General features: G+C 46.3%; 3 long non-coding RNA genes across 4 annotated transcripts, besides 1 other annotated feature; 2 read left to right on the top strand and 1 right to left on the bottom strand.

Annotated features, from left to right (window-relative positions):
* The first annotated feature begins 37,369 nt into the window (after nucleotides 1-37,369).
* Gm10637 (predicted gene 10637) lies at nucleotides 37,370-67,473 on the top strand. The gene is made up of 7 exons (NR_040697.1): nucleotides 37,370-37,563; nucleotides 39,008-39,154; nucleotides 39,241-39,359; nucleotides 56,382-56,495; nucleotides 56,768-56,841; nucleotides 61,392-61,478; nucleotides 67,370-67,473. It is a non-coding gene; the product is annotated as a predicted gene 10637 (long non-coding RNA).
* On the bottom strand, nucleotides 38,811-135,500 carry Gm27246 (predicted gene 27246). Its single transcript, NR_168261.1, has 12 exons — nucleotides 135,240-135,500; nucleotides 134,716-134,816; nucleotides 125,747-125,820; nucleotides 122,524-122,682; nucleotides 101,824-102,007; nucleotides 69,343-69,468; nucleotides 68,561-68,667; nucleotides 67,528-67,701; nucleotides 48,407-48,469; nucleotides 41,520-41,715; nucleotides 40,868-40,966; nucleotides 38,811-39,276 (listed from the first exon to the last, which is right to left on the bottom strand). It is a non-coding gene; the product is annotated as a predicted gene 27246 (long non-coding RNA).
* Nucleotides 82,924-86,013: an enhancer, noted in NCBI's record as "VISTA enhancer mm1336". NCBI's record gives its function as "enhancer in: forebrain[3/4]" and the evidence as "EXISTENCE:transgenic organism evidence [ECO:0001131][PMID:17130149]".
* Nucleotides 90,885-94,073, top strand: Gm34025. Of its 2 annotated transcripts, none has more exons than XR_387865.2 (4): nucleotides 90,885-91,030; nucleotides 91,233-91,344; nucleotides 93,573-93,740; nucleotides 93,960-94,073. It is a non-coding gene; the product is annotated as a predicted gene, 34025 (long non-coding RNA). The 2 variants fall into 2 exon arrangements; XR_387864.2 differs by having other exon boundaries at nucleotides 91,233-91,508.
* Nucleotides 135,501-144,179: the final 8,679 nt, after the last annotated feature.

Here is a 144,179-nt window from a genome sequence, read left to right as displayed (position 1 = left end):
TATAGGTGGAACAACATTATGAGCTAACCAGTACCCCGGAGCTCTTGACTCTAGCTGCATATATATCAAAAGATGGCCTAGTCGGCCATCACTGGAAAGAGAGGCCCATTGGACTTGCAAACTTTATATGCCCCAGTACAGGGGAATACCAGGGCCAAAAAGGGGGAGTGGGTGGGCAGGGGAGTGGGGGTGGGTGAATATGGGGGACTTTTGGTATAGCATTGGAAATGTAAATGAGTTAAATACCTAATAAAAAATGGAAAAAAAAAAAAAGAAAAAAAAAAAAAGAAAGTGCCTCTCTCCAGCTTTGGCCTGCTCTGGCTGTGTGTGTGTGTAGGGCACCCAGTGGCTGATCATCCAAGAAGAACACACCCACTGGTAGCTCTCTGATAGCCACTGCTGCACAGCCCAGGTCACCCCTAGAAAGTTCTAGAGTCTAGTGCAGGAGGATCACGTGCCTCTTGGCCTGGCAGCCAGGTGTCCTAAGAATAAATCTGACATGGCACCGCGCTTGCAGCAGGTGCTGATCTGAGAGCTTCTGATTGGACGACATCAGGACTTCCCTCCTTACTGTACACAAGGAGAGGAAGCACGGAGAAGCTAAGTGTCACAGAGCAAATACGCTGTGGAACTTGCCTTCAAACACAGGCCATACAGAGCTGGAAGCTTGATCGTAGCCAGTCTTGTGTGAGCACTCCATCCCGATCCAACTGAAGCTTACCTCACAGCACGCCTGGCAACCAGCAAGTTTCAGGGCTAGTTTTGTGCGTTTTCAAAAACGCTAGCAACCTGAATGTCTATATAAAATGTGCTAATGCTTTAAAGTGGCCAATGAAACCATTATAAGATATATCTGTGGATGGGGATTGGTATCTGTGCCACCTTTGCAAGACCTCTGGCTTCATTCAACTAATCCCTTAAAATAAAGTTCCACGACTTTAACCTTTTCACACTAGCAGAAAGCTTCCTTCAGAGCCAGGCATGGGAACCCAAAGAGCAGGTGGGATTCAGTCCCAGGATCCCGACTGACAGCCTGAATGTCACTCTGCAGATAGAGCAGGCGGCTTCCCCAGTTGGGACCTCACAGCTGCCTTAAAGAAGTGTTTGAGGGAGATTGCTCTGTGGCGGGGGGATACCTGCCCTGCCATAACTCAGTGCAGCAATTGTAGCAAGCAGCGCGCAAGAAATGTCAGCTCTCATTAGCCTGCATATAAATCTGCCGCGGCGAGAAGCGGGATTGAGGGACGACGGGAAAATGCCAGGAAGCGGAAACATATGTTGTTCACACAAAAGCATCTCCACCATGGGCGTCCTTCTCTGGTGCGGAGGCACCTGGAACCGGGAGGCATTGTAGTGCCTTATGTGGCTGCCTCCTCCTCCCCCTCTCCTCCCCCTCTTCTGGAGCAGGAAGCTGAGACTTCATCATCCCTGGTAGGAGGTTCTGCTAAGTGTTCGCTGACACAGCTGAACAGTCTCAGAATGTCATAAAGAGTAAATGACTTGATAATGCAAAACAGTAATTAGGATGTGGTGCATGTGGACGCTATTTACATATTTTAGCGCCCTGATATTAACGAGTCTTCCTGATAGTACACAAATGAGCCCGCCTTTATGCAGTTTACCCCCAATGGCCCAGATAGGCAGGCCTCCAAAGAAGCAAGCACCACCCCCTCTTCTCTCCTCATTTGGTATCTGCATTCCTGGAAGGCCCCTGGGGGAGGGTTGATAAGTGGTTAGTGCAGTTCCTTCCTTAGCATGTGAGGTGAGGCTGTCACTGGAGGGAACTGGGATGAGGAGAGTTCTGCACTGGGTAAAACTTTCTACTGCCTAGGGTGATAGACCGTTGATAAATGTGTATCAAGGAAGCTTCTAAGATGCTAGGCAGATGGATAGAGATAGATAGACGATCGGCATCTGTGTCATTTAGCAGTTCCCATGGAGGAAATACTCCTTCTGTAACCTAGCTTTCCATGTCACTTCACTGAACAAGGTTGGGAAGAGGTAATTGCCATTGGCCCTCAAGGACCATTCTGTCCCATGAACCTTTCATTAGGGTGCAGTGCACTATATAGTTGGCCTCAGTCACTGCCTTAACTCCCATCTGCACAAAAAGAGAGAAGCCAGGGCTAACAAACACACCATAACTATTCTCTGTGTCAGACATTTTTCAAGTTGTCGGGACCTAGACCTTTCATTGTGCAAAAGCGCCTGGTTGAAGAGCAAGAAATCAATGAATCTGTTGCCCCCAGCATGCAAAGGGGGAGATCACAGCTCAGAGTGGGGTATAATTTGCACCAGAATGCACAGCAGCAGTCTGGCACAGTCTGGGACCTGGAACTCAATTCTTATTTCTAATAAAATGCTTTCTGCACCATGACACTTTCCTGGGCATTTCCTTTTGATTTCTGCCCAACAGAGAGATCGTTGTACTTGACAATCACTTCCTGCCCTTTGTGCGTGCGTGCGTGTGTGTGTGTGTGTGTGTGTGTGTGTGTGTGTGTGTGTGTGTGTGATGGAAGGCAGGCCAGCAGGCTCCCAAAGCCCTGTGTGGTATGGTGATGGTGGTTGCCAGGTAACAGGAAGACATCATGGCAGGGAGTCTGTCTTGGCAGATATGGACAAATGGGCACAGCGGGGGATGGAAGAAAGAATGGTCCTGCCTGGTATGAGGGTCCTGAGTCAGAAATGGGAGTCCAACCCGAGGCAGACAGGGGTCACATTGCAGATCGAAGAAATCTTGAAGGATTGCCAGTCCGTGCCCTTGTATACTTGGTGGGAAAACTAGGATCAGAAACTGACACGCCTAAGGACCATCATCCCTTCAGCTAGCCACTGAGCCAGGGCTGCTGGAAGTGAAGGCAGAGGACCTGGGATTCCCACTGAACCCCACTGACATGATGGCAACCTCCTAAGGTGGAAGTAGCCCAAGGGCCAAGTGCAGAGGGTGCACAGCAACCCCCATAGCTGTGTCTGCAGAGAGCTCAGGGGGGCTGGCCCTACTTACCAGGGCCCCTCCTTCCCCATCAAGCAGCTTGGGGAAGGGCCACAGAGGGACAGAGCAGCCTATGAGAAGGAATGAGGCTGACGTCATAGGGTCACTCAGTTGAACAGATGGCAGGCAGATATTGGTTTTAACTCACACATGGTTGAGTAAATAATGTTTAAGTTTTTCTTGCCAGCCTGGGGAGCCGAGCAGATCGCGCAGGGTAGAGGTACCTCCACCTCCTGCCCGCTTCATCTGCTCTTCCCGGGGTTTTCATTTCCTACCCTGTTTGTGCTTTAGAGCACGGCTGGCTGGTCAGGAAGCCGGTGCCCTTGGAGGCAGGAGTGTGTGCAGAAAGCAGAGGGAGGGGGCAAGCAGGGAGCGGGCCGGCACTGTAGTGTAATATTGCAGTGTGTGCCTGGGTGGCATCTGCCAGGCAAAATCACTGTCAAGGCCCCTTGCCTAGGGCACTGGTGGAATTTTAATCCTTCATAACAAAAAGCCTCATAACGCAACACACCCCTTGGACTTCCCCATCAATAAGATTGCTTATGGGTCGGTCCACTGGTCAAAGGCCTGGATCTGATGAAGCTTCCAGGGTGAGCTTGGTCCTGATTCAGCGTCCCACTGGCACTCAATACTCACTTACCTAAAGGCCCTGGAGCCTCAGTTTCCCCACGGATATAATAATGAAGTTGGCATTGGCCCGACTTTCTTCACAGGGAAGAAATGTTTCACTGAGTGATGCCTGCATGAATGGGGTCTGGGGGCGAGGAGGAAGAATGGTGAAAATGTGCATGGCGGGCTAAGATGAAGAGGAGGCTCCGGTGCAGCAAAGACAGAGCCACTCAGAGGCCTTTTTCCATCCCTGGTTGTCTAGCCCTCCTGATACAGAAAGAAACAGGGTTCGGAAGCCACCTCAAAGGGCTCTGATCTGAGGGAACAGAGAAGAGAGCACAATGACGGGAGTGCCTGAGGGAGGGCAAGAGTGGGCTCTGATGTGGGGCTGGGTTTTTTTTGTCCAGATAAGAAGCTAGATTGGTGTCCACTGGGTCTCAGCTTCCTCGTCTGTCAAGTGGACATTATAGCAGCTACTTCTCTGGGTTGCAGTGACAGGAAATTACATACAGGACCTGGTTGCTTGGCACACCACAAAGACTCAACATGGAATATTGTCATAGTTAACCAGTCCCATGCCAGAGATGGCCCAAGATGCTGGCAGAATATAAAATGACCCATCCCAGACTCAGGGCAAGGGCAGGGAAAGTTCTGGGCTGAACCTCAAAGATTAAATTAAGGAACAACTTAGAGAAAACAAATGAATGTGGTTAGCACATATGGAACACAGATGGACTAAGAAGTGCCAAGCAGGTGGGGTGCCATGCTTATACCTGCTCTCATACCTGTCCTCCTCAAAGCCCCAGGCTATCAATATCAAAGGTCTTGTATGCTCTGCCAACAACTACCACGGCCCCTGTACCAGAAGAACAGCTGTAGTTCCTAGCTCGGGAACAAATACACATGGCTGCACTCCCATAAAGCCTGCCTTTGAGCACTGAAACCCGAACAGAATGCAGTTTTCCTATGTCACAAAGTAAGACTTTCCTCTCTCTTTTTTTTTCCATGTAGAAGCCATTCTGATCTCTTGACTCATACAGAATTAGAGAGCAGGCAATGCCTGACCATTGCAGAGTAGCAATGGGGGTATAGGAGCTCCAAGTGATAGACAGTCTCTGAGTACCAGGACATAACCCTGAACTCACAGATTCAACACAACAACAGGCGTGCCCTGTGAGGAGGTAAGATCAGACTTGAAATTGGCACCTAGAGATGAAATTGAGTGTTCCAAAGTCTACACAAACCAAGGATTCATGCAAAGGTGGTCCGAAGCTTAGGCCTGGTGAGAACAGAAAGACAGCCCATGTGTCTGTGGCTGATGCTTGGTAGAGGGAAAGAACTGTCTGGAAAAGAGAAGGTACATCCAGAAACATGCATAGCAAAAGCTTGGCTTCACATGGAACCTACAAGTGATTAATTCACTATCTGCAGAACTGGCCTTGGTTTGATTGAAGGGAAATATTTGAAAAGGGATTCGCTATGTAAATACCTTTTGTGATTCCTTTTAACATGTGGGGACAAAAGGAGGGACTGCATCAATGCCTGTTGAAATGCCAACTCCCAGGCATTATTATCTCCCAAGTGTAATGAGTCTCTGTCTTGTCAAAGGACAGAGCAGGAGCGTCTCTGGCATGGAATTCCGTGCACAGTGCATGCTTTCTCCCATGCTCGTGAGGTGGTGTTTCCTGGTAACTAGGCAACCACACTCCTCCCCCCCCCCCACCACCACCACCACAGGACTGATTCTCCTAGCATCTGCCTTTGGGGGATGTCACCAAACAGAGCCTTGGAGGAGATTTAATTAAAACATAAATGTCTGAGTGGGGAGTCTCACAGTTGACACTGTCAGGACAGGGGTGGCACAGACTCTGGTGTCTTCACTGTGGGTCACTAACCAGCTGCTTTAGTGGGGATGAGAATCCAATGAGACAAATTTGTATAGGGCTAGGTGTGGTGTGGAAACTGAGGCAGGTGGATCTAGAGTTCAATATCAACCTGAGCTGTATAGCAAGGCCTTTACACACACACACACACACACACACACACACACACTCACACTCACACTTTGAAAAAAAAATAAAAGCTGTCAAAAGTTTTTTCCCCTTATATTGATAAGCACATGAGCAGAATTTGTCCACATAGAACCCCTGATTCTGAGATGAGAAGTTTGGGACCTTCCTTTTCTCGACACAGCCCTCATGCCCTGCACAATTCCTGCATTCACCATATATACCGGACCACATGTACAGCACATGCATGCAGACATTCATAGTCACACAACACATGAAACACATGTGCACAAAGTAGATCATACTCACCACATACACTACTCAGAAGCCCACCAGCCCAGTCACTGCCAATATTACCCACACAAACACGCTGCACACGTCCACGCAGGGTGCACAGGTGGGTAAGTGCTGCGGACTGACACTTGGACTTTCAAAGTTCAGAGTGTCCACAGCAGACCCAGCTTCCTTCACCGGAGAGAGTCATCCGTCACCCTGTGCTGTTTCGTGGCTGTTCTGCAGCAGGTGCCAGCTGCCTAATTTCAATCAATTAACTTCTACTTAAACGCATTAAGTTTCTTAATGCTGCTGCACCAGGCCATTTGTACGGTAAATAGTAAATGTGAAGGAGACATATCACTCAAATTTGCCTTCCCGAGGACGAACAAAGCCCCCGTTAGGGTAGCATTGTCTCAGAAGCTTCGAGCCAGGCAAGAGAGGAGAAGACTTATCTCAGGGACTGGGTTGGGGGGTTCAATATGACTTTCTGTGTGGCAGTATGGATTTGACCAGGCAAGGGATGCTAAGATGAGTTCTGAAAGGAAGCCCCAAGGAGACAAAGGAGTGGGGCGGGGGTGGGGGTGGGGAGGCTAAAGAGGCAATTGGCAGACTGTGCATGGGAGAGTGGGAGAGGAACACTGTTAGAAGTCTTGGGATAAGGGCTACATGGAGAACCTTTGGGGGCTCACTCTGCTCTCCAGCTCCAGGCAGTCTCCAGACAGGACCTAGTCCCAAATTGGGGCAGTGGACCATCTTCATACTTCACCTCATTGCCTCCCCTGGTCTGCACCCTATCCTGCCCACCGGCTCTGCCTTGCTCACAGGCTGGCCACACTGTACTTGGAGATGCCCTGTGATTATGTTCACCTTCTCCTGCCTCAGGGATGTTTGCACCTGCTGTTTAGTGCACCAGCTGGTTCCCTGCCTGGCCTGAGACCTGCTTGCCCCTCTAGGGAGTACAGCCAAGCTCCCTGTGCCATCGTCTTCTATTCTCATGCCTTTGTCTACAACTAAGTGCTCAAGTCCCACCTGTCTGTTCACTGAGAATCCCCAGTGTCTGGAACAGTGCCTACACATAGTGGGTATTTGTTGGCATGCAAGTCTTCAACCAGGTGTCTGAGTCTAACGTAATACCCCGTCTCCCACTTCCTGTCCCCATTGCCTGTCTTCACACTTTGCATGACGTTTGGTTCTGATGGCATGATTCTTGCCTCTGTCCTCAATCCTGAGCTGCCTGTACTGCTCTGAGCCTGCATCCCTGTACCGTTACCCATAAATCACCCTCCAGTGTACACCTCAGCTTTGAGTCTCTCCTAGGAAGCCTTCCCTGACCTCCTCACCCTCTAGGAATGGTGTTTCTTTTTTCTCTCCAAAGCCCCAGTAACTTGGACACTTTGCTCAGAGCCACCCAGGCCAACTGGTCTCTGGAATCCCCAAGGACTCTCTCCACAGCCCTGATCCCACAGCCTTCCCGAGTTGGGAAGCTAGAGTGGGTTCTGCACAAGGTCTAGGAAGGCTGTTGATGGTTCTCATGGTTGGTCAGGGTTGGGCCTGGGCCCTTTCCAAAGTAGTAACTGGAAAGCCATCTCTGAGGTTTAAAACACATTCAAACAAATTGCCATGGCCTGGGAAATGCAGAATACAGAGTTCTGGGGAACCAGGAGGGGGATTCCTGAGTGCAAGAAGCAAAGGCTGGCTTGATGTCTGGAGCTGGGTGGATGTATCTGGGGTTGTAGGTTCTTAGTCCTTACTAACATGGCCTTCCTTGAGCAAGCAGGCTCCCTCCCAGAGCTTCATTTCCTGCCCCAGAATGGAGTAATTGGCTTCCATCTCACTGTCCAGGATTTTGGGGAAGAGTCAGTCCCATGGTGGACAGTGCCTGGGTTGGCCGCGCATGCAGGGAGTGATCGGTAGGTGGGGATCTATCTTCTGTGGCTAAAGCAATGCTTGTTCAAAGAGGTAGGCAGGGCCCACCCTTTCTCTTCTTGAGATACCCAACTCAGCAGCAACAAGGAGGCTGCCCCGGTCCCCTCCCCTCTTCCCACTCATTCCTCCAAACCTGACTCAGGTTGTGTGTGTGTTGGGGGAGTGGTGTCTACCCAAGCAGCTGCAAAAGTGCGTGCCCGACCATCATTCCCTCCCAGGCTTCCACCCCTGCCCACCCCACCAATCATGCCACATGGTCGTCCTCCCTGCCTGAGGATCCTAGCTGTGCTGCAGCCTCACAGCACATGCAGGGCTCACACATGCTCACCTGGTAGCCTGGCACACGGGCCTGTATGCTGCCATGGCCAAGTGCCCATACCCGGACACAGTAAGGCCAGTGTGTAACCCAGCAGATGGCAGAAGGTGGGGGCCAGGAGGGGGCCAGAGCTCCTGCTGGTGCTGGAGGTGAGGGCTGGGTGGAGGGAAGGCAGCTTGGCAGGCAAGCAAGAGATGCTGTAATGGTTTTGTCTGTGGAGTCCTGCACTGTGCATCCTGGATGGGCTTTCCCTCGGCACTGGTCATGATAGCGAGGCTGTCAATAGTTGAACTGAAGCGTGCAGGTGGAGATAGCTCTAAGATTGAGAATGCAGAGACGCCATATTCTGCTTCCAGGCCTAAAATCCATTTCCACCCCAAATGGACTCAACCAAATTCCACGTGCATTCTGCTTTCCCTGGAACCAGTGGTATCCCATTGGGAAGCTGAATACAAACCAGAGCTCTAGGAGCTGGTCCCAGCCCTGGCATGGAACTAGTTTGCTTCATTCTATCAAAGCCTTGGCTGACGCAGTGGTATGAGAGGGACAGTTACAGAGATAGCATTGTGGTGGTTGTTCAGATAATTCACAGATGTGCCTGGCCTTAATAAGCTGAAGGATGCTCAGAAAATAAACGTCAAGGTCAGCCACGTGCCTTTAAGGAAAGAATGAGACAACACAAAGGTCTGGGTGTCCCTCGAGGACAGGGAAGAGTAAGCTACATGAGCAGAGCTTGGGGCGTTCAATGATGGAAGGAGAGAACTCTCAGAGGCCAGTTAGCAATGGGACCTTAGGCTCCAGAGCTGATCTTCCGATCCCCAGCCACGGGGCTGTCAGAAAGTCTGGGACCACTGTCTTTACTGGGAGAATGGGGTGAAGAGAGTTCTGAACCTCAGAGCAGAGAATGGTGAGAAAGAAGCAGCCCAGCTTCCAGGAACCCCGTGATGCTTCAAGGCTGCCATCATCCCAAAGGACTGTGGAAATCAAAACCTATCCTCAGGAAACTGTCCTAGTATGAGACAAAACAAGGGCTCACGGTGAAGATGAGCACTGTGCTACCCTAGGTTGGGCCTCAGAACTCTCTACTGCATTGCGAAGGGTGGATTTGCTGTCTTTTCCCCTTTACGGGTGAAAAGAAAAAAATGGAGCCTAAGTTTTATTAAATACTCAAGACCATCTAGTTTGAAGTTGAGACACCTACTCTGAGATCCTCGACATACTCCCTATCCCCCATCACCAAGGCTGCTCTTGTGCCTGCCTTACCCAGCCCCTAACGCTGGTAGTAGAGGACTGGCACCGAGCAGCCTGCTAGACATCTCCTCACCAAGGGAGGCCAGGGCTCTCTCCTACCCAGGATCTGCCTCTTCTCTGATGTGGTTCGTAGTTTGTGCTCCTCCAGCCCCTCTGGTTTCCTCTCTGCCATTCAAACTCCAAACTCATTTCTAGCCAGTTCCTCCCAGCACAAGGCTTTTGTTCTTGATGTATATTCTTGTCATTGTGACCAACTTGCCTGAAAACAACCCACAGGGCAGAATTCTTTGTTATGGCTCATGGTTTCAAAGATGTTAGTCCATCATCACTTGGCCCCGCCCAGTCAGACAGAGCCCCATGGCAGTGGGAACCTATGGTGGGTATCATTAATTCATTTCTTGACAGAAAGCAGAGAGCAGAGAGGAAGAGATGGTAGAGTTTGTGAAAGGTTCTCTTTCATCCTTTTTTTTTTATTTTTCATGGACTACTCACTCATAGGGTGGCAGTGCCCACATTCAGAATGGATCTGCATCCTGTTAATTCTCTATGGAAATGTCCTCATGGCTACACCTAGAGGTGTGTCCACCCCATCCAGCTCCCAGGTGATCCTAAATCTAGTCACACTGGTAATCAAAACCAACTATCTCTCTGTCCCTTCAACCTAGTAGACATTCTGCTGTGTGTCGTGTGTTGTGGTCAACTCATCTGTCAGCTCTTTGATCGTCCCTTCCCTGGCCATCCCCACCTGGACTCCCTCACCTAGGCTTCCTTCTTCCTTAGAACTGAAAGACCCTTGCTGGTCTAGTCCCTTGGTCTTCTGGCTGCCTATGCAAGAAACGAGGCCAGCCCATGGCCCCATGGCCCTGCAGGCTGATTTTGCTAGCACCTGATGCAATGCCTGGCCTGAGTGCTTCTTGAGACATTCATGAAACGGAGACAGCAGGGGTGGAGCACCCCACCTATGGCCTAGCTAAAGCTCCCCAGAGGTTGAAGGGAACCTTCCAGAAGCCAGTTGCCAGCCCTGCTTCGTCCTGCTTTCTCTGACAGCAGAAGAGCGCATGCTGGGTCAGTGTGACCTGCTGGGGCAGCAAACTCTCTTCCAATTTCAGCTGTCATTGAATCCTCATTTGTCCTCTGCAGGTGTCCCCCCAAACTCAAGGAAGTCCCCCATGGCCAGGGCTACTGCCTCAGCCTGGAGCTCCTACTCAGTGGCCCACAGAAGCACCAGCAGGAAGGGTCCCCACTGATGTTTCCAGGGACCACCTCATAGCCCCAGGCTCCAAATTATGCATCAGAGATGTCGGAGTCTTGGAGAGAAGGCTTCCTTAAGCTCTCAAGTGTCCAACCTTCACAGCAAGACAAGCTTGGTGAGGGCAGCATCCGCCTCTCCTGTTCTTACTGTATCTCATGTCCCATAGTCATGGCTGCCTCAGCCTCTGGCCCAGGGAAGCACATTTTACTCTGTTTTGGATGTTCTCTGCTTCCCATGATTCTTTGCTTCAGAATAGCCCTGCCACAAAGGTCTACTGCGTGGCTGTGTGGTGCTGGACAAGTGAACGAACCTCCATTTTCCTTCCTGTTAAGTCAAAATAATCCTGCCTCCTCCCAGGCCTGCGGTGACTTAGCGTGACAATACACGTGTGATTACAGGCAGTGCCTAACACAGAAAAGGAACCTAACACATTTCTGCGGTTGCCGTTGCTACTTTCAATTAAGGAGTGGATACTTAATAAAATAAATTAATCCCCAAATCTCAGTGGCTAAGACAGCAAAGGTATTACATTCCTTGCTGGCGTCATTTCCACAGGGACTGGGAGATCAAAGCTCCTTTCATAACCACAGAATCTCATTTACTCATTGGCTGAAAGAAGAAGAAAGGAGAAGCCAGGTCTGAACGCCTACCACACCCACACTCATTCCATTTGCTAGAGCTCTGTCACATGGTCTTGCCCAAATACAGAGAGTTCTGGGAAATGTAGTCCAGCTACTTGGTGGGGTGGGGTAGATAATTTGTTTCAGTTTAACCCCCACCTCTCCCCACCCCACCCATGCCCCTATGCCCTCCCCAGCTATCAAGATTGCCATGGCATCTAGGAAGGGAAAGACAGATAGGAAGGATCCAGGGTCCTGATGTCCTCTTCACAGGTCCCGTGGCCTCACTGTGTCCCACTAGCCTATACCTCCCTATAGTGCCCCAGGCTTGGGGCTAAGGGCTTTTGAGGAACATTCTAGATCCAACTCAGGGAATTGTTTGGGCCGAGTAGGGATTGTGGTGAACCTAGGACACAGAAACTGGCTGAAAAGGCAGCAGCTACTCCCATCCCAGCTAATCCAGGAACCAACATGACCCAAGCTGATTGGGTTTTTACAAAGCAACAGAGTGGAATTTCTATGTGCAGATTCTCATAGTTCCTTGTATGTAAATTTAGCACTGCTTGAGACACAGTAAGCTAAAACCAACCAACCAGCCAAACAAACAAACAAAAACCCTACAAAAAGACAGAATTGGAGAAAGCCCACAAGGCGGGCAAAGCAGAAGAAATATTATAAAGCAATAGCAACTCCGAACTTTTAGCTCCCGAGGGAGTTGGAAAAGACAGCATAGCCATTTCACTGGCTCCAGTCTCTAAGCCAGTTCCTAACCTTCCTAATGCTGAGACCCTTGAAAAATACTTCCTCATATTATGTTGACACACCCCAACCATAAAATTATTTGCATTGTTCCTTCATAACTATAAATTTGCTACTGTTATGGATGGTGATGTAAATATTTTTGGAGACAGAAGTTTGCCAAAGGGGTCATGACCCACACGTTGAGAACACCTGCAGTCTAAACCAACCACCTGGAAATGACAGATGGGAACATTCAGATGAGAACGACAAATATTTCTTTTAGTTCCTTCAAAAGTTCCTTTCCCCTCCAATGTATATGGACTGTATTTGTCCTAGATTATGTGTGTTTGGGGTTTTTTTTGGAGGTAGGTAGCAGGGTGTGAGGGCTGACTCCCGTGGCTGTAGTTACGGAGGCTGAGTAGTGCCAGCACCAGTGTCTCACACTAACCTGAAAGCCAGCAGGTTCAAGAGCCAAGGAGAGCTGGTGTTGATGTTGAACGATGAGGTCAGAAAAGACACACATCCCAGTGGAAAGTAGGTAGGCAGAAGGCTTCCTCTCACTAAACTTTCTTGTTCATTAGTTGTCAGCTGACTGCTTGAAGCCATCCAGATTATTGAAGCCACCCGAATTATTGAGGGCCCTCTGCTTTGCGCACACCTACTGGCTTTAGCACAGTTAGTCACAAAGTTCCCTCACAGACACACCCAGAATAGTTTGACTAGATGTCTAAATGTCTGGAGATGATGAGTGGAGTCAAGTCAGAAACTGTCTCAAAGACTTTGCCTTCTAGTCCTCTGAAGATAGACAGAGCGTTTCAGCTCACCATTCTGAACTCCACTCACCACCAATGTACTCTGTGACCCCGGGTCAATCCCCTGTGTCCACACCCAGGAAGTGACAGTCTGTTCCCACTTAGCAGCCTCTGCTTTGGAACCAGAGGGACCACATTTACCAGACACATTGCTATGACTTTATTGGGTAATTTGTACAAAACCTCCAAGAATAATTTATTCACCCAGCGGTGTGAGACGAAGGAGAGAAAATCAATAGCACAGTGTCTCAGTCATTTTTAATTTTCTAAACCATGAAGAGATCGTATTCCATTTCAGAGTACTTGCAGGCAACTCAGTCTACGCCTGTGTCTTTATGGCCGACTTTCAAGAGTGCCTGAAGAGATTCATTTGGGGCTCAGAAAACCCTCAGCTCCATAGAAACTGTCCGAGGGGGTCTCATGAGAAGCCTACATCTCCAGGTTTTTTCTGACAGCTGGAAGGGAGTGGCTTCAGAAGGAAATCAACCTTCTGCCTCACATCAGTCCTAAATCATGCCGAAAAGAACTCAGTTGCCACCTCTCCAGCAACACAAGGCTGCTCTGACTCCTTCTCCTGCATCAAGGTAACGCCCAGGCCAACACCTTGCTCAGCTTGCTTTGCTGGTTGGCTGTAAAGACTGTACAGAGGTTTGCTGCAGACTATGGTGTGTCACCCAGCCTGGAGAAGAAATCCGGATGCTTTGTTTTCTGCCTCCAGTGGTCTGGGTGGGAGGCAAATGGAAAGGCTTTTCATGAAAGAGGCAAGGTTCAGCCCTCACACTCATAAGTAGGTTGAAGTAGGAGCCTTTCTAGGCCTCAGTGGTCTCACCCACATAATGGGCCAGGAAGTTTTCTCAACGTCCTTAGTGGAGGTCAAGGGTCTTGAAAAGGACCATCTATGCTACTAGATATTTGGAGTTGTGAGCAACAGAAATCAACTCTGGCTGCCTTGACAAAAATCAACCCAACGGAAGCTTGCAGCCCACAAGCCTCTGGCAACAAGACTGGGCCGGGCAGAGCCAGGCTGGACCTGGCAGAGCCAGGCTCTTGTGTAGATATTATATTAGTGGAGTCTCTGCTCCAGCTTCTGCATTTTGCTCCATGATGTGGGTCTGTGATTTTTCTGAACGTTGGCCTCTTGAGCTTTGGTGAGAGAGGTTACTAGTGGGTCCCCCCCCTGCCCCTTCTTCCATATGCTTAATTTCTAAGGGTATCTGTCATTGGGTTTAAGTTCACCCTAAAATCCATGATGCTATGATTTTACGACCCTTGGCATGATAGTCTTTTTGGAGGAAGACACAATTTGGCTCATTACAGATAGCAATATCATTATGTTTTACGTATGAGTTGCTTAGTCACTCCACCTTCAAAATTAGTAGTAAACCCTTCCAGCCTTTTCCAGCCTCTCCAGACTTCTCCAGAAATCTCAGCAACTTAATGCATGTCAGAGGAAACATGGCCAACCCAGTTCTCCGTGGAGAAAACGCCAGGGGAGAGTCAGACACTGCTGACAAGGATCATCCATCCATACCCTGAGAGCAGCCATGCTGGTCCACTGATGAGCGGCTACTGCACTCTCTCTAGTCTCCATCCCTGCCAGTGCCATCTTGGTCTTAAGTTGGGGGACAGAAACATCACACTTTCAGTACCAAACCTGGCCCAGGGTGGCCTGGGACAGGGCATCCGAGGATGCTGCTCAGTTTCATGCCCCAACCCTTCTTACTTTCAGGGATCTAGGTGATTTCAGGGGTGTGTGTCACACTTAATGACTTGTGTCTTACCACCTCTCAGAACCAACGCTCCCAACACCTGCCTCCCAGGGGTTGTCCTCTGTGGGATAGGCAAGATTTCCTCTTTACCCACAAAGCACCGAGAGCCTGGTTTTCTAACCTGCCATGATGGTGAACCTTCATTGATAATCCAGTTGGATTGAGATACACTTAAGAGCTAAATCATACCTCCAGGTGTGTCTGTGATTGTGCGTCAAAGACATTTAGAACATGAAGTCTTGGGCCTAATCAGTGGATTAGTCCTTTGATAGGTTCATATCCACTATGGTGAAGTAGTAAAAGTGGGAGGTGGTCTAAATGGAGGAGGTAGGTCACTCGTGGCAGATCTATAGGCTATATCTTTTCCTGGCCTTTTCCTGTTTTCTTTTCTCTGTTTCTGGGCAAACACGATGTGAGCTGTTCTGACCTGTCACGGCTTCCCTGACAAAATGTCCCCAGTGAGCCTTCTGAGACCATGAGCCAAAACAAGTCTTTCTTTCTTTCAAGGATTGGCATCAGGGACCATGTCATGGCAACTTCATACAGCCACCTTCCCCAGACCCTGAGCCACAATTACCCCTTCTGAGGGAGGCTGTACTGAGAGTCTAAGGTATTCATACTGAATCTTTGGGAGATGAGGGAGAACACCTTGAACAGCACCAGAGAGGCTTATAGCTCCAAATATAGAGAGGAAATCCCTCAAGTTCCATCTCTGGTGGGTGATTACACATTATTATCTGAACAATCAGATTGCAGAATAGCACCAAATTTCAAGCCGACTGATGTAGATCTCAGAATGATGCCCATTAGGTGAGTTACAGCAGTTGTCCCTAGGTGGCAAGATTCAGGACGATTTTTCTTCCCATCAGTTTCTTATCTGCATTGTCTCAGCGTTCTCCAGTAAGCATGTATCACTGTGGTAATGAGATTTTTAAGGTTATATAAAAAAAAAAAACAATACTAGCACCTTGCAGTTACACAGTGCCTTGCCAGGTCTCACATCTCTAATCTAATTTCCTATCTGTGAGGTCAGAAGGGCAGATATTTTTATCTCTGCTTTATAGATGGGGACTCGAAGGAGCAGAAGATGTGAGATATGATATACCCAAGGTCTGAGAGCAACCCTGAGGCCAGAATGCAGCCAGGGTTGCCAGATCTCAGCTCCACAGGCCTTGCTTCAGGTCTGAAACAAGCCACATTGTCACCTTAGTCTGGAAACATGGTGAAACGTCTACCCTTTGGTCCATCTGCCTTCTTAGGAAAGGTAGACAGGAATGACATCCTCTTCCAAGTCCACACAGTGAGGATTTTGAAACTATGCCCCTATCTCCTGGTTCAACATGCTCACAGCAGTGGGCTTTCTCCTAAAGAGCCACTTCAGAGACACCTGCATTTGCTATTTTGCTCCTGAATTGTCCTGAGGCAATATCTCATAAATATTACAGGAAACAAGTCCAGCCGCACTAATTAACTCCCAGAGATTTAGCGTCTCCTCCCTCTCCCCAACCCTGAAGCCATTTAAAGTTCTGAGCCATCTCATGGCAGATGTGGGAAGAGAACACAAGAAAAGTTCAAGGTGGGGATGTAAGCGAACAGCCGTAAGGGGCGGTGCCAGGTTGACTGCAGTCTTAGAATTTATAAACAAGGGAGAACCAGCCCAGATGCACTGGAACAGCAAGGGCAAGGTCCTTCTGAGGAGGACAGAGACACCATCTCCGGTGACCAGGCAGTGTCATAGCAGGGTCTCAAGGCCAACTAGAGCACAGAACCATTTTGGCTTGCTTCCTTTCCCCTCTGTGCCTTGTTCCCAGTGTATCTTGCATTTGTTGGCTGTATTCCTTCCTCCTGCCGAGCAGCAGGGCTCATGGTCCTTAGACTCTCCGTTCCCGACACCACTGAAAGAATCAGCCTCTCTCCTTAGAGCCAACATTCCAAGAGTATTCCAAGTGAAAGAATCTGGTGCTCAACCCTAGACCTGTCAGGGAAACCAGCACAGCCGAGTCCCAGAGCTGGGAGGAAGGCTGAACGAGCCCAGAGAAACATCATTGCTTGGCTTTGGACTGGATGCCTTGTGTCTGAAGGCCACATTGGTTCTGATCTCTGCTGAGCTCATTTTCTGCAGGATCCTTAGCCTTCCCAGCCACTCCTATGCAATGGCCATCAACACCCCAGGTATCAAAAGAAGAGGTTCAGACTCAGACAGAGCAAGCAAACTGCTCAAGTCATGTAGCCAGTGACTGACGGAGCCACAACTTAAATTCAATTCTGATTAGCTTCAAAGTACATTTGCTTTGTACACCACGTTGTGTCTTAATTTAAGAGGCATTTAAAGTAGTCTAAGTGCATGCAAAATTCTGCCAAGACTGTCTGGAATCTACTTGGGATGACCAAGCAGCAACAGAGCTACGCACTAGGTACTGGGGCCACAGCACTCCTTGAGTGCTGACTGTATGCTGAACTCCATGATAATCATTTCCACATTGATCCTCCGGGCTTGTCCTATATGATCCCATGGCTGTTAGGGATGCCTATTTACATTTAAATGAACTGAAATGAAATCTAAAACCGGCCACCTTTCAAGTGCTCATAATCCCATGTGGTGGCTATTGCCATGTTGGAAAGCCCAGATTGGAGATAGTTCAACAACTGCATCAAGTCCCATTGGTCGGCACTGACTGAAGCTCCAGACGTATACACTGGTTTTGCTTCTGCTCTCCATTCCATGCTCTGCAATACCTACCTAAGCCCGAGGGGGATCTCAATAGTTATGAACAAATGAATGAATGAATTAGCATCATCACAGATAAGTTAGATGGAATTAGGTATTTAATTAGAACTTCTTGCAAATGCACAAGTGCAAGAAGCAGTATACGTGCGATGCCTGGTTTCCCTGAAGCTAGCACGTGTTTAGGTTTCGTTGGAGTAGGGGAATGGACAGAGCCACAGAATAACTGCCCTGTCCTGGGCACCTCTTCTTTTCACTCAAATGTCTACTTCTGAACACTCAGCAACCTTAGAAAGCGAGATCATTAGCCTCATTTTATGGATACAAAAACGGAGTTTAAAAAGGTTAAGCAAGCCGCTTATAATCTTGGAGCAAGTACATTTTAGAAGCTCCTCTGCCCACGCCATCTCTCAGCCAGGCTGCCTTGCCGTTTCCTCCCTGTGCCCCAGGAAACACTGTATGTCTGGCATAGTTTTCAGATTTAGGTCCAAACTGACTCTCTTCCCTCAAGCAAGCAGATGTTTTGGTCCCTTTCCATTCACCCAAGCCCAACCCAGGAAATAATCAATTCGCCAGCCACACCTGGCCCCAAGGTGAGTCCCCACCCCTCACAGGTCTGCCGCGCCTTGCAGAGGAAAATGATGACTCTTCTGTGCCCCCTTGTGGCCAGGTGAGGCATGTGCTGAAAGAAACCGGGCAGCCCTTCTGTGACTGCAAGCTTCCTGGTGGTCTTGCTGAGCAGTTCTAGCCCTTGAGCTCGGCTGCTCAGAGCAGTGATGAGACTGTTGGGTGTGGCCAGGTTTGCAGGGCCTTTGCTGCTCATTACCTAAGTGTGCGCTTTCACCCAAATTACCTTTCCATCAAGGGCTCTCATCTTGAAGTTGCTAGAGTGCTGCTTTGCAGAATAGCTCTTTTCTTGCTTGTTTATTTATTGCCTATATTTGATTAAGGCACATTATATTATTAGGAGCTCCCCTCCCCCCCCCCCAGGGGTCACTTTCCGCAGGCTCAATTTAATTAACCAGTGCTGACTTGAAGATGGGAGGTAGAAACAAAAGGTCTTCCTTATCCAATCTGAGCCCAAATAAAATCATATTAACACTTCACCTTTTGTTCCCATGTAAGAAAAGCCTTTGGTGCACTGTATCAAAAGCTATTGAAATCATTATGAAGGAAAGAGAGAAAAGGCGGAGACAGCAGTGGCGGTGAATTGGGACCCACCCTCCTTGACTTAATAGGAAAGAAAGAGGAGGAGAAAGGAGAGGAGACAAAGGAAGAAAAAAATGGAAGAATGGAAGGGAAGAGAAGGAAGGTACAGCACACAGTACTAGACTTCAGAGTCAGTCAGGGAAGGAGCCCACGCTGGAAGTCTCCTGCAGACATCATTGTGTTTGCCTATCCACCTCCCACCACCCCTGGAGAGACGCCTGGTACAGGGCAGCGACTCAGTGTTTGTCAAATATTAATAACAACCCAAGCAAGCAGATTCATGGGAGTCTTAGTGCGCTCTGGATGCTGCGGCAAGTCACTGCTCCTGTGTGACCCTGAGCAGCTTCCTCTGCAGGCAGAAGGACAAGGTGCCTTCCCTGCCTCCCTGGAGGGAGCTTTGAGGACAAGAATGAAGAGGCTGGAACAAGGTGGTGACACACCCATCCATGAGGACTCCTCCCGCATGCACCTCCAGAGTCCAAGCCACAAGATGGACATCCACTTGTGCCCTAGACCAACACAGATGAAAAATCAAATAAATGAAAGCAAGCAAGGAGACTAGCATCACTCAAGCAGAGGAAGGGAAGGAGAGAGGAACAGAGAAACCCCAGATTCAAGTAGCGATGCTATCTCTATTCTCAGAAGGGAAAATGTGGCTGGGCTGGGTATTTCAACATCTCAACTGTCTGTCAAATTGCCACAGGTCTCTCCATTTTTCTGCCCAGGATCCTCACGGCTGGGAATAAATAGCACACAACGCAGGAGAAGCCCCCTGCAGAGGGTAAAGGTCACCAGGTGTGAGCGCTGCAAGAAAAGAGTTTATTAAAGCCCTGGCGGGTGAACCTCCCCCACAGACTGGGGCTTGTCAATGGAGTTCCCATCTCAGTGCTCTGCCCAGGTGGCCGACAGCAGGTGCAGGCCCTCCTCCCCCAGCTCTACTAGAGACAGCGGAGGCTAATTACAGATGTGTCTTCTGCCTGCAAGAGGGACATGAAGTACCTTCCTAAGGTCGCCTGTGACAGGCTCTACAGGATGGGAAAGCTCACTCCCCCTAGCTAGGAGATACCACGGAAGCCTCAACAGCCCTCCAGCCTGATCTGCTCTCCCACCTCAGAGCGACAGAGCAAAGCCCAGGTGATTCCAGGTGTCTGATTGCTAAGGTCACCAGCTTCCACATAAATTATTTGGTTCGAATCCAGTAATCAGACAATCTGTGCTTGCTTAAAACAAATGCTTCGTCTGCCATTGTTGTGCTGGGCCAATGGCAAAGAGCCTGGTATTTCTCTCCCTTAACAAGCACAGGAGTGTGGGGGTGGGGAGGCTGAAGGCAGGAACTGGGTGGGGCTCCTCCCCATGGCCTCCACTGCTCTTTGCCCTTCCTCTGGAGCCCCTACTCGTGATGCCAGCCTCTCTCCTGCTGTCATCAGCATTTTGACAAACGGAGTTAACCGAGACATTCTGCATTTATTTTATGAAAACATGATTTTACTTTTCTTAGCCTATACTGACTTGACAATGTCATGGGTTTCATTATGGCATTTCTGTCCACATACAGGATGTGCCTCTGTCTTACTCGTTGACTCTCCCTCATCCCCCTTGTAGTTTTGTTCTGAGAACACTTCTGACTCTGGCCCATTCTGCTTACCATGAGCGACACTCTTCAGTGCATGGGGGGAAATAAACAACCAACAAAAACAACAAAAATAGAAAACCATGTTCAAGATCTTTAAGAGTAAAGGAACTGCAGATCAGATCTACAGTGGAATTCTGTCACCCCAACCAGAATGGCTCTCCTCAAGAAAGCAAGTGTCCAGGAGGACAAGAGGAAAGAAGGACCTGACACAGTAACTCGGGGAACAGAACCTGGTGTAGCCAGTACGACGTCAGCATGGAGAGTCCTTATAGATTGACAGGTGGAACCACTACATGACCTGGCTCTAGCACCCTCTGGGGATATACTCAGTCATCAGAGACTCGAACACATCATATCACACCCTTTGTGACCCTGTCTCAACAGCCAGGATACACAATCAGCCTAGAGGCGAGGAGTTGTTTGTGTGTCTGTATGTTTTGGAGGGTCAGTTGCCTCTGAATACAAACATGGTGGTTCCAATAGAGAAGTTTCCATCCACCCCCTAGGCCAGAGACTTCTGGGAGAAGTTGCTTGTCAGAGAATTTCATCTCCATTGCAGAGGAACTGAGTAAGCCCATCAGAGGGTATGTGGCATTCCTAGGCAACTCCTTTGTATATTCTGTAAATATTTAAATTTTTTAAATTAAAATATAATTAATATAACTTTTCCTTTCTCTTTTCTCCCTCAATTCCTTCCATGCAATCCCCCATGCTTACCACATTCTTTCTCAAATTCATGTCTTACAGAGAAAGAGAGGGAGGAAGAGGGAGGGAGAAAGAGAGAGAGAGAGAGAGAGAGCACCTGGGTTTCTAAATATATAAACATAAACTACTCAGTCCAAATAATTTTATTTGTGTGTATGTTTTCGGGGCTGACCATTGGATTTTAGATAACTAGTTGGTGTGCTTTTCTCTAGGAAAGACTATTTCTCCCCCTTTCCGCATTTCTTAGTTGCCTGTAGCTCTTTGTCTGGGGTTAAGTGCTTTTTTATACCTGTACCGTGTGTCCTGATTGGCTAATGAAATGAGCACAGGGATGCTACGTGTCACTTATGTGATGTTACGTGTCACTTACGGTAGGAAGCACTAAAGCTCTCAGCCTCTCCATTTCTCAGTCCTTCCCAGATCCTCGCCAGGCCCTAGAACAGGAAAACAAGGGTCAGAAAGGCTCGGACTCAAGCTTTCACCCTGAGTCTACTCAGATGACTTTGCTGCTATCATTGGACTATACTGCCTCCGTTTCTGCTGTGTGGAAGGGGGCTCTGGAGGTTCCCCTGTATAGCAAATCAGCACCTTCTACATTAACTGCAACTAAGCCCAAGAGAGGGACGCTGGCATGCTGGGGGAATCTTTTCCAGTCCCACCTCTCATATGCCACCTCCCTACATTGGCCCAGGCACAGGCCCGATGGCACACGTCACTAACAGGCCAGATGCTCAGCCACCTCTGCACATGTAGTGTTTCCCTGCATGAAAAGCCCTGGCTCTCCCTTTTTACCTGTATGTTACTTCCTCAGGGTTGTCTCCCCTGATTTCCCAGACAGGCATCCCAGTATCTGCTCTCATGCACCCTATGATATCCTGGTGTCTGCCAGGCACACGTTCCCCTAGATGGTTCCTTGTTTCTTCTGGGCTGTAAGCACCTCTAGGGGAGGGTTCTTCCTCTCCTGGTTTTGAACCGAACAAACCACACTAAATATTAGAAACAGTATGAATACATTGCCAAGAGCTGTACAAAAGAAAGGGATTTTTGTCTGCCTACATTAAATGGCAATTCTACCATCTCCAGCTTAGGTGGATTTTGCAGATCCTCTCACCGCTGGGGCTTGATTGCGTTTTAAATAAAAAGCCCTGGTCCCAAGACACCATGGTAGCCCACATCAGAGCATTTCCCCCCATAATGAACTTCCCCGAACATTATTGCGGCTTTAAATTGTGTTAATCAAATGGGAAGTGGTAAGCGGTTTCCCTCCCGAGTAATCCTCCCTGAGCCGAACACTCTCGGTGGGGAAATAAGAAGGCTGACAGAGCAGAATACAGGACGGATCAAAGAACAGCAACAGTTTTGATTTGTGTTAATTTTGCATGTACAAGAACGAGCCTTCCACCTTCCTCTTTTATTAGAAAGAGTCAGAAGTAGGACAATGGTGCTGTGTTTGAGGAGAGACGATCAAAAGTGGAGTGTTTTGTGCAGACTTCTACAGAGGCAGAGGGAAAAGAGAGGCTCAGACAGGATGCTGTGGTACCCGCAACTAGAGGGAAAAAGCCCTTGGCCAAACTTCTCTTGGATCGATCCCTGTTTTTCAGGCTGTGGGGTGGGCCACAGCATCACTTCCTTCACATGATGCAGCCACTGGATCGGGGCTCAAACTACCCATCTTTCTCTCCTGTGCAGTCACTAGTTTCTGCACGCATGGGCAGGGCTGTGACTGTGGAAGAAGGCTTCAGTGTCAGGGAGAACTCGGACACAAGAGGAGCTAGCCAGTGTGTCAGATGTCCACTGTCCCCATAGTCCCACTGCACAGAGTACAGAGTACTGATGGACATGGCAGAGTCCTGGATGGACCAAGGAATAGCAATAGTTTTGGTCTATGTTAATTTCCCATGGGAAAGAAAAATTTGTTAAGACTAAGTACTTCCTGGGAGTTCTCGTCACAGTCAAGGACTCTTCCAGTTTCTTGGCCCTTGAGGAATTTCCACAAACATGGCATGTTGTTCCTGTCACCACTGTGACCGAGCAGATGTTTAAAGGAGCAAGGGTTTACTTTGGCTGACCATTTCAGAGATGCGGTCCATCTTGGTGGGGAAAGTGTGGAGGAGTTTATGTAACAGAATGTGTGCAGAAGGAGTCAGGCATTGGGAAGCCATAGAACAGAGGCCTTGGGACAGAACCAGAAGCAGCTCTGACCTCCTAGGCTAATCCCAGTGACCCAAAACCATGCACCCAGCTGGGGACTGAGCAATTAAACATAGCTCCATAGGTGACATCTCATTCACTTGGATAGTAGGTATCTTTTAGTAACCCCAATGTCCATTGGTTTGCTTGGTTTTGAGTCCATGTAGACTCTCCAGAGAAACTCCAAGGCAGGTTGAAGAGGCTCGTTCTATCACCGTTCCAGAAGATCCTGAAACTCAGCTGGGACCGCTCATTATCTGCGGGGCTCTAGACAAGACATGTGCTGGGCACTGGAGAGGAAGAAGAGACAAGAGAGAAACGAAACAAGGCAGCCAAGCACAGCAATGTGGAGCTTACCCCAACTCCAGCAGAACCTCCTACCACACATGGGACACTTAGATGGGAACTGCGCATCCATGGCAAGAGGACTGGAAGGTCACGTCACAGCCTTGCTGCTGAACCCTGCTCTCTTATCCACACTGAGGTGATGAAACAGAGGGGAAATGTGCATCCCTGAAGAGAGTGTAAGGAGTAAGAATGCAACCCACAAAATGAGCAAGGAGAGGTAATCACGTGTTGGGCACATACTTGTAAGCCCAGCACTCAAGCCAAACCAGGAGAATCCAGCATTCTAGGCCAGCCTGGGCTACATCTACATCGTAAAATCCTGGGATCACACACACACACACACACACACACACACACGCAAGTAAATGGCTTCTCTCCTATTTCTTTTTAAATATATCTGAATATTTTCAATTTGCCAAGCGTTATGCCCCACACACATACACACACACACATGCATGTACACACTGCACAAACACACAAATACATACACATGCACACCAAAATCAACAGCCTCTACCCAAAACAACAATAAGACAAATGACAAGACAATGTCTTTCCCCTCCTTTTGGCCCCATTTCAGTGGAGACTGATACACAATAAAGGGCTTCACAGCACATCATGGACCCCTTGACACATGCCACAGTCCTAGGTTGTGGGTTAACAGCTGCATGCTATTCCAGTTTGGGTTCACATAATTTAGTCTCATTGTTCAGTAGCTACGTTTTGTTTTCTTTTTTTTTTTTTTTAATGTCAGAGAAAGATGACAAATAATTACTTTCTTATGTGAACTTTCAAAAATTCACATAAGCAAAATGTAGAAATACGGAATGAAAGGGTACAACCTAGGATCTGAGATTCAAATTTTAAGTCTCTTGAAATAAACTAGAAATCTACAACAAGAATATCTGGGGTGGAAGAGTTGTCCTCAAATGCTGGTAAATTCACAGCACACTTGTAAATCATCAGTGAGGCCAAAGGAGAGCTCACGGGAAATCAGAGACTAGTTGAACAAAGAATTAAATAAATATAAATCACAGCCTGTCAAATATATATTATGTAGTTAAAAATCATCAGACAGAGATTATAAAAACAAATATCTACATTAAAAAACAGTAGCCTTATACAGAAACATAACATTTTCTTTAAACAAAAGTACTAAAGAAGAGATAAATAAACCCAAAGCAAACAGAAAAGAGACTGGAAATCAATTATATTAAAAACCAGAAAAATGGAGAAATCAATGGGAACAGATCTTAGTCCTTTGAAGAGACCAATAAAATTGATAAGTCTTTGGATAGACTCTCACAGAAATAGAAAATATACAAATTAACATTATTTGGAAAGTAGTTTTTTTTAACAGACCGTGACAATAGCAGTTAAAGAGGGAAGATCAAACAGCATCCTAGACACATATCTAGAAGCTTAAATAAAATCATTCATTTCTTGAAATCTAAAAATTCACAGATGACCAACTAGATAGCCTAAATAGTTCTCAGTCCCAAGGACCTGAAATTACAGCCAAGACTTCTACAAAAGGAAACTATAGGTTCATATGGACCCTCAGCAAATTCTACCACACGTTTAAAGACTGCGCTCTATCTAGTTTATGACAGAAAACACTCTTCATTTATTTTATAAGGCCAACATTTCATTGACACCAAATCCAGAAAAGAAATTATTACAAAGATCAGCATCTTTCATGAATATAGACACAAAAATCCTTACCAAAAATACTAGCAAGTGGAATCCAAGAAAATATACAAAGGGTAGTACTCTCTCTCTCTCTCTCTCTCTCTCTCTATATATATATATATATATATATATATATATATATATGTGTGTGTGTGTGTGTGTGTGTGTGTGTGTGTGTGTATCAGATTGCTTGTTCCAGGGATGTAAGCTTGGTTCAGCATTTGAGAATGAGTCATTGTGACCTTCATTAACAGAGCAGAGAAGAAACCACTTGGTCCTATCAATTGACATTTTAAAAAAGCATTTTTAAAAAATTTAGTATCAATGTATAATTTAAATAAAAAAGAAAAAGCCTCAGTAAGCTAGTAATATAGGGAACTTCCTTAAAGTGATTTGAAAACAGTCTCAAAAATCCTACCAATAATGTCTTGTTTAACACCAGATGAGAGATTATTTTCTTCTATGTCAACTTTCTTTTCAAATTAAGCCATTTAATTCATTCTTAGTATAATCTGGAAAGAGGCCAAATGTTGCCTACACTGTTGGTCCCTCACCACACATAATAGCTGGATTTTCCCTTTTACTACTAATTTTCTTCTTTAATTGCAACTATATTTTAATTGTAAAACCCAAGTTTCCCATCTTGAAATTAATCAGGTCAAAGGATGCTGTTTTCCCTACATCTTGTTCTTTGGTCCACCAAAGCTCCTCCTGCCTGAGCCCACTGCTTCTTAGCAGTTGACTGATTGTGGTTACAAACACCAGCCTTCCCAAGAAGACACGGAGAGTCTATGATTTCCCAGGAATGCAAGTTCTTAGTTTTGTGTGCTTGCTTGTGCAACCATGCAACCCAGAGCTGGTGACTTAGGCATTAGGCACCTAGCAGTTCTTGCTTGGTCTCCCTCTCTTTCTGCTTCACCTACCTCCCAGTAAATTACCATTTGCTTGCCATAACCTACTGTGTTTTGTGGCTTGTAAACAAGTGTCTTAACAGATGTGCTGGCCAGATGAGAAAGTCTACTTCTTAGAATGGAAGTTCCTGGAAGGCAGGCTCATGTCTGATTGCTCACCACTGTACTCTATGATTGTCAGCTGGGTGTAGTAGCACAGGCTTTAATCCCCCCCACTACGGTACCTCTGGCAGGAGGACATTGGGTTTGAACTACATGGCAGGACCCATCTATATAGCAAAAACAAAACAAAACCAAAAAAAAAAATATGGCTGTCATTATGAGGATGCATCTTTGATTGGTTGGTTGGTTGGTTGGTTGGTTGGTTGGTTGGTTGGCTGTTGAATTCCCAGAGCCTGGAAAAGCATCTACCACTTTTCTGGCGCTCACTCATATTGTTAAGCAAATGCACAAATTTTTGTTATGTGCAGCGGCCTGGCTTTGTACAGGAGTCTGGAAATACAGCTATAAACCAGCCAAACAAGCTTAACTCCCTAGGGGAATTTGAGACGCACAAATAATTAGCCTTAAGCTTGCTTCTAACAATCACTTGGAAGAACAGAGAACATTCGTCTGAAAATCCAGGGGCAAAGCAGGCCACTCTCTTCAGCATTGATCTGCCCTTTCTCACTGCCATCTGCTCCCTTCAGGATCTGCCTCCAGAAACAAAACAAACCGAAAAAAAAAAAAAAAGAGAGAGAGAGAGAAGAAGAAGAATCCAAATAAAATTAAAGATGTTGCCAGATGTTCGTAGGCCCACTGTGACATTAATCAGTGCTGGGAAGCTGGGGACATCAGGAAGAGACAGGTAGAGACACACACATGTCTGGACATAGTCTTGAAGGGAAGAACTCCAACCCCCAAGAGGATGTTACGGAACTGGGAAGCATTCCTGCTGGAGATGCTTAGGCAGCACCCCCTCTCTGTCCCACTGCACATCCTGTGTTCCCGAAGCCACCCACTCTTTGGCCCTCTATCCCACATTTGTCCTGTGACTAGCTACCTGTTGGTCCCATCCATGAGGCCTGGAGAATACTTCCAAGTTCCCAAGTCTAGAATGTACCTCCTGCCTTCCTACTCCCTCTCACCAGTATTGTGCCTCTCTGTATGCCCAATACAATTAGGGCATCCAATGTTCCCAGTCCTGGTGGGTGTCACAGTTCACACTATAGTTCAAGCTAGGAACTGAAGATATTCCATGTTCTCCTTTTTATCTGATCCCCAACTCCTTTATATAGTGTATCATCTACCTCAGCCTCCTAAGGCCTCTGCCTCATGCCTTGTCCCTTCACCCCAGAGCCTGAGGACACCTCCTTGATCCCATTTATCCCCCATGGATCTCTCCCAATGGCTCTGTTCTGCCCAGCCACTCCTCATGCCATCTGAGATGTGTGTGTGTGTGTGTGTGTGTGTGTGTGTGTGTGTGTGAGTGTCTACAACTCTGGTCCCATCACTTCTTTGTGCTAAAACTAGATGGTTAGATGGCTCTTTCCCTTCCCTTCAGGGTATTGGGTGCCACCCCACACTGAGGCTACATGCTCCTTCCAGTCCCTCCCACTCATGGCTGATGAGCCCTCCTCCTTCTTTTCTTCCCCAACCACCCATAACTCCTCTCCTTTTTAGTCCTTTAGAGTGCAAATGACATTATCTGAAGGCAGAGTCACAAGCCATCTGCCCTGGGCTGTGACTCTTGGCAGAAAGCCATGACTGTTTTGTGTGTGTACCTCACTCTCATGCCTCCCAGAGCAAACTCTCCAGGCCATGTAGGCAGTTGCACAGCATTCCTCATATGGTTCTACTCCCAGCTCCATCCTAAGGCTGCTACTAGTAGGACCATTCCAGGCCCACAAGTCTTTGCACCTGACACGAGCACCATGCTTGAGAAAGCCCACTTCATGGAGGAATCCTTCCATAAGAGCACAGCTCTTCCCAGTTTGCTCCATGTGACCAGTTCCCCTGTCGTCTGATTTACAGCCCATCCTCACTGCTTAGGATAATGCACATGTCATTAAAGAAACTGTAAAAACAACAGGAAGGGAAGAAGAACAGGAAGGAGGGAGAGAAAGCAAAGAGAGGCAGACAGGCAGGCTGGCCTCTGAGCATTGGGGCTGCTGTGTCTGTCTGACTCTTTGTACTTCATTTGGCTGATGTACTTGTCTGGCCTGTGTTATGTAAGGACTCAGAGAAGGGAGACAAATTGCTCCTGCTTGAAATGATCAGAGCTGGTTCCTGGCCACAGACAGGACCATGCAGATAGCAGTTCAGCATCCTTGCTAGCCATCCTCACAGTGTTGGGCGCCATGTATAATAATAGTCAGGCCATATATCTGACCAGGTCTAGAAATAACTGAGGCACATATCTGGCTGCTGGCATGTGTAAGATTAAAGTTCAGCTATGAAGGGTATAAAGTTGAGGAGGGTTGGGAATGTTAAAATTCAGCCATCAAAAATATAAAGGGCGTTGGGAAGGGTGGACTATACTGCAGTCCAGTAACTAAAGGGTTAATATGTGAGGCACAGCAGGCACAGAGCTCTAAAGGGTTAATGTGTGAGGCACAGCAGGCCCAGAGTCATAAACTGGCTGACATTCCTTCTGATTCCATAACGTCCTCATCACAGAGGACTAAAGCCTTAGAATACTTCCAGAAGATGGCAATTTGGATATCAGACTGAGCTAAGCAAGAGTGGTCTGACTCCAAACTCAGGGCTTTCCAACCTGAGACAAGGTGTCACTTTCATCAACATGTTGTTCCTTAGGGTTGTCATTGTTTTTTATTGATGCTGGGACAAAATGCCCAATGGCAGCCATCTAAGGAAGGGTTTATTTTGGCTGTTGATTACAGAAGTTTTGTAGAGAAGGTGTGGCAAAGAGATCCACAGCTGTGGGAATGGCCCAGTCAGTAGCAGTGGGAGCTTACAGCACAGCTTACTCACAACTTGGCAGATCAGGAAGCTTGGACTAGAACCAGAAGCCTCAAATGTCACCAGATGTCACCTCAAAACCTGTCCCCCAGAGACTCACTTACACTAGCTTGGCCAGTTAAATGTTTCACCATTTAATGTCTAAGAAAAAGAACCCATGGGAAATATTTCACATCCAAACCATCATATCTGCTCTGGTCCCTAGGCAGAGTCTTGTGCTCCAACCCCCTCTCACCATCAGGCTCCTTTCCTATTGTCCCAATTGAGAAGATATGGCCACCTCTTCATGAAAAATGCACATAGTCTGATTTTAAGAGTTTTTGTAGTTTTAACAAGTCTGACACTGTTCAATAGCCCAAAGTCTTTTCTCAGATTAGAGTCAGACTCATACAACAAAACAAAACAAAACAAAACAAAACAAGACAAAACAAAACAAAACATAACAAGGCCTAACTCCTTCCACATATATTGAAGACTTTCATTTCAGAAGAATTCGGGAAGATAGCTAGGAGTGGGATGGTAGCAAGGAACAGAACTGTAGCAAAGAATGACTGGGAGAAGCAAGACTGAAAGCAAGCCCTGTGAACATCAGACCCTGCAGCTCCATGCCAACCCTGCAAGGCTTGTGACATCACATGATCTCCAAACAGGCCCAAGGAGCCCTGTGGCACACATGTCCCCTTCTCTCTTGGGTCTTCTCCACTCTGCTTGCAGCATTATTTAGCAGACATCCTGGAGTGCTTGTGTCTTTAATATCCATCAAACTCAAGTAACACCCTCAGCACTTCACACCTTGACCTCTTGGGGCCTCTCTTTAGGGAATCCGATCCAGTACACATTGCCTTCCCTCATTAGCTTTTGTTCTTGACCCTTGATATAAGCCTCAATGACCTCATTACCCTTGTGCTCTGCATCCCTAAAAATCAATTCCACAGGGAAGATGCCAAATTCTTCTGCTAGTTCAAGATGCATCCAGCCCCGTTTCACTATAGCTGTGGTGGCTTTTCTGTGCCTGCCCAGACGACCCTGGGAAAACATTTCCTCAGAGGCCACCTTCAAACAGGGTGCTCTTGCAGTGGCATTTGTCCAGACCCTGCTCCCCTGCTTTATTTCCATGCATGCTCTATCCTTTTAAATGAGAATTTTCCCAATGAATTTGCACTGGAAATTCTGGAGCCTTTGATGTGCTGAGTCTTGCCCTCACAACTGTTCTGTTGTCTCAGTTTAAGGCTTGTTCACACTGGCATTGATCCCTTGACAATCACAGCCACCTATTTTGGCTCTGTACCTTCCTTGTTGGCAACTTTAACTGTGCTCAAACTCCTTTTCTTGTCAAACTGTACCTTTTTTCCATGTCTTCCTACTCTGCCTTCTGCTCTGAATTATCCCTATAAATCTATTTAAATGCAGTGAACAATAACCCTGCCATAGCCTGAAGTCTATACTATCTAGAAATTCCTTTCACCAAGCAGTTTAGTTCATTCCTTTTGAGTTCAGCCTTGCTCAGATTTTCAGGATGTAGCCTGGTCCTTTGCTGGAATATCACAAGAAGAGTCTCCAAGATGTTTTTCCATAGGGTTCTTCTTCTGTGAAATCTCATGGGCCAAATTGTCACTATCCATATTTCCATTGGCACACTGGATTTCTGAACTCGCCATGGCCTCCTAGGCATTCTTCAACATAAATCAGTTCCAAGCTCATGAATCATGTGGTTAAGTTTCTCACAACCGTGTGAGCCCACTTCTCCATATCAGCTTTCTGTATTGGTTATTTTCTCATTGTCTTGACAAGTTGCCTGGACAAAGCAACCCTGAAAGTTAACCTCACTCAGCTCATGGTGTTTAATTCATCAGGACGGGGAAGGCATGGGAACAGAAACAGCTTGATCTGCTTCAATAGGAGCTTCCAGCATAGCTGTCTACATCCGGGCAGACCAGAAAGCATAAAGAGATAGGGCTAGAACCAGAAGATGGTACAAGCTTCAAGGCCCATTCATAGCAACCCACCTCCACTAAGTAGGCACAATTCTAAAGGTTCTGTGTCTCTCAAAACAGTGTTGCCAGTTGGAGACTGTAGTGAGTAGTTTTATGCTCAACCCACCTTTAACTTTGGGAAGTAACTGTGCTACCAGCCCCTACCCAGCTTTCTTTGAATCCTTGGATTCACACACACAATTTGTTCCATTTCAACTCACCTTAGGACACAATTGCTGGGTACTACTATCTTCTGCCTGGAAAACTGTACCCTTAATAATAATTGTATCTCTGCTCCTCCCAGCTGCCCTAAACTTCAGCAGCTAATCCCACCTAGTCCCTGACAGACATCTATGACCACCCACCTGTAGCAGTGGCCACGGGCCCCAGCTCCTCCTGAGACCTCACATGGCTGCTGCATTCTTCTGGTTCCAAAGCATGGCAAAACTCCTCCTCTCCTTCCTTGTGTCTCCTTTTCCTCCTGGGACCAGAAGTCTCACGTGTATCTCCCACCCAACAATTGGCCCATGGCTTTCTTTACTGACAGATCAAGGACCATTTGGGGAACAGGACCTAAGCATCAGCACTGCCCCCCTACAGGAGACTACGTGTTCAAATCTACAAGCCCATGGGGACATTCCACATCAAAATCATAACACTTAGTGCAACCCTTTGGTCACATCCTAAAATATTCACATTCACCTTCAGTTTGTTTCCAATTTTGAGTGAAGTTTTCTGGCAGTTTTTACAGTTTGGTCATTGTTGTGATAAGTCACTTCATCTTTGTGTCATGGCTTCTCAGATGGAAATATGGTGAATGATGTAAAAAAATAAAAATAAATAAATAAAAAGCTGAACTCCATAGTTTTAATTTAATTTTTGCATGACCACAGTACCCTGAGTTACAGTATATTACCTAATAGTTTTGCCAAATGTCTTGCCACTGGAGGAGGTCAGGCACAAGAGACACACCATCTCTCTCAGTTATTCCTTGCAATGTCTGTGAACCTATAGTCACCGCAATAATCATTTTGATTAAAAATAACAACAACCTAAGCCCAATACTTTCCTCGCATGCTGAGCACCTGGTGGAAGTTTGAATGGTTCTTTACATCTTTAGAGGGCAAGGAAGATAGGGAAAGTCAAAGGAACTATTGATAACTGCCACAGTATTCCTGAACTAAAGGTCCTAACAACCAGACAAAGGAGCCAGAGCTGAGGTCTTACATGTGAAGAGCCATTGCTCTGTGGTCTCTCTGGGAATCCCCTTTGGGCCTGCAAAGGACATCAGTTCATTTTGTCTGTCCCAACTGCATTCTAACCTACAATAACAGTGTACTTCAACTGAAGAACTCCCCAATCCCGCCTCACCTGTTCAGCAACAGCTACCAACCACACTGCCCTCCCTGGTGGGCTAAACAACAGGCAGAGGCACAGACCCCACTAAGCACTATCCCCCCCTCCCACATATAACTGCCATGGCCTCAAGATTGGCTGCACAAGAGGAGATCAGCCAATCAGTGCCATGCCTGGATTTCCTTTTCCTTCACTCTGACTAGAGAAATGTTCTTCCTTCCCATGTTGCTGAGTTATACGATGCTGAGCCTAGAGCTAGATAAGTCAATACTGGCTCTTACACATCTACAAGGAGAGACTCTATCAGTGAATGGCAAGAGAGTTTGAGGTTAATATGCAGAGACCGAGAGATGAGACAGTAGGGAAAAGGATTAAAATAGAGAGAAAGCAACTCCATTGGAATCTCTGAAGGTCTCTCTTTGGTCTCCAGTTACAGGATCCAGGACATCTTTGCATCTAAGCCAGGTCAGGTTGAATTTCTGTCACTTGTGCATGTCCATGACTTAGCCCTTTAGGAAGTAGGCCTGTGACCTTACACTGTCATCCTGAACTTGTAACCCTGACTGATTAGGCCCAGTAAAAGCATCAAGTTCCTGCCCCAAGACCCTGTACTAAAAACAACACGTTTCTAACAGACAAACCTCAGTCCCATGGATGATAAATGGAATAAGTCTGCAGAAGGGCCATGCTGGGCCACGATGCAGCAGCCTGCTCTCCTGTACACACAGATCCTGAGCTGAGATCTTTGCAGTCCCTCTGCTGAGGCAGCTGCCTCTTCCAAAAGATTAATATTGTTTACATGAGCTATTAGTCTCAATGCAGGGAAAGATGAGCCGGGCAGAGAGAAGGTTTGATGTAAACAGCTCCATCTCTATCTCAGGGTATGAGTTACCACTCTGGAAAGTTCAGAGCCAGCTTGCCAAAGTCCTCCTAAGAACCCAGGTGCAGTATGCATACCTATAACCCCTATATCTAGGAGGCTGAAGTAAGAAAGTCACAAGGTCAAGGACATCCTGGACTGAATAGCAAGACCCTTCCGCAAATGAAAGACAGTAACAGAAACCTTAGGCAGCATGGGAAAGGAGGGCATGACCAAGGTCATTCCTCCAGGAAGCCAGACTGATGAGCACGAAGAACAGTTGTAACAGAGTGAAGTTAAAGCACATTTATGGGACCAGAACGACTGTGTTCAAATCCTCCCACTTGACCAACCTTTGAACATTCAGGAGCCAGAGGGGCAGCAGCTGTGTCTCTGAAGCAGACAGCCTAACTTCTATGGCCTTTGTATTTCACTTTCCTTCTCACAAAGTAAGAATAACAAGAATGCTTACCTATGGCAGAATTAGGACCAAATTGGGTAACACTCATAAAACTCCTCACAGAGAGTGCAGGGTTGGTAAATGACCCCTGTACTGTTACCATCATCAATCAGTATTACTATTGCTCACCAATGCTACAGCGAAGATGCCAGAAGAGACACGGAGGAGGCCAGAACTCAAATTTCAACGGCAATCTGGGCAGAGAGCTTATCTAGGGTTGCTTGTAAGCTTTCTTGAGGAAGTCAAGGGTGAGGGGAGCGTGATGGCGAGGTGGTAAAACTCTGAAGTCAACAGGCATGAATAGGCAGACTCAGCCTGGTGTTCTAACCACTCAGATTCATAGAACAAAAAAATCTGCTCAAGTTCTGAGGAAGCCAAGATCTGGGGTGCATTAAGTACATGACCTTGGCCTCATGACTACATCTACAACTTGATCCTAGAGCCCGGGAGATCTCAGCTTACTGAAGTGGGCAACCTACCACTTCCTCTTTCTGTCCAGAACTTCCAAGTCCAGGAGTTATCACTATCATTCTGGGCAGCCATAGCACATCACAACCCTAACCTCGATGGCTGGTACTGCCTGGTGTCGAGCAAGGATTTGGCACACTCATAAATAACTTGTCTGAGCTCACTCTCATCCTACCTAACCTTGAGCTGTAGCCTTTGTGACTGATGATCATAAGTGACGTGCTTGCTGATTTGATACCAACCAGCCGTGGTTAGTTAACCCAAAGAGGGATTCCACTCAAGAGGCCTGTGTCAAGGTCAAAATGCTGAGTCGGCATATCCAGGTTCGCTTTTATGTGGGTTCCTCTCTGTAGAAATGGTTGGTTTCTTTTTAAGTATAGGTATGTTGTTGTTGTCGTTCTTGTTTTTTTAACTAAATGGAAAAATGTTATCCTGTTACTGGCTTCTTGGCAGCAGCAGCAGGAGGTGGCTTCAAATCTACCTAGAGAAACACCCCACTTCACATCTGACCAGAAGAGGCTCTGGTACTGATTCTATTCAGCCTGGGAACCCCAGGGAATATTCAGAGCCCTGGAGACAGAAAAAAATATAAGACAGTCATTTCTCTCTGAAACAACAATTTGTATTTTCATATGTTTGATACACAGCCTAATACTCGAATCAATAGGCCAATGGAGATTCACCCAGTGCAAGTTTAATAAGGAAAAGAGTTTTAAAAAAAATATAAAGATGTGCAAAGCTAGCACTATTACCTGCAGGTGTGCTAGATGGTGGGGGCAGGGCACGTCGGCTCGTTCTGTTTTTCCCCAGTGTAATGAAGCAGAAGCTAAACCTGAGTTGATTATAATCTTATAGAAATGGGAGCTCCTGGCTGTTTTCCACTCTCCCTTCTTGCCCCTCCTACCCCTGCCCCAATCAATACAATGAGTTTCATCTTCTCTGATGAAAACTCAACTTCCTGGCTGGTTTTGCAATCTGAGTTTTTCAAATCTGGTCTGGCTTTGCAGCCAGGCAAACCAGCTCCCAAATTACAGTATGGTTTGGGAATTCAATACAAAATCTCATTACAGAAGGTGGGTGGCAAATAGATTATATATATGTATACACACACACACACACACATACACACATATATATTAAAATGAGGCCTTGCTCTGGCAGAAGCCATGGCGTGTGTGGCCCTTGCCAGTCTCGGGATTCTGCAGCTGCCTAGGTTTTCAAGTTCATCTTAAGGCAAAAGCTCCAGCTTCTTTTAAAAAGAGAAATGTGTCCAGGAAGTTTTCATATCAGTGTTCTGAAAGGAGCAACAGGCTATGTCCACTGGCTAAATATATCAGTTGTGCTCAGCACTGTCCTGGATCCTGCGGGACTCAGCTTCTATTCTGGTAAGAGGCAGCAGAAAATATATAAACATAATATAAACATAATATATCACACAATAAAAGAGCTACAGGAGAAGTTTCTAAAGGGCGACTAGAGATTGGCATTGTATTTAAGCAAAAAGAAAGGGGGGACTTGGTTATTTAGAGATTTTGAAGCAAATTTGGTTAGAAGAATAGAGAAGACAGTTTGTAGGGCCCGAGGGTAGCGAGTGTGGTATGAAAAGAGTGAAGCATTACTCTTGGTGAGTGTGCTGCAGAAATTCATAGTTTTGAAATAAGATGCTGGTAGAAGCAGGTGCTGATTTGTGTCTTGAAGATTGTCCAGGCCACTGCACACACAACGGACTGTCAGGGTAGGTGATTTGGCTGAGAAGATGCTCAGAAAGCCATGTTGTCAGCCAGGCGAGATGGCTAACAACTGAAAGCGGGTGGGGGTGGGGGGGCAGAGAGCTTTGTAGAGTGCATGGATCTAGGGTACCTTCAGAAGAGAGAGAGAGCTAATGGGACCAGATGCTGTGTCAGGAAAGGGAGAGAGATTCAAAGATGACTCCTGGGTTTCCATTTGGGAGGTTGACTGGCTGGATGCCTTGTTCAACCTTGAGGTAAGGAAGGTAGTAAGAAAGGACTTGAGCCCTTTGCTGGATGTTGAATGTTTAAGACCCTTGCAGGATACCCTGGAAGAAACATCAGAAAGACGTTTAGTAGAAGATCTAAGAGTTTGGCTGGAGAGTCCTAAGTTCTCGGGAGCTGCTTCCAACGACTGTGGTCAAAGAACCTGTCTTCTACCTGGCTAGGGCTCACCTGCTCAGCATTTCCACGGGTCTGCAGCACCCTACAGTACCTGGTGGGTCAATGTCGAGTCACAAGGTAATGTGAACCAGTATCAAGGTGACTTGCCATGCAGATCAGGCTGGTGGGTCCTGGTTCTTTGGCATGTGCTAGGAACATCTAAATTCAGTTTCCGGCTAAATGGTCATCCCAGTAGGCATACACACTCCTAGTTTAGTGAGGACAATCAGTCAGCTGTTCCTGGTGCTTACTTGAGGAAATGTCTTAAACAGTCATAACTCATACCTCCTCCATGCTTTTTCCCAAAGTAGACTTGAGGTCCTTTGGTGACATGGCCCTCCTCACTACGCATGCTCCCTGAGGTGTTTAGGTAGGTCTTTACAATTGTACCCTCAGGGGAAACCAGAAGGCATGGGGTCAAATTGTCAAACTTTGCCACTAGGTGGTAAATCTGGGGACTGTAAGCAGCCAGCAGCTTTTAAAGGTGCCTTGGAATCTGCAGCAGGATTGCAAAGTGCCCCTCAAGGGCTTCACTCCTTGCTAGCCCTTAGCTAGCCCCAGCCAGCGTCTCAGGGGAGGACAGTGAGGGCAGAGGTTACTTTCTATCAGAGACAAATTATCTCACATTGCCAAGGATCTGAGAGGCGGCCCTTGGTTAAGATGTATTACCCCCCTCCCCTGAGGCTCTCAAAGCCACACACAATACCCACAAGCTTTATTGATGGACTCTCTTACCTGACCAGAAAAAAAAACAAAACCAAAAACAAAAGAAAACCCAAAAACAAACAAACACACAACCAACCAGACATCCTCCCTCCTTCCCGGATGAAAAGAGGAAAGTCTGACCTCAGGGTCGCATCTCCAGCTTCCTAGGCTCACAGTCCTGCCATCCCTCACCCTCCCCTGTCAGCGGCTTGCTGCTCCACCCACAGCCTGCCTCTAATCCTCTCCTCCCGGCTGTCAGGCCTCAGCTCTCTCCAGTCACCAGAGCTTTAATTTGGGCTAATCTTCACTCCTGACTCAGGTGGGTGTGGTGATGATAAATCAAAATGAGGGCACAAGCTGTCAGTAATGAAACAGGAGAGACTTGACAGGCTAATCAACTTTATTAGCCTCGAGTCTCAGGCGAGTCTCCAGCAGCTTGGCCCCTTCTCCTGTGCTTCGCTTAGATCTTTAAGATGTCCCCAGCAAAGCAGATAGAAGCAGCCACACTGGGACAGACAAGCTGGGTGGCCCGGAGCTCAGCCATTAGGCTCTGGTGGGGGTAGATGGAAGGCGGAGACTTTTCCCCACCTACAATCTGAGGATCTGCTCTGCACACAGCTCAAGGTTGGGGGTGGGGAGAAAGAGTGGGGGAGAGGGAGAGAAGGAGGGGGTGTGTGAAAGGAGAGAGGGAGGGAGGAAGGGAGGGGGAGAAGGAGAGGCCATTGTTTGATTCCTTGTGACATCATAGCTCTTGCTGGCAAACCCCTGGCCACACTATGCACTCTGGTGTCTCAGCCTGTCTTTCTTTTTCTCTGGAAGCAGGACTCTGCTTCTTGCAGCCAAAGCAGTGTGGACTTTAAAAGTTCCGGACTTTGCCATTTTATAACCTGCACATACCACTTCGTCTTCAATCAGAATTTTCCCTGAACCTCACCAAGGAGCTCTTTCCATCTTCTCCAAAGGAAACTGGTGTCCTGGAAAGAGGCCACCAAATGCATGAAGCCTGACCAAGCATGGGGACAACCAGGAAATACTTTAAAGATGCACTAACACTAATTACAACATTATGCTAGTTTCTCACCTTTGGAAGTTTTTCTTATTTGTTATGGCTGCTTTGGGTTTTTTGTTTTGTTGTTCGTTGTTATTGTTGTTTTATTTGTTTTTTTTTTTTTTTTTTTTTTGTTAAATTCACTCTGTCTTCGTTCATAACTGTGTGACTGTGACCAACAAGCTGACTAAAACAGCTCAGCATTTATTTTGGCTCAAGGTCTCCAAAGGGCTTTAGGGCACTGCAAAACATCCAAGTTCATGGAGGTGGGAGTGTGCAGTAGAGCCTGTTCGTAGCATGGTAAGTTAGAGACCAGAGGGCTACAGAGACCAAAGGCCTACCTAGTGACACCTGTCCACCAGCCACATCTCATACCTTTGTAAAGGCCCCAAGGCCCAGGGACTATGTTCAAACAGGAGCCTGTGGCGGACACTTCAGGTTCAAGCATAACCTGTATGCCTAACTGTAAATTGTTATTTTGAGAGGATCCCAGTTGTCTCTGCTTCCCTGCATAGTCTATCTAAAACAGGGGTTCGCAGCTGGACCTTAGACAGAGGAGGGGGCGCTGGGGAGGGAACACATAGCTGCATCACCACCCAGTGGTAGCCTGGGCTAAAACGTTGGCTCTAGCAAAGAAAATGAGTCCTGGTTTGCAGACAAGAGCTGCTCTGCCCTCTCTCCAGAACTGATACTCTTGCTCCTCGGTTTGGGCTGAAGCCAAATGAGCTCCTGCTCTTTCTTTGTTTATCAGCTGTGTTACCAAGATGGCAAGAGCCGCCCACTCAATAAAAGCAAAGCAAACTCCCACAAACTCACAAGCAGCTCTGCTTGTCCGGGGCCCTGATTTTATTTCCTAATTAACGAGTCGTTCTCAGCCAGTCTGATGATTTGCTTGTCATCTTATTTGGATTTGTGGGCAAACAAATCATCCCCAGGCCTTGGGCAACAGCTCCACCGAGGGGAGGAGGGAGCCCTGGGATGCCCTCATCTTGCCTCCCTGCTTGTCTTGCCTCTCTACAGGAAGCTAACAGGCTTGCAGGGCTGTCTGGGGTTGAGCTGTCAAGGCCAGGGTGTCTGGGATTAGCCTGGGAAGGACCTTGTATCTGCAACTCTTCAGCTGTTGTTTCCTGTTCTGTGGATCGGTGCCAAGGCTCTGGATGTGGAGAGGTGAGTGAGATGAGAAGTGTGGATGCTGAGAACATGGCACCAGCCTCTCTGTGTCACTGGACCAGGTGTCATGACCCTTCTTGCAGCATTCTGATGACTCCGTAATGAAACTCCAAGATCCACTGGAGAGAAGAAAGGGTGGTCAGAAGGCAATGAGACATTCCCCTCCCATCCAAACACCTGCTGTCTCTAGCTGTATCTTTGGGTAAGATGTACTCACACCTGGGTCTCTCTCCCCACCCATAAGAAGAAGCAAGAGGAATAGCCTAGGATTTGCCAGGAGAGGTTCTCACTCCAAACTTGTATTCTGAGAACTCTGCTTAGTCTAGTCTTGTGATATCTGCACTAGCTACCTTCTTACAGCATAAGGAGACCCCAGGCTTTTTGAAAGAAAAGAAGATCTGATGCCCCTGGGTCCACATTCTTTATATGATAACCAAGAGCTGCAGCTAGGAGTGACTGGAGAAGAGGAGCAGGTGCCCTCCAGTTTACCCCAGCCCTGTAGGTTATTTGTGAAACATGTGAGAGCTGTTAGTCTCTCTTAGATGCTGGTATGTCTCTTGTTTAGTGTGTGGTGCCTCTGATCACAGTTTGTCCATGCTGAGCCTTGCCAGCCCATCTCAAGGGGGTTTGCTGAGTACTCCTGCACCTCTGCTAAGCACTGAGGAATGCACAGGGGAGGGGGGGTGTAGAAAACATGGTCTGTAACTCAGAGAACTCTGGCTTCATGTCCACGGCTGGGAGGACTGGTTGGGTGAGAATTTGTGACATCAGATATAGCCTGTCCGCCTGGGGAGAGAAGAAGAACTGAAGCCATCATGCCTACACAACCGTGAGGCTTGGGAAGCATGTGTTCCCTGATGACTTCCTGTCACAACTTTGAGACCGTAGCCTGGGAGAACAGTATTATTTCCAGATGTTCACGGATGCCTGGGCTTTTCTGTTGATTATATTTTTAACATTCAGCACAGATCCAACCACCATTCTAAAGCTTGGCATCCTCCCCTCTGGATGCATGAACTGCCTAGCCATGGTCACTGGCCCTGTGCCTTAGGAAACAGCCCTAGTTCACAGCCAAGGAAGGTAGAGACTGACTGGGTTGAAGACACAGCAAAGACCCCTCTGGATCGCTATAACTCTTAATCCATGTGCCCTGTGTGTTAGCACCAGCCAGTACTGATGTCAAGAGCATGTCCTGTATCCTTGCCATCCTATGGTCCAGCTGGCATCCTACTTTTAACCTTGTATTACTGGGAAATATATGGGGCAGGGATACCCCTTGTTTTCTCGCCTACCAGGACTGGGCTGGGATTGTTTCCTGAATCTTTTGCTCAAGCCCCTTCTATGAGCAAACCTATATCCTTCTGCTAGATCTTAAAATTATAGATTAGTGTTTTCTGCTGTGAGTATGAGGCCAGTTATCTCCATCTGTACCTTGGGGCTGGTCAGAGTCATTTTGACTGACAGCCTACCAGTACTGTATGATCTAGCTGATTCTAACAGATTGCAATGTGCAACTTGGGCCTGGGTCTGTAGATCTAACAGCACAGACTACCCCCACCCCTGAGAACAAGTCCCTGCTCTTCTTTGGGATTCCACACCAAAGGTCCAAAGCCTGTTGCACCCCAGTGACTGCCACAAAGGCTCGGACTTGGATATGACTGATGGGCCCAGCTGGCTGCTAGGACACACAGCGAGCCCACCATGTCTCACCGGCAAGCTTGATGCTTCTCTTGCAGTGAGAGCCACCCTGGTTAACAGCAATAAATCTCCTCCAACTTCCGTGGCAGACGGTTGGCTTGCTTCCTTTGGCTTTAGCATAAAGAGGAAATGTAAACCCAACACAATCTGGAGTTCAAGGAATTTATCAGACTCAAAGGCTGGGAGTCTTCAAACTGGATATGACCAGGAGCCAGACTCTGCAGAAGACTGCAGGTCACTCAGTTCCTGGAAGGTCAGGCTCAGCTAGAGCTGGGTCACCTTTCACTTGTCCTCCTGACCCATTCTTCACTCCTGACCGTATGTCTCCATCTCCACTTAGATGTGTGGTGTCCCATGTTACTGGGCCCTAATATCACCCTGAGCTGTCTTCCTCCGGGCCTCAGACACCAGGTCTTTTCTCTCTTATCCCCACACCCAGATGACCGGTCCCCTTTAGAAGACATAGACTCACATCTAGCTTTATGTTACACTGGATTATGTAGCCCTTACTGTGCAGAAAGCCATGCTTTCCCCATCATTTCCTACCCTTCCCACAGAATGCAGACCCAGTACCATTTTTAGACAGGCTAAGGTAGGGTAAGATGGGGAGGTTTCAAGCCAGGGACTGGAAGGGACAATAGAGGACACGAAGCTAAGCTCTCACCCACTGTGTTACCCTGAGCAGGTTGTGGACGTGCCCTTCTGCATTTGTCTTTATGGTTGCTGTTTGTTTTCTTTGTTTTGACCACGATTGGTTCTCACTAGGTAACCCAGGCTGGTCCCAAGCTCACATGTTTTCCTGACTCTATCTCCCAAACACTGAGATTCCAGATGTGTACCACCACAGGGCATGCTGCATTCTGCTGAACAAGTGAAAAAAAATGAATGAATGAATGAATGAATGAATGAAGGCAATCCCATGGCAGCATAATAGGAGCACTAGTCTGATGGCTTGGGAGGAGAAATGCAGCACCAAGTATCAGGACCCAAACATCCCCATGAGCTCCTCCTGTACTTGCACCTGGTCCCAGGCAGTGCTGCTACTCGGGAGGTTAAGGAACCCTATGGAGCACAGCCTTACTGAGGGAAGTACATCACTGGGGGCAGGCTCTGAGGGCTTATAGCCTTGACCTACTTCCTGTTCTCTCGTGGCTTCCTGTATGAAGGGAAAAGGCGATCTCTCAACTTCCTGCTGAAACGCCATGTATTACCTGTGATTATAGACTCTCTTTGAGTGGCTTTTGCTCACGGCATTTCATCTCAGCAACAGTAAAGCTATAGTACAGATACAACACGTCCGTGTCGCTGCCTCCACATTTTCCCTTCCACGTGTCATTCCTTCTTTACTTCCTTCTTTACTTCCTTCTTCCTGGGTCCTCCCTACAGTGTAACTTTGATGTTTGTACCCTTTCCTGTGTCTTCCATTCCATGCGATCTAGTGCCAATGTGCCTGTTGTGTCCTATGACTTCTCTTTCACAGGCCTCCTCCTCAATGTGTGCTCTGTCACAGCGCCCCCTTACCAACGTCCTTCCTTCTGCCTTTTCTTCTGGGTTGTACATCCTCCACTTGCCCCTCTCCTTTTCCGTTCGTCTTTCCTCACCTGAGTCTCTCCCTTCTATCCATGTCTTTTCTTCCCTGTGTCTATCCTCTCTGTGGAGCAGGCTTCTGTCTGCCTTACTGGACCACCTCCTTCCTCACCTCCTGTGGTCCAGGTGGGAATGATGCTCATGATGATTCAGGCCAATGGCCACCAGCATCTCCTGTCTTATGAGAGCAGGGCCCCCCAAGGGTAAACAACAGCCACTCTATCTAATGATGAACGCTTGCACACCCTTGTTTCTTCACTCAGCAGGGCCACCAGCTTTGCCTCCTCCAAGCTTAAGGAGAAGCAATTCCGGTGAGCAATCCCACAACCTTATCGCAACATCTTTGACAATGTATGTAATTTCTGTCATTGTCACCCTGATATTTCTAAGTCATACATGATTCAAGGTCAGCCAATTAAGTTGCAGGAGGTTTCCTGGATATCTCCCCAGAAACTGTGGCTTATTGTATGATCATTGGGTATTGAATCTGCCTACTCTTTGAAACCAGAAGACCCTGGACACCAATAGGTCTGTCCCAGAGTGCTATTCACCCATGTTGCGTCATTGGGAGCTCTCTTCTGGGTGCTTGTCTGTAGTCTCACACCTACCAGGACCCTTCCCCTCTGGGAGTGGGGCTAAGACACAGCGGCAATGCTGTAGGACTGAAATTCCACCAGAGCAGGAATACAATTATAAGTTTGCTGTACTTCCTATAAAAGTTGACATGTAGGGATCTGACACTGCTTGACAGATCTCCCCTGGAAATTCTCTCTCTGGCTCTCTCTCTTTCTCAAGTAGAATCCTCCCATAGCACTGTCAGACAGCCTTGCTTCCTTTTCCCCCACTTTGGGCAGTTCTGAAGTCGCATTTGAGAGTCTGAGAAAGACCAAGACAAAAAAAGAGAAAACGGGAAGCAGAGATGAGCAAGTGACGGGGGATGGGGGGGGATGCCGAGTGTCAGGCCAGGTCCTTTCTGAGGATGCCTGGGCAGGGAAGGCACCGGAGAATGATTCGGGTGGATGGTCCACCTAACGAGCTAAAGTTGTTAGGGAAGGAGAATGGTGAAAGTATGCGCCCATGGAGTCTGGGCTTCCAGAGCCAGAGGCATCACCAGACCTTTGTCTGCTAGGTCACATGGGATTAGTGTTAGAGTACAAGGCAGAGGACGTAAAGCTGACCTCCCCACTGCAGGACCCAAGTCAGACAGAGGCTGGCAGGGACAACTAGTATGTGTTCCTCTTTTTTCTCCAGTGCAAGTCCCAGCATCTTCCCAGCAGGTTGACTCTGTAGAGAGAATCTCTTAGGTACTGCATGGAAGTGTCACCTGTCAATTAAAAAGCTGTTGGCCAATTATCTTAGGCAAGAAATAGGAAGTGGGAGTTCCAACAGGGAGAAAGGATTCTGGGATAGTGTCAGGCTTATGTCCTAGGCCTTTATTCATAAATAGTAAGTTTCAGAGTTGTTATTTTGGGAACTTGGGCCTCGGTGGGAAAGCCTGTGGTTACAGGACTCACCTGTTCACTTTTGCTTCCCCTACCACAGCTGCCATATTGCCTCTGATCTTCCCTTTATCTTACAGCTGCAGGACTCTCAAGTTCTCTCAGCAGCCCCCTGCCTCAGCACTTCTTCCTTTCCTGACTTCTGAGTCTCTATAGCTCAGATCTAATTCTCAAGAGAGGACTAGATGGACCACCAACTGTACAGCGATGTGGACAATCAGGGCATGGACACCAGACTTCTCTGTGGTTTCTGGAACTCACTAGAAAATGCTCCAGAGGCAATGTGGGCTATGGTATGGAGCAGCCTATTGGCCCCACAATGAGTTCTGTGGACAATGAGATCTAGGGGAAATCTCTTGGGGACACTAAGAACCTGGGACAAGCAACTAGCAACTGTTTAACAAAAGTGCTTTGGACAGCAATGGGGGCCAAGCTTCCGAGATGTCCTAGGGGCCAAATCTGTCACATTGATCCTCAGAGAATCTGCATCCTGTGGGCCCAGAAACGGGGTCTGGGCTGGGGCCTCTGTCCCTCCAAACTGTATACTCTTGCTATAATGGGGAAACGATACTGACTGTGAAAACTGGGGGGTGAGAAGGGAAGCAGTGTATTGTGGGGTTGGGCTCAGTGTCGCCTATAAAGATGCTTCTGTAAGATAATTCTTGGCCACATTAAGGTGGTTTTTAAGATGAAAATCATTTCCCAACATGACGACATTTGTTAAGGTGGTGACTATCCTATGACCCTGACCCTCTTCCCAGAAGGACCGATCTGAGCAAGGCAAAGATCGGCTTTGGGAAACAGCAGGCCTGCCATGTTGTTCCAGCCAGCCCCACTCTCCCCTCCATCCACCTGTATTCTCAATAGAGTCTGGCTTATGTGGGCCAGGCTGGCTCAAACTTAAGATTCTCCTGTCTCAGCTTCCCAGTGTTGGGATCATATTCCTACGCTATTATGCCTGATTGAATCTTACTAGACACATAGACTGAATTTTCAACATTTGCACTTCCCATTGCCCTTAATCTTGTATGCATGAAATGCTAGTGTGTGTTTGTTTGTTTGTTTGTTTGTTTGTTTTTTCTGTGGCGACTGGGATGGATGGCAAATATTCTGCTTCTGGGCAGATCCTGTCCACTTGCTTACTTGTACAAATCTCTTCAGACTAGGAGCCCGGGAAAGAGCTGTGACCAGAATCTCAGGAAAGATTGGTGACCCTCCACTTTTGTTACAAAGTCCACTTACCCAGGCTGGTAAGCTCTGGAGTTGGACTCTTCCACTGCAATGACAATTGCATCCCCAGAACAGTAACCTCAGGTCACAGAAAGACATAATCTGGAGGAACAGGGCCGGAGTGCTCAGTGCACTCTCTACTGACCCGGAGGTCAGTACTCCTGCCTGCTGGGGTAAGGTGAGCATGCAGAGGAAGTACTCTCAGCAAAATAGGCTGCTCCAAGTGAGAGAACTTTCTAGAAGCTGTCAGCATCACACCTATGTGCATGAGAGAGAGAGAGAGAGAGAGAGAGAGAGAGAGAGAGAGAGAGAGGAGAGAGAGAGAATGTCCCAGCAGAATCACAGGCCCTGGTTAGGGAGGATGATCCTTGTATGTTTTACTTTCATTTTTAATAAAAAAAATTTTCTTTGGTAATTTCATCATACACACACACACACACACACACACACACACACACACATATATATATATATATATATATATATATATATATATATCTTTCACAACATATATACTGAATTTGGTTGTTTTCACCCCACTGCCCTCCACAGTTCCTCTTCCTCTCTCACTGAAACCTTTCATTTTCCCAATAACCCCCTCCTACTCTGTTGTCTTATATTTTTATCTTTTGACCCTCCAAGTTTAATCATGGTTGTTTGCATTAGCATGGGACAGAGGTTATTAGCTGGCAACTTCTCAGTGACGACCCAACTAAAAAAAAAGTGACACTCCTCCTCTAGCACCTGTTAACTACCCATAGTTCCCCAGTGAGGGGCGGAGCCTCACGAGCCCCTCCCCCATGCATGGTGACCCTGCCGCCGGTCACAGTCTCAGCCAGTCTGTGAATGCAGTGGCCTTATCCAGAAGACACCGTTTCATATGACTGCTCACCAACTTCTGGCTCTATCAGTTCCTTCCATCTCCTGTTCTGAGATGTTCTCTGGGCTTTGGAAGGGGTGACATGGATGTCCCATTGGGGGCCCAGCACTCCACAGCCACTGTTCACACGTTGGATCCCATAGTGTTTATTCTTGACACACGCCTGTCCAAGTCGTCACCCCTGGAAAGCCTCTTACCCCTCCTCTTGCTTCCTCCTATGCTCCGAGCATCCTCTTGTTCCCTCTTCACCCTTCCTATCCTCTGGTCACTGAGTCGCAGGCTCTAAGAGCAGATCCTCCCTGTGCCTAAGGGAAGACTGAGCAGGTAAAGAGGCTGAGAATAAATGTGGCAAAGAGGGGGAAATCTGTGCTTCCTACTTGGTCCCCAACTCCAGGTTTTTACCCTGCAAAAGAGTACCCCGGTCAGCCATGCTTCCTTGGAATAGGAGTTCTCAGCCTTTGGCGTGTTTTAAGGCTCACTGGAAGATTTCTGGGGCAGGAGATGCGGCCAGTGTTGGCCAAACTTAGTTGGATTTCTTTCTTCCAATGACCATCTTGCAGATTGATGTTCATTGGAACAGGCCTTAGGAAATACTGTGCCATGCTACACTCCTGAGCCAGTCTGAGGAAGCCACCTGGTCCCCTTCTGAACTGTCTACCCAGGAGGTGCACCGCCAGACTGGACCACTCTTCTGGAAGCAGGAGCCTTTAAAATCAAAACTGGGGGGTAGGGGGACTGGGGACCTGCAGAGATAGCACAGAACAGAGTCAAAGTAACAAAATGCTTGCTTTCAGCATTGTTTCGTTCCAAAACTCCACATTTAATGAAATATTTCAGGATGGGAGGGGACAAGCAAGAAGCGATGTTTGTCTTTGCTGCCACACTTCAGCCCAGAGCAAATTAAGCCAGCAGCTTCTAGACAGGAGACATGATGAGCAGCCCAGCAAGCTCTCGGGCTGGCTGTGGGAGAGCCAGCCCAGCTGCAGCAATAAAACCTGAGCAGGGCCAGCCAAGCTCTGGAACAAATACCTCCTAGCTGTTCTTTTCCTGAGTCTGCCATCCACATGCTCTTCCTATTATTTTAATCTGGGGAGGCTGAGAACTGGTATTTTCTCACCTTTGTAATATGAGAAACAAGTTAATTAAAATCAATCCTGACTCTGTTCTGAGACGGCCCCGCTTCAGCTACGGCTCTGCCGACAGTGTATTTGGATAACGGCGTGTGCAACGAAGGTGGTTATTCAGAGACGCTGGTAATTACATTAATTTAGGAGGCATTAGCTAAGCCGAGCAATTAATTACAAGGTGCACAGCCTTCAGATAGCTGGAAGAAACAGGTAGAAATGCCACCTCTTTTTAATCGAGGTCTAGTCTCTTGTAGCAGTCTCCTAACCAAAACCCTGTCTGTTGTTCTTGTCCTGCGTGGGTTTCTATTGCTGGGATAAACATCCTGACCAGGAGCAACTCTGGGAGGAAAGGATTTGTTGGGTTTACAGGTTGCAATCCATCATCAGAAAAGCCAGCACATCATCTACACGGAGGAAGAGGAATGGGCGACGAGACCATGAAAGGATGCTGCTTACTAACTTGCTCCCAGTGGCTTGCTTAGACTGGTTTCTTGTACAGCCCAGGGCCATCTGTCTCGAGGTGGCACTGCTCACGTGGATCACAATGAAGAAATGCCCTACAGGTTTGTCTACCAGCCAGTCTGATGCGGGCATTTTCTCAATTGAGATTCCCACTCCTCAGATGGCTCTAGCTTATTTCCAGTTGATGAAAACTACCCAGCATATCCACTGATGTTTAAATGGTTACCATCCGTGACAAGCATGGAGACTTGAAAGGTCCTTTCAAGCTCTAAAGCATATATTAGAAAGCTGTTTTTACAACACTTAAGACTTGAGTTTTGTTGGACTGGGACTTTCTGAGAGCTGATCATTGGAGTTTTGTTTTGCCATGTTTTGTTTTATGACACAGGGTTTCTCTGTGTAGCCCTGGTTATCTTGGAACTATTGCTATAGACCAAGCTGTCCTCAAACTCAGATTTGCCTGCCTCTTCTCCCTGAGTGCTAGGATTAAAAAACGTGCACACCACCCCCACCCAGCCTGAGATCTGGTCATTTGTAAGGAATACTTGTAATATTACATCTCATGGAATCAGAATTTCTATCCAACTTCCCCACTCAGGAACTATTCTGACACAGACGTGCTCTCCCTCCTTCACTTTTCACTACAGACACACACTGAGAAATGGATGCACATCTTCCCTGTAAGTACAAAGACCATATATGAGTGCATACATATGTCAATAGATTTTAAAATGAGAAAGCAACCGACATGGGGCTCACAGCATACCAGGTCTCGGGATGAAGAAAACATTAGAGTTTGAGGCCGGCTGGTGCTATGTTGAGAAAACCTCTGAAAAGTAAACAAAAGAACAACAAAGTCAGATGAAGACATACCCTAGTTTTAAAAATTCAATACAAAATGACAGAAGTCTATCTGAGGAGGGGGTTGGGTATCTGTCGGTCCCCCCCCCCCCCACTGTCTATCTTCTTTATCTCACTTGCAGTGTCCTGTGCCAGGTCTTGGGATCTAACTTGGCTGGCCTTTTTTTTTTTTTTTTCCTGGCTAGTTTCTAGGACATCTGATTGAGTGCAGAGTTCTGAGCATTTACCCTGAGAGTGCTTTAGGGAAACTGTAGCCCTGTTACTGGTCCATGATGACCTGCATGCTATGATTTATGTAGGCCTCTGGCTGGGCTCTGGTTTCAGAGGGGGCCTGTAGGATATTGTTAACAGCAGGACTGCAGGGAATATGTAGCACAGGAGAGTGAGGATTGGCCAGCCCTCGTGCCCCTGCCTCCAAAGCCTCAGATCCTGGATATCATGGCCCCAGGCACCTGAGGAGGTAAGCTCCTGACATCCCATGAGTAGAAAAGCTGTCCATTCTCTCTACTCTTTTAGATGCTCTCTCAGAGCCATTTAGACATCCCAGAGACATTCTGGTTTGAACTATATTGCAGTGGCTTTAACCTGACCATGGGTATAGAAGAGGTAACCCTTATTCTAATTAGCATCATCACGTGGGAGGGCACCGTCGTAAAAGATGATCAGAAGATGCTAGGAAAGAAGAGCTAGGCTTCATGCACAGCTGCTTCCTCTTTTTGCTTTGTGTGTTCAGATCATCTGTGTGCATCTGCTTAAGCCGGAGTTCTGCTCTGTTAGGACCAGGTTGCCCTTTGATGTATGCTTCAATGTTTTATACTATGCCATAGAAATTATTCAATGGTGGTGTTTATAAAGATACCTCTTCCTTTTCCAGTATAGCATTCTAATTGCTTGTTATTTGGAGACAAGGTCTAGTAGTCCACACTGGCTTTAAACTCAAGATCCTCTTGCTTTTGTTTTTAGATTGCCTCAGATTACAGATGTACACCACAACACTCAACTTGATACTATCCCAATTATGCTATAGCCACATCATTTTATAAAGATCTTCTTGGATGGGTGTACAAGCAGATCACAAGGCTTAGTCCCTAGAAGTGAAGTGTCTAGGTGTTATGAAAATTGAATTATTCCTCTGTCAAACTTCATACATTGAAGTCCTAACTCCTAGCATGCCAGGATGTGGACTTCTTTGGAAAGACAGATGTTGTAAACATAACTAGTTAAGGTGAGGCTGCTATGATGGGGTTTACTCCAATTTGATCTGCTTTTATTGGTGTCTTTTACAAAAAGGGGAAAGAGTTTGTACTGATATTTGTTCACAGAGAGAAGGCTACATGAAGACAAGAGCCTGCAGGGACTGGGTTAGCATACCAAGATACCTGAGAAGCTAGGGAGAAGCAGACATGAATCCCCTGCTCTTAGTGGGAACTACACTTCCAGCACCTCTTTCTTCCAGGACTAGGAGGCAATAAATGCTCATTTCTTAAAGCATTCCACTGTCTTGCTGTCAGAGCAGATCTAACTAACACGGTGTCTGCAGCTAAGCTGGTGTAGAGTACTGCCTGTCTCCCGAATAGACGGTGATGGCCCTCTGGTCAGCAGTTCAAGGAGCCTGGGACCAAGGATGGAGCTCAATGGTGGAGCATGTGTCTACTTACTGGGCCATTCTCAACACAGGAAAGAAGGAAAACCCACCTAGCTTATTACCTTCTTGGCCCCAATTAGCCCTCAACCAAGTCTGTCCTGATTTTCCTTCTACCCACTTGAGTTTCTGAGCAACAGAATCCAGCCTGTTAGAGTAAGCATGGTGAACATATAGAGTGTGTGTCTTACAGGAACCAAAGAAGGTGGGCAGATGGTGGTGGGAAGGCTCAGAGAATGGAGAGCTTATTCCTGTGGTAACCTGTGGTAAAGAGGACCCATTGGACACCAGAACCTTCTCTCCTTGGTCACTTGATGGCTCAGTGACCCAGATCCTCAGCTTTGAGTCGAGGTCTATGAGGGCCACCCTTTACCTCACCCCTCTGAATTCCACTTTCCTGTCAAAAGGGCTGGACTTCTTTGAAAAGGCAGATGTTGTCAACATAATTAGTTAAGATGAAGCTGATATGGTGGGGTTTACTCCGGTTTTATTGGTGTCTTTTACAAAAGGGGAAGGAGTTTGTACTCAAGAGTTGTTCACAGAGAGAATGCTACACGAAGCACTTTTCTGAGAGCACACCCTGGTCAGGACTCTGTGTTAATCTCAACTCAACAAATGCGAATGATCCTCTCCACCATGACCCCAGATATCTATTTACCTAGAATGACTTTGTAAAATAATGAAGAGTAACAACAACAAAGGCATTTTTAAACGGGTAATGGTCACCATGACAGGTTTACTGCAGAAAGGAGTATGGGCATGTCTGTGATGTGTTTGGAAGGAATGGCAGAGGGGTAACAAACACCAGAGTCAGGCATAGTGTAACAGAGGTGTGAGCTGCTATGCATGCCCTCCTATTACTCAACTCCAAACCATAAGTCACGAAGCAGTTAGGGTTGGAAGGCTAAACTTAGCCCCAAAGGAAACTTGTCCCCATGTGGACATCCAGGGCTATAGAAACATCAGTGGGAGCTGATGCCTATAGCAACAGTATCCAAGTCAAGGTGGAGGTTGAAGGTTGGAAAACATAGTATCAACTTTACAAAGTGCAATTGGCTTGATTTTCTGATGAATCACTGGGAAGAGAAACAGTGTGTAAACCAAGGCCACCTGGCTGCAAGTGATCAAGGCCAGCATCAATTGGCTCAAGCAATGCAGAGATTCGTGATCTTTGTCATCTGGTCTCTTTCCCCCATTCCTGTCACCTCTGATTTCTTCTGGGCCACCACATTCGGGCAGGCTCTTTCTACTATGGTGGAAAGAAGTTCCCTAAAGTCTTATTTATATTTTCCTCTGGGTCATCCAGATGGCAACCATAATTTATTTTATCCAAATAACCCAATATATAACTGACAATAACATTTTATTGAATCAGTCTAGATCATGTACCCAGTTCTGAATCAATCACTATGACCCTGAAGATGGAGTTATTCTTTGTGACTAGGCCTGAAACACACAGTTCACCAGACCTAGAGAGATTGTTCTGCTCAGTATAATCATGTGATCCAAGGGTTGGGGAGCGTTTCATGGTCAGGGGCTCATTAATAACAGTCCCTCTTTTCTCTGCTTGAGTCCAGGACAATTGTGTGTGGGGGGTAGTGGTTAGGCAATGGGAATGAATCCAATGATGACTATAAAATAGGTTTGGAGCAGGTAGCTTCAGTATTAAGTAACACATATCCAAATATCCAAGCCCCAGAAACTAGCCAGGTATGGTGTCACAAGTCTTTAGTATATAATGCCAGCCCCCAGGACACAAAGGAGCAAGAATTTATGGTCAGGTAGGATAGCAGGCTGAGCGGATGTAATTCAACTCCTGCTCCAAGAAGCCTGTACTAGATCGGACACTCCACACTACTCCATCCCTGAGAAATGAGGACAAAGAAGAGCCTCACCCATGTGGAAGCTTCTGTCCTTGGAAGCACAGAAAGGAGAGGCTAAGGGCTGCATCCACTTGCCTAGCAGCAGAGGGGTGATTCCCCAACCCAAATCAAGGTAATACCTCACGGGAAGGCAACAGTCTCAGAGCCATGAAAACAAGAGCACTGTGCCAAAAGCATGAGAATATAATGTCTTCCCTGTTCTTCCTTGTGACTGCAGGTCATTCGTCTGCAGTGACATCAAGGTGTACACATGATTGAAAAAAACAAATATATAATACTCACATATATACATTATATATACATATATATAACATATAATATATAATTTATATACTGTACACTATATACTATATATGTATTATATAGTTATAATATATAATTATTTATGTTATATTAAATGTATAATTAATTATAATTAATAATATAATATATATTAATGATATGATGTGCTAAATATGACATATTATATAATAATATTATGCATATACTCATTATATATACAACTATATATTCTAGTCCAAATTGGAAACTGTCAAGGTTCAATACCATTTATAAGATCCTTTGTAGGAGGTGGAGGTCAAGAGGCAAAACAGTGCCAGTCACCAGTGTCATATGGAGTTTCCTACCAAAAGTCACAGTAGCTTTATACAGTCTGGACAATGGCTTGGAAAAGACAAGATGTTGGCCCAGCTCAACCTCCACCAGACGGAGCCTTGGGTAAGGGGCTCATCCTTCTCGATGTCAGTCCCTTCTGGTGTTCACTGCAGCCCTGGTCAGTGACTTCAAAGCAAGACAGAAGGGGACTCCTAGTCACAATGGCAGTTTCATCAATTACCACGCATCAGGCTCTATTCTAAAACCTTGAGATATGTGAGATTTTTTTAACCCAGAGAATTCTGCAGAGAAGGCTTGTGTGCCAAAGCCTTGGTCCCCAGCTGGTGGTGCAATTTGGAGAGGTGGAGGAACTGTTAGGTGGGACACAGAGGAAGGAGGTCACAGGGCTCTGGTAGGGGCTATATTTTATCTGGGCTCCATCTGTTCTTTCTCTCTTTCTGCACCCTGTCTGTTATGAGACGGCAAGGATCTTCCACCATCATCACGATGCTTGCCAAGGGCAAAGGGCCATGCTACCACAGACTTTGAAACTAGGAGGGAAGACAAATTATCCCTCCTTTAAGTAGTGCTATCAGGTGTTCTTTGTCATAGCAATGTACAAGTAGTGAGTGTATTCTTAGTCTGGGGCCATCTTGGAGAAGGGTAAACCAAGAGGGCTTAAGACGCCTGCCCAAGGTCTGGAAGATGACAGAACATTGCACCTGCAGTCACAGGTGAGGCTGCCATCAGTGGTGGCAGAGCTCAGGGAATAGCTTGAAGGAGAAGCAGGGGTGGTGGCCTCAGTGGCGTTGCTGGGCCTGCACTCCTTTGCAGGGGAGTGGTTTCTAATTAGGACAGCCTTGAGAGTCAGGGATGGGCACATGGCCTGGGGTAGAGTCTAGGAACCTGTGAGAAAATGCAGAAGGTACTAGTCCTAGAGTCTCATTTGGCCTCCAGCCTGGGCCAAGAGACTCCTAAATGTGACTCGGATATGTCCAGGCCTGGGCACTTCCAAGGCCTTTGTTTACAATTGAACCCCAACCTGGCTATCTCAGGCAGGCGAGGAGATGAAGGAGACTAGGGAAAGTGAACCTACCTTGCTCATGAACAAGTGAGCAAGTATGGCACCCTGAATGATCTTAGCTGGTAGCTGTCAACCTACCATTCACTTCTGCATTGCCTGGCTTTGCTACTGGACAAATATATCCCTGGGTTTTCTTAGGAGATTTAAGATTAAACTGGAAGTATTCTTCTATTGCAGCCTGTGCTTTCTAGAAAGAGGGACGAATATTCTTTGCCAAGGCCTCCCATCTCCCCAAAGACAGAGGGATATAGATGTTCCCTCTGGCTAGGAGACAGAGTGAGAAGAAATCATTTTTTAGCACCTGTCCAAATTGTGGTAGACTGTATTAGATGATTTAACTTTGTAGTTTAGCCTACGTTTGAGTTTGCTCTAAGATTTACAGCAAAGCTGTAAAGATGAGTCATAGTGGTTCCTTTGCCCAAATAAGGGTAGAAATGACTATACTTGCAGCTATGCCTTCCCTCGTGGGTCAGTGGCAGACATGGCTAATCAATTAATGATACTGTTTCCCACTGACCCTAGACATGGGCTCAGAAGCTTCACCATAGCGCTGCAGGCTATCTGAGCTACTGCATCAGATGAAAAGCATTCGCTCTTCCTGCCAAATCAAGAGGACAACCTGGGAAGAAGAAGAAGAAACAGAAAAGAAGACAGACAACATTAGGTGCCTGGAAAAAAAAAACACACACACACACACACAGACAATGAGAGTTATGGGCTCTGCCAAGTAGACAGTTCTGGGAGACAAGTGAAGGCAAACAAGCTTTGGGGGATGTAAAAGCTGCAGATAGGCTGTGACTCTGGCAAACAAAACGAAAGTGTTAATAGGACTCTTACCATGTGGACTGTGACTCTTTAATTCTGTAAACAAGCTGGGCAGAGAGCTCTGCTAAGGGGCCAGAGACAGCCAGAGATGTTGGGAGGATAAACAGAGCTGTCTAACCTCAGCTCAGTGACTAAGGAAACAGACCCTGTCTAACCTCAGCTCAGTGACTAAGGAAACAGACCCTGTCTAACCTCAGCTCAGTGACTAAGGAAACAGACCCGTACACATGACCATTCCTTTCTGATAACACAAGTAGTAGTCGTTAACATTTGAGAGGCCAATGCGTGTCAGACACTGTACAGTGTTTCTTCATGTACTCATATAGTACCAGGGGGTTTTACTATCCTGTTTTATACATGCCACAATGGAGGCTCACTCGTGCTAAGTAATTTATCAAGATCAAGCAGAATACAAAGTGATCAGTATTTGGACCCAAGCAGTAGCCTAGTGCTTCTCCAAGTCAACTGTGTATCTATAGTAGAACCCTATAGACAGGGGAGAGAAGCTGGCCCCAGTTCTTCCTTGTCTGAGGAATTTCTATTTTTATACATTTATTGTTTGCTTATTATTCACTCATTCATTCACTCCAATTACTTATCCAGCAAGTCTTTATTGTGATCCACTGTGTACCAAGCACTTGGTAGGCATTGGAGGTGGCACGTAAACAACACGGGACTCTGAACTCACAAAGCCTTCCTGGCTATTAGAGCTGGGTATGAATGTCCCAAAGACTCCTGTATTGAAAGCAGATGCAGCCATGTTTAGTTGAGATCGTGCCTTGAGAAATTGTTAGAGAACTAACCTCATCAACTGATTAATCCACTGATGAGTTCATAACTGAATGGACTATTTGGATGTTGCATTTAGTTACAGGAAGTAGGTCACTGGTGGGGTCTTGCTCTTCTCCCTCTGTTTGTTTCCTGGCTGGCATGGAGAAGTAGCCTCTTCCACCACATACTTCTACCATCATGAAGTAATTCCTTACCTATGGCCCAGCACACTGGAGCCAGACAACCATGAATAAGCCTCTGAAACTTTTGATTCTGAACAAACCTTTTCTTCTTTAGGTTTCTTTTCTCCGGTGTTTTGTTATGGCAATACACTAATTCCCTCACTATAGTGGAAGGACTTGGCAGCTGGAATAACTGGGGAGATAAGATTGGGATTGAGAAAAGGAGTAAGACCAGAGGTGAATGGGGCTCAGCCTGCCCAGCCAGGAACTCAGCAGTCAATCCAGCCTATTTTAGGCCTGGCTCTTCCCTTGGTGGGGTTCATGGTAGCCCATTGGGGTTAATGATGAAAACCAAATTGCTTTGCTGGTCAGAAGGGTTCCTGTATGCCCAGATAGTTCTGATCTACAGTCCAGGCTAAGGGCCACTAGCAAGTGAGAAGGGTTGACAAATGCCTTTATATGACAGATTTCTGCCACCAAGTCTAGCATGCAAGGGGTGAAGCATCCAGATGAAGTCATATGAATCCAGCACTTGAGCATATTTTGGAAGACCTTACAAGGAAGCCCTTGGCAACTGCACAGAGTCTAGCCCTAGGAGACAGGTCAGAAGTGGGACCAAGGAAACATCATGCCTGCCCCAGCACAATCGTTGTTTGGGTTTATTTCAGACACTATTTTAAGGATCTGGTTCAAAAGCTTCAGACTGTTTTCAAGTTCATTACAAGTTCAAATTGGCTCAGTGGGTATTAAGGGTCTTCTGCTGATGTTGGAGAAAATGGAAAATTACCTTGGCTTGGTTCATAAATCTAAGGTGAGAGAAGGGGGTGGAAACTGACTTGGTTTGAGTGCAGTTTGGGCTTTTGCAGGTGAGCAAGTGGTTTTACTTCACTGATTCATAGGTTCAAGCTCCAGGGACAGCATTAATGAGCAACATCAGTTCAGTTGTCCTCCAGACTGGGAGGCTACAACAGCTCAATTGCCTGCACTCCAGACAGAGGTGCATCCTGTGGAAGGTAAGGTTCCCAGGGAATAGAAAAATAATCTCCACCCCCCAGAGAACCCTCCCCATTGACTGAGCAACTCCTGGGTCCCAGGAGCCTGGAGGATAAATGGAGCATGCTTACAAATGTCTCTCAGTGGAAGGTCAGTGGAGACAGTTACAAAATGGAGCCCAGAAATGCAAAAGGTGAAAACCAGGGGCCTGGGAACCCCAGAGGCTAACTTAGACAGATGACAAAAGAGTTGTATGTTGACCTTCTGGTCCATTGACAACTGATCATGTTAGCAGGTGACTGACGACACCTTCCAGAGCCAGAGAGTGGTCCTTCAGAAAGGAGGATGAGCTGCGACCAGTCTCAGGCAAGGACAATGGACTTAAATTAAGTCCACCTTTCTCTCCCTGTTTATTAGATCTGGCTGCTCACTCTCTCCCTAAGGACTCCCTGCTGACCCAAAGGAGGATGTGTGTGTGCGCGTGCGTGAGTGTGTGTGTGTGTGTGTGTGTGTGTGTGTGTGTGTGTGTGTGTGTGTGTGAAAGGAAGGGCCATCAGGAAGACTTTCAGCAGGCTGAGAGACCTGGAGGCTGAAGGATTGCTCGTGCCTTACTCTGGCCCTATAGTGTGGCACTGAGGTACATCTGATGACAGAAATGTGCTGCCCCTCCTGTCTGAAGCTGCCTCACCCAGTTCCCTCATTCATAGTGCAGAGATGGCCTTTGAGGTACCTGCCTCCATCTTACTAATGTAGTTTCCATAAGTGTTTGTATTCTTGTCTGTGGTCTTTCTACCCAGTGAGGACTTAGGCACCTAGAACCAGGAAGCAGACACGGGAATGGGTGGGGGGTGGAAGGGGTGGAGGGGGTGGAGGGGGTGGAAGGGGACTTCTGTGGCTTCTTTGTTGTTTCATCTCAAAGACAGAGCAGGGCTGCAACTCTTAAAATGTTCAAAACTTGCTCAACTAAAGGAAACAAACTGGTAAGTAAAGAATCCAGAGGTGGGTAAGGAGGGAGAGCGGCCATCAATGTTTGAGGCAGGCAGAGGAAAAATAATCTGGGGTCCAAGCTGTTGTTACAGTCACCTGATTCAGCCCCCAAGGACATGGGGCAGAGAGAGAGAGAGAGACAGAGACAGAGACAGAGACAGAGACAGAGAGAGACAGAGGAAGGGAGAGAGGAAGGGAAGGAGGGAGGGAGGGAGGGAGGGAGGGAGGGAGGGAGGGAGGATAACTTAGGGAGTAGGATATCTTAGAAACTGCTAGAGGCATAGACAAGCAAAAGAATAATGATGGGCTGCAGAGGAAGGGCAAGTGGGGGCTGTGTAAGACCATCTACAGACTGAAGAGTGAGGGACAAGGCCACTAGGCTAAGACGATCTACTCCTGTAGCATGAGTCAACCTTCCAGAACTTTGGTCTTCTTGTCTGTCTAATGGGATAAGAGCTCTGCCTCAGGCTGTGGTGAGAATTAGAGGGATAGTGTGGGGTGCAGCTTGGATAGAGCCTGGACTTTCCTTTCAGAGGCTATAACTCTAAGCTTCCCATGTCTTCACTCTGCACAAACATCTTTCCTTGGAAAGTGACTTAAATAAGGAGACCAAGAAATGACTTTGCTTGGAAATGCAGGGTGCCTTCTGGACTGTCTGATACTACACAGGTTGGGCTTTGAATAAAAGTAGCTTCTAGTCTTCTTCATAGGTTGACAACTACAGAGGGAATTTTTACCATAAGCCGAGGGAAAGCTCTCTGGCTGGACCTCCATTGGACTATTGATCTCAAGTCAGGCTGTGGTGCCAGCCTTCAAAGAAGCAGCACGTGAGAAATTGCCATCCTCTGCCTTTCATGTCATGGAAGCCAACCTCCTTCTAGACTCAGGAGAAGCCAATGCCACAGACTGGAGGATGATGAGGAAGTGTGTGTTTTCATGGACTAGAAAGCCTGGGAGAGAAGCTGCCGAGTGACTCTGGCAACCTGCCTGGGACTGGCAAATGGCAATGAGCCCATGGTGCCCCAGCTGAAGACTTCATAGCTATCTGGAGACAGTTTCATCTTGCTCTCCAGCAGGCGGTCTGGGAGCTTCTTCTGCCTGGGACCTGTGTGGGGTCAGATGGTCACGATTTTGCTACCAATGGTGTAAGCTGAAGTGGCCTTAAGTTTTTAAAAACAAACAAACAAACAAACAAACAACATTAAGCATCTGTCAATTCTCACATGTCATTCCCAGGCTAGGCATTTAGAAATATTTTCCAAGGTCATAGATGACTTCAATTATTCTAGCGCCTCCCTGCTTGAGGGGACATTTAGAGTACAGGAGGCCCCTCATCTGATTGGGTTGTCTTAGTCTTAAGACCAAAAGAGATGCTGTTGACCTAGCCTGGGTGAAGGGATACCTCAGGGATGAGTAGGGAGCAGGGGAAACTGAGGTAGGAAACACACTGACCAGCTAGGTCAGAAAACAGATTAGGAAGGGTGTGAGTGGCCAAGGATAGAAACTAGGGACACCTGGGTCCTAAGGGGTCTGGGACTGGACAGTTGGCATATAAAAACGCATCCCTGCCTCTCAAGAGACAGCTCGTTACTCTTCTACTCGCCAAAAACACTTATCCTGTCCCCTGATTGGTGGGAATTCTATCTGCTGTTTTCTTCTGACATGTGACCTCTTAGACCTTCCAGAAAGTCAGCTATGTGGTAGCTTGGCTTGCTTTTCAGTTGAAGTCCCACACTACAACAACCAAGACACTGAATGAAGCCTTGGGGCCCAGTACTCCGCCACTTTCAGTCGGTATGATCTCGGACATGCTCTGCCTTAGCTTCCACATCTATAAAACAGGAATAGCAATTGTTTCCTGTCATAAAGGCAGTGTGAGGGCTCTATGAATGAATTCCTGAGAAACAGCCAGACTAGTACCTGGCAACGGAACGCTGAAAAAACATCAACTACTATAAAACCCATGAGGAATGCATGCTCCTACAGGCCAGATGGGTTGCAGAAAACTTTGATGCAGGCACTGAATATTACAAGGGGAATTTGGGAGCTAATGTCATATGAGAGAGTACGTGGCTGACCAATTTATTTGAGTGCAATTTAAAGAGAAAAGCCACTATGCAAGTGAACACATCCATGGGCCTGCCGATCGCCTTCAGGAGAAAGCTGGGCTACTTGGCTCAGTGAGGACTGAAGCTGTACTTGCAGCAGATTTACCCTTGCCCAGTTGGGTATGGACAGAGTTTGGGGGATGGAAAAATGGGATATGTCATAGTGCTGATAGAGCTAGGGAAGGGACGGTGGCTACGGGCAGTCTTTTGAGGAAGAGTGGAACCAGGCAGCCCATATTTTTTATACCTTCTTTTGCTGTATTCTCAGCAAAGGTGCAGGGAAGCCCTGAGCCAGCTAGCCAGCCACATCACTTTTCCTATAAACACATACACATGTTTGCTTATCTGTCATCTATCTATCTATCTATCTATCTATCTATCTATCTATCTATCTATCTATCTATCTAACTATCTATCTAACTATCTATCTATCTGTATCATCTAACTACCGAATGTCTATCATAGATCTATCATCTATCTACTATCTATCTACCATCTATCCACCTATTATCTGTCTATTATCTAGCTCCGCTTCTGTAAATATCATAAAGGGACCTAAATCAAAGTAGAATGATTTTTAGCTTTCATAAACTCCTTGAATCCCAGTGAAGGAAAAGACCCCAGGCACCGTCAGTCATCATCTCTTTCTTCTTCTTCTTCTTCTTCTTCTTCTTCTTCTTCTTCTTCTTCTTCTTCTTCTTCTTCTTCTTCTTCTTCTTCTCCTTCTCCTTCTCCTTCTCCTTCTCCTTCTCCTTCTCCTTCTCCTTCTCCTTCTCCTTCTTCTTCTTCTTCTTCTTCTTCTCTTCTTCCTCCTCCTCCTCCTCTTTCCAAGAAGCTTTCCCATATTCCACTTCATCCCAGACAAATCTGCACTACATGAGCATGTTCATTCTTGTTACCACCCAGTGCAGCAGCAGCCAGGGAAATTCTTGAACCTGCAAATCTAAGCCAGCCCACTGTTTCCAAAAAGAAGGGGTGGACGAGAACAGAGAGATGAAATAGAAATGTCCATCCTAGGGAGATCATCCTTTCTGAAGAACACTGCTGGAGAATGCAATATGCTAAAAAAAAAGAAGAAGAAAAAAAAAAGACAAACAAAACACCTCCAGAATTCAAATTCCAATAAACAAGTCTCACCTGGCTCTTCTACCCAATGATCTTAATGCCATTCTCAAGAATAAGGAAAAAGAGCACTGCTGCCAGTGGGAGCTTTGGAGGTCAAGGGAACCTGGGTATGACCCAGCCATTCTCTTACAGTGAGACTGCAAACTACTCAGCCTTTCTGTTTCCTGCCTATAAAATGGGTGTCATCACACTTCCTACCTGCCACCATCATGAGGGAGGAGCAATAAACATGGACAGCAGCTCTTCTGGCATTTAAGGCTAGACTCCAATATTAGGTTTTCTGGTTCCCAGGCTGAACAGCATCAACTTCTTTAGCCACTTCTGGGTGGCATCACATCCAGAACCTGCTGATTATTTTTCCTGCAGATTGTTTTTCCACTCGCCTACAATGTTTTCCTTTCTTTGGATGATGTACCTTGCTTTGCTTAGAGTGAACTGCCTCCCACTGAACGTGGTTTGAGAGACTGTCAGTCAAAAGTTCACTGATCGCCATTCACCAGACTAAGCAGACAGCAACAGTTGGGTCTCATTTGACTATACTGGAGGTATGGCCCAGCTTTTCCACCTCCTTCTGTTCCTTCACACACACACACACACACACACACACACACACACACACACACACACACTTTCCTTTCTTCCTTAGCTTTCCTGGGATGGTGTGAGGCACTAATAAATTCCATTTCTTTTTGCTAGAATAAATCCTCATTGTTTGTCACTGAAGAACAATAAGGAAACCCACTCTATATGGGAAACTTGGGTTCATGGAAGGCCATGAATAAGGTAAGGCCCATGGGTAAGGTCAAGGTGCTGTCTTAGGTCTGAAGAGTGAGAAAGTAGGCTAGGCAGCAGTGGTGCATGCTTTTAGTAGGGAGGCAGAGGCAGGCAGATCTCTGAGTTCCAGGACTGCCAGGGCTACACAGAGAAACCCTGTCTTGAAAAACAGAAAAGAAAAACAAAGAAGAAAGAGAGAGGGGGGTGGGAAAAGGAGGGAGGGAGGGGAGGAGGGAGGGAGGAAGGGAGAAAAGAAAGATGAAAAAGAGAAAGCATTATAAGCAAAGGCTAAGCTGGGAGGAACTAGGAGGGAAACTCTATTAAAAGCCTCTGTGTGGCTGAGGAAGCCCCTGGAGGCAGTGGGATGGTAGGAAAGGTCTCTCCCAATGAGCCAGCTGGGCTGTATCCCCATCCATTTGACTCTGATAAATATAACACTATGCCTAGATTTGAGGGGACATAGGAAGGTTTTTCTAACTGGCAAAACTCCCAGGTTTTGAGGGAAAAATGGAAAACAAATGCTAAAATTTGTTTCCTCAGAGTGTTCTGGACTCAATCCAGGCACACCCATAAAAGAAAGTTGGCACTCACCCTCCAAAAATGAGGCTGTGTATTTCTTCAAAATGCATCCATAATTCCTAATTGAATGTCTCTTTCAAAAATTCATGACATGAAAGACTGAATTATTAAGTAAATAAAATCATAAATGAGGACCATAACAGAGCTAATGGCTTCACTAAACAGTTTTCTATTGTGCTGGAGCTCGCAAACAACTCCCTGAAGGTCCAGTGGAGCCGTATCCATGTGTAAACTTCTAGAATGCTCCCTTTCCCCAACAAAAAACATGGGACCCTTTGCCCTTCAAATCTTACTCCTTGTGGACTGGATTTTTCTTCCAATTACGATAACTCAACAGCACAACTTCCTTTTTCATGAGACAATCAAACTTGGAGATGACCTCCCCTCTTACCCGTGTCTCATTGGGCTGTCACTCAAGGTCCACTGGCATCAGCTTCTGCATCCCTGACAGCCTCTGACAGCTATGAGTCGATGCACCAATCAGACCCCCAAATCTGATTTTTACTCTTACCTAGTTTGATCAATGTTTTAGAAAGTTCAGCAGATTTCCTCTGCAATCTTTATATTGAAAGCTGAACCTTACAAACTGGGGGTGTTGGGTGCCCTTATCTGCCTAGTTTCCCCAACCATCATGTATTCAACAAATATCTAGAGAGCCCAGCTCTGCACCTAACACCCAACAGGGTCAAGGGCATCCTGTGGCATATGGTAGGTACCACCCTGGCCTACTAGAAAGGAATCATTAAGCAAAGAAGGTGTACAGGTAAAACAGGAAAAAAAAATGAACTTGTAGTGTGGAAGAAATAAAATGAGCCTAAAAAGCAGTTGGTTAAATCTGTGGGCAGTGTGGGGTCTTAAGAAGAGTCCTCATAGCAAAAGATATTTAGTTGGACTTTCCAGCAAATGGGAACTGGACAGGCAAGGGGAAGAAGTATGGGTAGGGCAAGAGTTCCCAGCAAGAGGAAATTCAATAGAAAGCTCTTAGGGAGAAAGGACTTGGCCCACTAGAGCACAGATTGTCAGCTAGTGTGCCTAGTCTAGAGATGGCCAAACCAAGATGGAAAGGAATAGGAGGGAACTTCTAGTGGACATGTAATGGTGGCTCAGCCAGGTTCTTGATAGACATGGAATGGTGACTCAGCCAAGCTCTTGATGGTCATGTAATGGTGACTCAGCCAAGCTCTTGATGGACATGGAATGGTATCTCAGCCAGGCTCTTGATGGACATGGAATGGTGACTCAGCCAGGCTCCTGATGGACATGGAATGGTGACTCAGCCAAGCTCCTGATGGACATGGAATGGTGACTCAGCCAAGCTCCTGATGGGCATGGAATGGTGACTCAGGAAAGCTCCCAATGGATATGGAATGGTATCTCAGCCAGGCTCTTGATGGACTTGGAATGGTGGTTTAGCTGTGTTCCTCAGATGGATATAGTCAGGCTCCTCTGAGAGGGGAACTTCCAATCCCCTTGAAGAATGGTTACTGGCAAACACAGAGGTACAGTGTGAGCTCTTGTGATCTGTGGTCTGGAAGTCAAGGTCCCAGCTCCTGCAGAAACCCTCAGAAGGCTATTGTAGGGTGTTATAGGAATAAAGTAGGTAAAGTGTGACTTTAAGTGTTGCATAAAGGAATCACTCATTGATTGTGGTCCTAACTCTATCAGTGACACGTTTCTTGTGTTACAGTCTATAAGCTAAAACAAAACAATTGGTTCCTTAGTCACGGGCCATAGTCTGTCTGAGATCTTTCTCATGCTGACCCCCAAATGCCTGACTGGTTTGCTGTGGTGGCTGGGCCATTCCTTGATCCTGGCATTGACCCAATATCAGCTTGGTCCTAAAGACCTTCACTGTTAGATTTACATGTTTGATTTTATCCACATGCAGTTCCTTGCTTGTAGGTCAAGAGTCTTTTCAGGAATCTGCAGAAGCAGAAAGCACTCATTGCTGAGTCCATGGCTAGCACCCCAGTTCAGGCAGCCAGGCCTCCAGCCAGGATGGCCTCTGGCTCTCTCTTCCCAGGTGATTAGCTCACCAGTAGCTAAAAGTCGGCTGGTCCTGCTCAAGAGAAACCAAGGCCTGATCAAAGGAGCTCCAGGTTACCCCAGAACCAGGGTGACTTGGGTGTTCCAGCTCTGAGCACCACAGCCATACATGAAGGTAGGGTCTGTCCTTTAATATTTGATTCTAGTAATCATTAGCTAACTACTAAAGGCTCTGTCAGGGTGTTCTATTTGGAATCCCCCAACCTTTAGTGGACTATCAGAAGCCTCGGTCCATATGGGGGGAAGGGGGTGTGAAATTATCTTCTTAGAATTGTTTACATGGCACAGCATGAGAGGAAGGAGAAACAGCAAGGATGGGTTACCCAGAGTCCCTCAGGCTGAGAATTCTTTGAAACACAGAGGAGAGACAATGCCTCTACTGAGGTTGTTTTTAAGAACATTATTGAAGCCTAATCGATCTACAAAGGACGGCAAGCGTTTATGTGTACCATGTAATGACTCTGAAAAACCAGCACTCACGATACAGATACAACAATCACTATCTCTCAAAGGGTTCTTTGCTTTTGTTTTTCTGACTTTGTGTTGTGTGTGCGCAGTTGAGTGTTTATGTGCAAAGAACACTTAACATACAATTTATCTTCTTTACAGATTTTGAAGTAGACATCACAGCATTGCTAGTAGTAGGCTTACACCAGTTATCCAATTGTTCAGGTTTTTTTTTTTCCTTTGTTTCTTTAGGAAGATTTTTTTTGCTTTTTTTTTTTTTTTTTTTTTTTGCTTCTTTTGCTGTTAGCATTTGTTTGACTGACTGATTTCAGTGCAAGGGATGGAACCCAGGGCTTCATGCATGCTAAGCAAGTATTCCACCACCACCCAAGCCACACCCCAGCTGGTGGACTGTCAAGTCTTCAATAGGATACTGAGTTGACCTTTTAAGAGCTGCTGCAGGGGACAGCAGCATCCTCTGCTACTGCCTAGCAAGTGGCTTCCTTTGTGTATTCCTGGCAGATTTGTCCCGTTACTGTGGCATTCACCCAGTCTCATTTTATCTGTTCAGATGTGTCCCTTCCTTTGGATGCTAGTTGAGAACCGTGGAGAGAGATGGCATTCTTAGCCAGGACAGGCGGCCTCACCATTGTGTAAGCAGGGGTAGGGCTAACTTCAGATTCCCTATGTCTCAATGCTGTTTTCTTGCCTGTTATGTCCCATCCCAACAGTGGTCCTTGGTCTGATTGTTACCTGGATCCTGGGAAGAAACTGGGTCTGAGAAGCTCAGGGGCTGCTCTAGAACACAAGCCTGGAGTACACAGTAGCTTGGAGTCAGGCTTTGTGTTCTTTCAGGGGAGATCTGCATGCTCCTCACACGTAGCAGATGGATCTCTGTCACTGCTAAGTGTTTATCTCCATCTTGCACATTACTAAAAACAAGGTCCAAAGAGCTGGCACCCTATTCATTAGGAAACATGGTCAAGAGAAGGCAGAATAGAGACATCTGCCTACACCTGGCAGCCCCCAAACTCCCAGGCCTGCCTTTCTTCCTGAGTTACTTCCCTGCCCTGTCTGGATCTCTCACTTGCACAGGGGCGTATTCATGTCTCTAGCCCCAACCACACCCCAACAGCCAGTCAAAAGACATCTGAAGCCTCTCTTCTCAGGGACACTGCAGTGGTAGTAGTGGTGGTGGGGGGAGGGGTTGTCTCTTTGCTCACCTTGTCTGACACCTACATGACTTTCTCCCTGCTCTGAAACTTGTGGGGGTACCATCTGTCTCTCAGCCTGCAATGTGTGTCTGGAGTCCTGCAGGTAGCCAAGGCATACTTTGCAGACTATGGACCTATTGCCCCTGGTGCAGGTCTTCTCTGACTCTCTGGGCTCAGTGATAGATCTTTTGCTTAGCATGCATGAGAGCTTTCAATTCACAATACTAAAGAAGACAAAGAGATCCCCCCACATCTGGTGCTGCTACCACCAGGCCCAGATCCAGGGTTTGAGTTGGCCCACACCACCCCACTTATGAACTTCCAGAATGAGTGTATGAAGGGGCCAGCCCTACAGATCCAATGCTGCAGGATCTCTATGATGCAGAGCAGTAACAGGATATCTGAGAGAATCCCATATTGATGCTGTAACAGAAGCCAGAGGCCTCAAACCAGACCAATGACTCACTGCAATGAACATTTGCAAGGAAAGCTGTTTGGGCAAAAGGGTATACTGGGTGAATTTTTTTGTTTGTTTTCTTTGGGTCAGGGGGTTGCAAGGGCAGAGGGGAGGCATGAAGGGACAGGAGGTGAGTGGGGCTGGGGTGCATGATGTGATGTGAAATTCCCAAAGAATCAGTAGAAGTTAAAAAAAAAAAGTCACTAAATCTGTTTAGCAATAGGGGGGCTAGGGAAAGCAAGTATGTTGGCCTGCAGCTATCACAACCACCTTCTAGGAAGTGTTAGGGACATGGGGAAACCCTTAGGAGGCAACAGGGACCATCACAGAGATTATTGTTTACCATGCAAATCTGGCTGGGCATGGTGGAGCAAGCTTTTAATCCCAGCACTTGAGAAGCAGAAGTATGTATGATCTTTGCTTATATCCAGCCTGATCTATGTAGCATGCCAAGACTACATACTGAGACTAGGTCTCAAGAAAATAAATAAAATATAAGGCAAATGTATACAGGACAATGAGTTTACTTACCACCTTTTCCATCCCTGTGGCACAAAGGTGATGCATATCTAATAGAAATCATACTTCAGGTTCTGAGTTTTGACCATTTCCTGAGCTAGGAGCATGCAGTAGAGCTTTCTGGAGCTGCTGGACAGTGAGGCATGGCTCCTAGTTGACCTCAAATCACCAGAGAAAACAAAACCTCTACAGTCGCTGCATAGCAAAGCTGGGCTTCGGGTAAGCTAGGTGTCTTCAAAGCATCCGGACAAAATAGCCTCAGTTTGCTATGAGTCCTCAGGATGTGGTCTGGCCTAAGTTGAGCAGCGGTTACCCTGCAGATAAAGCTGAATCAACAAGCCAACATTTTATAAAAGCTTACCTCCAGGCTTTACCTCCAGGCTGCAGCTCCATAGGTGACACTGTCACACACACACACACACACACACACACACACACACACACACACACACACATACCCCTATTATTTTCCACATCTTTCAAACTTTATATGGTAAACTACTCAGGGATAGGTAGACAATAGCCTCCATGATATTTTTTGAGAAAAAATGTGGATGCTCAATACTATACATAAGAACCCTTTAACACAACGTAAGCAAATACAGCCCAAAGCATCCATGGTCCTCCTTCTCTTACAGCCTTATTGACTACAGATAACTCTCTTTCTGTGAGAAATGAAGATGGTAGTTTGAACAAAAACCAATGAAAATAGGAGTTGACTGAAATCTTTTTGGATGTGCCAAATAACCCCAGAGGGCGCTGAGTCGGGCCAGAGACCATTCTCAGGACAACGCACCAGTTCCAGGTTCTTAGCCATGGGTCAGGCAGCGGAGGCCTCAAGAGGAACAAGATACATCAGGCCAGGTCGGCCAGGGCACCTCTGCCTGGCTTCTGTGTAAGCTGAAGCTTTAGAGGCTTGAGGTCTTTGCTCTGGTCCACCGTTGTTGGAGTAGGTGGGTACTCGGGCCTCCTAGGAATAAACGCAGAGAAGATGGAAGAAATAGACCATGAACGGCCTTGTACCATGGGCCTTTGGGGCTCTGCTTCTGTTCTGTTCACATGGGACTTTACAGGGCTAACTCCTCACTGCTCTAAGAGTAAATTTTAAATGTCTCCATTGCAAAAAGAGGGGTGGGGCATGCTGGTTATATTTAACAATTCTATAATGCACTCTTTGCAAACATCACATTGCACCCCATAAATACATATACTTATGTGTTATTACATTAATTCACTCTATCATATGTTCTACAACTGAATATGATTACTGCCAATTAAAATTTTGAAAGAAAAAGAAATCTGGGTTTCAGATGCTAATTTATCGACTAATAGCTTGAATTCCTCAATCCTTCCTTGGCTGTGTCTCCCCCCCCCCCCCCGCCTTTTTTTAAGTCATCCTAAAGGCTAGGGCATCTTTGTTTGTTTGATATCTGAATATCACTATGATGGGAAACGAGAATCTTGTTCAACAGGGGAAGGATGAGAAGACAATTTACAAGGATACAGAGAAGCTCACACAGGCCCTTACGATCATCTGCATGGTGCTGGTTGCTCTCATAACCATTTTCAAATGATGGTCCTCGCTCCAAGGCTGTTCTACCTGACCCGCCCCCTCCCATCTTGGCTCTGTTTATCTAAATCCTAGCTATCCTCAAGGACTGGCTCAGTTCTCCCTCCTCCAAGAAGACATTTTTGATCGCTCTGGACTTGGGAAGCGACTTAAGAATACTGCCTTCATTTAATCTTAGTGAAGCTATAGCTCCCAGGAGGACCACCATTTACTAGTAGCCACCCAACAGGTTCTTTGTTAGTAAGAGGAAAAGCCAAACCTCAGAGCCCGTTGTAGTATATGACACACAGTGTGTTCTCTGGATGTTCTGATGAGGTCCCATTATTGGGGTGGACACAGTCACCTTGTCCAAGCTCCTGGGAATCACTAGTCAGAGAAGAGACAAATAAGAGGTCCTTTTTAGGGATCTGGGGATTCATCCTCAGCTCCAGAGACCTGCTTACCCAGCACCTTACTTTTTCCATGGCCCATGACTGGTGGGATATGGGAATAAAAAGGCCATTCACTCTCTTCTCTCTAACTGGGATGTATCTAAAGGCCACCCTGTCTCCACATAGCTAGCCAAGGTTAACTTCCCTCCAAAGCCCTGGCTGCCTTCTTCCACTGTTTACAGACGTGCTTCCCAAGAGTAACCCCAAGCACCTCTCTACACGCTCCCATCTCAAGGGTATGTCTGCCAGTAGCCCCAAGTATGACAACGTGCTCAACACATTCTGATTACAAACACGCTGTTGAAAGATCAGCAGACCTTGGGTGGAATCCGTTGCTGGAATCTGCACTTACCTCCCTCCCGTGAACCTCACACATACAAGAAAGATGTTATGACATTGCTTGTCTCATAGATGGGAAAGCACATGCATACATATGTGCTTATTGCTATGGTTTCCATGGCTCGTGAGCAAATGGGGGGCTGTTCAAAGGCTTGCAGATGAGGCAAACTGGAATCATGTGCTCAGTTGTTGCTCTATGTGTGCACTGTCTTTTTTGAGGAGCCATGTCACCCCTGTACTGTGATGTACACTTAGTAAACACTGGGACTACCTTGCTTTACAGGAGACTTGATCAAGCTGAAGTCAGGTCAGTCCTGTGACTCGTAGAGCCAGTCCTGAGGGACTGTGTGGTGCCAGCTAAGAACTTCTCCTCTCCAGGCAGCTTGGTGCTGTTTACCTGCAGGCATTTAAAGGTCAGGGCAGTAATATTAAGTCATGGACTTATTTCTGCTGGAATCACAGACTTTAAGGAAGCAGTGTGTGTGTGTGTGTGTGTGTGTGTGTGTGTGTGTGTGTGTGTGTGTGTGTGTGTGTGTGTGTGTGTATTTCCTCCCAGCCTTAGGGATCTTCTATTTAGATCTCTGCAGAAATGCAAGGCTGTTCTGCCATCAGATTCCTGACATCCTACAGACTTTAACTGTGTAAATAGTCCAGTCTGGCAGTGGATTTTGGTCTTGCTTTATTACAAGAAAGTCTTGGCTCTGTTGCTATGCCAGGCTCCCCCGGAGGTGGGCAAAGACCTAAAACTCACTGTCAGAAGCACACAGCCTCCAGCACAGTGCTGGACATGAGACAGGCTTGATGATAGCTGATGATGGGGTGTGGGGGTTGACCCTACTTCCTCTGGTGACTTAGACACCCAGTCACAGTCACCACAGTACAAACTCTAGATGGTAGCACAGCATGAATAGTGGAAAGAGCAGGCAGGAGTGAGCCTAACACACACACACACATACATACACACTCACACACACACACACACACACACACACACCTTCTCCTCCCCTCTCCCACCCCTGGAAGCAGGTGCTGGAATGACCTGGAAGATTTTTTTGAAACACAACAAAACATCATAGCAAAAAAACATAGTCTGGCCAAATCAAATTGCCAGAGTCGCCTTGGAGCTCTCCAGTGACAGCACTGAGGGACTTGGCACTGCATTCTGGCCCAAAGTCAATACCAAATCTCTGACAAATCTCATATTTCAGCCTTGAGACTTCTTCCTCTTCCCTCTTTCACACAGACAGCTCACACAGGGATTTCTGGTTCTGGGCATGTTGGCAAATGCACCCATGAGTGTGTACATGGTCATCAGCCACCAACATGCAGAACATTCCCATCATCTCAAAACATTCCTTAACCCCAGGCACAAGGGCACACACAGGTAAAACCAGCATTCAGGTAGCCGAGGCAGTAGGAGCATGAGTTTCCGGCCAGCCTGGGCTATACTGACACTGTGTCTCGAAAATCAATTCCTTCCTGATTGTAACAGTCAATCCTCCAATACACAGCGGTCCAAGATGTAGGTGATCCTGGCATGAGAGCAAAATACACAAGGCAAAAACTGACAGAAACGAGGGGAGAAATCCGCAGTTATAGGTTAACACTCTCAATAATGAATAGACTAATAGACAGACAACCGATAAAGACACAAAGTACTTGCAAAATAGTCTCAATCAGCTTGAGTGGCTGACATTTATAGAACCCGAGTACAATGTTACAGTCTTTTAAACATTTACCAAGACAGTCATATGCCAGATCATGAAAAAAAAAGCTTGAAAATATTCAAATGGATTTAAATCATATCACATCTGCACCATGACCACAGGAAAACATATTTAAAGTAATTATTGAGTAAATATTTTGAAACTTCCCAAATATTTGGAAACTAAACAGTATACTCTAAAGGGTTTATGAGTCAAAATTTAAAAGTCAAAAGGGAAAACAGAAAGTGTATATGGAGTAAATTATAGTGAAATTGTAATGTCAGATTTTGTATGATGTTTTTAAAGTGGGGCTTAGAAGGAAATTCATATTCCTAATGTCTATATTGGGAAAGAAGAAAAATCTTAAATCACCAAAACTACCAGTAGTCACTTGTTTTAAAAGACAAAAATTTGATAAATCTTTAGTGAAGATGGAGAGGAAGGGATACAAGTAGAGAGAGGGGAGAAAGAGGCAGAGAGAGACAGAAACAGAGAGACAGAGAGACAAAGAGACAGAGATGGAGAGGGAGAGACAGAGAGACAGAGACAGAGACAAAGAGACAGAGATGCAGAGGGAGAGACAGAGAGAATGTATATGAATCCCACCAATCAAACATGCCAAAAGAGATCCTACCATAGATCCTACAGAAAGTAAATAAGAAAACATTACTGGAAATTGTGATAAATAAATCCAAAAGCACAGAAAGAGCCTAAGAAGGGGAACAACACCTGTAGCCCAGGTACCTGGGAAGCCGAGGCAAGGGGACACTCCTTTACCGTTAGCTTTCGCTATAATGTGAAAGTTGTTCAAGAACAATGTAAAGGTAAACTAATAGTAGAATCCCACAGATTTCTTGAAAGATGAGAAGCCTCAAAACATGGAGCTGAGGAGATGGCTCAGCAGTTAAGAGCACTGGTCCCTCTTCCAGAGGGCCCAAGTTTGGTTCCCAGCAACTGCATGGAGGCTTGCAACCATCTGAACTCCAGTTCCAGAAGCTCTGACACCTTCTTCCCCAGAGGCACTGCCCACAAGTGATACATAGGCACACATGTAAGTGAAATATGCACACATGGAGAGAAATAAGCAAAATCTCAAAAAAATTCAGAATTCATGGGAAAAGAAATATAAAATGAGGTTAATCTATTTAACAATGAAACTTTCCCATAAGCCAGCTGTGGTAGCTTACAACTGTAATCCTAGGTCTCGGGAGGCCAAAGTAGGAGGGTTATGTTGAGTTTGAGGCCAGTCTGGTTTGCACAGCAAGTTTAAGGCCAGTTTAAACTACTGAGTGAGCCATTGTCTCAAAAACAAAACAAAACAGAAACAAACACCAAATCCCCAAATGAACACGAAAACGAAAACTAACTGTCCCACAAAGCTCTAAGCTCAGTGCACTGGGTAGTTCTTATAGTTAACCTCACAGACCCTAAAGTCACTTACAGAACCTTAACTAAGGAGTGGCCTAGATAACATGGGTCTGTGGCCACATCTGACTGGATAATGCTTGATGTGGAAAGACCAAGCACACTGTGGTAGAACATCCCAAGGCAGGTAGACCTGAACTGTACAAAAAAAGCTAGGAAAGTGTTGGTATGGGAGCAAGCCGGAGAGTGACATGCAAGCAGCATGTTTATGGTTTCTGTTTGATTTTTTATCTGACTTTTTCCTCAGTGATGGGTTGTGTCTGGGAAGTGTAAGCCAGATAAATCCTTTCCTTCTGCTTACATTGCTTTTGGCCATGGTGTTTATCACAGCAACAGAGAGCACACTAAGATACCTAGACAGCTTAATTATTTATCAAAATTACACCAATCATATACAAACTCCCAAAAGTAGAGCAGAAGTACCTGCTCCCAAGTCTTTTTGTGAAGATGGTGTGACGATGGTATACCTACAATACCACGACATGACGAAGATAGAACAATTGTAACTACAGAGCAATAGTCCCATGTGCTCATACAGACCCATGAAAGGCAGTGCTTCAGAAATATTTTTAATCATCTAGCATGTATCTGTATATGTACACATGTGTATGGATACATGTGTGTATACACACATTTATATACATATATAGACATTATATGTTTATGTTAATTATTTTTCTGTTGTTGTGATAAAACACCATGACCACAATGGCAACTTCCCAGAGAAAGAATTTATTTAGGCTCAAGGTTCCAAACAATGCCACTAACTGGGCATGAAGTATTCAAATGTCAGAGACTATAGAGGATACTTGTCATTTAAACCACTACAATAAATGGAGAGGAGAGAAGGGAGAAGAAGAGAGTAGGGAAGGGAAAGCCCTTTCAGATAGTCTCAATGGAAAGTGAGATTTAGAGATGGGGAGAAACCCTGAGTAGAGCACCAGCACACATCTGGATCACCAGCATACATGTGAAGTACTAGCATACATGTAGAGCACCAGCACACATGTGGAGCTCCAGCACACACATGGAACACCAGAACACAAATGGAGCACCAGCACACATATGGAGCACCAGAACACATATGGAGCACCAGCATACATGTGGAGCACCAGCATACATGTGGAGCACCAGAACACATGTGGAGCACCAGCATACATGTGGAGCACCAACACATACATGTAGAGCACCAGCACACATGTGGAGCACCAACACATACATGTGGAACACCAGCACACATGTGGAGCACCAGCACACATGTGGAGCACCAGCACATACATGTAGAGTACCAGCACACATGTGGAGCACCAGCACATACATGAGGCCCGGAGTGCAGACTCCCAGAACCCATATGTAGTACAACCATTTTAAGTTTATCTCTGACTAGCTTATAAATAAATGAGATCCAACTATGGCTGTTTTATTTGGCTTTGACAATTACTGGGGGGGGGAGGGGGAGGACTAACTCCTAATCTACCCTTGCAACTGCTGGCCTGGCTACCTCACCAACAGTATACCCTAAATGCTTGTTATTTCTCCTGGCCATGTCCTCATGGCCTCTGTCTCCTTCTTCCCCTTTCTCCTCTGTGTCTCTCCTCACTCCTCTCTCTTCTCCACCCCCAACCAGGTAACTCAAAGTCCACCTACCTCTAATCCCTCCAGTGTAGCCAATTTTATTTAACCAATAGGTTTAAGTCAAGGAGTAAGGTTTGCACTACAAAAGCTTATAAACAGGAAAAGTCATTTTTAGGCCTAACCCTTCCCTATAGAATTTAAAGTTACAATACATCGTAGTAGAACAAACCTTAACACCCATATAATGGCAGGCACTAACCTGCAATTCTGGTTCTCAGGAGGTGGAGATAGGGAACCCCCAGAAAAGGACAGCTGGCTAGACTAGTCAAATTGGTGAACTCTGGGTTTAAGTGAGAAACCTTGTCTTGAGGTGTGTGGTTGAGGCAGGGGACCTAATAGTTAACACTGTGTTAGGAGCATTAGTAACACAAAGTCCTAATGTGGCTCACTTTGCCCTCTTCTGTGGCTTTTCCAGCAAACCTAGCTTCCTTCCAGCTGCTAGATGCAATTGTCTTCAAAATGGGCATGCAGTGATGGTTTGTGTGACTGAAGACTGCATTCAGGAAAAGACTCCAGGAGGACTGGAGAAACCATGTCAATCCATTATCTCTAAGGAGAGAGAAGAGAAAAAGGCACTCCCATGTCCATGGGTACACCCCCACCCCTGCCCTGGAACACCTGAAGGAGACTGAATGTGGGGCTAACTGGCTGGAGGACTCTCGAGGTATCTTCCAGGAGCCCAGCTTCAGGATGTATGGAGCAGCTGTAAGTCTAAACCCAAGCCACACAGGGCTGCCTGCCTGCCTGCCAGAGCTTTCGTATTGTCTCTATTCCCAAAACCCAGAGGACATGATCAAGTCCAGATCCCAGACTCAAACACACCAGGCCCAAATGGACAATCCTCAGAGAACTCCAGCTTGAGCATATACAGCCACAGAAAGGAAATGCCCAGTAGGGGTGGCTCCAGTGTCTAGGCCATGATGATCCAGATCCTTCCCACTCCTCTTTTATCCCAAGAATTTCTATTAAATGAAGTGAGCATGCATCTCACTTGGGGGTGTAGTAATGTCTTACTCAGTTGGCTTTTTCATATTCCTAAAGCCCTAGGTAAAATCTCCCTTGGTGGGAAGGATTTTCACTAATGTATATGACAATTTTACTCTCTCTTAAGTATGTGCTTGTTCTGGACCTGAGGCTTGTAGAGATCCAGGGTGATTAAGGCTGGGGGTACATAGTCAATAGAGATCCAGGGTGATTAAGGCTGGGGGCACACAGTCAATAGAGATCCAGGGTGAGGAAGAGAAGGGGCCTCACAGCACAACAACTGCTTAAGATGAGGCAGCCTTACACACAATGGTATGAAGAGGATCTTCCAAGTAGATTGATAATTTTTGAGCAATAATGAGCAAACAATATGGATCATATCTTATTTGTGTTCCAGGGAGAGATAGGAAGATGGAGGCAGAAGGAGCCATGGTGGTAGAGGCAGACAAATGCTCATGTTTGCATCAATTCTGAAATACTCTGACGGCACAGCAATGGTGGGTGAGGCTGGAGATAAGAACAGCGAGGTTCTTCACACCAGGAATATTTTCATCATATAGTATTTTGTACCATTAAAAAAATATCTTAATGCATTATCTTTCTCCAAAATCAAATACTTTATTAAAGAGAAAGAAGGCGAAAGGTAAAGAAGACAGATTGCTATCCCATAATCAGTAGGTGTTATGATAGTTAGCTTCAGCTGCCAACTTGACACAGCCCAGAACCACGTGAGAAAATGAAACCTCAGTTGAGGACCTGGTTAGACCTCATTGGCCTACGGTCATGTGTGAGGCAGTTTCTTAATTGCTAATTGATATAGGAAGCCTACTGTGGGCAGAACCATCCCTAGGCAGGTGAGCCTGGGCTCTCTAAAAAAGATAGCTGAGCAGACCAGAAGGAATGAGCTAGCAGGCAGTGTTCTTCCTAGTTATCTGAATTCCTGCCCTTACTTCCCTCAATGATTGACTGTGATGTGGAAATAAAAACCTTTTCATCCTCCAAGTGTTTTATCACAGCAACAAAAAGCAATCTAGGTGAGTAAGCAACATAGTAAATGACACAATGTTTGTGCAGCTATTATGGTTCTTGAGAGAAGCTGCTACACTTCCACAGACAAGATACTCTGATTGAGGAAATATATTGATTAACCCTTAAAAGTCAGTATTCAACTATTAAACATTTTTCAAAATGCCTGGCATGGTGATGCATGCCTGGTATTCAGCACTCAAGAAGAGAGGCAGGAGAATTGGAGGTTTAAGGTCAGCCTGAACTACATAGTGAAACCTTGTCTCACAAAACAAACAAATTCAGAGCATTGTGGAGAGATTTCATGGGTCTAGTGTGGTCTCCAGGGAAAGGTCAAGGCTGAGACCAGACTTGTCTCCCATGGAGACGCAGCTATTAGGGGAAATAGTGAGCCAGGGCCAGGAACCCAACCACAGGGGGTGCAGGTAAATGTAGTGCTGCAGAAATTATTTAATTATCATTCCTGCCTGTCTGCCCATTCAAGATCACCAGCATGTGAAAGATGGCTTCTTTGGCCTTGATACCTTGGGGTCATCTTAAAGAGCCTCATTTCTGTCAGGGGAGATGAAATTTCTAAATTGGAATTGCCCAATGCACCACCCTCTCCCTCCCACCTCCATTCTTGAGCCACCTCTCAGAGTGAGAATTCTTTAAGAGGAGACCAGGTCCTCACTGACATCTCTGTAGAGAGCTCCATCAAAATCCTGCACTTGCCCAGTGTCCTTTCCTTGGCCACCCGTAACCAAGGAAACGAGATTCTATGGTAACAGGGAGGAGAGGAAGAGAGGCCTCTAGAGCCCTTTCTTGCATTCCTTCTCTCCTCTCCTGGAATTGAGGCAGTTGCAGGGCAGAGAGAACATCTGTTAGGGTGGGGGACCCTGCTCTCTCTCTCCAGGAGGAAGAGGCACATGCATGGTTTAGTGGCTAACACCCACTTACAACCTGAAGGCTGGTGTGCCAGGGACCCCTAACTATGGCCGCCCAGGTGGAAGAGCCCAGCTCCCTCCAGGATCTATAACACAAAGTCTCAAAACCCTCACTGTAAAGGAGGCAGACAGTTTTCTTTAAATCCTATATAAGCAGAGCTCCAAACCCTGAAAGCATCCTGTAAGGCGGAATTACACCTTTCTGGTCTTTGCTGATGCCGAGTTGGGCTTGGCTTTGCCCTGTCTTTCTGCCTCCGACCTCCTCCTCTCATTAGCCCAGCCAGCCAGCTCTTTGGGTCTCTGTTTCTCCAGCACCCTGCTTCTGTAGATTTCTCCTGAGAGCTGCCTTCCTACCTCCTTCTGACCTAGCTCACCTGCCACTCTCAGGATGGAGTAGCTTCAGAATAAAGACTGTTTCTGGGGCCAGAGTACAAGTCCACCCAGGCTGACTGCAATCCCCTCCATGCAGATCACTGTTGCTTCCTTCCTGTGACTTCAGTGTTGTCAGTCAGGCTAGGTAGAAGACCTCCTGGCAGGACAAAGGAGACCTTCCTGGAAGAAGTCAGAGCATTACAAATCCTGAACCATGTGTGATGTCATAAATAATAAATTAGGGAAGGCTCGGCGCAAGTGCAAGGACAGCTTTCTTTGTGATCTTTTGTTTGCTGGATCTTGTTGAACGTTCCTGAGATTTCTTGCCTGAGTTTAAAAACCGTCATCATTTATTTCCTTGCTCAAATGGGCATCGAAAGGATTTGTCCTACCAGCACAAGCTGCCTCCTTCTTTCAGAATTGGGGCCACTGCTCAGTTTTAACATTTGCTTGCTTTGTTTGTGACAGGGTCTCACTTTGTAGTCAGCTAGACTAAGACTCAAAATCCGCCAAGCCGTGAACCATACCTTGCTATGAGTTGCTCTGATTGTTCTTTGTAGACCATGCCAAGCTAGTGTGCTACTAGGAAGGGGCACTCGTGCAGATTCCTGTGTTCTGATCATGCCCACGAGGCTTAATGCCACTATTTTGATTATGATAAAACACACACACACAAACACATACACACAAATGGAAAATTAAAAGAAGTGATACATACATCCTTTGCTGGACAGTGGTCCCATGTGAATCCACTCAATCATTTCAGGTGACCAAGATCTTCCTTGGTTCCCCAGTCGCATAGGTCAAGTTTCACCCCAAACCCAAGAAGGATTAACAGAAGGACTAGGGTGTCAGAGTCTCCTCCTCAGGATGTTTGCATCCTATTATAATGAGGGTCCAAGCGCTTCCAGCCTCCACAGCAGGAATGTGGCTCAAGCAGCAGAAAGGCTTTGTTCCAGGCTAAGGGCTGGGCTGTGGGCAGGCTGGCTCTCCAGGAGGCCATGTTGCTCCTGCTTTTCTCAAGCGTCAGCAGCTGGTTGGCTCTCCTCACATCTCTGCTACAGTGCATGGCCCACCAAAGCCTTCCCCTTCCCACAGTACGCACCTGTCTCTATCTCCAGATTCCCTCTTTTATTATGGGCTATATTAGATCTGGGCCCACCCCAATCTCATTTCAATTCTAAATTGGGCTACACTCACAGGTTAAGACTTGGGCAGCTTTGAGGATGTACAGTTTAAAACTGGAGCCAGTGGTAGAGGAGCTAGCAGGCAGATGGGAAGCATCTTCAGGGTAGGGCAGCTCAGAGACGCAGGGAGGGGGTCCCCTGGCCATGGCTGCCTGCTCTAGGGATGGGAGACTCTCCTCTGAAGATGGAGACAACAGCTCTCTGCCTGCTGCAGGTCGCTGGTAGCTGCTGGTCCTGAGAAGTCTCCTCTTATCAAAGTAGCTCCGAATCATCTTTTACTCTGTGGTTCTAAACACACTCTGTGTGGTTGTTTCTAGAAAGGAACCTGGTGCTGTGGATAGCAGGAAGCATCTGCACTGACACAGCGACTCCACTGGGCTGTTCCTGGAAGAACAAAGAAGACCGAGGACACACCCTCCTGGCGCCTGATTTTTGAAAGCCACACAAGTGATGTTTGTTTCCTAAACAAGAATCGAATGTTTGTCACTTGCACTGCTTAATTATGACCGGAGAGATTTGCTACCATTACACATTCTGTCCACGGTGCTTATTTAATTTTGGTATTAAAGAGACAGGGCTATCCAGTCACCAAGTAACAAGTGTTAAACCTCAATAAATAGCATTTTAGTAATCAGGTTCTGAAATGCACAGATCACCGCTCCCTGCTCATTGTCTAAGAGAAACATTTTAATTATCTATTGACACGCATCGCACATGGAACAACCTTCTTTTTAGAAGATAAATGGGCTTATAGGCGAGCTGGGTTAATTAAAAGCCAGTGGAGTATTACAAGTGTATTTACTGGGGAATATTCACTGTAGGAGGGGAGGGAACAGCTCTTAACAGTTGTCAGAATTCTGTGAATGTATTGTTTAATAACCACTTGGCACTTAATTATTTCAGGGTGGTGATCGCTTAAATCTAAACTAAGTACTGTTTCAGTTACCTCTTCTAAACTGTTGCCTTCTCGGTGGTGTTGGCTTTCCAGGTCAGACCATACTAAGTAGTAATGCAGGCAACTGGGTCAGAGGAGCTCACGACTATGGGGCTGCCCCAGACTAGTTCTATTTTAATGATGAATGTCAAGAGGAAAGGTTCAAGATCAATTCTACAGGTAAGGGGAAATCTGGGAAGGTCTATCACCAAAAGAGCTCACGTTTCTGGAGGCCCCAGCATAGCTTCAGGTAAGAGTCACACGTCATGACTATTTGGCAGAGTCAATCCTCATCAACCAGAAAGCAGAAGAATAATGAGAGGCCAGGGTCCCACAGTCCCCAGTGACTTAAGAATTTCCCATTAGGCCTATGTCCTGACAGTCTCACTGTCTCCAATATCATCATTCTGAGGACCAAGCCTTTAAGACATGGACCTTTAGGGGATACTCTTCCAGATGTGAGCAACCTCCTCCTAATTTTCCAGACCTAGCTTTCCCTAACCAACTTGTATCTCTAAGGCCCATTCTGTGTCTCACTAGCTCTTTCCTCTGCCACAAGAACTATAGCCATGAGTGAACTTAGCATCACAGAAGCATTAGCAAAAAACAGCAACCAGCCTGGGATGAATACACAACACGGCCAGCAGTCAGCTCCTGTTGTTTGAAGTCCTGGTACCTAGGAGATGTTCGCTACACCAGCATAATGAAGCCTATCCTGACCCCTGCGTTCTTCAAGTCCAACTCTAGAGGTAAGGGGAATTCTGGAAAGGTCTATCTCCAAAGTGGCTCATGGTTCTGGAGGCTCCAGCATAGCCTCAGATGACGGTCACATGTTATGACTGAGTATTCCGCAGAGCAAATTTGTAGTCAAAGAAGAAGCCTAAGTGAACACTTGACAGTACATGAATATGAGTCACTAATGGACCTCTCCGCCCCACCCCTGTGCCTTCCTTAATAGTATCTGGACATGAAAACTAACGCAGCAGGCTTCTGAGGATTGCTAAGAGCTTCTCCCTAGGTGGTAAGAAGACCCAACCCTAGGCTTTTGGCTTGGTTCCTACTCAGAGCCACCACAGCACACTCACTGGCCTGTTACTGTTACTCAGAACAGCTTTTGAAATGGGTTAGAAAGAATTAGAGAAGTAGAAGCCACTGAACAAACTCTGTGTGTGTGTGTGTGTGTGTGTATGTGTGTGTGTGCCTGTGTACGTGTGCACACGCGCATCCATGTTTGCCTCCCCACCATTCGTTTCCTTTCCTGCCTCTGACAAAAGCACACCAATTCTCCTTAAAGAGCCCGCCTCTACCTGCACTAGCCAACATGGATACACCCTCAGCTCTAAGGAAGGATGTAAAGTCTCAAAGCCATGGAGTAACATAAGGACAGAGTCAAAAATAGTGCCTAAACCTCTCACCTCTGGCCTCACTCACCCCTTCAAAACTGTATGGTGACTCCTGCTGTGAGTCCCCCCCCCCCCAATAGTCTGGGAGCAAGGGGAAAACTGATGGGGACTACTCTCAGCACACACAGGGACTGGTCTCACACTCTTCACAGCAGACACTTGTCCTTTACTCTTCGGCCCTTCCATGGCGTCCTCACTATCTATAGACACACACCCCAGAAGCACCTTTTCAAACCTTTAGCAACCCTCCTGCTTGTTCCGAGTTCTCTCTGGCACAGCCCTCAGCACCTGGAGATAAGTGTGACAAGTCACACAAAGGAATAGCCAGTTAGGGCCGAGGGCTCTGACTAGGAGTGGCAGGAGCAGATGCACAGAGTCCCACAGATCCCACCAACATGCGGGCCCAGGTAAGGAGCCTCTTCAGTGACCACGGCTCTGACCAGATGCTAAGCTGTAGCCCCGACCCCCACACCCCCACCTCTAGGGAAGGAAGTGAGAGGCCTTAGTTGCTTGGTTATGAGCAGAGTCCTTGGGAGCCACAGGACAAGGACAGGCAAGGAGCTGATTGCATTGCCCTTGGCAACCACACGTCCCAGCAGGTGGAGTCAATACAGCAAGCTCTGGGATGTGGCTTCCTGAAGCTTCGCTAAAGCTAAAGAAATCTATAATGTTCTCGGGAACAACCAATCTTTCCCCAGGAACCATGAGTCCCCTCCCATTTGTGGGCAGCTTAAAGGGACCCAGAGACAAAGCTCAGGGCGGGGTGGGGGGCATTATTAAGGCTCAGACCCCAGAACAACAACCTATAAGGGACAGGATGCTGTCCATATTCACTTACTTCTGCTTTAGCACCTCTTGGCTCAGTCTTCCAATGGACTCTAAAGAAAATATGGGTATTTTTGTCTCTTCTTTCCAGCCTAGCATAACAATGGTAACCACCGTTAATTGCACCTTTATAATGTGCTAGTGTGTCTGACAGATATTAACTCGTTTGAACCTGAGAAGACCCCACCCCATGGAAAAGATGCTATCAGCTATCAACACTGTCATTTTTGGCTAAGGAACCATGGTCACAAAGCATTTAAATAATTTGCCCAGCATTACACAGCTCTTCATGGGTAGAGACAGGTAGCATAGCCTACCCCCTTTAATATACTTTTCCTTTCCTCCAGGGGCAAAGTAAAGCAAAGGTTTGGGAGCTAGCCCTTGCTAGCTGCATGACTTACATAAGCCACCCAACCTCCCTTCTCTTCAGTTCCTCATCTGCAGTGTGGACATGGGGACCATAATCCCTACCTTACTGGATAAGGCCAGGTTGTCAGATTTTCCATGATGGGATGAAACATGGACACTCGAGGATGCTAAGTTTGGCTTTGTCTTGAGCCATGCTCCCAGACCCATGATTTCATTTAGATGATGCACCAGCCTTTCTGTGAGCACCCCCTATCCTTCCCTGGTTCTGTCTGTACTGAGTCACTCAAATGGTTGCTGTGCGTCCTCCTGATCTCTTTTCTAACCGGCTCAATTGACTATGGGATCTCAGCTAGATTCTGTCTCCTTGGAAAACCCACCCTTCCCAGTTGTGCAGTGTCTTTTACTTCTGTGTTCTCCCACATGCCTGCACATCTCACTGTGGTCACCATTACACGAGACTGCAAGTAGGTCCAGGTCTATAGACACACCCACCTCCTCCAGCAGACTGAGTTTCACAAGGACAATGCCTGGGAACCTTCTCTGCCCTGTATCCATAGTCTCCAGCAAGGTGCTGGAATAGAGATCAGTAAATATTTGTTATACAAATAACCAAATGAAAAGTTCTAGGATGTATGCTACTGCTTGGTACCTCCTAAAAGATGGCACGTACCTTTAAGCAATGTCTTGCTATTCGCTTTCTCACCGTATCTAGCACCATCTAGGCAGAGCTGGGATACGGATGAAGTGAGTGAAACACATGGGAAGGAAGTGTAAAGAGGGTCTAGCTCTTAGCATCATGCAGCAACAGTCCAGCCAGGGAAGGTCCTTGGTTCGTGATATCTGATTTAAATTACCAAGTGACCCAATAGTTGCTGTGATAGCTGGCTATTCTTGGTTGTCAACTTGACTACATCTGGAATGAACTAAAAACCAAATGGCTGGGCACACCTGTGAGGGAACTTTTCTTAAATCATTTGAAGTAATAAGACCTACTTCTAATCTGGGTATTTGAAGACACACTTATACCAGATCTTTTGAGATGGGAAATTTACCTTTAATCTGGACCACACCTACTGGACATGGAAGATGAAAACTCTGCTCTCTGCTGGCTTGCTTGCTTTCTCACTGGCAAGTCCATTCCTTCACTAGCATTAGAGACTACTTGTGGTTCCTGGGGTATACTGAAGACCAGCTGAGACATCCAGCCTTGTAGACTGAACAACTACTGTATTCTTGGACCTTCTGTTGGTAGACAGCCATTGTTGCAATAGCTGGGCCATGGTCTATAAGCCATTTTAATGAATCATATATATATATATATATATATATATATGATTTATTGATATATTATATATATGTGTATATGTGTGTATATATAACTCCATATACATATCTATACATATATACACATACACACACACACACACACACACACACACACACACACATATATATATATTCCAAGGATCCAGCATTGTTCCAGGGACTTGACATGACTAGGACACCAAGGGAATGAAAAAGAACAAACATACACAGATATGTGGACACAGAAAAGCTAGGAGGAGTGACTCTCTGATGGGGAAGCTGCAACACCTAAGAACCTCAATGTGTTTATGATATACGGTTGAACAGGAAAACAGAGCTATTGCATACAGCATATCAAGGAGCCAGGATTATTATATACAGCTGAACAAAGAGTCAGGTTTATCTAATCTTCATAGACACAGTCTCCAGGCTACACATACACAGGCTGAGAAAGACAACGATGGGTGTTTTCTGTGTACACTGTCAACATTCATTCTCAGACCCTGGGCTGGAAAGGACTTTGCTGTTTTCTCATGGGTCTGAGACCTTGGGGTCCTTGATATGGCTGTTCGCATGTCACCAACACACAGTGTACTTGGGACATACGTCACCCCTGCAGGGCTTCCTACATTCCTATATCTGATACAGAGCATGGCCCTATGAATACGGTGGCTCCAGCTGGGTTCAGGGCCGCTACATCAAATGAGAGTCGTGGGGGGTGGGGTGGGGAGAAGCTATTAGGAGTCAGAGACTGAGCAAAGCCTGGCTGCATGAAGACTAAGGAAATACAAAGGACAATCAAAGAGGAGTCATGTGGAAATCAGTTAGGTGAGGATGAGAGAACATTCCAGAAGGAGAACTGGATGAACCAAGTTAGAAAGATGCCTAGTTCTTCAGGGTTCGGGAAACTCCTCAGGAAACCCGGCCCATATCTAATGAAGTCTGTATGAAATTATTTCATTTAATCCCTGAGACAGGAGAATGACCATCACTCCCAAGTCATCGGTGAGGAAAGTGAATGTTGAAACCAGTAGGCCCCCTGGAGCTTCAGAGGGCTCTGCTGGCAGTGTCTACCCCCATGGCTTGCTGTTGGCACCCTTTGTTGGGTCTTCAAGTGGCCTGCTGTGCCTCCTGTGGGTCCACAGCTTCCTGTAACCTCTATTTCTGAGGCTGTTATGAGACTCTTCAAAAGCACTCAGGTTTCAACTGCCTTAAGCAGCTAGACAGAGAGGTGTTAGGGGGCTCAGGAATGAACCTTGTTCCAGCTCTCCTGCCCAGCCATGGCAAAATGGAATTAAAATAACTAAGGCCTCAAAAGCAGGGCTTTGGCTTAAGTAAAAACAGAAATTCAAAGGCCCTGGGCAAACAATGTGGACAGCCTGTCACTGCTCTGTGAAGTGTCACCCAGACCTGGCTCCATTCAGCCAGGGAGGAGTGTGGCTGCCTCCTTTGTCTGTGTGGATGAGAGCAGAGCTGGAGGATTAGCAAACCCCCTGTGGACAAAGATACAAGGCTGAAATGCAGCTCAGGATGCCTGAGCTGGGGGGAAGGGGGGTCAAGAAGGTAGCACTGTCCAGAGCAGCCCTGCATGGCTCCCCATGGCCCACAGCTAGCTGAGTGACCCAATGGGCTGGTAGGAGGTCACAGCAGGGGCGTTTCCATTTTAACCCCATTGTTTAGCCAAATGAAGCCAAGATGTTCCTGCCCCCCACTGGAGAAGTGAGCCCGGCTTCAATAATTTCTGAGTGCTGACAGATAATTCAGAGATATTGGATATTTTACCACCTGGGGACTGCCCTTCACTACTGCGGCAATCCGTTACTGCCCAGCAACCAGGGGCCATGCAGAGGCCCCAGGCCCCCTCATGCCTTTACGATCAAGCTCCCGTGTCTTGAAAAATATTGCTTGAATTTATTTATATAATCAGGTTAGGAAGGCGGTGAGTTATTGTGAAGTCAGCATTCCTCTGTCTTCCTTCCCGCTAATCCTTTGTTTGAGATTCCACTCAAAGGACACCGATTACTAATGCAATTACACACTACCTGGTAAAGGGTAATCCAAAAGAAATTAAGCCCCTTCCCATATTGTATTTTCCACTCAGAGCACCCTCCTAAAACTGAGTGCCGACATAAGTCAATTAGCTACTGATTTTATGACTGCCTCCATTTAAGGAAAATAGAGAGAGACTCTTGATGTTGTCCTTACAAGTATACATGTCATCTCAAGGGGACAAGCTGTCCCTCACTCAATTGGTGTACCAGGCTTTGGGGTTCTATAAGAGAGAGATCAGGTTTCAGGGGGGGGTTCTGTGGGAACCAGTCATTCAGAACAGGGTTAGTTTAAGGCTACCACCCATCCAAGCAATGTATCCATGCTTTATCCTGCTATCACTAAAGTTAAAGGTATCACACTGTATGTACCCTTGGTCCTCACGGGTCCTTCTCCACTTATTTTAGGACAAATGTGACCAAGAGTATATTCAGTGTTTTTGTGTCATTGTGACCATATTCGCTGATAGAAAAAAAAAAAAAAAAAAGAAACAAAGAAAAAAAACTTAAGAGAAGAAGGTTTGGGCTCCCAGTTTCTGATGTCAGCTGAGAAAGCATGCCAGTAGGCAGTGTGGCAGGGGCTCCTCATATTATATTAGAACAGGGGGCATAGCATATCGCATTAACAAGGTCTTGCTATACCCCTCAGAGTCACACCCCCAGTGACCTACTATATCTGTCAGGCCCCACTTCCTGAAGGTCCCACAGCCTTCCAAAACTAGTATTCCCAGATTGGGAATAAGCTTTCCGAAGCGGAGTCTGGAGTAGTTCAAATTCAAACCGCAACCACGAATAAGATGGCAGTAGGCTCTAAGAGTATGTTCCTAATGTGGCACATGGGTTATGGCATTGAGGACCTATAATCCCTGGTTGCTACTGATTTCTGCCATGAATCCTGTCCTGCGATAGATGAAAGAGGACTCAGAGGCCTGATAAGGTGCCTTAATCTGCATAGGCGACTAATGCATAGAAAAAAGAAAATGGTGGCTTAGTCATACTTGGAAGAACTGGAAAGGGGAGATGGTGCTGCAAAGAAGGCAACCCTTCTGTCATAGGAGCAAGTCACTTGTCAAGCAGCTCTGTGACTACACTTCCAATGCAGACATGCCCAACCAGGGGAAGCAAAGGACAAAGTGGCCGCTTGCTAACCATCGAGGCAGAGATAAAACATTGCTAATTATGGGGGAGAGGGTGGCTTTCAGTGTGCTAAGAGAGCTCTACTTCTTCATCTGCGTTACAGGAGAATCGGTTTTTTAAAACCAGCCAAGCACATCCTATGATGTATGTGTGTTTTCTATCTGTGGGTTATACTTCAATTAAAACTTTGCATAAATGAAAGCGGCTGCCTCTGAGGGACAGGAGAGGGGAGATGGGACACTGTTGTTTTCTGCACCCAGCCCTAGCTGACAGCTCTATTACTTTTAGCCTCATGCATATATTGCTTGGATAAAGAAAATATTTTCATGCTGCTTCATATTGGCCCATTGGCTGACTTCTTGCATATAGAGAGTTCCATGGCCCCTTAACGGAAAATTCTTTGTGTTAGGTTTAAGTTATGGGAGGATGGGTACCAGATGACTCTCTAAGCACCCTGCCTCTAATAGCTTGGCCAGTAGGGCCCTGTCATGAGGTGTACAAGTCCAAGTGATTGCAACAGGTTTTGCCAGGCAGCTGCAAAGGTGGGTGAGTCTCAGCCGGGACTCGGCTGTGCACCCATTCCACTGTGCACACACTCCGCCGCGCACACTTTGGTCTGAGGCACCTGAGTTTTGTTTGCTTCTTTTGATTTACTGGGTTTCTTTGTTTGTTTTTTGATAACTTCTTTGGTCCAGAAATAAATAAATAAATAAATACAAGAATTCAATGAAAAACAATCCCTCCTTAAAGATTAGGACAATATTCAAACTAGAATAAGGGTCAGAGAAAGTCTCTTGTCCACATTGAAGTCCGAGGAAACAGCCAGTGGGTGACCCTGGGGAAGAAAATATGTCACAGCACCCAAGTCAATCAAGGAAGCCCTGTTGGTGTTGCTGTTATAGAGAACAATGCGGGGTTCTTCCAAGAGTTAAAAACAAAACTACCATATAACCCAGCAGACTCACTGCTAAGCCTATTCAAAGGAATTGAAGTCAATATGGTGAAGAAAAAAACACATTTCAAGTTACTATAGCACGATCGAGTCAAATTAAGTCCGGCTGATGGGTGAACAAGGAAAACCAGACATGCGCAATAGACTGCTGCTCAGCCGTAAGAGAGGAGGAAATTCAGCCATTTGCCACAACAGGGATAGGACTGGAGGCTCCTATGTTAAGCAGCACACGCCAGGCACAGAAAGGCATGTAACATATGATCACAATTGTTTTTTTTATAATTAAAAACGTTTACATCATAAAGGCTGAGAGTGAAGCAGCTGTGGAATGGAGGAGAGGAAGGGTGGGGCTCAGGGCTAACTAAGATAGACACAGGCTGGGGGCTAAGTTAGATGGGAGCTCAGGGCTAAGTTAGACAGAAGGGAGGAATGACTTGTGGAGTAACAACCATTAGCAATATTTATTGCATGTTTTGAAATAATTGGAAGGGGATTTGGGACATTCTCACCAGAAAGAAATGGTGAATGTTTAAGGTGACCAAATATGCTACTAATTACCCTGTTTTGGTTGTTATACGTTGTACATTGTATCAAAAACATACATACATACATACATACATACATACATACATACATTTGTAGTCTTGGAGTAGAGAAATGCCCTCATTTCCAGATACCTTATTCTCCTCAGGGAAAAGCAAAGATTAGAGAAAGCCTCCTTGGCCACTTTTACTGAGGTCACATGTAACGTGGGTAAGGCGTATCACTTCACTCTCCCTCACAACAGGCATTCAGAAAGGTGGTTCCCCAGAAAATGTGACAAAGCGGCCCTACCCCGGTGCTCGTCATTTCTGAGGTGTTATTAGTGGAAACTATGATTCTTCCTCTCAGGTTTGCTGCTGTTTCCAAAGGCAAGCTGAAGGAACCTGACCTACAGGAGCCCGGTTGAACATTACAGCCTGGACAGGGGCAGGACTCCTCTCTGCCCTGACAAGCTCCTCAGACTCTGGGGATTAGCAACCAGTGTAGTGCTTGACAGGGTGATTCTCCATGATTGATGCCTGTCAGCTTCAAAACTCTCAAACTTGATGGTGGTTTGGGGACCCCAATTGTCTGAGAATTCTCCATAGTTGCAGAAGTGAGGAGCTGGGCCCCTCAGCAAGGCCCAAAGGGCTCCTCCAGGGCTCAGCTGGTGCCTGAATGTGGTCCCCTGAAGCCCAGTGGAGGCTCCTCTACTCTCTAGTGGTTGTCTTGGAGACTAAGAATCCCCTAGAGAGCTGAGATGCTTCTAGATTTGTTGAGCTTCCCTTGGGAGGAAGGAAGATTTCATCAAATGGCAAAGTTTGGGTTTTGGTTTTGTTCTTTGTGCAATGAAGAGCTTTCTTCATTGCACAAAGAACAACTTTGCCAGATACATTCCTTTCTTTGTTTTTGAAATCTTCATCATTTTATACAATGTATCTTGGTCCTATCCATCCTCCATTCCCTTCCTCTAGCTCTACTGACCTTCTACCTAGCACCTCTCCCACCTCCCCTTCATGTTCTTTTTCCCTTTTTTAACCCACTAAGTCCAGTTAGGGCTGCCTGAATGTGCATCTGTGTGGAGTCATTCACTGGGACATGGAAATCCTACCAATGGCTACCCAAGCCCTCCCATATGTGACTCGCCTTCTCTCGGTAGCCATCAGCGTCACTAGCTCCTCAGCCAAGAGTGGGAAGTCCTCCCCTCTTCACCACACTCCTCCCCATATTAATTCTAATTCTGAAATCAAGCTATCTCGATTCACACCCTGATTTCTTGCACAGTGCCTGTGTCACCTGAGTGAGTGGCCTCAGTCTGTAAGCTCCAGTTTATCTATGAAAAAGTTTCTACCCTGCCCCGACACACACACACACACACACACACACACACACACACACACACACACACAGACACATCTCCCTACCTCTGTGAGTAGTGAGAATTTGCTTAAACAGTAAGTACTGACCACTCAGAGCCAAATGTGGCCCAGAGAAGTGGGAGATGTGGTTCTGCCAATTTTCCTACACAGGGAAGCACCTGCCCAGAGTACGCAGGAGCTTATGGCTTGAGGCAGAGCCGGGTCCCCAGGCTAGCCACACCAACCCAGAGTGGTAGTGGCTAGTTGTTTTCTTGGCCCGTCCAAATGACTTATTACACCGCCCTGGCAAGGGAGTGTGAAGGAAGAAGATAAAAAATCATAGCATCGATTTTTTTCCAGCAAGTGAAACCAGCAATGTTATTTCCAGATCCATCCTTTTTGAAATCAAATTAAATAAAGTTTAGCTCAGTTTGTCAATTTGCTGAAAACCATCTCTGTCCAATTCTCTCCTTGGCGGTGAAGGAGTGCACAGGATATTTTTTCCTAGGGAAGCATTACTGCATTAGGAGAAGCACGGGGCCTGGGATGATGTTCCAGAATTTTAAGAGCCTTTTCTGCCCAATGAGGTGTCAATTTGCAAGTACTTTCTCTATAGCCATTAGGTATTTTTTTTATTTATTATTTATTTATTACTTATTCACTTTACATCCCACTCGCGGCTCCCCTCCTGGTCACCCCTCCCACAATCCTTCCCCCATTCCCCTCTCCCTTCTCCTCTGATCAGGCAGGGCCCTCCTAGATATCCGCCCCCCCCCCCCCCCGCACCCTGGTACTTCAAGTCTCTGCGAGGCTAGCCGAGGTAGGCATCTTTTAACAAATGGGAGCTGTGACATAAGAGCACTCGATGAGTGAGCTATAGCTGAAGGACTGGGTTCTTTTACAGAAATGCAATCCCTGTGGTGGGTACTAGAATTGTCCCTCTGCCTCAAAGATACACTTCCGGAAAGACAGAAGCATATTCCTCTTTTACTTCAATTATGAGGTTTTATTATTTTTTTCTTTCTTTCAAAAAAAAAAAAACAATAAGTGTGCCAGTTATTTCAGGTGGGAAAACATAATCTTGAAGCTGCCTCAAGGAGAGTGTTTGCCAAGCCCCAACTCACCCAGGTGAGGGGCTAATAAAAGCCTCTGGAGGGGCCAGACAGGGGCAGACAGGAGTAATAAGTGGCCTGTCAGTCATCCTAACCAGCCGAACCAGCTGCAGGACCTTAGGAGAGATTTCCCACTGTTAACGGCTTTGAGTAGGGTTAATAAAGCTGGCTCTATTGCCCAGGCTGGATGGGAGGAGGCCTCAGTAATTGACTACGGTTACCTCACCTTCAGTTTGCCCCTGAGACCAGTGATCCCCAACAGGTCTGGATCACAGAATCAAGGAAGAGGACAGGATGGCAAAGGGACCCATTTTTTAATCAGAAGTCATGGTCCAAGGATTGAACCATTCCACGAGGTCTGAGCTGTTAGGAGCATGGTCATTTGTTCAGAAGGCTGTCCAGGATCACTTCGAAAGGGTCAGTGGCCCACTTCAGTCCCTCTGTCCTTCCTGCTTATTCTTGAAAGCCCGAGCTGAGTGGACCCACAGCCCAGCTCCCAGGACATTGCCAATATTCCTCAGCAAAAACCCTCCAGCATCCAACACAGTCATCCACATGGCTCCTGTATTCCAGCAGGTCTGCCCAAAGGAGAGGAGTAAATAGGGCCTAAGTGAATGCAGAGGGGGACACCCTGAGATCCTGACAGCACAGCCTCGTTCAGGATGACTTCACAGTTGAAGCGAAAGGCAGCAGTCCATAGGCTGCTGTGCAGCTGCCGACAAAGATGGAGCAGGTACACTTATTGTTTTGGAAGAATGCATGTGAGGGATGATTCAGGGGGAAGGAGGGGCTGCATTCCTGTTTTTTGGTGGGGGGGGGGGATAAAGACTGTCATAGTGAGTCTCCCTTTCTCTCAACATCTCCAACTCTGTGTGTCTCCTTCTGTGGGTCTGTCTATGTCTCTGTGTCTGTGTGTCTGTATGTTTCTCTCATAGAGCACATGCATCAGTCAGGTGCTGTCAACAGAAGTGAAGTACTGCTGAAGAGATGCCACCAAAGCACCAAATGTTTCAGAGCCTTCAATGCATAACCTCTATCTGGAGGAAGGTGGGGGAAAGGAAGAGCTACCATGCCGTTGGCATGAGGGCTGGATGAACTGAGAATCCCAACATGGATGAGAACCACTCTGGTGGAGCTGAAGGATGGAGCCAATGGGCACACTCACGGTGCCAGTTCGTGACTTTCCAGGCGCAGAGGGAGAGTGGCTGCAGGTAGTGGGTGGGAGGGTCCAAGCAGAAGGCCCCAGGCTCTACCACAGAGGGCAGAGTCCCCAGCATCAGCTGCTGCCCAAGCGTCACTCTGCTTTTCCTTGCTCCACCTGTGTGATTGCTTATCTTGCTTTTTAAAAACTGTTATAAAACCTAGATTTGTTTCACTCATCACATAGAGAACCACTTCCCATACACAAAGAGAAAGCAATTCAGAGAGTACACGTTTTAAGCTTTCTAAAAGTATTTAGCTCTAGGTCAGAGGCAGAGGCAGGAAGCTCTACAGCAGGGAGCCGGTTCCTCTGTATATAGAGGAGAGATAATAAGAAATCAAATGGTATTACAGCACACCAAACTCCTTCTACCACATCCCTGGCAGGAATTGTTTCCTGGACAGAGATGCAGACAAAGGAACCACTTGGTCTCCCACCAGTGTTCCTATGACCACGCTGGCAGACAGAGGTGAGCAAGGGACAATCTGCTGCCAGGCCAGGGGTGAAGACAAGACAGATTCAGGCCCATGGGCCTAGAGATAGGCAAGGTTGGCACCACTGGAATGGGTATGTCTCATATTACATATCATAGAGGACTCAAAAGTGATTCTCATTGTAGTCATCTTCTGGTTGATTTCTGTACTCTGTCCATATAGCACTCATTCAGAACAAAAGACATATTCTCATGCATATACATATAGTTCCTTGGACAACATTTAAAACACCAAATGGTCTGGATATAGAGAAAGAAGGCTTTGGTGTCAAGGTACCATAAGCCAGATCATTACTTATCATAGTCATGGCCTTAAGGAGACCATACTTATATGGCCTTAAGGAAGAGTATTAACTATCCAAGCCTCAAAGTTCCCATTAGTAGAAAGTACATAGGAGCAGTCACCCCACTGTGTTATAGGACATATTGACAAGGAGATCCAGGTAAAGTCCTCTGCCCTACCCAGCATTCAGTGACTTGTGGTGGCACCTCATCTTCTGTCTTAAATTCTTTTGATATTAAAGGTCACTAGTCATGTGTAGGCATATATTTTTTTCTCGACCTACTTTAATAAGGGTTCAACCTCTCCTCTAGCCCACCACCCACCAGAGGTAGTAGAAGAGTAAAGTTATTAAGTCATGGGGAAAGTAGACCTGTTTAGAAATAATTCTTTGGGGGCCGGTCCTATCTTCATTGTCAGGATATCAGAAGTTCAGACTAGTAGCAAATACCAAACACAAACCAGCAGCTACAGTCACCACACATGAACCAGCAAGGACAGTTCAATCCATAAGAAACCACAAAGAGCTCTCCAGAGTTCTTTGGCAAATTTCTCTCTATGGCATCACCACAAGTGGAGCTTAGCAATGCAATGTAAGGCGAACCAATACATGCATGTCATTAGCAAAGAATAGTGAGGCAGAGCAAAGCAAAGCAATGCTTGAGCTCCTACTGTTTGTGGGGTCATATTTATACTCCTTTTGAACATCATGTGTCTTTTCACATGTTTGCTATGGCAAAACATCCTTTCACCTCTGTCTGCTTCAGAAAAACATTCTTTCATGTGTGTGCTTTAGCAAGACATCCTTTCACCTGTGTGCCCCAGAAGAACAGCATTTAACATAATTGACTGTCCAAACAAACCAGAAGTTTCCACTTCTGTCATGTGTCACCTGGGTGTGCTGGCATAATCCTATCATCTTAGCACTTGGGAAGCTGAGGCAGAAGGATGTTGAGTTCCAGGCTAGCCTGGGCTATATAGCAAGGCACTGTCTCGAAAGCTAGCTAGCTAGCTAACTAATTGATTAACTAACATATGCCACCAGCACTCACTTCTGAAGTAAATTGAAAGCCCAGAGAAGTCAAGAACAGTTGTAATGTATCTACCGACCTGTTCTGTCTCAGTCATTCTTATGACCAAAGCTTATTTTGTGTCACTTATTATATGTATCTAATAGACCATTCTCTTACCAGCTCTTTGTTCTAATAAAGCTAACAGAGCGAACATTTCTATTTCTAGGAGAAAATAAGTTAGCCGCATTAAACTAAAACCCTGGAACTCAACTTGTCTCCACCTCCCAGATGCTAAACTGATAGGCATGTAGCCACCACACCCAGTTTGGGATGGAGAACTTTGGATGTTAACTTGCTAATGAGAGGGTCCGCAAAGATACTGGAGTAGAACGGCGACACATGCTCACAGGAAGTACCCTGGCCCTAAAGGACCATCCCCATCAACCACACCATCAGGTAGGTAAAGAGCCCCAGAGATACAAATGTGTCTATTGATTTTCATGACTTTAATACAGCCACAGCTATATTAAGGAGAAGTTGGTACATCGCGCTTTTAAAGGCTGCTGTTTATTGAGAAGGACACTACAAAGGTGCGAATGAGTTTTGGTTAGCTCCTGAAGTGTGTGCATCGTACCTCACCTTAAACACATGATGCACTTGTTTTTCTGTTTGCAGACCTGGCTGGTGTGGCTCCATCTCCCTCCATCCCTCCATCATCCAGGGCAGCTTTCTAAAGATAGACAGAAGGCTCCTGCAGGACGCTCATTCTCCACTCATTAACAGCGATCAGTAAACCCTACGGTGTTCATTAAAATGTTGCTCCACAGCACTGTGATACTGTTTTTCTTTGAAAGCCAACATTAGCCGCTGTGAGGACGGAGAAATGCAGAACAATTACAGAGAAGGTAATCTCGCCGTACTTTTCTGAGGGCATCCTGGGGATGGGCAAGCAGTTCTGATTTATTGCTAGTTAGACCCATGGCTCTCACTTAAATGCTATTTGCTAGGGTTCTGTTCATCCCTCCCCTGCACCCCCCACCCACCAAGGCCATGCAAACTTGAGGTGGGGTAAAGAGCCAGAAAGTGACAGCCCTCTGCACACCGGAGCTAGTGACTTCTGACCTCACCTGGGTTTGCTTTTATGACTTTCATATCCCTGAAGTTATTTAAAAGAAGATGAAATATGACAGGTGCTGGAGTTGGCAAATGCAGTCAGTTGATTGCATTCAGGGCTGCCAGTGGGATCCCCTCCCCAAACCTCGTCAGCACATTTGACAATGTTCTGTTCGTTGCTGTCCTCTGCATTTCTGCCCTGACCTGAAGAGCAAAACTGCTGTGCTCACAGGTGGACTAAACATTTGCTTTCTGCTGGCCAGCTTCTCATTTAGGTCCGTCTGCCCCAAACAAGAGTTCAGGTGAGGCTGATTCTCCTGGCTCATCAGTCTCTGAGGATAGGTAGATGGTGGCTGAATATAGCTAATCCGAGCACCACAATCCTTGACCATGGTGATAGCTTGCAAGATAGGCATGCGACTTTAAGGGGTCAACGAACAGCTTCTTCAGGGCGGTCAAAGAGACTATGAGAATGAGGGTCTCTTCTACCAGGGAGTCTAGCATGATGCAAGCCTAGAGCCACCATGTGGGAAGAGCCTGTATCGGTAGAAAATACAGGATATAATAGAAGAGATGGGGGTTGAAAGCAGACCTCTCAGGACACTGAATGACAATCGGATGCAGCCATCCCTGAAGCTAATAGAATTCTTAGGTGGAAGCTATGAGTTCCTTTGGACCAAGATATACCAACTTTAGTCTCTGCCTCGACCAAACGATGTAACAAAGATATATTTTTTACTATGACTTGAGAAGCATAAAGAATATTTTAGCCCATAATTCCACCTATAAGAGCTTCTTAAAATTGGAATATCATTATTATTGACACTCATTTTCTCTGAAAAAAAGAAAAAGATATCACGTGTCCATAAAGCCTCTCCCCGCAACACTAGCTTCTTGAGAGGAAGCAGGGTAAAGCTGAGTTAGTCATGGAAATGAATCTTACCCCAGGGCTTGATTCCATATACTATCAAGCAACGTTGAGGATTGTTGTGCTGGTAGAAGGGTTGGAAGCACACTGTCATCTTCTGAAATCCAAACTGGTGTTCAGCTCAGGCTATCTAACAAGTAAAAACCCATACCACAGCTGATCTACGAGGAGGTTTTAATGCTTAGGGTTTTTCACATCTTCCCAAGCTACAGCTTAGCCATGACTGGAGAATCCTATTTTCTATTTATCACCATATCCTTTAGTAACTGCGGAAACTCCGGGACAGTAAAAAGGGACCTTTGCTAGCAAAGGGAAGTAGGAGAGCAATAGAGACAGGGTATGTTGTAAATTATTTCTAGCTAGCCCATATAAAAGACACAAAATCTTGATATTTTATTTATGAACAGTAAGCCTAGATTGGGCAGGTTGTGAGCTATTCTAACTTACATCCCAGCCACATGCCCCGTGTTCCTGGCTGTTTGAGTCTCACCCAGGTTATTTCTGCTCCATTAGCCTGTCCTCAGGGTCTACTTCTGGCCGCTCATGATACATTTCCTCTCATGGTGGCCATCTCCTCTCTCCATCTTCTTCCTTCCATTCCCCCTGGTCTCTCCTGAGACCCTTCACTCAATCCTCAAGTCCCTCCTTTCTCTCTCTACTGCCAATCACAGGCTCTAGCCTTTTATTAACCAATTAACTTTACATTGGGGGGCAAGGTTTATACAATGAATGCCGATGGAAGTATGTGAGAATTCTATCACCTGGGGGCAAACAGATCTTAGGGTTCAGAATGTAGCATTTGTAGATATAATAGTAACTGCAGGAATACCAGAAAAGTAAAAATCACCCATTCATTATCAGCATAATGGGGAGGCAGTATGTGATCAGCAAAATGGGAAAGGGTGGTTCTAATTAAGGGTAGGAGATAAATACAGAAGGAGAGAGGATGGTAAAATAACACTAAAAATGTCTTAAAAGGTCATAAGTAATCAAAGTATTAACTTTAAAAACCTATAATATGCACATGTCTGTATATAAATATACATGCATCATTTGAATTAAAATTTCTCATCCTTCTCCAAAAACTAAAAACCATATAACAAAAACCCCAAGACCAGGTATGAGAAGTCACCTTTTGAGTTGTTACAGGCCAGGGTTATTGTCCAAGAGACTCCCAAAATGTTATAAGCTCTCAAAATGATATTACCATTGGTTGCTCTCAAGAGATGGAAGGTAAGTCCATCTGAAGATACCATGCACCTCAAACTCGTGACCCAAAGGCCCCTGACCTGATATCCATCTCCTGGAAAAAAGGTGCCAAGCAGGCTTCCAAAACAGTGAAGCAACCAATAGTCCTACCCAGTTATGATGCCTATGAACCAGAACAATAATCAGCATAGGTGTAGTACTGGCACACACCCCTTGGCAGTAACCAACAGCTCTCTCATTGTACTAAAGGCCTGTTCAACTAGAAGGAAACCATGTCTGGTACTGGGAACCTAGCTAACTACCCAGGGCTAATAAAGTCACAACTCTTGGATGAGAACTTACAACCAACACTTTACTAAGCCAGCATAATTCCTGTCTTCTAAGTATCTATCCTTATACCTACAGATAAGTGTAGTCCTCACCCCTCATCCAGGAAGCTTCTCTTTGCAGCAGATGGAGACCAATTACTGAAAACTATAACCAATCAATATGCAGAGATGTGGATCTCTGTCCCAAAAGGATTCATCTACAGGATTTCCATTGTGGAAGAGAGGACAAAAAGACTGTAAAAGCCAGAGATCAGGAATCTAGCAATGTCAGAAACTATACCCCCAAACATCTAACATGTCTGCCTAAACAAGAGCTGAACAAAGACAACAGTAGACATGCTAAAGCAGACATGGGAAACCCCAAGAATCTCAGCTCTATACAAAGACCTACAAGGAACTAGGGAATGCTGAGAGCAGGAGAAATAGTCTTCCCCAGGTAAGAGCACCCTAGTTGGTTATCTGATACCAAATCGTCAGCCCTGAGAACACAAATCTGAGTAATATTATACAGACCGAGTAAGTTATATTTATTTATTTAGGAATATATATATATATATATATATATATATATATATATATATATGCATATATGTACTACATATATGCATGTAACAATAATTAGTGAAAAAGAGGTCATAAATTTGAAAGAAAGAAAGGAGGGGTTTATGGGAGGGTTTAGAGGGAAGAAAGGGAAGAAATGATATAGTCTCCAAATAAAAATGAATTTAAAAATGCAACAACAGTGGGAGGCAAGTTGAGAAGAATGGTCTTGAAATGATTAATATCTGTCTTAGACGGGGTTTCTATTGCTGTGATGAAACAACATGACTAAAAAGAAGCTAGAGAGGAAAGGGTTTATTTGGGCTTACACTTCCACACTGCTGTTCATCACTGAAAGAAATCAGGACAGGAACTCAGGGTAGGAACCTGGTAGCAGAAGCTGATGCAGAGGCCATGGAGCGATGCTGCTTACTGGCTTGTTTCCCCTGGTTTGCTCAACCTGCCTTTTTATAGAACCCAGGACCACCAACCCAGGGATGGCACCACTCACAATGGGCTGGACCTTTCCCACATTGATCACTAATTTCAAAAATACTTACAACTGGATCTCACGGAGGCATTTCCTCAACTAAGGCTCCTTCATCTCTGACAATTCTAGCTTGAGTCAAATTAACTCAAACCCAGCCAGTACAATATCTCAACTTGGCAGGATCTAGAATTGCCAAGAGAACAAACTTCTTATGTCTGTAAAATAATTCCCAGATTGAGTTGACTGAGGTGGGAAGACCCAGCTTAACTGTAAGTGACATCATTCATTCTCTGGGCTAGGATCCTGAACTGAACAAAAAGGAGAACATGAGAAAATCGCCATTCACCATTGCCTGCTTCTTGATGGTGAATACAGGGTGACCTCACATTCCCTTCTACCATAATTTCTACCATGATGTAACCTCCCTTCCTTAATTTGTTTTCTTTGGGTATCTTGTAACAGCAACAAGGAAAATTAACTGCTATGATTACCATGTGTCAAATAAAGACTATGCTAACAAAAGCAAAAAATAAATAAAACCTAGGAGCTACTTGTTTCAGGAAGGCTCAACTTAATATTTTGTGGCTGTGTTTGGCAAGACTTGGGGCACAAAATCACAGGAAAGAATGAACCTCTGTGATTTGGGTGTCTCTGCCTATTGGGCAGATGAGTGACATGTAAGTGAAAAATTACAAGCCAGGTATGATGGTGCACATCTGTAATCCTAGCATCTGGGAGACACAGGCAGGAGGCTTCAAAAGCCTCCCAAGTCCCCCAGTCTCCCCAACCCCACCCCCTTCAACCTTCAGCCTGCCTGTGGATCAGGAAGTAGTTTTCAGCTATTTCTCCATCCTGCCACCATGCTCCCACCATGATGATAATGGACTAACCATCTGAAACGGTAAGCAAGCCCCCAATTGAATCCTTGCTTTTATAAGAGCTGCTTTGGTCATGGTGTCTCTTTGCAGCAATAGAACCATAACTATAATGTCTACTAACTCAGCCACACAGCCTTGATGAGACTCTGTTAGCCATCTGTAAAATGCAGTGGCTGAGCAGCAGAAATCTCTGTGGCAATGAGTCCTGTGAGATGTCTAAAGTTTGCAGGACAAAAGTGACCCCTTCTGCTATGGCTGACAAGGGCTGGCCAGGTGCATCCCTGTCTGCCTGGCCACACCCACTTCATGTCTTTCCACCTTGCTCCCCATCCTCCAGCCTCAGTTACCTTCTTTCCAACGTTACGGAATGCCAAGTTCTCCATCCCAAGGGACTTTTGCCTTTTTCTCCTTCCAGAAAGCCCCATCCCCAAGTCTTCCTGTATCTCAGGCCTCCCTGAAGACTTAGCTCCAAGGACCTTTCTCCAAGAAGTGTCCAAGGTCACCTAGCCATTCTTGGTCACATTTCCCTGCTTTATTTCCCTTAGCTTCAGAAAGGATCCTTATGTTTGTATACATCCACTGTAAAAATCTATGTTGATATCCATTGACATCAAACCTCATCCCCTAGAGGAATATTAAGCACACAGTACATGCTTAATAAAACATAACAGCTAAAAGAATGCTCATGGTCATACTTATAAGTCTGTTCCAAGTATGTGTGCAGAACCTAGTTCTAGTCTGACGTGGCATCTCCCTCCTTAAATTCATCAGAGTCACGCATGTGGTAACACAGACATGCCCAGAGAAGTCCCCTTGGGATCAAGTACTACTCTTAAGGCAGAAGCCTGACTTGGGGGCCACCTCCCTATGTTTGCATACACAGGAAACCACAGCTTGAAGCACAGATGGTGCCACAACCCCATAGTCACAGCTGCTGCCACAGTCCTAGGGTGCCATGGGCGTGGCCCTTACAGCTTGACCAGTATGGCACAAGTACTCAATGGTCATGTTCCCCAGTGCCCTAACGTATAACCCCAGTGCTCCGCAGGTGTGTACTCCAGTGTTTCAAGGTATGGACCTAGTGCTCCATTGGGCGTGATCCCAGCATTCCATGTAGGTGGCCCGAAATTCTCCATAGGTGTCTCCAGAGCTCTGTTTCTCAGGGTCCCCTGGGATTTGCCACTGGGCCCTTAACTCTGAAGCTGGATCTCTGCTTGATGTCCTGTTATTTCCTTCTGCAGTGACAAGGGCAGCCTTGAAAATTTCAAGAGCCAATGCTGGCCTGCTGCACCCTCAATGTTTGGCTTCTGTTTCCTCCAGTCACATTCACACCCATCATCCCATCCAGTCTTGTTGCCAAGGACAAAAATGCATCCCCACTGGGGAGCTAAGCTGGAGATGGAAGTTGTGGTCCCCTAAGGCAGGGAGCAGAGCAGCATGAGATTAAAGCCACACAAATGAAAGCAGAGGGAAGGGAGGGAGAGACCATCCTGAGGATATTGTCTGAACCTCACTCTCTTAAGCCAATCTCCTCTGGAGTGTTCCAAGGTGTGTGTGTGTGTGTGTGTGTGTGTGTGTGTGTGTGTGTGTGTGTGGTCAGTATGAGCTGTTTCTGTCTTTTCTGATTTGATAAGCTCACATAACAAAATACCCATTAATCTGATATCCTGATGCCCTACTTAAAAAGAAAAGATCTTCTGGTTCTTGCCCCTTTTATTGCAATTCAGAACCAATGACCAGTTAAGCCACTGGTGTGGGGAGCAGGCAGACTGCAACCAAAATATCTAAGGACACACCCTGATTCTTCCACTCCAATCAGATGACCTTGAAAAATGAGACCACTCCCGTGTGGCTTCTTTATCAGACCAGGATAAGCTATGTCATATTGAGGATCCCATAACATCAAGGACATATAGTAATTAGCTTTCAGTTAGCATATGTTAATAAGAAGATAAAAAAATATATAAAATAATAAACTTTGCTCACTCACACTCCCTGTGACTCACAAGTTGTCTAGAGGTTTGGTTATTTGCCTTCACTTTGAGATCCTGACTGAGTACCTGGCATATGGAATGTGGCCCGTCTCCATGCCACAGGAGGAAAGGAACCAATCATAGGCTAGCTCTTAGAGCTTCTCTGGAAGAGATGCATGCCAACATTTCATTGATCAAAGCAAGTCATGTGACCATATCTAATTTCATGGCTGAAGGGGAACTGTAAACTCATATGCTTAGGAGAAAACCAAGAAAATCCCACCAAACTGCACCAATAACGGCCATAGTGCATTTATGTCCACAGAGGTTTTGCCAAGAATTGTGTCTGACACACATAGGCAAGTGATGCTTTCTACAGTAACCACTGCACATCATGGCCCTGACAGGGATCTCACATCTGCCATGCACATTCATTGGGAAGCTCCCACTGCTGTGGTGACATGCCTACCCAGGAACTGGACAAGTGTGGCCACGTTACAACTGGTACCAGACACCCGCTGCACAGTAGCACTGAGGACAACCATGGCTCAATGACTGGCTGCAGGGTGGATTCGCCCTCAGCCACCAAAGGGGTGTCAATGCTTCCACTAGAGAGTCAAGGGGCAAGGGCAGATTGCTACATCAGGATGTGTAACTCTGTGGGTTGACCACATCAACTCTTGTCTCTGAAACTCCATTAATGGGATGTGGTGGTTTAAATGAGAGGTACCCAGTAGTCTCAAGCATCTATATTCTTGGTCACTAGTTGGTAGAGCTGCTTGGGCAGGTTAGGAGGTTTAGCTCTGATGAAGGAAGGGGAATTGAAGTTCCAAAGCCTTGCACCACTCCCAGTTAGCTCTCTCTGTTCCTGTTTGTGCAGATAGAGATGTGACCTTTTAGCACCTGCTTCGACTGCCAGGCTTCTCTGCCATGAGGTGATGGACTCCTAACTCTCCTTCTATATAGGCTTAGATTTTTTTAAAGCCTACTTTTAGTAAGGGTTCTCAAATGCTTTCACCCCTTCTAGCCCACTGTCCAAAGGTAGTAAAAGATAGTAAATAAGACAAGGGGATGTGGACCTGTTTAGAAGTAGTTCTTTGGGGGCATTTTCAATCTCTGTTCGTCAGGATAGCCGCAGTCCAGTTCAGTAGTGTCAGGATACCAAACACGAGTCAGCAGTAGTGGTATGACATCCAGCAGAAACCGCCAGGCCTCCACTGAATCGGCACAGGAGCGATCAGAACCAGCTGGGATGCCTGGCCTCTGTCAATGAAGATGCAAGATCAACAAAGTGTTGCAAGGCTATGCCATGCAAGCACCCCATCACTGTCTGTTGAGTCCTATTTATACTCTCCCCAAAGATCACATGTTCTCCCACAGGTCTTGCCTCAGCAAAACACCACTTGAGTCTGCCTCAGCAAAAGACTCCATGTGAGTTTGCATCACATGACAAAACCAGAAACTTCCACTTCGTTTCTATAAGTTGCCTTGGTTGTGGTGTTTTATCATAGCTGAGATGCAGATCAATACAGGGGACATGGGACAGAACTCAGCAAGCATGTCCTCACAGCCCTGATACAACGATCTTATCAATACGTTCTACTCAGCAAGAGACAGTCCTCAGACAAAACGCTTCCTCATCTCTAAGAACGCAGGCTGAGAAAACCATGGGAAGCAGGCCAGTAAGCAGCACCCATCCATGGCCCCTGCATCAGCTCCTGCCTTCAGGTTCCTGCTGTTTGAGTTTCTGTCCTGACTTCCCTTGGTCGTGAACAGTGCTATAGAAGCATAAGCCAGATAAACCCTTTCCTCCCCAAGTTGTTTGTGGTCATGATGTTTTATCACGGTAGTAATAACCCTAAACAGAGCCTGTGTATATGTGGGTATACCACTTTTGCCCAGTGCCCTCAGGACATCAAGAAAGCACATCCAGAAGAGGCCATCAGATTCCCTGGGACTGGAGTTACAGTTCTGAGTCACCATATGGGCACTGGGACTCTGTAACTGGGTCCTCTGCAAGAGCAGCACGTGGTCTTAACCACTGAGCCACCTCTCCAGCCCTGGAAACTTTTTTTTTTCATCCTAATGTTGAGCTTTAAAGTACAGCTCTGTCTAGGAGTCGATCCTAAGGTTATGTGCCTAAGGATATATGTGCAGGAGTTCCACTCAGCATTGTTTATACAGCAAAAAGCTAAATGACTTCCAAGGGCCATGTGGCCAAATAAGCATGATGAATGCATTAGAAAGATTAAAATTAAACACATGTTTAAGAATTAGAAGTTAATAGTAGTCATTAAAACGATCGGAACTAATAGGACTTCAATTAAACTAGATCAGGTAACCCTGCATATGCTAATACTTGGGCACCTACCCAATATGCAGTGCAAGGGTGTGATCAGAGTTGTGCATAATTGTCTATATGCATTTTAAGAATATATGCATATGCATCCAGGAAATAAGAATTTTATACCCCTCATAGGCACTGCTCCTGAAGGCTCTTCAAAATCACTTCAGCATGCAAGTCTCTTTCTCTGAATGAATGAATGAATGAATGATGCTTAACCACTGTTTCAGACATAGAGTGAATTGACTAATGATGATGCACTAGTCAAGCCTAAAAGTGCAAACCTGTAATCTCAGCTACTCTGGAGTCTGAGGCACAAGGATCTTAAAGTTCAAGACTAACCTTGGCTACAGAGTGGGTTCCAGGCCAGCCTGGACAACTTAGTGAGACCCTGTCTCAAACACAAAGGGAAAAAGGAAGGCCATTTACACGGCTCAGGGTAAAGTACTTACATCTGCCTAGAATGCATGAGACCATCAGCTCAAGCCCCAGGTCTGTACAATTAACAACTATTTGGGCAAAATCTAAAGAGAAGGAAATAGTACAGCCCTAAGCATCACTCAGAGCCACCTCAGTGCTGTGTGAGTGAATGTGGGGACAGCAGACTGCCCTCCTACACAGCTTGCTTTCCCACCTTTACTCTTTCATGTTTATATTTTCTTTAAGTTATAATCAAGCAACTTTCTACATACACTTATTTTCATTCTGCTGGTTGCTGTTCAGCCTTCATGGGTGTTAGTGTTATTTGAGCCATACAAAACCTTTTTAAAAAGACAGATTCGTAATAATCATTCTGTTATTGCTAGCAATCTTTCCCCAACTAGTATGTGTTTGATTTAATCCAAGAAGTTAAAGTACAAATTATGCAGTGATAAATACATCAGGACTAGAGATTTCTCCCTTATTTAGATATATAAAATTACTTCCTTGTACTAGACAGGCAACTGTGATGTAATTAAGTAGAAATCTATCATATGTCAAATGGTTTCTGTCTGTTTGTTTTATATAATAGCTAACTCCCACTTGACCTAAAACCAGGACAAGTGAGTTAGTCCAGGTTTCTGGTAAATTTTTGGCTTTGTGATTTGTAGACAACTTACCCAATGTGTCTGGACCTGTTACCCATCTGGGGAAAGCAGAACAATGGAAGGGAATGGAGAGAGTCCTAACTGAAACATGCTTAGAGAGGGACTTTCATAGAGGCTGTGGAACTGGTCCACACCCATTCCGTGCCTGGGATGCCTTAGTGCACTCTCCTCTGTCCTCTCAAGTCATCAGATTGATGGTTGGATTAATCTTGTTATGAATTGAATTAAACAAGGCTTTCCTTCCTCCAGGACTCCAAACAGTGGAAATCAGACTTGAAATCCTCAGCCACACACAGCAGCTTTATTAAAATCTGTCCTAGACAAGAGAGGCAGCGCTGATGGTGCAAGGGGGCAGGGCCTGGGAGGAGAGTCAGGTGCAGAGGGGCTCCAAAGCAGGTGGGGAGCTCATTTGTCCGCAATAGGACACTTTTAACGCATTGTCTTCAATTGTCTGCTGTTGCTGTGATGAGACACCATGACCAAAAGCAGCTTGGGGAGGAGAGGGTTTACTTCTCTGGTACTTTCGGATCACACACATCAAGGGAAGTCAGGGCAGGACCTTGAGGCAGGAACCAATGCAGAGGCCAGGGGGAATACTGCTTACTGGCTTGCTTCTGTGGCTTGCTTGGCCTGCTCTTTTATAGCATTCAGAACTACCTTCCTGGAGGCAGCACCACCCACCGGAGCTGGACCCTCCCACATTAACCATACATCAAGAAAATGTCCCACAAGCTTGCTTGCTTTCTCAATGGAAACTCCCTCTTCGATGACCTCAGTTTGTGTCAAGTTGGCAAAAATATAACCAGGCCACAAGAAGAACATCTGATTTGAACAAAGCTAAGATTTTCTGTCAGAATTCCAGATCTAGCCCCATTTCCCACCAGGAAACATGAAAACAAGTGACCAGGATGGTTTTTGTCCACAAGAACCTGAGGCTTCTGAGTTATCCATTTCACATGTAGTTTTGGTCCATTGTTATCTTTTACGCTGATACAAATATATATAAACCAACACTCAATACAGATGATAAAATGATGTATAATAGGCCATATGCCATTTATTTACGTATCTGTAGTACATATTTGTCAAGAATGTGCACAGTCAAATATCTGATACATGATTCATGTGTTTGAATAGTTGCCAGGGTGCAGACTCAAAGGCACAGACAACCACTGCCAGCATGCAAAGTGATTATAAGGAACACAATTCTGCCATATATGTTCTTTTTTTTTTTTTTTTTAATTTTTCGAGACAGGGTTTCTCTGTGTTCCCCTGGCTGTCCTGGAACTCACTCTGTAGACCAGGCTGGCCTTGAACTCAGAAATCTGCCTGCCTCTGCCTCCCAAGTGCTGGGATTAAAGGCGTGCATCACCACTGCCCGGCTGGCTGCCACGTATGTTCTTATGACATTAGATTTTTATCTTTTTTAGAGTGTAGCCCTTTACCTGTGGGAAACTGTGCAGTGTCACTGTTTACTGTATCTTTTGCTTGGATTGAAGTCATGTAGAGTGGTTGAACCTCACTTCTAGGATGTGTAAACATTCTATGATGCTCACATAATAATACAGTGGTCCTAGAGACACATTTCTCAGAACACAGGCCCATCACCAAGCAAGATTTTTACATGTTTGTATATAGACATACCTGCATTCACATATACAGCTCTCTCTCTCTCTCTCTCTCCCCTCTCCCCCTCCCTCTCCCCTTCCCCCTCCCCCTCTCCCTCTCCCTCTCTGGGTAGGAACAAGATAGTAGGGGTGTGATCAGAGGAGGTAGACAGAAAGGGCTCTGCTAGTTAGGTAGAGGTGGGGGATACCTCTGGCCCCCCAAAGCCGTCCCCCGTGCTGTCTAAACACTTCCAGAAACCATCAGAGTGAGCTTTAACAGACCTTTGCGAAGTATTAGCATCTGAATGAAGTGATTCATACTCCTTTGGCCATGTATAATTAGTTAATAAACTACAAATCAATAATCGACTCTCAGGAGACAGCAGGGAGAGACAGCATCACACACCAAACCCGAGTTTTCCTCAGGGACTGTGACTAAGTCACAATTTCCTCTGAAATTTCAGGCAGTTTCCTCCTTCAGTGCTACGAGGCTATTCTTAGCTTTGACAGGTAGCCAAGGTCTTGTTCCCCAACTATCTGAGAAAGAGTTCCTCTGTAGGGCAAACAGCCTGTTTGTACTTTGACCTTCAGCTGCCCTCCTTCAAAGGACAGGACAGGAGAACAGCAGGATTAGTCCAGCCTGTTCCAGGCCTGAGAAGTCTGGAAAGGCTCTGGGTTCCCAGCATGAGGACAAATGCTTGCTTTACCCTCTGAACCAGGGAGCCTTTGTGTGGACCCAAGATATGTCTTAAGAGGAATCTTCTGTCCTGCCAAGAAAGGACATGGATAGGTGTCTGAGCACCTAGTCAGTGCCCACAGGGTGCCAGGCTGACATTCAAGTGATTCAGAGAGTGAAAACATTTTTGCTTGACCACAATAAGTTTCTCTATGACATGACTTATACGACAATGTCAAAATACTCCACACAGCTGAGCTGTGTGTGGAAAGGATGGAGATGGGATGAAACACAACTAAACGGGAGCCCGAGCACACTGTTGATGTATCAGATGGCACGACTGCCACAGAAAACAGTGTGAAGATTCCTCAGAGATTAAAACTAGAACTAGCATATGTTTATCCCCCATAATTGGAAACAGGATAAAAAGAGACACTTTCACAGCCCTGTCCACTGAAGCATCTTTCACAATAGCCTAGAGGTGGACACAGCCAAAATCTCTATTCAGACATAAAGAAAATTGGTGACCACACAGAATGGAATATTATTAAGCCTTTACAATGAAAAAAGTCTCACTAAGCAGAATATAAGTCAGTCACAAATAAGCAATCACTGTACAAGTCTACTTCCATGTGTTATCTAAAGGACTTTGCTCAGTGTGGTAGCTGACAGATAATGCCAGAGGTTACAGGGGGCGACTCAGTGGCTGTGAACTATCATGCAAGGTAAGGGTCTTTTAAGGGTCCATGGCTTAGCAAGCTCATGAGGCTGACAGTGCTCTACTGTATACCTGGAAATTGTTGAGAAAAATGAATTTATGTTTTGCCACAATAGGGAAAAAAAAGAATACACTACACAAGTATTTTCATGTCAATAAACATGACAATAAAGTATAATTAAGTGTAAATTTTCTGTTGTGTCTTCTGGCATGGTTTTAAATTTCTATAAATGGTTTAAACCAAAAGAAAAATGTAAAGTCTTCATAGGTAAGAAGAATGATGTAGGCTGAAACATTTGGAGAACTCACCTTGTGAGATACCAATCACCAGGAGCTGGCACACTTACTGGAAGGGAACAGAAACCCAAAGCCAGACCTCCATGCTCCTGGGCAGGAAGTCCACAGAGGGACCAGCAGCGTAGTGAGAATTTTGGTTTCTTAAAAACACAGAAGCATTATAAGAATGTGTTTTCATTTTAATCCCAGGTGTGGGATGTGGGACTGCTTCAGACTGTCCCCAGCAGCTGACTATGATCTGCCTAGTGCTCTAGCAGGGGCGTGATTTAGCCAGCTGCAATTAGTTTCTGCAAGTGTGTGATGTTTGGAGTTCTAGGGACTCTTTAGAGGGAATGTAAATGCTAGGGCCTTGAGAGCTGTTGGTTGTGGTTTGTTAAGTAGTCATGTGCAAAGAAGAAACAACAAGAAGAAATTAGATATCCTGGATATGAAGCTCAACTTGCCCCAAGCAACTTAACACACCTAATCAGCAAGAAGTAGTCTAATGATAACAATGCCCTCTTCCTCTCTATCCTTTTTTTCTCTCCTAGTGTTGAGGGATTGAAATGGTGAAAGAAAAAAGAACCCACAAAGTAGCTCACAATCCAGCTACATAACAGGATATCCAGAAACCAGAAGCTACCTTCTCCTGGAGCCCCGGGGGACACCTGGTTCCTTCATCCCCTCTGAACGCAGATCCCCAACTCTTCATTCCTCAGTTTCCTACTCTGAGCCCATGAAGCTGGAGTGTTAGTCAAGTCCTATTATGAGTCTTATCCTCTGTAACCTTGCATGATCCTTTCTCTAAGTTTTACATTTTTCTTTTTTTTCCCTTTTTTCCTTCTTTTGTTTTGAAGCCCTGAAAAAAAAAAAAAGCCACATACTTTCCATATGGTGCCCTTCCTGGAGGCTAGCCAAGTCCCCAGCTCCCTAAGGCCTGTGTCATGCATATGCATGGCCAAGAAGGTTGTTCAGACACCCGCTGTGCCATCACAGCCTGTCTGTAGGATGTGTCCACGTTGGCCAGCCCAGCACCCACCCCGTCTGTCACCAAATCTCCACCACATTATCTGGTCTCTGAATTAGTGGCACTCAGTAGTTCTGCAGGTCCATGCAGTCACACATCTTGCAGGTGTGGGTGGGAGAAGGAAAGGGCGGCAGGGGAAACTGCTTGGCCAGCCACACTTTCATGGATGACCTCAAACTCAAGACAAAATACTTTTCACGACACTTTTCATCACAGAGGGCGGCACACAAACCACACCAGCATGCAGGAGAGCTGGGAGGAGATCCTCATGTTTTAACACAAACATGGGTTCACAGGGACAGACCAGCTGCATGGGCTGTGAATCTAAAAGCACTTCCTGGAGCCCATGAGATGACTGTTCCCCTGGTAAATGCACTTGCCCACAAACCTGGTGACCTGCTGACCTAGTAGATGGAGAGAACTGACTCCTAAAGTTGTCCTCTGATTTCTATAGTGGGAAGTGGCAGGCATTTTACATGTCTATACTCACACACATACAGTAATAACAATAACAACAATAATAGTAGTAAGTAGAAAGTTGGTGGGTATACCTTTAATACCAGTACATAGGAGACAGAGACAGGTGGGTCTTTGTAAACTCAAGGGCTAGCAAGAGATACATGAAACTCTGCCTTAAAACTAATTAATTAACTAAACCACCTGCAATTGCCTTGTGGCTGTCAAACTGCATTGTGGATAATTAACTGTCATAGAACACAAACCAGAACGGAGGCTGGTGATGTGTAGTCAGCATTCAAATCACAATTAGCATTAACACTGTCTGGTTTTATCAGAAATTCTGAACTGCTGGGCATTGGCAGTAATGGTTCTGGCATCTTGAATTCATGAAAATCACTCAGCAGACTAAATCACTGCTGTATCTGCTCATGAGTTAAAGAACTAATGTGTTCAAGTAGAATGTGGTCAATTTCGTTCTTGTTTGGTTTTCTGTTGCTATGGTAAACATCAGGAGCAAAACAACTTGGGGAGGAAAGAGCTTATTTCATGTTGTGCTGCCGGGTCGCAATGCTCCATTGAAGGAAGTCAGGGTAGGAACGAAAGCAGGAGCAGAGGCAGAGACCACGAAGGGCTGCTGTTTACTGGGTTGCTCAGTTACCTTCCTTACACAGCCCAGGGCCCGTGGCTGACATAAAATACCAACCAAGAAAATGTCCCACAGACATGCCAAAAGGCCAACTTACTGCAAACAATTAATTCCTGAGTCCTTCTAGTTCTTGGTTGTGAGCCCAGCCTTTAATGGCTGGGCCATCTCTCCAGCCTGAGATTCCTTCTGGCTGTCTATGTTGGTATCAAGTTAGTTAAGCCAACCAGCACAAATCTCTTGCCATGTTTTTGTGTCTCTGGATTCCCTGATACACAGGAGGTACAGAGACACAGAGGCTATTCCTATTCTGGGCCTTCTCAAACCTATAGTGCAATGCAGGGCTGTGGGTGTGGGGGAAAGAGGGGAGTGGGAGAGAACCCGCGTCCTGCCAGAGTTCCGGTGCTCTGGGCCGGTGGACACGGGAGGGCTGTGGCACGCTTTCCACATGGCCGCGGGTGGGTGTCTGGCTGTGGGAAGCCGAGGAATCCCAGCTCAGCGGGTGGTGGACAAGGGGCAGTTCTAGGCACCAGGTTCCCAGCCTCCAGCATCCCATGCTGGATACTGGGAGGAGCTGAGAACAGAATGGGGGCCCCCAGGGCTAAAGGGAGGAGAGGGCAGGAGGAGAGGGCACTTGATAGTTCCCATGTGAGCAAGAGTCCTTGGTCTGGTCTGTGGCTGGAGCATAGGAAGGCCTTCCTGCTGGAGGTTAGACACGGCTCATTAGGAGAAAGCCTATCCCGTCGTTCAAGCACAGCGGGCCTTGATGAACAGAGACAGTCTATGGTTTTAGAGCTTTATTGTAGAAAGGCAGGGAGAAGGAGAAAAGGTAGAAAGAGAGAGGGAGAGGCCTGCCATGGCCACATGGAGGGGGGGGGGGAGGGAGAGAGAAAGAGGGCTAGAAAAGAGAGTAAGAAAGGTGAAAGCTTAAAGAGAGTGAGGAGGGGCCAAGCAGTCCCTCTTACAGTGGGCTAAGCTATCTGTAACTGTGGGGAGGAGCATACCTGGCTATAGTCAGGTAACTGTGGGGGTGGAGTCTAGCCAGAATGCCAGAAGCTTAGGACAGTGTTTGCATGACTGATAGTTACAGAACTATGGAGTTGGGGCTCCACAGTCTCAGGCACCTGTCTCTGGGAATGTTGCTCACTTTTCTGTCCCTTGTAGAGTTCTCTACTGGAGGGACATAGCACATGGACTTAAGCTACCAGTCTTCAGGCAACAGTGCTGTGCTGACTGGAGAGTAGTTATTGACAGAGATGGCAATTGTCCAAGCACTGCAGGAGGGAGCCGTATTCCGCATTCAGGATCTGGAAGGAGCCATGGACCACCTACTCTAACCTTTCTAGGGTATAAACAAAGGAAGGGTGGAATGCAAAAAGATCCCTCTCTCCAAGCAGCACAGTGGCATCAAATTAACAACTAAAGTCAGAACAGAAGTCAGGGGAGAGATCAACAGAGAGAAGAATGAAGAGGCCCATGCAGAAGCAGCCTGGGCAAGGACGGACCTGACCACTCAGATGTCTGTCTTGCCTTTTATCAGGCAGCTGGTTTGCTTCCTGCCTGTGCCCGACACCAAGACACTAAACTTGAGGCCAGCCTGGGCTACTTAATGAGTTCTAGACTAGCCTAAGCTATCTAAGAAGACCCTGTCTACCAACAAGCAATAGCTCATTTCCCTGAGAAGACGGAAGGACCTTCTCTGTTTACCCCACCAGCACTGACACACTATGTGTGTCAGCTTATCAGGAAGTTACCTGATCCTTAGAAATCCTGAGAGAACCCCACAAGATGTTGCTAAGTCTCCACAGGCTGGCTGATCTGCTTTTCCCGTGCCCTGTGATGCCATATGGCTGCATCCTGACTTACTCTTGACTCTAGCTGTGAGTCCATTAGGGCTGCTGGGAACAAGCAGAAGAAATTTGTTCCAAGTGCTGCCATTTTGTTTTTAGGCTTCATTTTAATCATAGGGTGTGTACTGGCTGGTTTTGTGTGTCAACTTGACACAAGCTGGAGTTACCACAGAGAAAAGAGCCTCCTTTGAGGAAATGCCTCCATGAGATCCACCTATAAGGCATTTTCTCAATTAGTGAGCAAAAGTGGGAGGGCCCATTATGGGTGGTACCAATGCTAGGCTGGTAGTCCTAGGTCTATAAGAAAGCAGGCTGAGCAAGCCAGTGGAAGGAGCCCAGTAAGCAGCACCCTCCATGGCCTCTACATCAGCTCCTGCCTCCAAGTTCCTGCCCTGTGTGAGTTCCTGTCCTGACTTCCTTTGGTGATGGACAGCAATATGGGAATGTAAGCTGGATAAACCCTTTCCTCCCAACTTGCGCTTCTTGGTCACGATGCTTCCTGCAGGAATAGAAGCCCTGACTAAGACCGAGTGATTTTCTCAGGCCCTCGGGGAGCTGGTGATCCCCCAATAGCTGACCAGTTTCTGATATTTATCCTTTGCTCCCCCCCCCAATGGATTTGATTGGTTGGACTGTAAAACCTATATTCTGTATTGGTTGGCATAGATCAACCAATCAAGCACAGAAGGAAAACTCTTATCCCTAAATCCTGATTGGTGGGAAAATGTAACTGTAACTTAGCACAGATGTCTGTGGTTTTTAAGCCTAAATTCTCTGTAACGTTCAGGCTCCAGGCCGCAGTTCAGCTCCTAAGTCTGTTCTGCTGCCCTGATTGGTCAGTAGCGGCTTGATTACAATAAAGTTTTCTCATCTGCTTTGAGCTGGTGGTAAAGTTGTGTTGGATCTAAGCAGACTCCATGTCAGGAGGATAAAGGAGACCCAGGTGACCTACATATACAGCCAGCTTGGGAATTGCTGTGGTGTGAACCATCTGCAGACCCTTGGCTCTGTCAGTCCTGCCTAAGCCCCTCCCTTTTCTCCATCTTCACCGTCTCCAGAGGTCGGTCATAGCTACAGAGGATAAACGCTTCCACAAAGATTTACTCATACTCAAATTCAGACAACAGAACCAAGCATAACAGACTATTGAAGGCTCTTCTTTCAGAAAACATACACAACACCTGCAGTACATCCCTAGATTAGTGTTCTGGGAGCCCAATTGTGCAAGACTGAGCCCACAGGAAACAGCTAAGAGGAAAATATTACCAATGAAGCTCTCTGAAGGCCCAAGGACGCCATTGAAGCAACGAGGGCTTGCCCTAAAGACTGGTGTGATCTGGCAGGAAGTGACATCATCTACAGGGACCCCCTCCCAGGCTTACACTCAAGTGCATAGCCCTGGTACTGAGAGCATGAGGAAATTAAGGGCGGGGCCAGGATTTAGGGAGCAGCTGTGCCTTTTCTTCCTGTTGCTATAATAAATTTCCTGACATAAGCTACTTAAGGAAAGATAGATTTCTTTGGGGTCACAGTTCTTCAGGTTACAGTCCATCCTAGTGAGGAAGTCACACAGCATCAAGAGGCTGAGGAAGTTTGTCAGGTCACATCCATAACCAGGAGCAGAGAGCAATGAATGGATTACAGTCTGCTCAGCATCCTGCCTCCACTTGGAGTCCAGGACCAGCAAGGGAATTCTGTCACCCACAGTGGGTACATCATCCATCCTTAGTTAATGCGATCAAGGCAGCTCCCCACAGGTATGCCCACAGGCCCATCTCCCAGATGATTCTAGACCCTGTCAAGTTGACAATTAGCACTAACCATCACAGGAGCCTAGCAGAAGTGAATGCCCTCCCATGAGGATAGGGACGAGCTAGAGGGGCCCTGTAGGCTTCTATTTGGAGAACCAGGGGTGGGGGAGACCATGAAATGAGAAGAGAGATTCTCTGAAGGCCTACTACCTGCCACAACACAGCGGGCAAGAAACTTCCCCTCTCCCATCTACCCTGATGACTGACATCGGTTGACACAAGGTTACCCACCTCTGCCAGAAGAGGAGGAGAAGGGATGCCCAGATGAGAAGGCCCCCCTCCTATCCCCTGAGAGGTCTCCCTCCTGTCCCCTGAGGTGCCTCCCTCTTGTCTCCTCAGGAGCAGCCCAGAACAGGGCTTCTAACCATGGATCAAAATCCTGACCCACCCTTGGCCCACTCCTGACTCTCACAGCCTCCTGTGCTCCACCCAGGAAGAGCTGGAAGGAAGCTCGACCATATTCTAACACTGGAGGGAGAATGCTCAACCAGTTGCATCATTTTCTACCAGCCAGCATTCTCCTGACCAAAGCAGTCCTCCACCCTCAGGGCAGTCCTCTATCCCAGGGTACTTCCTCACCCCAAGGCAGTCCTCCAAAGTCAGGCAATCCTCCACAATGCCCCAGCGTGCTCCTCCACCTTGATGCAGTCTTCCATTCCTCAGGTTGTCCTCCCCCCTCTATCCCCTACCTCCTTCCCAATTTCACTCCCACTCAATCAATCTTGGGGATTGAAAAAAAAAAAAAAACAAACTTTTGGACTTGTTACCACTGGCTGGCTGTCTTTCTGGGTCATACTACAGCTTGCAACCCCAAGCAGAAGACCTGCCTGCTGGGAAGTTCCCATGGTATGAGTGTTGAAACTCTGAGTTGCCACCACCAGGCCCTTGCTGCTGGGCACCCAAGGGTCCACTCCAAAGCACTCTGTGGACAGTATCTGGTGGCTGGAGGAAGTTTCATGCTGATAACCACAGGCTTTGCTCTCAGACTCAAGTTCCATGAGGCCCATTCCACTCCTGTGGGCTACACAACAACTCAGAGCATCTAGGGGAGCCCTCAAATGTCAGAAGGGTTCCTGGGAGGGGACAGCGTGCCCATCCATCAGCCCTTTGTTCCTGAATAACCCTTGAAAATGTCTCTTAATGTGCATCATCATTCTACAGACAAGATCACTGAGGCTCACTGACCAAGTCGTCCTTCCAAACTTGAAGTGGCAGAACCATGACTCCAAGGGACTCATAGCTAGCATTCGTCCTCCTTCATGACTCCCGCTGACCATTCTTTGATACCTGACAAGGGGAAAGTGTCCTTGCGTAAGGACAAGCCCAAGGTGCTGTGAGACTGAGGTCTCAGGCTGGTGCTGAGTTAGAACATCCGAGGGCAGCCTACCTGAGAAGATGGAGGAACACTTCACATTGGCCAATGTGTACAGAAGACATGGAGGCCCAGCTCCTAAACCTTCCATGATCCTGCATTCCTTGACCGGTCTTCAGACCACCTACCTTATCCTACCTACATCCTCTAGCGCTGGAATTTTCCAGAAGGAAGCAGGCACAGCTTTTCTAGAACCTAATACACTTGTTAGTCCTGCCCCTTGACAAGTAAATCCGGCGATGGTGTGAATCCCACAGGTACCCAAGAGCCACCGGGTCAACCCCGTTCTGCGCATGCCCACTCCGGGCATCGGGCTTTTCCTCTGCTTCTGTAGAATGTAGTTAAGAAATTGAGATTTCATCCTTGGCAGACTAAAATACCACCCCCAACTCCCTCTCTGCTCCTCCCTAGTCCGTGCCAGGGCTGAGAAAAAAGGACAAGGTGTATGTGTAATGCATACAGCAGCTACAGGGCTTGCTCATATTTAAAACTTCCTTCCATATATTTTTAATAAAACAACTGATACAAATTCAAAACCCACTTCATAAATCAAACATTATTCCATGTTGGCGGCTTCAAGGTTTCCCGGCGCTTGGCTAGGAGCACGGGTCTCCCAGACGGGCTTTGCTCTCCAGCACTCCGGGTTTTCTGAAAGGTTTATTGGATTTCATAGTCCCTTAAGGGGAAACCCTTTAAATGTCTTTGCAATTATAAGTCTAATAACACTTCCAGCCCTTGGACACAGCCTTGACTTGACAGAGATAAGGAACTCCAAGTTGCTCAGTCAATACCAGGCTATTAATCTCTGTCACCTCGCTGTCACCGAAGCTCAGGAAAACAATGTCGTTTCTTGACCTAGGTGAAGGCACGGAGTGATTTTATTCAGAATGTCGGCATTCATCAACTCGGATTTTGTCAGCCCCTCAGCTCCTAGAAGAGGAGATCTTCATCCCACCGGCGTTGACGCCCTTCCAATCCAAGAGTTGTTTCCAGTCCTGGTCCATTATTATTATTTAGCACTTACTCAAGTGCAAAAAGACGTTAAGAATAAAGTTTTCCCTGCCATAGAGAGACCTGGCAGATAAATCACTTCCTGATGCTCTTGAACAGCCCAGGCCAAGGACAGCTGGAAATTACCAAAGGCCGTGTTTGTTTACATATTCAAATGAAGGTTAATTTTTATCCTGTCTCTGCTCAAATTTGATTAGGGTGGGGCTCTCCCCCTCCCTCAGTGGTCTATTTATATCAACAGCCTCCCTCTTGACCTTGAAAGAAACCTAAGAAATTGTTTAAGAGAAAAGCTGACAAAATTCCTAATGAGAAAGTAACCAGGAGAAGCAAATGTTTCTCAGCAGGGCAGCCAGCGTCGCTGCTGGCTGCAGCCAGAATGGCAACGTACCGTACCGTGGGCTACCTTCTCAGGGGTGGGTGGGTAAAGCCAGCTGTACCCCCAACATAGCCAGGATAGCAGAGGAGCCTGGCTTGCCCTCTCAGGCCAAGAGTCAGGTAGAATAATGCAGTGGGCACTGCTGTGGTTCGAATAAGAAATACCTCCCCCAACACACAAACCTTCCCCAACCTTAATGTATTTGAACTCTTGGCCAGCAGCTGACCCAACTGATTTAGTAGGTGTGGAACCTTCAGGAGGTATGGACTTGCCAGAGAAAGTAGGTCACTGGCAGGCAGGCCTTGAGACTTTATAGGCTGGCCCTACTTTCTATATTCTTGACTACAGATGTAATGTGTTCAGGTGCCTTATGCACCTGCAGCCATGATCCCTTTGCTATAACAGACTATATTCTTTCTTAAACTGTGTGCCAAAACAAACAGTTCCTTCTTTTAGCTATTTTTATGGAGAATTTTGTCACAAGGAGGGCAAAGGTCACTAATAAGGGTACTACTCCAACGGCACACAGCACCAGAGGTGCGGGCATGCCAATCAAGCAGCCTCTAGAGATGAAGAGCTGCCCCAGGTACGAGGAACCCAAGTCTGAAAAACTGCCAGACCAGAGCGGCTGTAGCCCCCAGGGAAACCTGGGGTTTAGGAGCAAAGGGAGAGCGTGAGGCAGAAGTCTGGACCCCAGCACTTCAGATGCTACTGTGTCTTAGGCCTCACTTCAGGATCCCTTTCTTGGAATAGATAATATTGGAGCCCTCAGAAGTGTGAAGTTGGTTAAGGAACAGCAAGACAGCATGCTTCTGAGAACAGGTGCTTCCCAGAAGGCTTGTTTAGGAAGTGTCTGGGGCCCGGAGACATGGTAGGACTCAACCAAACCTCTGTGAAGAAAAACAAATATATTTCTGCCTTTGCCACAAACTAACACTTAGCACATTCCACTGATAGCAGTGAAGGCCATTCCTGTTTAAAGTTCTTGAATGGATGACAAATCAACTTGAGAGACCAACCAAAGAGTAATGACAAAGAGCTGCCCATCCCCTAAGCAAACTCCAAGGTTCTTCTCTCTCTCTCTCTCTCTCTCTCTCTCTCTCTCTCTCTCTCTCTCTCTCTCTCTCTCTCCTAATATGAGGGTCCCAGGAGGCTCAAACACAAATTACCCATCAAAGAGGACATGCTTGCAATCAAATTTGGCCTCAGGTTTCTTTTGTTGCTTATATTTTGGCAATTTGGTTCTTTTGTGTCCCTTCCTGTAAGTCTCCCTGAACCCCTTTCCCACAAGAACAAGGTTTGAGTTAAATGTCTAGGGTTAGAAGTGCGAGACCAAGCTCAGCTTGGGATTCCTGTGAGGAAAGAATGAGACTCTGGTTAGGTAGGGGTGAGAGTGGCTTCCTTATCTATACAATAAAGACCTGGGGTAAAGCTAACTCTTGTCTACTCCTCTTCTTCAGGAAGCCCCTGGTGGCTTGGGGCTCACAGGTAGGAAGAACACAGAGACTAAGAGCTGAATTGACACCCAGACCCATTTGCCCGAAGCTTGCCCCTGCTCATAAGCCCTCAGTTCTCTGTGAGCCAGGGTGGTGAGTCACCTAACAAGTATACCCGCCAACCTGCCACTGATGGACTGTGTCAACTTGGAAAAGCTTCCTGAGTGATCTTCCTGTGCCTCAGTTTCCCCAGCTTTAAACTAGGATTATAAACAGAGCCTTTCCCAGGGTTGCTAAAAGTCTTCAACATGCTCATACTTGACAAATGTACACATTAATATGTGCCATGTATAATATACCTTATGTGGTTCTTAAATGTAGTTTGCAGGCAAATGGACATGGTTGTGAGTTTCTGCTCATGATGGAGAATGTCCCACCATTTAAAGTGATTTTCTTCTTGATGCAGGGTTTCTCTTATATAATGGCTGGCCCTGCGCTTTCTATGTGGCTGAGGGTGACTTTGAACCTCTGAGCCTCCTGCCTCTACTTCCCAAGTGACAGGATTAGAGATGTGCACCATCAAACTCAGTTTACACGATGCTGTAGATCAAATTCAGGGCCATCTGAGCTATATCCTCTGCCTAGAATCTCTCACTTAAAAACCTAACTACTCTCAGACACAGAGGCAGAAGGAAACATCCTGAGAGAGGAAGATGTTACGGAACCTTTTAGGAACATACTCACTGAAGGCACAGTTGTGGGGAAGGTTGTGTGGGGCACAGGAAACCTATCACCCAAGACAGAGAAGAAGAGCTGTCCATCCCCTAAGCAAACTTCAAAGCTCTCCTCTATTTATTTTTTAAATATGAGGGTCCCAGGAGGCTCAAACCCAAATTACCCATCAAGAGGACATGTTTGCATTCAAATTTATTTAGCATTATTTAGTCAGCAAGCAAATATACACATATAGTTTAGGTGTCAGCCTAGAGAGAAGGCCAGGAGATGTTAAGTCAGTCAGGAGTAGCTCTTCTACTAGGAGAAGTCACCATGTGGGTGTCCTCATATTTCCAGATTAAAGAGGCTGCTCTTTAAGGAATTTTAGTCCAATTCACCATGGAAAAGAGCCAAGTTTGGGAACCCCTGCCTGGTTCTGATGAATGCCAGGGAATAGGATGATAGTAAGTGGAGGGGAGACGCTGAGGTTCCTCTGACAATGAGCCAACATCTCTACCAGAACTCTGCTCCTTACTTGAACAGGGTCAGAGCTCACCTCCCCAGAGCCAGAGCCAGGGATCTCTCTTTTCCACTGCTCACCAGCCACACCAGGCTAACCTTACCCCATGGAGCAAAGATGTATAAAAGATAAAATGGTGTTTCCCTTAGACAAATCCTAACTCAGTAACTGTCAGGACACATGGTGGGGCCTGCTGCCCATTGGTCATCCATGTCACAGAGCAGCTGTTCAAGTGAGTCCCAAACAAAAAAAGCAGCCCTGACACTCCACTGCAATTGCCCAACAGCCACAAGTGGCCAGAGGCACCTACACAGCCCAGCCCCATATAAAACCTTTGTGTGGACACAGAGTGTTCTATTTAACTGTGCTAACGTAGAACATAAAGAGAGAAAGGGGGCTATCAAACCAACCCACCTCTCCAAAGCTGTCACCTCAGGATCCCTGGGTCTTAGAAGACTGTCAATCTTGTTCTGTAGCTTGGGAGTTATGTCAGGTAAAGATTCATATACCGGGAGAGAGCCTTTCACAAGGATGTACTATCCTGAATGTCTCAAGCCAATAAAATCTAGTCTGTCATTCCCCGACCTAGGGGTGGTCCTGTGGTGATGGGAAAATGACAGGAGGAAGTGCAGCTCCTACACAGTGAGTTTCCACCTAAGCATCCCTGGGTAAGGAACCCACTGGGGTATCTGGGTTCGGCATCTTCAGCATCCTCCAGGGTACCAAGGATGTATAATGACCTGTCCTCAGCATTATTTAGTCATCAAGCAAATATACACATACAGTCTAGGCTTCAGCCTAGAGGGAAAGCCAGGAGACCTTAAGTCAGTCGGGAGTAGCTCTGGTTCATAAATGGGGAGTCTCTATTGGTTCCCCAACTAAATGCATCGGAATCAAGGAGAGAGCCCCAGGTTCTACTAGGGTAAAATCCATCTGGGGGACACAGGCTGGCAGGGGAGGAGACTCAGCCCTGTCTCGTCACTATCACATTGCCAGGAAGAAAGCCAGACCCAGGGAAGCAGGCAGAGAGCTACCAGAGGGCTGTCTCCTGCCATAGATCTGCCCTGAAGATCAGTTGACAGATCTCACACAGAAAGCATGTCACTAGTCTTGACACGCAGACTTGGCCTTTACAAGAAGCACCTGCACTCAAGAGCTCCCCTTAGGTCAGTTACATACTATGGGTGTCGGTCTCGGTAGACGACCCGTCCTCAGTCACCCAGGCAGAAGCACAGCTGGCCTCCTTTTATCCCAAACCACAGCCAAATCAACAAAGGATTCTGGGAGAAAAGACACAGATACTGAGAGCAATAGCAACAGTAGCTGGCACTTCTTGATGGATTTTTAGGGCTACGATGGAGCTAGTGTTCCATGGGAATCAGCTCATTTTATCTCACCATGATCCACGGAGAACTGACCCATTTTACAGATGGAGAAACTAAGGCTCAGAGGAGTTCAACAACTTCCCTTATGATCCCACCACAGGTATCAGGAAGAATGAGCATTTGTTCCAATTTGTGTTACAATGTAGGCTTACGGGTCACGTGGCGGGGCCACACTCTCTTCAAGTTTGAGTGAGTGAACCGAAAATCCAATAGAAAATTTCAAAGAACTAATTATCTTCTATAATAACTTCCAAATAACTAAAGCCAGTAGCGCTCTGGATTGATTCAAGAGGTGGCTGAGTGCTCCCTGTGGCAGAAGGAAATCGCCATGGCCTTGAGAAATATTCTCTGTGCCCTGGTCACTGGGGTGAAGCCATGGCTGAGGGCTCTCCTGGGAGAGAGTCTACGGCAGACATGAGATGAGGGAGGAAGAGCCTTCTCTGGCCAGGTGACCTGTCAGCACCGGTGACTCCCGTCCCCAAATGGCAGGCTCGGAGAGCAGGGTCAGACAGTGCTCCATTCTGCCAGCTTCAGAGATGGGCAGGGGCACGGGCCTACTTCCCAAGGCACATAGCCCATAAATCAGCCAAAGCCGGCTGCACAATTGCACAGCGCCTCTTTCAAGCAGCTCTGAGGAAAAATGGCTCCATCTGCTTGCTGCTGGGTCATAAATAAAACAGAATTGGAGCAAAATGGATGGAAAGCAATTTTTGGAAGATGAATTTCCAAGACTTGGCTTCCAGTCCTGCTCCTCCTCTGCTGCTGCTGCTGGAAATGGCCGGCTGCCGTCCTGCCGAGCCAGGGCTGGAGCAGACTAGATGGACGGGGAACAAGGATGAGAGCTGGCCATCACAGGCTTCTTACAAAGGCTTCCTTGATGAGTCCTCCTCCTCTCCCTCCTCTTCCTTTTTCTCCTTCTCCTCTTCCTCCCCTCCTCTTTGTTGCTCTCCATTGTCCTCGTCGTCGTCATCATCATCACCACCACCACCGTCACCATCATCATGATGATAAACTGGTTAATTGGCTCCTTATGCCTTCTCATGCAGACACTGAGCTGGAAGCTGTACATCTGCCCACTTTAAGTCTTGATCTATCCTGACTGCATATGTTCAGGGCTGCAGAGCTCTTCCCCAGAACAGTGTCCGTGACTTGTGCTGTGCTTCGCTATCACATTTTAGAACGTCCCTCATTGGCACATACAATTGTACATATGCATATGTGGTGTGACACTTGTGTGCAAGGTAGAATGATCTTCTCGGGGTCGCAGGAAGAGCATCTCTCTCTAAGATTTATCATTTGCATTGGGAACATTCAGGATTCTCAAGCAGTCCACTCTCTCTCTCTCTCTTTCTTTTCTTTAAAGTTTACTCAATACAACATAATCTCCAACTTCCCTGAGGTGGCTGACCATGTCCACAACCAAAGCTGCCTCTGAACTGGAACTCAGCTGCTGAGCCAGTCCCCAGCCTCAGCGTTCTTGTCAGCTCGAGGAGCACTCCTTCTGTCGCTGTCTCTGTCTGCCTCTGCTCTTGTGAATCTAGCAGGCCACTCACCCTCTGGACCCCTGGGCCGATGCTTGCCAGTGCAGGGTGTCGGGCACAATCTCTGGAGGTGGGTGCAGGTAATCTAGGAGATATTGGATGCCCTCATTCATAAGATACAAGTAAAAATGTCTCCAAGCAAACTTCAAGCAGTCCTCTTAGCGACCCATTGTCTTCTTCCTAATCTAGAGCAGGCACTTCTTAGAACAGGGAACTCGCCAGCTTTTCTACCCCACTATCTCTGAGCTAAGGACAATTCCTAACCAGTAGGAAGAATTCAATAAATGTTTTTGGATCACTGAATGTATTATGTATGTATGTATGCATTAATTGATTAATTAATTACTTGTGGGATTCCCACAATCTGTGCAGCATAGTCAGCCTGTGTTTATCTCTGCATAGCCAGTTCTTACCTCTGACTGACCACAGTACATTTTGTAGACCTTCCTTTAGTCATAATTCCTCCCGCACTATAACTTCCAGCCTCTGACCTTGGTGCACTATGCCCACTTTCCCTGGTATTCCTCTGCAGATCTTCCTAGGCAGCCTTTGCCCTTCCCCCTGACTTTGTTCCTGGTAATGAGAGCCATGGCCTTTGCCATTCTTTCAGCTCGTTATCAGTGCTAATGGAGTGCCTCTCACACTGCCATTACATACACTCATTTATGACCGTGCAGTGGTGAACATCTGCCCTGGGGTGGATTTATTCAGCCAGTGCCATAATCTAACCGACGACAAGGCATGGGCAGCAGGAAGTCTGAGGACTTGTGCTTTGCTGCTCTTGTAGGCACTATGCTATGTCGTCTAGGACCCTCTTTGGATCTTAGTGAAGTTGACATGTCCTTGGGGGTGCCCATTGTGCGCTCTACTGCCCTGGTAACTGACTTCAGTGGCCTTTTAGGCCATAACATCTGTGTTCACTCACCTCTTAGTGACTTTGCATCCAGCTCTTCTGGTCACATACTGTTCTAGAGGGCATGATCAAGACAGGAGACGCCGGTCCTCGTGGAGCTTCATCCCAGCCAAGGTGCAGATGAAAATGAGTGTGAACACAAAGGAGAAAGAATTTCAGAGCCACACAATGCTACGGTGGCAAGGGAGATGGGGAGACAAAGGAAGTGACCACCTCAGATCTCCACAGGTTATTCTCCCAGCTTTGCTCTCCTGGCTGCCTGCAGAGCCCACATGCACTGCTTCAGATGAAACTTTGCAGGGACCCTGTCTACTCAGGCCATGCTTTGTATCATCCCCACAGATGAGACCCAGTGTGACTAGAACAGTGTGAACTAGCACAAGGAACAGACAAGAAAGGCCTCCTGTTCCAGCCAGTGCTCACCATCAGGTCTCATGTCTTCTCTCAGAGACACAAAAATCCAAATAGCTGATTCTCCTAGAACAAGGGAAGCCTAGGATCTGCCCACAGCAGAGTTAGGGGGCTCCTGGGGACCTGAGTCTTCTGATCTCTCATGAGTGATTTAAAATTACTGAGTTCTATCTATAGTGTCAATGTCCCGTATCAGAACTGAATCTTCCGTGAAGGACGTATAAGCATTTCAAATAAATGCACACAGTCAGATTGAAAATTCACCGAGCAAGGTCACGTCAATCCATTGCAAAGGAGTACGGCCAAGACAAGGGCCAAAGGCTTCTCTGGAAATGGAGATCCAGTCACCTGCCTCTCCCACTCCTCAGCAGAAAGTCACCAATCCAGACTGAGGCTAGAGCCCTGAAGAGCCAGGTTCTTAGTTGGCTCTACCACACACTTGCCAAACACCTTGTAACTCTGACACATCTCCCTCCTCACTTGACCTTATATTTTCCCTGTGTACAAGAACAAAATGAGGTTTCTCTCAGAAGTGACTGTGAGACGATGAATATTGTCTCCACATAACGTCTCCAGCCTTCCCTCCACAGTAACCTGCCCTATATAGTGTGGCGTGTGCATTGTAATGACATTAATAACTGTTGTCAAATAACTGGACATGTGGGTGGATGGATGGATGGATAGATACATGGGTAGATGAAACGAAATCACTTGGTAATGTTTCAGAGTAGAAAACCAAAAGGAAGTGGTTAAGAGAGACCAGGAGATGCTGAAGATGTGGCTGACTGAGAAAATTAGCCAGAGTAGGTCATCACTCCTCTTTGTATCATTTCCCCCAAGTTGAAGAGACACAAGGCTGACTTGAGTGAAGCCTCTGACCACAAACTAAAGGATTATAAACACTGAAAGGTATGGCTCTTTGCAAGATGAGGAGGGTGTTCCCAAGACGGCTGGATATTGATGTCTAGAGAGGTGAGAGACCTTTACTTTACAGCCACTACTAGTGTTCACACCAGATGGGGTTAATGAGCAAATGTGTGTGTGTAGGGGGGAGGGGGGTGAAGTAGGAAGCCTGCCAGAAGAGACCATTGAAATAATTCAGGGATAGGATTGTGATGCAGCTCAGCTGACAGGGTGATGGCCCAGCAAGCACAAGGCCTACGGTTTGATTCCGAGCGCTTGCCTCATGAACAGACCTGGCAGTGCATGTCTGTAATCCCAGCACTCAGGAGACAGAGGCAAACAAACAAATAAACAAAACAAAAAGCATCAGAAGTTTCTGGTCATCCTCAGCTACCTATTGAATTCAAGGCCTCCCTAAGCTATATAAGAACCTGCCTGACAAAAAAAGAAAAAGGATCTAGGAAGAAAGTAGTGATGTGTGGTGATTGGTGGTAGCAGAGATGGGGAGAGACTAGACTTCTGGGCTAGTGGAGACCATGCCACCCAAAGAATGGAACATCGGTGGTGAAGCACAGAAGTAAAGAAATCCAGTGATTGAAACCTGCATAAGAAAACATACTGAACTGAACTAAATGAGACAGAGAAGGCTTAGGAGAACAGACTTGTGAGAAACGGGGTTCAGCTAAAGATGAAATGAGTTTAGGATACGAGTTTAGGAGTCTGTTCAGCATCTCTGCTAATCACACTGTGTGGACAAATGCATGCTGTGGCTTCCTGCGTTGTAGGAGCATCCATGGGCTTGATGTGACCAGCAAAGCATGAACAGACGTCAGTCGCCTGAGTCAGTTTACAGTTTGTTGCTTTCATTTTCTGTCACACTGTGACCGGTAGAGTTCTAGACAGGAAACTGGTCTATCAGGCAGGAGTGAGGAAGCTGGTCCATCAGGCAGGAGTGAGGATAGCATGAACAGAATGCAGGGGACAGACAGCACACAGAGAAAGAGACCTTTTGGTGATGGGCCATCACGATTTGAGATTTGATACAACCTTTTGTTGGAATATCAATAGGCAGGTGTGTGTGTGTGTGTGTGTGTGTGTGTAGCTATGGGAGAGAACTCCAGGCAGGAGGTAGAAACTGTGGAGTCCTTGACAAAAAGAGAAGCTAAAGGAAACCAGCAAGAAACGGTAGGGAAGACCTGTGGTCAGAGGAAGGGGCAGTGGAGGGGTGGGCAGCACGTGTTCCGGAAGCCTAGGGGGAAAGATGCATCAAGAAATGATTAGCTGTGGCCATCACTGCAAACAACTCAACCAAGACAAGGACTCAGAACCAAGCCCTAGACTTGGCCGCAGGTAAGTCACTGATAGTTCTGCCAGTGGTGGTGGTCATGGATGTGTGTGTGTCTGTCTGTGTGTCTGTGTCTATATGGGTGTCTGTGTGTTTGTGCGTGCTCATGCAGGTATGCTCATGAGAATGTCAGATTAGATTTAGTTCAACAAGAAGGAAGGAAATGGAGACAGTAGATATGCACTGGAAGGACAAGTACTGAAGAAGCGAGCAGAGAAATGTGACATTAATTGATGGAGCAACTGGTATCAAGATAATTTACATGGGGAAGATATTAGCATTGCTTGTGTTCTGTAGGGAAAGATCCAGCAGAAAGGACAATGTTGAAGCATAGGAGACAGTGAGTAGGATGGCTGCAGATATGTCCTTGAAGAAACAGAGATGAGATAAGTACACAAGGGAAGAACTGGCCTGACATGGGACCAGTCTGCTCTCTGTAGTAACCCACAGAAAGTCATCTTATGCAGACCCTGATTCCATCCCATTCTAAACTCGGCCCTGGTGGTTCTTGGTTCCACCTCATTATCAGCCTCATCCAGTGACTGGTACCACAGTGATCTGGTAGTATACTCTTACCCCTCTGAATCTTTCTCTTCTTCTGTCTCCAACTTGATTCAAAGCTCCTCTCCCTCTCCAGTCAGGTTGAAGCTCTGTGGGGAGAAGGAAGGACAAGTGCCAGTCGGAGACACTTCAGGACTCTAGCTCTTCTAGTTTAGACACAGAGTCCTCTCCACATCTGCTAACATAGGGGTAGTACTAAGGGGCTTAGGTCAAGCTTAACTAGTTCTTTTTGCAACTGTAGAGACCGTATATATGTTCACAGAGCCAAGTTCAACTTCAACTTGGCCTCTGGATAACAGAAGACCTTCCTCAAAAAAAATTGCAGCGAATTCTACCCCAGGGAGTCATGATTCGTTTTTGGTTGTGCATTGTTCAGAGTATGGAAGTTTCATTGGTAACCTAAGACACAAGAGAAGTGGTGGGGTAGGTTTTCATCACTTGGACAGAGAAGCCAAACAAGGTGGTGAGGTCTAGGTTGTAGCTCATAAAAATTTTATTTTAAGGGGCTGGAGAGATGACCGGGTCGTTGCAAGTACATGCTGTCCTTGCAGAGGACCCTGGTTCAAATTCCAGCACCCATCTCAGAAATCTCCCAGCCACCTATTACCCCAGCTCCAGGGGATCTGATGCTTCTGCCCGCCTCCCCCCCTCTAGTACCAGCACACATGTGCACATAGCCCTACATAGACCTATCCATAGAAACATTATTGGCTCTGAATAAACTTCAGAACAGGCATCATCAAAGTGTTCTGTAGGGTAACACACCAAAGGCCGCCGAGGGAAATGCTGTGAAGCCTTGTGTCTGAGGGTCCTTGTGTGGCCGATGAAAATGGTGACCTTACAGGAGAACTCAGTGAACAAGGCAGGACTGGCATAGCTGAAGGCAGCTTCAGTGGTTAATTACAGATGTCTTACTTTTCAAAGGTCATGATCACCTTGATCCTAAACTCCCAGCTGACTTGTCCTGGGAGAAGTCACATGTTCTAGCAAAGCACCATTGCTAAGCGAGGTTTCTCACAAGAAGCCTCTGAGTGTAGGCTGCATCGCAGCACTAGAGTCCGGCCTTGGGCAGAGCCTGAGCAGTGATTGCAGGCACTGGAGCTGAGCTCCTGGGTTTGGTGGAATGAGCACAAATATCAAAGGGAAGGGCCGCATGTGCTCGAGCATTCAGAAAGAGTTGATACCTAGTTTTAGTGTTGTGATTTCTAGACCTCAGCATTCTCCAAACTCAATATAGTTACAACCCTCTAATGCTACTTCCAGGAGAGCTGGGATTCTATAGAGAATCGTCAAGCAAAACCCACACATCTGCTGGCTAATAAAAAGAACCTGCTATGTGAACTGATGAATTAACTCCAAAATCCTGAAGGCTTTTCTGTGTTTATTTGAAAAAAAATAGACCAGCAAAATCCATGATCCCGGAGAAGACATAGGACTCCAATATATTACCCCATCTCTACAGTTATTGAAGAAGGAAGTAAATTAATGAACTGCATAAGAAAGTCACTGGATGAACACAGCCATCAAAAAATAAAATAAAGTAAAATAAGAACCCACAGATAAGAAACAGGGGCTTTCTTTTTATTTTTGGTTTTTCAAGACAGGGCTTCTCTGTGTAGCCCTGGCTGTCCTGGAACTCACTTTGTAAACCAGGCTGGCCTCGAACTCAGAAATCTGCCTGCCTCTGCCTCCTGAGTGCTGGGATTAAAGGCGTGTGCCACCACTCCTGGCTCGAAACAGGGGCTTTCTTTCTGCCTTTCCAATGCAATACCTTACAACGAGCTGCCGCCAAAGCACGATGCTACTTCCAGAATGCAACTCTAGTAAAACCAGAATTGATGGAATACTATTTAGTTACAATCATGAAGGAAATCATGCTCTTTTTGACAACACACAAAGAACCAGGCACAGAAAGACACCTGCCCTATGATCTTTTAAACGCGTAGAAACCCAAGAGAGCGGTGGTTGCCAGAGATGGAGAAAGGGGCATTAGAGAGACGTTGGTCAAAAGATGTAGAGTTTCAGCTAATATGAGTAAGCTCCAGAGAGCTAGTGTACAGCAGGATATCTGTATTTATGTATCATATTCTGAAACTTGGTAAGTGTTCTTATGCAAGCGTTCTTATGCAAGCAGTAAGTACCTGAGGAAATGCATATGTTAATGATCTTTGTTGAGCCACTCCACTCTAAATACATATTTCAAAACACCGTACATAAGTGTGTTCAATCCTTACATATTATTTCAAAACAACATTGACATTGTGTTAATTTAAAACTTCTTCACACCTTTCAGTACTAGTTGTAAGTTCTGATGCCCATGCATCAGGCAAGAATAAAAACATTTTATGATTATTTTATAATAAAACATAGCTGAGGACTAGCTATTATGCTTCTGAAACCTCAAAGCCAACCCCAAGTGAGACAACAAGACCAAACCAAACCAAGAAGACCACAGGTTCTAATCCTCTCAAATAATACCACTCCCTATGAGCCCATGGGGGCCATTTTCATTCTGACTACCACAGACAGCATTCTCTGATATTTCTCTCCTTAATGTTTTGCCACTGAGAACCTTTCTAAAAATTGTATCATAGGAAGCCTCCCCTGGTACAACTGATCCTGCTTTGAGAGGCAGAGGCAGGGGAATCTGAGTTAGAGGACAGCCTGAACCAAATATATCAACTTCCAGGAAGGTCATGGCTACATAATTAGACACTGTCTCAAAACAACGGAAATTGTATCGGAGGGTTCCCTAGGTGAAACCTGAATTGAAAGGTAGGGCGTTCTTGCTCTCATTGGCCTTGGGCCTGCCCTATACGGATGGCAGTATATCTCTAATAGTCCTACTTAATGGGAAACCTGAACCCCTGAATGTGAACATATACTTGATGATAATGAAGACCACTGCTGAAACAGCAGAGGTCAATATTTGTGGTTAGGTTGGGGGAACATTTTCTTTCCTCCAACAGGAGTTTTTCATTGTGTGCAGGAGACTGATCAGGAGCCTTGTTTTCTTGTGTCCTGTTGGCTTATGTTCATTTTCATATTTTATAAAGGAGCAAATAGTGTAAACCCCCATAGCACCCTGCCTTGCTCCTGTTGGAGGAATCCCTGGGACAATTTGGGTTAGCCCTTCTACGGTTCAAGCCAACATTTACCAGCATGCTGGGCTCTTTCACCTTCAAATTTCATGCTATGATGGATGCTTTCTAAGAACAACCCCATAGCCAAAGATCTTGAAGGTCTTGCCCCCTCTTCTGCTCTACTCCCCCGTAGTCTCTATGATGATATTTCTCTTATTGTTTCTTCCTTTCTTCCTCCTCCTCCCCTTCATCTTCCTCCTCCTCCTCCTTCTGTGTGCGTGCATGTGTGCATGTGTGTATGCATTTGGGTAACGATCAGGCTCGGTTGTCTTTATTCAGGAATACAACCCAATTGTATACTGAGACAGGATCTCTCACTGGACAGCCAGTCCCGGAGATCTTCCAGTTTCTTCCTCTTCAGTACTGGCATGACATGTGTACAACACCAGTCCAGCTTTTTCACACGGGTTCTGGGTACCAAACCCAGGCCATCATGCCTTCATGGCAATCACTTTACTGACTGAGCCAGCTCCCCAGCCCTACTAGACTGTATTTGTTTTATGTATTGTACAGTGACTGACTTCCACCACCAACTGTGTTTGAAACCCAGGAGAGCAGGAATGTTGGTGATGTTTGGCTCACTGTGAAGTCTGTACCATAAGTGCCTTCTACCTAGCTGATGCTCGGGAAATATTTGTTAAATATAAATGAAGGCAGGAAATGTAAGTCGAGGGGCTGGAGAGATCCCTCAGAGTTAAGAGCTGTTTTTGTTTGTTTGTTTGTTTGTTTGTTTGTCTTTTGCAGAAGAGCCAAGTTCAGTTCCTAGTACCATCATCAACTGGCTTACAGCTTCCTGCAATTTCAGCTCCAGGGGGTCGTATTTGGTCTCTGTGGGCACCCACACTCAAGTGTACATCCCCACATGCCCACCCCGCACACATACAATCAATTGAAAAACAAGTCAAGTCTTTCAAAAGTATAGATTGTGGTTACAGTTCATTGTGGCAGGGAAGTCACTACAGCAGGGAATTAGGACAAATGGTCACATGGTGTCCACGGTCAGTAAGCAGGAAGAGATGAAGGCCTGTGCTCAGCTCATTTCCCCCTTCTCTATAATCCAGGATCTCTGTAATTCAAGGACTGGTTCCCACCTCAGTTCAATCAAGACAATCCCCCACTGGCATGCCCAGGGGCCCACCTCCCAGGTGATAAATGATCATTGACATCGCTGTTTAAAGGATGCTCTTCAGGCAGCAGCTGCAGTCACAGCAGAACCCGTTGTCCCTTCCGTGCTATTAGCCAAGACTTCTCACGAACTGGCTCCCCAAACAACATCCTTCTCTCCCTCAGCAATGCCCAAAGTCAGGGACTTCATTCAACAAAGGCTAAATTCTCCCTCTGTCTCCAATCGAAGAAGTCAGTCTGGCAGCTGACACAAAGTATGTCTCAGAAACAGTACCCATCATACAAGCTGATTATCCGGAAATAACCAGGGCATCTTGAGCATTCTTCCCACCTGTGGACAGCAAAGGGCCCTTGTCAATCCTTCACTTTTGTTTTTATTTGTTTGTTTAGTGTATGTGTGCAAGAGAGAGAGAGACAGAGACAGAGACAGAGAGGCAGAGAGACAGAGAGAGACAGAGAGACACAGAGAGACACAGAGAGACACACACAGAGAGAATGTGTACATATATAAGCCACAGTCTGTGTGACATCTGTGTAGAGATTAGACAACTTGTGGGAGAAGGTTCTTTCCTTCAATCATGGGAGAGTCCAGGGAACTGAACTGAGTCATCAATGTGGCTTTACCAATGTGGTCATCTCACCAACCCTCACCAATCTCTCTAAGGAGTAAAACAAGCAGGGGTCATTTTCATATTGTAAGCCACTGACCAACACTCCAGGTCTCAATCACACACAGCCTCCCTGCCCAGAGAGCACTTCTGGGATTTGTGGGGACCTGTCATGCATGTATCTATCTGTCCTCACCCTTCCCCTGGGGACCTGCCATGCACTTATCTCTCCTCGCCTCTCTACCCCTTCCCTTGCTTCCAGCTTGTCCCTCCCAAGCAATTCCCTCCTGGCAGTACTCACCATGGAAATCATCCACCAGAACTCTGACCCCATGGAATTAAAAACCTGGCCTGCTGCATTAGCAAGGGTGAGTAGTCAGGACCCTCCATACCACCTCAGACACCTGCAGTCCCACACCTCCAGCCCCAAGGAAGGTTTAATTATGGTGTGAGGAGAAGATGTGGCCTCATTTCTCACAGGTCACTGATACTCCAGCCTTGTCCACCAAGAGAGCTCTGCAGCTCTGTGGGACCCAGCTGGGAAAACCTCAAGCTTTCTCCCACTCCCTGACTCCTGGGGACACACGCCAGCCTTGAATTCAGAGACTGAATCCTAGAGGCACTGGGATGTGTTATATTTGGCTATTTAAGAATCAGAGATGTTAGAGAAAATAGCATCTCCAATGACTTGAGTTTGGGCAGCAGTGAGAGCTTGGCACTGGTCACCTGGAATGCAATAGCAAAGGGGAAATTGTGTTCAAGGTGCTGTGAGTACCTGTGATTTCTAGTGGGCAGAAGAGGAGAGGGACCAGAGGTGGAGATGAGGGAGGAGGCAGCTAGACCAGGCACCCAACACTATCCCTAGGAATATTTTACTAATTGTCCAGTAGTAAAGCATTGCTTTCATCAAACAGTTTTATGAGTTTTGGCATGTCTAGAGATCCGTGCAACCACGACAGTCACGATGCAGACCAATCTCATAGCCTAGAGTCACATTCTCCATCTCCTTCTGAGGGTCGCTACTCTGCTGGCACTGTGTTTGGTTTGTTTTTTGTTTTTTGATTTTAAACTTCCTGTAAATGTCACATAAATGGAACCATGTCTTATATAACCTTGTAAGACTGTGATTTCAGTCAGCATAATACATTAAAATTAACCGTGTGGCAGGCTGTATCAATAATTATTCATTTTTATTGCCGTGTTGTATCCAATTATATGGATGCTCACGCATTTCCCTGATGGGAGTCATTTGGCTTGCTGCAAGTGGGAGACAGTGATTCATACAGTTGCCGTAAACCTTTGTAGTCTGTGTCTGCGCATGAGCATTTGGCTTCTCTGAAGAACACACAGGAGTAAGAGTGCTGGGTGGTGTGTTAAACGAACAGTTAACTTTTCAGGAAACAGCCCAGCTACTTTTCAGAATTGCTAAGTCTTTTGATTCTCACCAACAGTGCCTGAGAACTCCAGCGGCTCCTGGTGCTCTGCAGTGCTCAGACAGATTTCTACATAAGCCTCTCACAATAGCTTGCACGACAGATTTAATCAAGGGAGTGACACAGTGAATCTGGAAGAAAATTAAAGGCAGAGGAACCAACCAGAAGTGTGACATCAATGCAGATGAGGACACTGGCGGCCTAAGCAGGGCAACAGCAGTGGGGACACATCGTCAGGGAGAGGTGGTCTAGAGCAGTGGCCCTTATCCTGTGGGTCATGGCTCCTTCGGGGGTTGACTGATTCTTTCACAGGGGGCACACACCAGTCAGGTTTCCTGCACACCAGATATTTACATGACGATTCCTACCAGTAGCGAAATTACAGTTATGAAGTAGCAACAAAATAATTGTATGGTTGGAGGTCACCACAGCATGAGGAACTGCATTAAAGGGTTGCAGCATTAGGAGGGTTGAGAACCACTGCCCTAGAGACTAAGGGGGCTTTGGGCTAAGGAAAGAAGTCTTGGCTCGTGAGATAGCTCAGAGAATAAAGAAAGCACTTGCCTTGAAGTCAGATAGCCTCAGTGACATCCCTAGAGCCCACGAAAGACACTGTAACTGTGGTCCTAGTATGTCTCCAGAGGGGCATAGCAAACAGGAGGCACTCCAGAAACTTAAAAGTCAGTTACCCTGGTTCATGAAGCAACTAAAAGACACGCCTTAAATGAGGTACGAAGCCTAAGACTGACACCTGAAGGCTGCCCTCTGGCCTCCACACATGTGTTGTGGCAGTTGTGTGCCCACCCCACCCCCCCCCCCACACACACACACCACAGAGAGACACAGAGAGAGACAGACAGAGAGGCAGACACACAGAGAGAAGGAGGGAGGGAGGGAGATCGAGAGGGAGGAAGGGGAGAGAGACAGATACACAGGTACCGAGAGAGAAAGAGACAGAGAGAGAGAGAGACAGAGAGAAGAAAGAAGAGAGAAGAGAAAGCCTGAGAGAAGAAGTGGAAGAGTGTCAGAGACAGAACACGGACATACACCACAGAGATACTAAATTTAAGAAGTCAGAAATGACTTTCAAGTTTCTGCTTCTTCAAGACCCAGAGAATCACACGGAACAAAAGCCAGGAGAGGGTATGGCTGCCTGGCATCTGGAGCAAGCTCCCTCCTCTGCGCTGACTGTGGATCCCAAGCAATGATTGCTGCAAGCAGCTTGGCTCTATGTCCTAAGAAATATTTACACCCTGCCATGTGAAGAGAACCAGGCCGATAGCCAGCCTGAACCCACAGAGTTATAAATCCACCAGGAGCATTCTGGGAATGACCTCTGCTAGGGTTCCAGTTATTCCCAGAACTCTGGCACAGGTTGTTCGTTCTGAAGCCTCAACTGAACTACCATGTGGCTGAGAGGCACTGTCAGAGCTAAGGCTCTGCACATGTCTTAGGCCTGGGGGACTGAGTGACAAAAGCCTGCTGCCAGGAAAGGGATCCCTGCAGAGAGTTTCCAGGTTTCCCTTCAGAAATGGTCCCATTGCATCCTCAGGCCCAGGACCACCTGATGGAGCTGTGGAGGACTGGTCATCATGGAGGATGGAGTCTGCCCAGCTCTCCAATGAGCTCCTTCCTGCACAGCCCAGATGAGTTACTGCAGAGTCCCCTCCTTTCCGCTGGAGAAGTTAAGGCTCAGTTGGAGATGACTGCTTAGCTATTCAGGCTTCATTCAGTTCAGCAGTCAGGCCTTCCATGCTGTCTCAAGCCTTCAGCCTGCTTCAGGGTCACCTAGTCTCTCAGAGTGCAAGATGCCCACACAACTGACTCTCCTTCCTTCCCTCATGTTGCAGCAGCCATGTTTGTGGTGCCACACACACTGCTCAGCTTAGAGCTGATTGGGTATAAATTAAGCCCCCTCAGAATGAACTAATCAGAATCGCTTGGAACTGAGGCTTGTGGTGAGAAAGCACAGATTCTCTCTGGGAGACCTGCACCCAGACAGCTGTGTCCATATCTTCCATACAGAATTAAAAATAATCCTCAAAGAGAAAGAAATTTCATACTAAAGTATAGAACAGGTTAGAGAGATGGTAAGCTGGTTAATGGAAGCAGAAGTTATGGAAGGTGGTATCTGTCTCTGTCTCTATCTCTGTCTCTGTCTCTGTCTCTGTGTGTATTTGTGTGTCTCTGTCTCTCTGTCTCTTGTCTCTGTGTGTATCTGTCTCTGTCTATGTCTGCCTCTGTGTGTATCTGTCTCTGTCTCTCTGTCTCTGTCTCCATCTCTGTCTCTATCTCTATCTCTCTATCTCTATCTCTCTGGGGATGTGGGGGTGTGTTTGTCTGACATACTCTCACTCTAAAGTGAGTGTGTCACCAGCCTTTGGACCTGGTACACCCCAGACCATGGACCCTGGCTTGCTCTAACTGTACAGATTGTCATCTTGTTCACTGACACGTGAAGGAACAGAAAGGGAAGTCACTAAATAGATGTATTAGTTCTAGAGAAACAGCAGTAGACTGGAGTTCAAGGCCCTACTCTTCCCTTTGCATTGTGACTTTGGATCAGCTGGTGTACTTCCATGACAGCCACAAAGCCTTTAGAAAGAGAGAATAATCATGTCTTACACAAGAGTCATCCTGCAAAGTTCTTGTAATAGAAAAATGTAAGGACTAACCATACAGATGTGGAGCCTTGTTTCACAGGCATTCACTCGGACCAAGAGCCAGGCTGGGGCTGAGATGGAGCCCAGAGTGTTGCCATCTTTACCAGATGTTCCTGCAAAGACAGAGCCTAGAGCTTCCCTGTGCTGTTAGGGGGTCAGAAGGCCCTGCCAGCAAAGGTTAATTGCTTAAAACTTCTTAACCACTAGAAGGGGGATTTCTACTTGGCAATTAAGTTTGCAAATATTGTACAACCTTATAGAGCGTGTTTCTCCAAATAGATGTGTTCTTTTTCATATAATAATCAATTCATGGGTGTTTCGCTTGCCTAATTAGCTCTGCATATAAATTAATCTCTGCATATTGAAATTGCAAACCTTGCCTTGTAATTGTTGCCTTGTTTCCTAAATAAATCAAATTACTGTGGCCCCAGCAAAGGTTCTGGGTTCTGAGTTCCCAAAAGCCAGCAGGTCCCTTAGCTATGGAGGGTCGGAGCTAAGTGAGGGTTTGGCCCGTAATCCAGGCTGATTATATTTACCCACACAGAGGACTCATGCCAGTTCCTATTTCTGCTCTTAGGCAAAGCTGCAATGATTACATTCTCTGAGCAATTCAGGTCTCATGCCTTGGTCTCAGTGTTACTGAAGAATAAAATTCCGTTTTCTCTTTCCCAAGCAGCAGGGAGGGCTGAGGAAAAATCATTCCTGCTTTACAAAGGCTGTGGGGAGGAAATGGGAAGGGCAAATTCAGGTCCAACTCAGACTCTGCAACCCCAGTCTTCTTGCAAGAAAGTATCTCTGGCTAAGCATAGCCACAGTGCCCTCTCTTTATTGCCAAACTGGCTCCACGACTGGGCCCTCCATTGTGACAGGGTTAGTTCTGTATCCATGGGCACCCACACACATTTGTAATCAAACAGACCTGGGCTCAAACTGTGGCTCTACCTCTTTAATGAGGTTGGTGGTTTGAATGAGAAAGACCCCATAGGCGAGCATGCTTAAATACTTGGTCTCCAGTTGAAGGAACTGCTTGGGAAAGATTAGGACATGTGACTTAGTTTGAAGGAGGTATGCCACTGATGGTGAGCTTTGGGGCTTCAAAAGACTCCTGCAATTTCCAGGCTGTTCTATGTTCTGCCTGCAGTTTGAGCTGTGAGCTCTCAGCTCTTCTTGCAGTCATGCCTTTGCTCCACCATCATGGACTCTAACCCTCGGAAACCATGAGCCCAAGTAAACCCCTCCTTCTGTAAGCTACCTTGGTCATAGTGCTTTATCACAGCAATAGAATGTAACTAATTTATAGGTCGACTCTCCTCTTTTGTGAGTGAAAGTAATGGGGTCCTACCTCCACACTTAGCCTATGTGACGTGACAACAGGAACCACATTTTAAATGATGTTGGTAGATGCTAAGGCCCTATCTCACACATCCAAGACCAATTGTCAGCATGGCAGAGTACAGAAGACAGTGCACCAGCCTGGGCAAGCTGTCCTTGGGAGGTTCTTTTTCTTTTTTTCTTTTTTTTTTTTTTGTGGTCCTTAAAAACTTCCCTTTGGGCTGGTCTCCTGTAGGCTGATTTGAGAAATCTATAGAAGTAAAATTCTTTCTGGGGTCTCCATAGTCCTGGGGCTTCCTAGACAACCCACAGCTAAAATCAACCCACAGCTGCCTACAAGGCCAATAGGCAAATAAGAATTGAAGATTTGATTTTCCCCATATATGCAGCCTGCAGAAGACCCACTTTGAGGTCAGACCATCTTACAGGCCTCCCATTGGATGACCCAAAGAACCATAGACTCTTGATGGGATATCTAGGACTTTCATGGAGTTGCAATGGGCTGTGTTCCTAGATGTCACAGTACATGACAGACTGAGGTTCTGTCATCTCAATGGAGGAAGCACCCCCTGAGGTGGAGATCACTCATGACCTAGAACACATAGTAAAAACATACAGGGATGAAGGGGACCTGAACATGGCTAAAACACACATATTTGTGTGTGCTCATGAATATGTAAAAACAACAAGCCAGCAAATGAATGAGGGGAGGATGAAGGGACAGGAGGGTTCACGAAGGCACTGTCAGCATCGTGAAAGTGGAAGAAGGTGCCTCGAGAAAAGAAGGAACAGACATAATGAGGGCAGAAAAGGGTGAGTATGATGAAAATACTTGACATAATAAAACCTATTCCTTTGTATGGCAGATACATATTAATAACATTTTTGAAAACGGGGAAGAAATTCTGTCATTTGCAACCATATAGATGGGGCTAGAGGACTTTGTCTGCATGAAATAAGCCCAACACAGAAGAACGCACTTTCTATTCTGATTTCTACAGCTGTACTCACAGAAGCAGAGAGGAAGGTGCCAGAGGCTGGGGGAGGAGAGGAGGCAGCAGTCCCAGAGTGCAACATCAAACAGGAGCAAGTTGTGGTTCCCTTCTTTGTTTGTTTGTTTGTTTGTTTGTTTTCAGATCAATTACAAAGCATGGTAAGTTTAGCAAAATGTTGAATGTTTTAATTTGAATTTCAAATGTTCTGGTCAAAACTTTTTTAGAAATTTGAGACAACTATGGTAATAGCCTTGATTAAACTATCCTGTACTGTAGTCAAATCCTAGCAGCCTTTGGTACCCCCTAGACATCCACAAGCACAATTTTTCAGTTAAAAGCAAAAGATATGGGGCTGAGAGAGGGCTCAGTGGCTAAGAGCACTGTCTGCTATTCCAGAGGTCTTGAGTTCAATTCCCAGCAACCACACGGTAAGTCACAAAATGAAAGATACGAGTGCAAGGGTACATGCCAGCTATTCCAGCACTTGAGAGTCAGAGGCAAGAAGCAGTCAATGCCAATCTTGGTTAGACAGAAAGATTCTGTGCAAGTGTATGAGTTCATGTGTGTGTCGTGTGTGTGTGTGAAGGGAGGAACTTTAATGTGGGGAACCAAGAAGGAAGAACTGTCTTTCTTGGTCCCACTTCTCTTCGAGGCAAAAACCTTTCAAAAACTGAGAGCTCCTGGGAGTCCTATGAGAAGGAGATTTTATTTTATTTATGAGTCCACTTCATCACCTCCCACCATTCTCAAGGCCCTGGATTGATCATTGAGAATTTAGTTTTCAGATTCTTTTTATCTGCTGCCTGGGGTCACAGGGTAATTTTGCAGTCAAGAGTGCCCATCTCTAGAATCTTCTATCAGAACCACAGGTCCCTCATTCTCCAACACTGCAAGGGATAATAACTAACTCAAGAAACTGCCGATCCAAAAAAGAATCACCCAGAGCCTTCATGGGCCACCTACAATGGTATCTCCTTGGGGCAGGATGCTGAGAGCTGGGCCTTCCTGTCTGGAGAAATCTTTAGGCTTTAAGACTAGATCCTGGGAAGATCAGCACTCACCCAGCCATTAGCTTTTCTCTGCTGTAGTGTTAAGTGCTCCTCACAAAGCCTGGGGCCCATGTTGTTCATCAGTCCACCAGGGATCCTGAGACGGTGAGATTTAAGCAAGTGCTGATGGAAGAAGAATCCAGACAGCCTATCCAGAAACGGTTGCTGAAGCAAATAAAATTGTCTTCTATAGTAGCCCTCTTTGATCTACACAACCTCATCTTGTTTCTTGCTTTAATTACCTTATCACCTCCCTCCCCTCAACACACACATAGAGACATAAAGACACACAGAAACACATACATGCACAGAGACAATACAAACACAGAGACACATACACATGTACAGACACAGACACACAAACACACAGAGACACATACGCATGCACAGACATTCAAATAACACATAGAGAGACATTCATGCACAGACATGCACAGACATGCACAGACCCACATAGACACACACACACACACACACACACCTGCCGAGAGTGAGCATAATTCATTGTTTCTAGACCACTTGTTTTCCCTTCCCACCTCTCTCATGCATCCTATTTCTTAGCCCCCAGCCCACCAACTCTTCCCCTCACTTGGTGACTAACCACCATTTGGCCGGGCTGTAAGGACCATTCCTAGAATGCTGCCCTTTCAGTTTTAAAACTAGACAGTCTCCAGCAAACCAGGCAGATCAGTCACCCTGTCATTTGCATGTGAAAAAGTCTATGTGCAGAATAACTATCTCTATGTCAGGTCTTGAAATTACTGTATGATGGATTTATAACCTTAGGGATGGGGAACACATATGCTAAAACTAGAGCAACATAAAGATTAGCATGGTCCCTGTGCTGGCTAGTTGTCAACTTGATACAAGCTAAAGTCACCTGAGAGGAGGGAACCTCAGTTAAGAAAATGCCTCCATAAGACTGAGCTACAGGCAAACCTGTAGGACAGTGTTCTAATTAGTGACTGATAGGGAAGGCCCAGCCCATTGTAGGTGGTACCATCCCTGGGCTGGTGATCCTGGGTTCATGACCAAGCTATGAGTAGCCAGTCAGTAAACAGCACCCCACATGGCCTCTGCACCAGCTCCTGCCTCCAGGTTCCTGCCCTGTTTGAGTTCCTGACCTGACTTCCTTCAGTGATGAACAGCGATATGGAAGTGTAAGTCAAATAGACCCTTTCCTCTGTAACTTGCTTTGGTCATAGCATTAGTAACACAAACTATAAAACAGTCCTATGCAAGGAAGACAGGCAAATTTGTGAAGCATTCTTTACTAAAAACAAACCTGTGGAAACATACATGCCTAATAAGTGTTAGCTACAGTTGCTCCTGCTGCTGCTGCTGTTACATTGTCCCAGTGTAATGGGATCTGGAGGTATCCCTTCCATCCTCTGGGACTTCTTCCATCCTAGTCAGCTGTCTACTACCATTGTGACAAGACACCTGAGGTAAATGCATTAAAGTAGGAAAGTTCACTTGGTTCACTGTGTTTGAGTTTTCAGTTCGTGATTGGCTGGCTCCACAGCTCTGAGTATGCGAGGAGACAGAGCTTGTTGGTGGCAGAAGCATATGACAGTAGGAGAGAGGGGACAATGAGGGATAGAGAACAGGAGGGGGAGAGAATAGTGAAGGATGAATCCACCCCTGATGGGTCAGACTTCCTCCCTGGGGTCCAATCACTTCCCCAAAGCCTTGTTTGTGAACGTTGCATTAGGCACCAGGCACAGGAATCCCAAACCATAATAGATTCTGATGGGGTCATTGCACTATTTCTATAAAAATGAATACTAGAGAGTGAATGCCAGTGTTTAATGTGTAGTAAACAAACACTTTATCGCTGAGCTGCAGTTCAACCCCATCAAACGGTATCATTTTAATTCAACAAAATTCATCCAAGTATGTCCCATACCCCAAAGTACTGTTTCAGAGGCTCAGCAAATGAATGCTAAAGGTAACATTTGACATGCTGGGTGCTTTCAACTAAAAATTCAGCCTCAGGATCTTTCTGACTTTACCTGGGGTGCACACCCAACTCGCTATCCTCATCTTCTCCAAAGCAAAGGGCAGGGAAGGACTTTCTACCCAGTTCCTTTATCCAACCATCAAGGACCAATGGAGGTCTTCCAGAGGGCAGCCAGTCCTGTGTTCTATCCCTGGAACATTAGGAAAAAGATTAACTTACAGGAGGAGATCTGAGGTATAATTGTATCAGAGAAGCTCCATCATAAAATGCCTCTGGGTTTGTTTGTTTGTTTGTTTGTTTGTTTGTTTTTTCATTGGGGGGATGAAGAGGAAATTTCTGGTTGTGTCATGTGATGCAGACTCATGATGTTTGCTGGATGCTGCCACTGCTGCTGATTCCTGTTTGGTGACACACCTTGAACTGGGCAGTTGGTATCCTGACACCACTGAACTGGACTGCTGCTATCCTGACAACAAAAATTGGGATCACACCAAAAACCTGCTTCTAAACAGGTCTGCATCCCCTAGTCTTATTTACCATCTTTTCTCCCCTACCTTTGGACAGTGGGCTAGAACCAGGGTCAAAGCATTTGAGAACCCTGAATAAAGTAGGTTTAGAAAAAGCTAAGCCTGCAGGGGGAGGAGTGTATATTGTGTGTGGTGTGCCTTCACGTATGTGTATTTTCGTGTGTGTGAACATACCTGTATTCAGGTATACGTACATGTATGGGCACATTGTCTTCCTCAATAATTCTTCATCTTACTGTTTGAGACAGGGTATCAACTGAACCCAAAGCTTGCTGGCACAACAGGTCCAGCTAGGGACAGGAATCATCCCGTCTGAAGGCTGCCGCGCCCACTCACCAGCCATTTATGTGGGTTCTGGGAGTCTGAACTCCAGTTTTTCCCTTTGCACAACAGATACTTTACCCACTGAGGGAGTTATTTTCACTGGTCAGAGCTAACAGGGACAGTCGAAGTGAGCCACAAGAGAGTGTATGGGGGGAGGGGTGGCTAATTCAGGACCAAAAACCAGACAAGTCCTTTCTGAAAAAGTCTTGTTTGAACAAAGGCTAAATGGTGGTAGCTTGAGTAAGCTCTACAAGATCAGTCACTCACTTTGAGAGACATACACGGCCAGCAAATTTCAGCTGTCTCCCAAGTTCTTAAGAGTAATGAACCAGAAAGCCTAGTTATTTAAATGAAGCTAATAGTGGAAACTGTGAAGTTAAAGACTTTCATGCATCATAAATATTCCCCACTCAGCTGTTAGGTGAGAACTTTCATATACATGTGCACCCCAACTTCAACAACAGTGATTTAGAAAAGCCAGGGTTGCCCAAAAGCTGAGTTATGCTAACAGACTACTAATTCCAGGGAGGAATTTCACAACAGTCATGGTCATGTAGTGACTGGAGCAATGCTGACTGAGGAAAGGTAGAGACTCGGGGGCCCCAGGGTCAGCAATCATTGTGTCCTTTGTGGCAATGGCCCATGGCTGGCCATTTTTCATCTCTGGACTTCACTTTTCATGCGGGCACAACAATGACAGATTCCTCCAGTGTCCTCAGACATTCCTGAGAAGCAAATGGGTGGAGCCAAAGTGAAAACACTGATGGTCGCTACTCTCCCCTCCCCCAAGTAAGGTACTGTGGGATGGGGGCAGGGAGAGTATCTGCTAAGTGGTTGGGCAAAGTCATGTGATATTAAGAAGCAGAGCAATCCACTGCATCCATGCACAGAAACCTCTTGGCTCAAATCTGAGCCTTGATTCTTCCCAGCTGTGTGACCCTGGCTAAAAGTCGGCTTGATGCTCCTGCTATTGGGACAGGGTTCTGAAGGCTACTTTTCAAGGCTGGGTTGAGGAATACAGGCAGGAAGTAAACAAGGCATACAGGCTCCCTCCTGACCCAAACTATTCCAGTGACCCAACTGTTTGTTACTTGAGCTTCCAGACACAAAGGTTGCCTCCTTGACAGAATGCTGTTCCTTTAGTTATACTGGTATCCTTCATGAGGAGCACTGTACTCTAAGTGAGACCTCTCCTGGCCTCTCTGTTGAAGTTACGTGCCCTTGAGTCTATCAGAAAACCCCATCTGATGCCTGTGTTCTCTCCCCGTGTGAAAACTCCACCCCGAATTAAATAACTTAGAAACAAACATCATCCAGTTTCTGTGGTGAGGAGAGATCCTACAACAGCTGAACTGAAGCTGTTGTCTCTGCTGGGCTTAGCTGCGTGTCTCTGTCAGGAGAGAGCCAAGTATTGACTGGGGTTGTGGTCATTGCTCCAAGCTCACTGGTGAAGCTGGCTCCAGGCCCCAGGGCCTCCCCTGCTGTTGTCTGCCAACACTAGCTGCCTCACAGTGTCCTCTGCACTCAAAGCAGCTGGCTTTCAGGAGTGAAGTGAGTTACTAGTTGTAACTAGTTAGTTACAAGATGCAAGTCACTCTTCTCATCACGGTGCTATTATCCATCATATTCATCACATTCTGTTTTGTTTGTTTGTTTTTTGTTTTTTTATTTAGTTTGGTTTGGTTTGGTTTGGTTTTTTGAGACAGGGTTTCTCTGTGTAGCCCTGGCTGTCCTGGAACTCACTCTGTAGACCAGGCTAGCCTCAAACTCAGAAATCTACCTGCTTCTACCTCCCAAGTGCTAGGATTAAAGGCATGTGCCACCACGGAATATATCCATCCCACACTAAAAGGAGAGAATATTCCTGAAGGGCATGGCCGCCATGTAATAGGCTCTCTGCTAACATAGCCTTGTAAGGATTTCTCCTGATTTCCTGATGACTTATCTCACTTTTTCGTAATCTCTCACCTAGACCAATAGCAGGAGCTTGACAACACACATGAGGAGTGGCTAGGCCTGGGCAGGAAGAAAACAAAGACCCAGCCCTCTTCATTAGTGTCTGTGGCAGACAGAACAGGCAGGCACAGCAGGCAATGTCTTTGCTGTTTTTTGGTTTTTTTGTTTTTTCAAAAGCCCTGTGAGGCACCGCAACTCTTGCCTTATAAAATGACTGAAATTTTCCCCCTCCTTTTTTTTGCAGAAGAAGACTTGTTTTGCCTTCTGGGTCACTGTCATCATTTCTGATATTGTGCCAACACATCCTTCTGCATTGGGGGCTGGGAATGTCAGGGCAGGCACAGACAGTCAGTGGAAACAGAAAAGTTCCACAGGGCACAAGAGTCCATAGAAAGGTTTTGACGAGCGGAGTGGCCAGAGGCCGTGGTGCCGACTATCTGCTGTGCAGTGCACTGCCTTGTTTGACGAATCGTTTGCCAAAGAGCCTGGCCAGCGGGAGCTTTGACCTTGGAGGGAGAGTGATCTGTCTTCATGGAGACACGCTGTCATAAGCACATGTCTCAATTGCACCTGGGAAGGTGCTGAGGCTGCGCTAGATGAGAGCCTTGGACACTGCTAAGGAGGAAAAATGTGTGGTCCATCCGTGGGCATGGAAGCAGCAAAAATTAACCCAGAGTGACCCAGCAGGACAGGCTGGAATTCATATTCCCCTCCAGTGGCCAAGCATTCTCCACAAGGCTCAATGCACAGTCAGTCGTTCCTTGGGGAGCCACAGTGTCCCTCACCTCCCAACTTCCAACACCAGGCTCTTTATCCTCACCAAGGACAAAGGGAACAGAGTTCTTCATTGGTCACCAAGAACAAAGGACAGAGACAATCTTTCGAGGCAACACCTTTAGCAGTATCTATTTATAAAAATAAATAAAGAATCCAGTACACTGACCTCTGCTCCATTCTGAAGGTCAGGGTGGCACCCTAGGGGCCCAGTTGGGTGATAAATCAGGGGATGTCTGCAGTTGTTTCTCGGAGGACTCAGACCAGCCATTTCTCTCCGCCTGTGCTGACAGCTCCATAGAGATTCAGCTGCCAGGATCTGGGGCGCATGTACAAGCAGCCAACTCAGGAATCTGGAGGGAGCACCAGAGTTGGAGGAATACTTACTGTAAAGAGAGAAAGAAACAAGCGGAAGCCTGGAACCCCTGCCAGTCCTATTTTGAATGACTGGGGCTAGGTATTATCAGATGGCTGGGTCTGGGTTATTTTAAGATGAACTGGACAGTAACGTTCATAGGGAGAAAATAAAAAAGCCAGAGATGCTCTGAATCACTGA

Source organism: Mus musculus, chromosome 8, assembly GCF_000001635.26.
Source record: "Mus musculus strain C57BL/6J chromosome 8, GRCm38.p6 C57BL/6J".
NCBI lineage: Eukaryota > Metazoa > Chordata > Mammalia > Rodentia > Muridae > Mus > Mus musculus.
Note: the sequence above shows the minus strand (reverse complement) of the source record. Positions and strands in the feature narration are given on the sequence as shown.